This window comes from Epinephelus moara, chromosome 7 (genome assembly GCF_006386435.1).
Source record: "Epinephelus moara isolate mb chromosome 7, YSFRI_EMoa_1.0, whole genome shotgun sequence".
NCBI classification, from domain to species: Eukaryota; Metazoa; Chordata; class Actinopteri; order Perciformes; family Serranidae; genus Epinephelus; species Epinephelus moara.
The window spans coordinates 12,753,060-12,897,238 of NC_065512.1; the positions used below are offsets into that span (position 1 = coordinate 12,753,060).

General features: G+C 42.0%; 5 protein-coding genes across 6 annotated transcripts in view; 1 reads left to right on the forward strand and 4 right to left on the reverse strand.

Annotated features, from left to right (window-relative positions):
• Positions 1–798: 798 nt before the first annotated feature.
• Positions 799–46,970, reverse strand: plekhm3 (pleckstrin homology domain containing, family M, member 3). Its single transcript, XM_050049669.1, has 7 exons — positions 46,845–46,970; positions 45,604–46,628; positions 32,113–33,222; positions 17,199–17,344; positions 15,858–16,051; positions 10,428–10,491; positions 799–972 (listed from the first exon to the last, which is right to left on the reverse strand). The coding sequence occupies exons 2-7, from the start codon at positions 46,118–46,120 to the stop codon at positions 799–801; spliced, it is 2,205 nt and encodes a 734-aa protein (XP_049905626.1). The 5' UTR covers positions 46,121–46,628; positions 46,845–46,970.
• Positions 46,971–60,132: 13,162 nt separating this feature from the next.
• dnajc15 (DnaJ (Hsp40) homolog, subfamily C, member 15) lies at positions 60,133–64,029 on the forward strand. The gene is made up of 6 exons (XM_050048269.1): positions 60,133–60,263; positions 62,127–62,178; positions 62,481–62,554; positions 63,088–63,164; positions 63,261–63,331; positions 63,563–64,029. Exons 1-6 carry the CDS (start codon positions 60,156–60,158, stop codon positions 63,631–63,633), a joined length of 453 nt encoding a protein of 150 aa, XP_049904226.1. The 5' UTR covers positions 60,133–60,155; the 3' UTR covers positions 63,634–64,029.
• A 66-nt stretch (positions 64,030–64,095) lies between these two features.
• Positions 64,096–88,770, reverse strand: sestd1 (SEC14 and spectrin domains 1). The gene is made up of 19 exons (XM_050048252.1): positions 88,498–88,770; positions 84,479–84,548; positions 84,247–84,355; positions 80,629–80,719; positions 80,417–80,530; positions 75,732–75,845; positions 75,536–75,630; positions 75,385–75,440; positions 74,728–74,799; positions 74,092–74,249; positions 71,309–71,431; positions 70,638–70,832; positions 70,386–70,500; positions 70,127–70,292; positions 69,652–69,733; positions 69,449–69,571; positions 69,155–69,346; positions 68,900–69,003; positions 64,096–67,429 (listed from the first exon to the last, which is right to left on the reverse strand). The coding sequence occupies exons 2-19, from the start codon at positions 84,546–84,548 to the stop codon at positions 67,135–67,137; spliced, it is 2,274 nt and encodes a 757-aa protein (XP_049904209.1). The 5' UTR covers positions 88,498–88,770; the 3' UTR covers positions 64,096–67,134.
• Positions 88,771–90,503: 1,733 nt separating this feature from the next.
• LOC126392694 (solute carrier family 22 member 4-like) lies at positions 90,504–101,552 on the reverse strand. Of its 2 annotated transcripts, none has more exons than XM_050048257.1 (11): positions 100,958–101,552; positions 99,383–99,589; positions 96,618–96,721; positions 96,115–96,269; positions 94,763–94,934; positions 93,462–93,588; positions 93,276–93,376; positions 92,901–93,115; positions 92,420–92,602; positions 91,552–91,687; positions 90,504–91,029 (listed from the first exon to the last, which is right to left on the reverse strand). In XM_050048257.1, the coding sequence occupies exons 1-11, from the start codon at positions 101,165–101,167 to the stop codon at positions 90,927–90,929; spliced, it is 1,713 nt and encodes a 570-aa protein (XP_049904214.1). In that variant the 5' UTR covers positions 101,168–101,552; the 3' UTR covers positions 90,504–90,926. The 2 variants fall into 2 exon arrangements, with proteins under 2 accessions (XP_049904214.1, XP_049904213.1); XM_050048256.1 differs by having other exon boundaries at positions 99,383–99,592; positions 100,958–101,551.
• A 9,957-nt stretch (positions 101,553–111,509) lies between these two features.
• The window catches only part of znf385b (zinc finger protein 385B), a 74,220-nt gene continuing 41,550 nt past the window's right edge, over positions 111,510–144,179 (reverse strand). Inside the window, exons 5-11 of the mRNA XM_050048255.1 lie at positions 122,992–123,128; positions 122,676–122,786; positions 117,908–118,079; positions 117,430–117,810; positions 116,736–116,920; positions 116,046–116,141; positions 111,510–114,521 (exon numbers count right to left, since the gene is read on the reverse strand). Of these exons, the coding sequence (XP_049904212.1) occupies positions 114,252–114,521; positions 116,046–116,141; positions 116,736–116,920; positions 117,430–117,810; positions 117,908–118,079; positions 122,676–122,786; positions 122,992–123,128 (1,352 nt within the window). The 3' untranslated portion in view covers positions 111,510–114,251. The remainder of the gene's footprint in view (positions 114,522–116,045; positions 116,142–116,735; positions 116,921–117,429; positions 117,811–117,907; positions 118,080–122,675; positions 122,787–122,991; positions 123,129–144,179) is intronic.

Here is a 144,179-nt window from a genome sequence, read left to right on the forward strand (position 1 = left end):
GTATGTCTTGAAAAAAATGTAAGGAAAAAAGTCGTAATAAAAAATTTCATGAAAGAAGTCATTGTATAGTGTGTCATAAAATATATTTTTTTTCATAAACTAAAGGTATAGTAGTCTATTAAGTTTACTGAAGAAAGTCACAGAATAGTATAGAATAAAAAATTGCATTAAAAAAGTAATGGTAAAGGATACTGTATGTACAGTAGTATAATTTGGATGAACTGATCCAGATTCATTAGCCCTGACACAGCCCTTTGATAAAGTCGGTAACAACCAAAATGCTTCCCTCTCTGTGTCACAAACTTAAATTGGTCCTCACAAAGACACAAGAACATAAGCAAACATACACATTTAAAACATATTTGTTGGAGGGATCCTGAGAACTTCACTGCCAATGTCTGCGTCACTTTAACTGTTGTGAATGTTACTATGAAGAACTTGAACATGATCTGCACCTTCTTTATAGGTCAATGATATTATTGAGAAGTCTTTAAATGTTAGCAAATCAACAGAATCTCTTGATACCATTGACGTAAGTCTTGCACCAGACAGTTCTGAATGTGTTTGTGTCTTTATACTGTAGTGCTTGTTCTGCTTTGTGATTCAAAGCAATGTGATGTTTGACTTTGTATGTATGATTGAAACATTGCTTCACTAAATAAACTTACTTTACTGGGATCTTTTGTCTGACTTTTTTCCATTGAATCAAGACTTTTCCGTTCAAAATAAAATTCAAATCACTCATATCTGTAATCAATGACCAGCCCAGATTTGTTTTACTAAGTATGTATAGAAAGGTTATGAGGATCTGTACCTCTTGGTGGCGCTCTCCTGGAAGGGGTAGATGACCTGTCCGTTCTGGCAGAGCTCACAAATGAAACCTTTCTCTCGACACAAACTGCAGCTGAAAACATGGGAGCTGGCAAACTTGATCACCTTGGACAGAAAGGGAGCCAGTTTTCCATCAATCACCTGGAGGGTGAGGGCAGAGGAGGGATGGGGAAAGAGGGAGGAAGAGGAGAAGATAGGGCACGGTCAAGTACAATGAATACTCTTAAATGTACCAACATTAGCTCTTTGCTAAAAATCTTAATCAAGGAAACTTGTAAAAAGTCTTTAAAAGCAAACACCCTTCCGCTAATACAATCTACAAGGTAATTACAGGCAGTAAGGCATGCATGATATGGTCAAAAAGTCCAGCCACTAGATCGCCATTGATGATATTCAGATAAATATTATTAAAGTTTGATATGTGGTGGAGGTCTGAAACTGTAGGACTCACAAATGGAGTTCCTGGAAGGCTTTGAGATCTGTTATTCTTATTTTTTTTTTTCCAAGATTAAATCATTGAATAAACTTGTTTCAAAATGACTGCAAGAAAGAAGGAATCCTCTTTGGCTTGAAGGAAAGACTGGTGACAGGAGGAGAGGAAACCAAAGGAAGGAAGGAGGCAGACAGCAAATGAGGTGAACGCCTTTTAATGGCAACGCTTGGCAAGTTCCTTTAAGAACTGAGGTGGGGGGTTTGGCGGTGGGGGGCTGCAGTTGTATTGTCGTGAATAGACAGTGGATGACTCACAGAGAAAAAACAGTTAGTGAAAAGAAAGTCTCTGTAGAATCATACAGAAATAAAAACTCAATAAATCTTTGTCGTATCATGTTAATAATACAGGCCATGTATGTGAGACAGAGGGAGAGACTGTATAAAGTAAGAGACAGAGTGGTAGAGATACAATATACCAGAGAGATCTTGAGAGAGAGAGAGAGCGAGAGCTCGTATTCAGATACAAGTGGTTCCACCTGGCAGAGCTCCGGACCTCCCAATTATAACCTCCTTCATGCTGATTGTTACACAACGAGGACAAGAGGAGAAGAGGAGGACGTGAGATGGAAAGAGGAGGAAGAAACCACACACAGAGGAGACATAGAGGTATACCGATCCTGTTTACAGTAAATCATACACCACAACCAAGTCTGTTAGACTTTACACTGTGAATGACAACTATTGGTTGACTAGGAAAATTCTTAGTCAGGGGCAGCCCTACTAAAAACAGAATATATTTGAGTCAGTCTCTGACATGACTTCTTTGATTCAACTCAAACATGACAAAACAAGCAATGCATTATGCAAGATAAAATGTCCCAATAACGTCAAAGTCCCTGCCCAGATCTAATTTGTTTCAGCGAAAAAAAACATGGTGTTATGGCATAATTGACGGCTGTTTCTTTGTTGGAGAAACAATCGTTCAATCAGAGAGCTTCACATTGATAATCCTCTGGGACTGTAACATGCAGGCGTAGGTTTCTTACAGTTGTTCTGTGTATGTTTTGGTAAAGAAAGCCGCTGGTGTGAGATGAGATCTGGATTTTAATTTAAACCTGGTTTCTACAAATGTTTTGATATGTGGGAAATGCTTCCAACATGTCTCTTAGGCCTTACAGAGAACGTGTTGTACAAGAAAACTCCACAGTGTACGTGTGTTTCTAATTCAATTTTTCTTCTGTATGTGAGAAACAACGCAGTCGCGTACAGACAGACAGACAGGTACTGAGAGTGACAGACAGATATATGTGTCCCCACACTAAACCTAAGCAGCCCCGCTCAGTCCGGTCCACCCCGGTCCACATGACGAATGGCTCTCCTGATGGAGGCTGACAGGCTCAGTAATTAAGGCCCTCTATAATTGGACTGGGCAGAATCAAACACTGGCAGCACAGCTCTGGTGGCTGACTGGTACTCTGGAGGGATGGTGGGAAAGAAGAAGGGCGGTGCAGAAAGATGGATGGATGGAGGGTGACAGAAGTAAATAGACGAGCGTAAAGAGGGATACTGCAATATATACAAACAACTTCATGAACGTGTATAAAGCCTGGATCGCTGATTTACCAGCGATATTGTTTCACTTATTCACAAATCTTTTCCTCCATCTTCTTAAAAATTCACATACATCTGCTGTTACCGCTTGCTATAAATATCCAATGACCTTTTTATTTATTGCACTAAAGTAGCGCTGGCCAGCAGGGTCACACTGGGACGATCCTTCAGACAGGAACTCCCAACTTCAACCCTTTTAATTTGTACGCTCGCTCACATCCAACAAGGACAACAATGAAGCCAAATATCGATGGCTATCCTGAGTGTCTGGGCCGACCAGCAGCCAGCCCGCTGGCAGACCTCTCAGTGCTCTGAAGGGAGCTCAGGGTCGGACTTATTTCTCTCTCCAGAAGAGACAGAAATTGTTGACCGGTGGATTCTGTAAAATGATTAAAGAGTCTTTACATGGGGTCGGCACATCTTAAGGGCTGCCAGATCATCACCTCAGAACCCTCCAATTTAACAGGATGGGAAAGAAAAGAAGACTTAAGGCCTTTGCACACTGAGTCTGTTTTTTTCGTCCAAAATTGTTGCACGTCTAAAGATATATCCAACCTCACATTGTGTCCGAAACTTTTGTCCATCATTTAAGTTTTCAGAACAGGCTCGATTTTCTGCATTTTTCGCATCCGTCAGCGGCCTTTAGAGACATTTGACTGAGAATCAGTGAAGAAAATGTGGCAACGGGACAAGACAGGAGGACAGATCGCACAGAATCATTTCATAACTCACATAGCTCATGTCCAACAGGTCAGAGAGTAATATTCAGGCGGATGATGATGATGATGAGGAGGAGGTGGGTGTGGACCTCACACAGACACAGAGCAAGCAGCAGTGTGGAGACAGAGATGCGAGGACAGCTCTGCCCCTTCATGCAGCTGCGGTGCCAAATGCAAGACACGGGGATAGAGAGTGGTGACAGATAAATAACTCCAGTGGAGAGAAGCACGAGAGGAAATGTGTTGTTTCATTTTGCCACGCATTGCAAATTGTCGCAACGCATAGTATAAAAAAATGCATTGGACTCAGTGTGCAAAGCTTCTGTGCATTACCATTTTGTAAAGTAAGTAAAGAGGTAAAGCAAACGTTGAAGAAGAGTACACTTGCAAAATAAATGTGACACTTTCTAATGTCACAATGGAGGGACAACTACGCAGGTTGATTNGTTCACACCCTTAATTTGCCAACTGACCCTTTGCTAAGCCCCGCCCCTTTGTGATGGACTGTCAAGCAATCAGAGCTAGCATGACACCCATTGTCACTGTAACTGCACTCCCTGAAGTAGTATAATATGTAACATAATAATTTAATACAATGGAAAAAATGTTGACTTTTTGTCGAGGGAACTTCTGGGTTGGCCGACAAAAAACATCCCTGCAGCACTCAATCCAGACTTACAGTAATTGGCATCGTCAGATTTAGCTGCTAACCAAAGCAATGACACTGAACTACGTTGCAGATTTCACCTTTTAAAGAATGTGCAAAATAACGGCGGCAGCAGCATCTGTGCCAGGATTTAAATAACTTCATTCATAATATATATATAGTATATTCACAGGATTATATTTACAAGCAGTCTACAGGACAAACCCTCCAGATATATTCACCTCCTTCACCCTCTTTCCCTCCAACCACAAAACACACACATGCACACACTTCACCTCCTCTCCCTCCATCCATCCTCTTAAACTCCTCCCCCTCCAGTTCAACCTCTTTTTCTGCTCCACGCAGAGTCTTTGTGCTCCAAAACCTCCTAATCCCCTAAAACTGCTGTTTAACAGCCGTTCTCCTGCCCTCCGCTCTCTCCCTTACTCTCTGTGGCTCACACACACACACACACACACACACACACACACACACACACACACACACACACAGACTACCGCAGCTCCATTGAGGAACTAGAAAGCCAGCTGGGATTACATGGCTGGAAAGACCAGCTCTGTTTGGATAACACCCTCTCCTAACTCTCCCTCACACACACACACACACACACACACACACACACACACACACACAGAAGACTTGATGTATGCTGGTTGTCAGCGTCTGCATGCTGGAGTCTGTCTTATCAGGGGGTTCCCAAAATTTTTGAGTAACCTACCAGATGAGTAAGAAAAACATTTTCTAGCTGTGCCTGTCTTATAGATTAAAACACAAATAAAAGCAGCTAAATGTATTTAATAACTTTGGAGTTTCCATAATAAAAGCCATGAAATTCCCTTTAAAACAATGAAACTATTCGTAAGATTAAATGAAGGTGCAGTGATGATGCACCAGTGTCTGTGTTGTGTCTCAGCCTGTGGTGGTGTGGTGCTCTCAGTCGACTGGAATCATATGTAGTTGAGTCCAGGGGAAAACTGGAGCACATAGATTGTTATTCAGTTCTTCAGTTGTTGTAGTGTTTAGGTTGAAGGTTTATGTTGCACAAAAAAGTCAAATGACTCTACAATGATGACAACTACAAATTCCCAATATAGAGATTTTTACGAAGGCCTCCCTTTGACAGGTAGACCCGACCTGTGAATGTGCCCTCAAGCTATTAACTGTATTTAACTCAGCTGTGCTATGACATCACACAAAATCATGGCCTCCCTCTGAAACAATTTTTTTAAGACATTTTTTTTGTCTTTATTTAATGGGACAGATACAGCGTGAAAGGGGCAGAGAGAGGTGGGGTGCTGACATGCAGCAGGGCTGTGGGTTGGAATGAAGCTCGTGGCCGCTGCAAGGACACAGCCTTTGTACCTGGGGCGCCTACAACAGCAACATTTAACAAAGGTAACGTTACAAAATTCTGCTCCATTACAACTCACAAGGTTCACCGACAAAACAACTGTCTTATATTAAACACGTTTTCCAAACAAATACAACATGCTAATGTTATTAGCTCAAGCCTATGGCATTTTACATTGTATAAATTAGCCTAGCGACTAGCAGACTTTTCCTCTACTCATATGCCAGGATAAATCACACACAAGACTTAAAATGCTATTTTTGTGGAGGCTTTATTGTCTTCACAATTTATTGTTTCTTATCTGTGAAATTAAAGTAAATAAAAGTTTCGTTTCCACTGAGGGAAATGGTTTCAGGCCATGTTTACACGAAAACAATACACTGAAAACAGAATCGTTTCTCATTTTCGTTTTGAAAAAAGTCAGACGACAACGTTTTGATAACAATTGCCGTGCACACCGATCCGCAAAAATGACCAAAAACGCTGCAGTATACATGCCAGGCCAGTAGTTGGCGCTGCGACGCTTACGCATCCTTCTACAGAGCGGCAATGTATAAACAAACAAAATGGCAACCGCACGAACATTTGTCTGGACGGATGATGAGGTGGAGTTGCTACAGTAAATCTACACTATGATGGGGAAGCGTTGATAAATTCAATAGGGTGAGCAGCACAAGCAGAGCTCGGGAGTCCGCCATTGTTGTTGTGATGGTCGACTTTCTCGCGCATGCCTAGTGACTGGAACCGTAATGTGCAAGTGCGAAAAGTCTCCGTTTTCAGAGGAACTGCATATTGCAAGTTTAGATAACATCGGAGACGGTGCCATTTCCAAAAAATTGCACTCTGGAACCTGTTTTCGAAACGTTACGTTTTCAGGCACCCAAAACACTGGGTGTATTGTGTAAACGATCGGCCGATACGCAACTAAAGTTTACTGTTTTCAGTTGAAATTGTTGTCATATAAACGGGATATCAGCTTACAGAAATAGACAGGAGGTCTGCATCACCGCGACGTGTAGCTACATTTCTCAACTCAACTCAACTCAACTCAAACTTTATTTATAAAGCACATTTAAAACAACCAAGGTTGACCAAAGTGCTGAACAGGTCAATAGAAATAAACAAGCAAATACAATGAGGTACCTAATAGTACACCACAATAATAACCATAAGATACATAAAATACAATACAATAAAATAAAATACAAGAGTTATAAAATAAGATCAAAATAAGCTAAAATGTTTGGGTGTCCAGCTCAACCTGAGTTAAAAGCCTGAGAGAAGAAGTGGGTTTTAAGAAAAGACTTAAAAACCTCTAGGGTCTGGGCAGACCTAATGTGCAGGGGCAGGCTATTCCAGAGCCTAGGGGCAGCCGCCCCAAAGGCTCTGTCGCCTCTGGGGAGGTGCACGTCAGGCTATGGCGTAGACTACGGCATGGGCTCTATGTCTCTATGGTACGGTGTCAATTCATTGCAGACGTAGAACTCCCACATAAGAATTCCTACAAAGTACACTTTTCACCCTCGTAACTGTATTCTGTAATTAGCTACACTGTTTTTTAATAAGTCCTCGTACTATTCGTTGCCCAATTTCTGGCACATTGAAAATGATTTTTATGTTGCCCTATTTGACTTGATCTACACCTCCACCATTGTGCATTTGACGGTAAAAGCTTCAGCTCACCTCAAAGCCTTGAGCAGAAACTGCAAATCTTTCTGAGAACTTTTAACATTTACTTAAGAGGCCTCTGTGTGTCTGGACAAGTGTGAGTGGAGAGGCATGCCTGGCATAGAGAGAATGCCAGAGTATCACTGTGGGAAGCATGCTGCGCACGCACGCACACACACACACACACACACACACACACACACACACACACACACACTACTTTAGTCCTCACACAAAACCCCAGAAACAATCCTTAAAACCAGCAGAGGAAAAGGGCAGAGTGTCCTTAGACAAACACATATGTTTTCTCCGAATGAACCGGCTCCTAATGGGGGATATGGGTGGAGGCTATTTGTCGGGAGGTGAATAGACTTAGTATGGTCCAGGGTTTAGCCAGGGGAGTTTAGCCTTTACTGACCTCCGGGCTGGAACAAAAAAAGCCATGTTGATTAAGAGCGTCATTTTATTCAGGAGGTGAATCAAAAGAAACAAGCTTGTTAATATGGAAAACCAATTAAGAGGCAGAGTGCTTGAGAATCTCCACGAGAGGGGAGGAGGTTAGAGGGGGAGGGAAGGAGAGGAGGGAGCGGTGCAGACTCTACCTATTGTTAAAATTAGTACTGAATCACCGGTTTGGGATTTATGAGTAAATCACGGAGTTTAGCAGGGAAAGAGAGAGTGAAGGACACACACACACACATATATAACACACATGTGTGCAGAGCGTGTGTGAGGCCGAGGGGATGTTGGAAAGAATGGAGGGATGTCACGCTTTGTTTTTCTGCCTGTTGATTCTGAATGTAACCAATTAGTGGAGCAGAGAGACACAGAGTGTGGGAGAGGAGGAGGAGGAGGAGGAGGAGGAGGAGGAGGAGGAGGGGGTCCAATTTCTTTCACCGTGAGAGTCTGTGGCCGAGCTCTGAGTCAGAGGGAGGGAGGGTTGAAAGAAAAAAAAATGGGGCAGGGTACAACATAATGAACATAATGACAAACAAAAGAACTTTTCAGTCATTTGCGGTCGCTTTCCTCTGACCCCTCAAACTCAGTTCAACGACTAGATACTGAACCGCTTAAGGGCCAGGATGTGTTTCCTTTTTTAATGATCTCTGCTAAAAAAAAAACTTACTAAATTCTCCAAAAAGCAGATTTGGGCAGTGTAACTAGTATTAACGGCAGGCATGCTTGCAGATATGACAGTTTGCAACTTGATTAGAAAATCTGCTGATTAAATAACGCAGAGAGTTAAATGTTTCCACGACTCCAGATATGAAGTCTTTCCACCGACACTATTGTTTGCTTGGATCGGGACACTTGAAAGAGCCAACCCTGTTCTACACGGGGCTATTAGAGGGTATTACCCTCTCTTATCACTGTTTTGACATGGACTCTAGCCAAAGAAACAAAGGAGAGGTCGTGCTTACTTAAAGGATAAGGCAGGCATTATTTTATGTTTTTCCTCTTGTTAACAAACCCAACTCCAACACTGTGTTAATTTGTCTCAGTATTATCTTATTGGAGATGGATTTATACAGATTTATACTACTTTATATACTCTATACTTTATACTGTGTCAGCTCTGTGCAAAGCCTATGCTGTTATGAGCATTTATACTTGGTGTGTCTGTGTCACTCTGCAGTTACACCTCCAAGACACTAGTTGGCGGCGTGGTTTCTGTGAAGTGCTGTTAAGTTTAGTTGATTCAAAACACACATTAAACACACATTAAACATGGCTTAATAGAGACAATTTACACAAATCAGCTTCACTATAACTCGCAGCATTCACAGACAAACACTTGTCTTTATCTGGACACATTTTCCCCACAAATACAACATGCTAACGTTATTAGCACGAGCCTATGGCATTTTACATTGTATAAATTAGCCTGGTGGCTAGCAGACTTTTCCTCTCCTCATATGAAGCCAGGGACAACAGCAACATTTAACAAAGGTAGGCTGACCAAACGTCCTCTTTTGCCTGGACATGTCCACTTTTCACGTTCTGTCTGGGGTGTCCGGGGTTTTTTTATAAACTGATGATAATGTCCGGTTTTCCGTGTGTTTGTGTGTGTGTGTTAGAGTGCGGCACAGGCCGCATATTTCTGTCCGAACCCGAACCGAGTCCGACATTATTTAATGACCAAAGCACTGAGTTTGTGTCACACAGTTGTTATGGTTACAGGCTATTTAACAGGCCGGGCGTGCTCAGCGGAGAGGGAGACCTCCGTGTTTGAGACGGGAGCGGGAGGCGGGAGNAGCTACATTTTTGACCAAACCCGGCCCGACCCGTTGAGTACCGTCGGGCTCGGATCGCCACACTCTAGTGTGTCTATGTTTCCCCTTTTGGGGCCTATCTGAATTTCTGTCTTTGAGAGATATAATTTTGTAATATAACTGAATTTTCTATCCATACATATAAATTTTAAATATATTAAAATGATAAGTCATCTTTAAGTAAGCTGCGAGTATCATTTAAGTAGGCTATGTCGTGGCCGGCCGAGTGTCCTCTTTTTTGGAAATCAAAATATGGTCACCCTAACAAAGGTAACGTTACAAAATATTGTTCCATTACAACTCACAAGGTTCACTGACAAAACAACAGTCTTATACTAAACACGTTTTCCAAACAAATATAACATGCTAACGTTATTAGCACAAGACTATGGCGAGATTTCCTCTGCTCATATGAAGCCAGGATAAATCACACACACGAGTTAAAATGTTATTTAAAATGTCTTATGTCTTTATGTCTTATCTGTGAAATTAAAGTAAATGAAAGCTTCATTTCCACTGAGGGAAATGGTTTCAGCTTACAAACAGACAGGAGTTCTGTGTCACTGTGACGTGTAGTTACATTTCTTGGGAGGTACATGTCAGGCTATGATGTAGGTTACTGTGTCAATTCGATAGAGAAGTCCATCTACTGATTATTTGGGTGTTTGGTGTATGTGGAACTGAGGCGAAGTAATCTACAGTGTGTGTGTTCATGGTCATGAAGGAACACCCTGTGCAACAAATTAGCTAACTTATATTTTTATATTCGAAGCGGATTTGGCTGTTCAATATCAACATTTAACTATTTGTTCAATACAAGCGTGTGTGTGTGTGTGTGTGTGTGTGTGTGTGTGTGTGTGTGTGTGTGTGTGTACCTGCTGCAGGTCTGCCATGGAGTACAGGTGAATGTGCTGTAGCAGGTATTCCCTGGGGAAGATCCTGTGAAAACACACACAAAAAAAGTTGCAATGCATCATATTTACAAAAACAAAATAATCGTTGAATAATCATGATCGAAGTAAAATGTTCACTTAATTGTGATACTGAGTTGAGGTCATATCATGAAATGCCCTATCTTGCACCAGCACAAAAACTGCCGAACAATATTGGGGAGATGGCCTCTGTGTTCCTGTGTGCCACCATGAACATCAGCAAACTGCCTCATGCTTTTAAATTAGTTACTACACTATTTTTTTTAATTTTTCATTATTTATTTATTTCAGTCCAGTTTTTTAAAAAATAATACTTTCAATCTTGGGAACATGTAAATAAGGAACAATGATCACACACTGTACTGAATACAGGCATTACACAGATTTAATATTTAACCAACAGCCTTTCAGTCTACGCTGCTAAACAAAATAATAGTATTAATCTAAGAGTCAGACGCACTGCATGTTCTAACGTTAGACCAAACACAGACAGGAGAGAGAGAGAGAGAGAGTGTGTGTGTGTGTGTGTGTGTGTGTGTGTGGCCTCCTCTCAGACTACTAACACGGATGGCACCATGTTAAATCCTGTCTAAGCTGTGATGAGTGTCACCAAAACACAAGTGTGTGTGTGTGTGTGTGTGTGTGTGTGTGTGTGTGTGTGTGTGTGTGTGTGTGTGTGTGTGTGTGTGTGTGTGTGTGTGTGTGTGTGCGTTTGTATTCATATGTGTGTGTGTGTGTGAGATCCAGCCACCTCTTGGTGATAGGCATCACTGATAAACTACTCTGTTTGGTATGTTACCAACGGTTACCACATCAGACACACACACTAGGGTCCAGCTATCAAACACACACTGGCTCCTGGTTGCCCAGATGAACACACCCTTAAAGTGTGTGTGATCTTGATAAAAGTACTTGAGAACTAACATATTTTAGGATTAGATTACAAACAGAAGATACACAGATTCGTTCATATGTACAAACACACACACATGCCGACAGATGACAATATTTGTTTAAGACCTGATAGTATTTAATTCCTTATTTTATTTCCCTCTCCTCAATGTGTTTCCAGTCCAGCAGACACACCTCTGATTACAACTCTGTTATCGCTCAGTGATTATGATCGTGTACTGAAGGAGGGACCTGAGTAAGTGTGTGTGAGTCAGCAGATGTAGGAAGTCCTACAAATGTGTTAGTGTGTGTGTGTGTGTGTGTGTGTGTGTGTGTGTGTGGGCAGGGGGTGGTTAAACTAAATCTGTTACAATCTAATGCAAACCAAAACCAAATCTTATCTTAATCAAACTTATAACGTTCAACTTGTGTTGACACAGTGTCACTGAGGTGTGATAGGCTACAACTTTTTGGATGCTGTTAGTTGTAGTGTAGTTAATGTTCAAATAACTCTTAAATACGCATTTACATTAATGAGGTGGGTCAGGAGGAAGTTTTTTGATTCGAAATTACATACTACAGGGGCTGCCCCCCAATAGTCGACCAGGCGATAGTCGACCAGAAAGGTCATTAGTCGGCAAGATTTCATTTGTCGCTTAAGTCGCCAGAAAAAAAACAAAAAACGTGGAACTCTATTAGGAGCTGCACCTTGTTAAAATAAATCAAAATCTATATGACTCGACCATGTGGGAATTTAATTTGAAAGGACAGACACAGGAAGTGTCCACGCTCAGCAGTCAGACAGGAGTCAGGTTAATTTCCAGGGCTGGTACCTTTGGTTATTCCACAGGCTAGTTAATAACATGTCGGGCAGGAAATCCAAAGTGTGGGATCATTTTGAGAAGGTGAAGGACGAACCCAAGGTGATATGTAAACTCATCTTCATTGGTCGACTACAAACATGACGTATCATCTGAAACATGGAAGTAGCTACATGCCCATTAGCCCACAGCGTCATTAACAGGCGGCTCGCTCAGTGTGTGACGTGCACTTGTAGATAAAATATAGGCCTATATTAATGAAGGTTCATTAGTACGGTTTTGTATTTCTCTGTAATGTAGCACAGTGTTAACAATGTTACTGATACTATTCTTTCTCACACCTTCAACTCAAACCATTGTGTTGCCCCGCCCAAAATACGTGATTTAATAATTTAATTAATATATCGAAAAGATGCAGGTGACTAGTCGACTAATGGCCCTAAATGATGACTATTGGTCGACTAGAAAAATTATTAGTCAGGGGCAGCCCCACATACTACCTTTTACAACCTCAATTTCCACTGCTACCTCAACCAACTAGCTTCACAGCTACTTAATAAACACAAGCAACCCTCTTCTACACCCCCAATCAATGTTATTTGATTAAGAAAAAATTGTGGGTTGAGGAGGTATGAACTTTTTCAGCTCCTGAATAGGGGTGTAAATCCATAGTTTCATCACGATACGATATCATATTGATTCACTGGACAACGATACGATATTTGCCGATATTACAAAGTCTGCCACGATACAATTACAAGTCGATGCAATTCTGGGGCCTTCGATTGACTCGGAATTGCAAAAAAAAAAACACATTGAAAGCGCCTAAAAGAACGCAGCATCCTCATTTGGAGAAAAAAGGTGGTGGAGTGTAGTTCAGGTGCCCTCCAGCAGCACTGCACCTATGTTTACCATGCACATTAAGCAAAGATTCCTCTGCAACATGCTATTAAAGATCTAATCCTTGAAAGAGTCAAACCACAGTTGCTTCTAACCTACAGCCTTTAGTGCCTCATGTGGTTGTGCCTGCGATTGTGTTTTCCACGGCTCTCTGCATGTATGCAACAGACATCTCTCTTCAGATCCCCCCCTGAAGTAGACTGATGACTAGGGGAAGGTTTTAGCGCCATGGCCCTCATCAATCCTGCAGTGTTTGGAAGTGGCGGGGCACTAGCCGGCACTAGCTAATGGGACAGAAGTAAACACAGAACGCCATGATGCTGCTTGTCTCTGTGTTGCAACAGGGTGAGACTAATATGGGCTTTTTTTTAAAAAGCTGATAAAACACCAGTAGTTTCTGTTTGACGCTGGTTGGCAAGCTGGATAAAAACATATAAATAATGGGATATTAAAAATCTTTATGAAGACTATTATAGTGATCAGATTTTACAGTTTAAGCATCTCGTGTTGATATTGACAATCAATATGTGTAATTCTGCAGCTGTACACTTTCCAAACTCATTGTCTGTAAACAAAAAACATGTCAGAGGAAGTTAAATATGTTGAAACCAGCAGTACACTTCCACATTTTCTTTCCATCTACATCATATTATACACAGGCATATTTGCCTTGTGCTGCATACTGCACCTTGTTAATGTACTTTTTGCCATTACCTGCCCAGAGAAGTTACTAACACCAGCATGCCTTACATCTGAAATCTGTAGCTTTTAATATTCTGTATTTTGTTCCATATTTTGTCTCTAATGTAAACCTTTTTTGACACATAACTTTAAGTGTATGCACAAATGCCAAAAAAACGCAATATAATGCAATATAAGGCCCTGATTGTACAGTAAGTGTTTTAGCAGCTGGAGACAGCTTTTTGTAACTGGTTTTAATGAGAATGAAGCTTTTTGGCTGGCTGCGTTGCGTTGCCACGCACCTCATATTTGCTACCGTTTTTGCTGGAGCACTTTGAACTCCTCAAGTTGAAAAAAACTTCAGCTAAGAGCGGAAAAGTGCCCCATGTCATTTACGCTTTTTCCCCATTGTCCAATCGGATGATTTGAGAGGCGGGCCTTCTGTGGTGGTCACGACAACAAGTTTACAGTTGGAGGAGAAACTGGTGGTAGTGGTCTCTGGATACACAGAGCTATACAGCCCAACAATAGACAGCAGGTTGTCAAACTGCTCCCGAGTCATCCTAAAATATGCCTGGAAACAGCCATCATGGAGGAGAAGCTCCTGGACCAACTGGTGGTACTCCCCATGATCCACCCTCTTTTTTTGGGTCTCATGTACCCACACAGATCTCTGTTTCCCTGTGCCCAACAAACTATTTACTGACAGCCTCTCACCCTCAACCAGAGCTACAGCAAGTACCATCAAAGGAGGCTGGAGCACTCGATAAAATTGCAGAGCTTTTAATAAGGTGCAAACAGACTGAAGTTTCGACGCTACTGCGTCTTCTTCAGAGTCAGTATCGAGTGCTCCAGCCTCCTTTTATTTGGGTTCAGTCATTTTTGAAGTGGCCCACTTGATGTATTGTCACCTATATTTCATTATTTAGGCCCCGATCACACAGAAAGCATTTTGCAGGTTGCAAAACGTTAAACGCACCACACTCAATTTTTCAATCGAATGCTGCTAGTAAAACAAACAAACAAACAAACAAACAAACAAAAAAAACAACACTTGCTGCATCTTTTTATTGTTGCCTGGCAACCACCCCATCACCCTAACCTTCCTGTGTAATCAATCTACTGTTTATTTATTTTATTTCGATGCTACTGTCAGTCTGTTTGCACCTTATTAAAAGCTCTGCAATTTTATCGAGTGCTCCAGCCTCTTTTCATTTGGGTTCAGTCATTTTTTGAAGTGGCCCACTTGATGTATTGCCTACTACTTTGTCCCGTGCTGTGAGCACCGATCCAGTTTTATTTTTGGCTGAAGCGCAAGAGTGCCTTTCAATGAAATATAGGTCTTAGAGCAAAATAGCCATCGCAGGCTTAAGCATTTTTTCATTTACCTACAAATGAAAGATGCATAATGCAGAATATACTAATGAATGCATTATATGATATTTTGGATTTCCAGTGACTTGCATTCACTATAATTACTAGTTGATTCAACTAAATTACAGCAACAATTCAATATCATTTGTTTTCTACAACAGTGTCCTTGTTACTCTGGATGAATCCAGTGACCTCACTGTGACCTGACTTCTTACCAAACCCCCCCCCCTGAAAACTAAAATTATTTGCATGGCTGGATACAGTTTCTGTTAATCTGTGGATAAAAAAATTATACTTTTTAGGAGTTATCAGGATAGACTGGAATTTGATTAATATTCTGTCTGCCGAGGTAAGAAGCTTCTCCTTTAGAAAAAGTCGGATCAGAGTGTATTAGTGACCTGGAGCGAGTCGAGGAGCATCCATCAGCTCACAGACAAGGCTTTCAGTGTGGGACCCCACTCAGATAAACACTCATCCCCCCCGACCATCACACACATGAACATATACACACACAGGCACACATCTTTTATGTATATGCAGCATATATACACACAGGAATGCATGCAGATAAAAGTCATAGCAGTGTACATGCAGGCACTCAGACACACACGTGTAAACAAGGATCATACAGGGAGATGTTAACAGTCTGAGCGATCAATCGCTCAACAGAGATATACCAACACAACAGACTTCACCGCCAACCTACCTTCGTCTGAGGTCCTCGGCGACGGTTGCTCTGCAGCTGAACAGGTAGGCCCGCAGTGACTGGAGCTGCTGACGGAGGCGCAGCACGGTGCTGAGAGGCTCACAGTGCTCATACAAACAAGGGTTGAGCTGCTGGATGTCCAGCAGAGGCTCCTCGTACACAAACTCCAGGAACTCCTTGGCCTGTTTTGACACCTGGAGGGCACATCAGAGTTTACATCAGGATCACTGCATCAAGGACAACAGATTGGTGAGGGATAGTACCCAACGAGTTGTATGTTCCGTGACTGTAATGGATGATGTGGAGATGAAAATCCTTTTAAAAACCTCAGAGATGAAAAACAAGGGAGGGAGCTGAGCCGGAGGGCAAAGCTGTCAATTTACTTGTCCATCTATGTCCCAGCCCTCACCTATGATCATGAGCTCTAGGTAATGACCGAAAGAATGAGGTCGTGGATACAAGCAGCCAAATGAGTTCCCTCAGAATGGTGGCTGGGCTCAGCCTCAGAGATAGGGTAAGAAGCTCGGAGTAGAGCCGCTGCTCCTTCACATCCAAAGGGGTCAGTTGAGGTGGTTCGGGCATCTGATCAGGATGCCTCCTGGGCGCCTCCCAATAGTGTTCTGGGCATGTCCCGCTGGTAGGAGGCCCCGGTACTGTAAGCAGCACACATCGAAGAGGAAGCTACGCAGACTGCAAACCGCAAATATAGCAAGACGAAACACCACATGGACAAAGTTCGTTCCAAAACACAAGTGAATCTTGGGTTAGCTTTCACTTTGACTTTCGACGGCGAGCGTGTTTACAAACAGTAACCAATAATCCTGCATACTATATCTTTAACACTTTTATCTGAATAAAATAAGACTTTAAAAATCTGATCATCATTGACTTGTATTTGTTAAAAAGGAAAGAAATTGAAGAACACGTGGGACTTGAATTTCCAGGACACCGCTCACTTACTGAAAAAGAGTGGCTCTTTATTTATTCATTCACTTTACATAACTGCTTATCCTGTTAGGGGTCGCAGGGGGCTGGAGCCTATCCCAGCTGACACTGGTCACCAGACTATCACAGGGCTGACACATAGAAACAGACAACCATTCACTCTCACATTCACACCTACGGACAATAGAGTCACCAATTACCCTGCATGTCTTTGGACTGTGGGAGGAAGCTGGAGCACCTGGAGGAAACCCACACTGACACAGGGAGAACATGCAAAGTTTTCAAACACGTTTTTTTTTCGTTTTGTTTTGTCTTTTTTAAGAACAGAACAGTAAGTATGTTGAGACGGTGGGTATTTCCATATAGTTGTGTATGTGTGTGTGTGTGATATCCCACCTTGTGCTTGCTGGTGTCCCAGTTGTGCAGTAGACGTGCTGGGATGAGGAAGGAGTTGTCCTGATGGCAGCTTGTGCAGTAGTACCAGCCGCTGTAGTAGCAGACCTTTGCTTTTCCTCTGGAGAGACCGACGGGACGCTGACAACCTGATGAGACAATCACTCAGTAAGTACGTGTGTGCTCATATCCAATTAAAAAACGCATATATGTTACTAAAGGTCTGAATGTCTCTGTAGTCATGAAGAAACCAGTTAAACTTTTAAGACAGTATCGAACGTGGGGATCAAACCAACACAACAATCTTATTTTAAATCATTTTTTGTGCTTTTTATTGGCTTTACTGGATAAAGACAGACAGGAAGGGGGGGGTCACAGGTCGGCATCAAACCAGGGCCTCTGCTGAAGACTGAGTCTTAAGTACATGGGGCACCCTCAACACAAGAATCTCAATGTAAAACAAATCGGTTTTATCTCTGACTTACTGGACACCAAATAATGGCTCCAATAAAAACCTGCTCTATGTGTTCATTCAAGGTGTTGCACAAGTCAACCGTTAACAGTCTGCTGGAGCTGAGATCAGGAGAACACAAAGGTTGTAGTGTTAATGACTTGGTGTTAATATGTGTCAGTTTATTGCCCCTCACTAAATACCGCACTAATCTAACCGAGTAAATCTGTAGATAATGAACAATACCATCCAGGTTTAAGAAGGAACTCTGTTGTACCATACAAACAGTGACAACAGATCTTAATGCACCGATTAGAAAACTGTACAGAAATCCGTAAATGGAGGTGTTTATTCTGAGCAAGGGTTCAATTTTCAACCTGTTCTCAAGATTTTTCAAGTCAAATCTCTGTGCACAGCAAAGTGCAACATTTTAAATGTCTTCAAGCAGAGACTGTCTGAAAGTGTATCTTCTGTAGTTTTGAGCAGCATGTCACAAAGTTTGTGCAATCATGTTTTTATAATCTTAGAAATATTTCAAAAACACAATCCATTTTAACTTTTAAAGACACTAAGACATTTTACACGCCTTCATCTCTTCACACCTGGATCACTGCGACAGCCTCTTTTCTGGCCTGAATCAAAGATCTTTTAATCAGCTTCAGACTGTACAGAATTCAGCTGCCAGAGACGTGATCACATCACTTCAGTTTTAGTTTAGTTCTTTTTAAAGTTGTTGTTTTCATGTCTTGTCTGTTTTAATTATTGACACCTAAAGCACTCTGTTACTAAATAAATGAAGATAAAGATCCTGCCTCTCCTTATGACTGCTGGCTTTTCTGCCCACCTTCGTGGCATTTGGCAACAGCTATAAACACTTTGTCACCAAATTTAGTCACCAAAGATTAAATCTATACTTAAACCTGATGTCGTTTTGTGGTGTAAATCTATCTTTAAATGTGGTGTTTTTAAGAGGTCCGTAAATGACAATGTGTGTGACTACTGACGATGAGCAGTCTCATCATGAGGTGCTACTTGCTGAAGTAGGAAATACCAATGACTAACTTATTTCTGAGGGAGACTTGTTGAGCATATCTTCCTTGTTTGCCAAAAATCTATCTGCCAAATTCCCTCAAAGTAATCGCTCAGAAAACAGATTCTTGGTTCTTCCAGTAGTCACAACACAGTGGGCTTCAGTACAAAAGTGTTTTGCAGACCTAAAGTACAACAGATCCTCAGCTCTATTCAGCCTGATAGCTGCCCCTCTCTCTGCTTTGTCTTCTCCACTCTTTAAAGTTCATTCTTCACCCAAACACCCGGACCTGGTCTCTGATCACACACAAACAGCTGAGCGCCACAGGCCTGCGACAGGTGTCTCTTATCCAACACAATCTCGGAAGACACGAGGCCTGGAGGAAAACAGCGACTGAGGAGAGGTAGAGAAGAAAAGAAGCAGAAGATTGTTATCTGGGTTTTGGAAAACAGACGCACGGAAAGCCAGAGAAGAGACGTAGGACAGAGGAAGAGAGACGTGTGTCAGCCTGTTTGTCAGTGGGGCTTCAACAGAAGAAACAACACAGGCTGACAAAGGGGAAACAGAATGAGTAAAAGGCTATCGAGAGATGAGAGGAACGAAGGAAGTGAATGAAAGAGAAGAAGAGCGAGATCAAACAAGGACAGATGAAGGCAGACAATAATGAGAAGTTAGGTCAACTACTTCTCTATCATGGACGAGAATCTGATGTCTGAAAAAGACAGACAATAGTCTAATCAGTACTGAGAGCTGCACTGCTGCTTTATCCGCTTGAAAGAAAAAAGACTCATGTTGGAGCATCAGGCAGCAACACACACACTGAATGATGCGCTGAACTAGAGTTGTAACTACCTGTTTATGGGTTATTGATAAATTCTTTGGTGATAATGAAAAATGGTGACATGTTAAATCGTTTTGATATGTACAAGTGGTCCAAAACATGACTGTCATTCAAAGTTCATTAAAATTTAGGTTTTATTTTTGTAGTTTGGGCCATTTAGTTTATCAATTATGATGCTCATATGTCAGCTGAGCTCATTACAAATATATCATGGTAAATGGTATATGGACCTGCACTTGTATAGCGCCTCACTCAAAGCGCTTTTTACACTACGAGTGACATTCACCCATTCATACACACATTCATACACTGGTGGCCGTGGCTAAGGTGCCACCTGCTACTCAGTTTTAACACACTCACACACAGATTAAACAGCCATTGGGAGCAATTTGGGAGCAATTTGGGGTTCAGTATCTTGCTCAAGGATACTTCGACATGCAGACTGGAGGAGCTGGGGATCGAATCGCTGATCTTCAGATTAGTGGACAACACGCTCTACCTATCTATAAATTTGACAAATAAACTTGTGTCTCAATTAGAGGCCTGGTCAGGTTGCCAAGCAGTTTATATATATATATAAGTTCTTTGGATGTATAAAACTGGGTTGTTGGCTACCTCAAATAATGTGTCCATTCCTTGACTACCCTGTAAGTTATTCATATTCCTGTAGTCTGTAAGGGTCCAAAAGAATCTAAAGGGTTTTCCATAAGAATTAATCCAATTTGTGAGTATTGTTTTAACAGGATAAAGTGGTGTTGTGTTGTGTGCCTGGTGCTGTAACTCACTCTCTGAGTTGAAGGTGGCAGTGCTGTTTGGGCTGAGAAAGCCATGTGTACGTAAGGTAAAGGAGGTTGTTGGGTTGGTGCGGGGAGCAGTGAGACCTGGCATTAGGGGAGTGACTCTGGGACGCCAGAGATCACTGTCTAGCCTCCTGGAGGTGTCGTGGGACCAACTAGACGAAACACTGGTGAAAGGAGGTTCCCACCTGATGACCCCAAAGACATGTTAGTTATCACTGCTCACTGGTCTGTATAGTTAAGCCTTGCCATAATAGCCTATCACAGGGCTTAGGAGGTTATTCACTGAGTGCTGATCCTTTCTCTAGAGCACAAACTTCTTGTGTTTATTTGAATGTGCTGTCTGTGAGAGTTAGATTAAATGAATGCTCTGAAGCCTTGTTTTTAAGCAATATTCATAGTGGTTTAAATAAACAATTTGATTGTATTTCGCATCTTTACTAAGTAACATTTTGTGTGAAAGGAATTAAAGGCCTGTACCAAATATAGGCCTGTTGATTTCAGTGATTTAAGCAAATAATAGCCTACTACTACTATTTATTAATTTAAGTTTAACGGTATCACTACTATTACTATGTATAGTGGACAAGCTTTCAAGCACTGGTGCTAACATGGTCCCCAGAAAGTGCACTGGGCTCGTGGCCAAACAGTGGAATCCCATCTGTCAGATGATGCCCTGTTGCCCAAAAAGACTTTTTCTTTCCATTGACAATGTGCAAAATCACTTGTTTCATTGGGATTTGATTCATTTGGTCTGATAACATTTGGAAAGTCTTAAAGAGCTGCTGGATTAAATCATTTTATTCCCATTTAGGTTAGTGGAGTGCTATAACAGCGGAAGTCTCTGTGTGTCAGTTATCCGGGTTAAATTATACAGGGCAATTAAACTTTTTTGGCTTCTTGGAACAACTTTAACAATAATCAACAGAGCCCCACCTCCAGTGTTGTATCCTGTTCTCTTTATACATCCATGGTGCTAACTCAGGACCCATGCCAGTCACACTGACCCTCAACTTGCACTCCATATTGGTTCCAAAGGGATTTCGTGAAGCTATGCTGCTGTATGGGCTCTACGTGTTCTTTGCCAAGGACTGGGTCGTCTGGAGCTTTTGAAGCGCAGCTTGAGCTCCTTCAAACTAATATTTTTTTAAAGAATGTGGCTAAACTCTACAAACTGCATTTATATCCGTCAGACATCTGATCACAGTGTGAGTCAGACCACCTTCAGATGTGGTCTGGCTGTGATCATCACATTCTGATTGTAATACTTCTCGACATTTTCAGCAAATCCATAAAACACTTTTTTTATGAGCTGTGTGCCAAACATGGCAGCAATCTAAAAATCATCTATTTTCATCACTTTAAACAATGGATATTTGTTTTTCTTTGGTTGAAATTATTGCTTGTGGATAAGATGGAAAACAAAGTCTTATCTCATCCAGGGACCCATGATCGAATACACATGTGTAACTCTGCAGGCTAATTACAGCAGTGAGCTCATGCTGTTGTTGGGGTGGATGCTCTTTCAAAAAAAAAAAAACCCACAGTCCACTGGTTGGGAGCCAGCAGGCAGAGGGGATGGTCAACAGTCAGAAAAACACTATGTCACTTCGAGGAAGGAGCTGACCACCAGGCCGGCTTTCTGGCCAAGTGTGGCCTCAAGTTTGGTCGGCTGCTGCCGCGACCAGAGGAACAAAGACACATACGTATGTAGCCTGAAAACATTTGCAAACTAAATAACAACCTTTAACCTTAACCTCAAATTCTATATCATACAGACAAGAAGAGAACACACCCACACGTACCCACACATGGAGATACTGTAAATGTCCTTCTCCCAAAGCTGGGGCAGTCTATAATGAGCTCTGTACAGTAAAAAAAAAACCAGTAAAGCCTCAGCAGATAAAGCATATGGGGCTAAGGCAGGAGAAGAAGAAGTAGACAAAGGGTAAAATAACACCAAGTGTATAAATCTGATGCTGACCAGAACCTTAACATGCACTTAAACAACCTCAAAACAGAGAGCCCTCTGCAGAGAGTACATTTAAGGAGACTGAGCAAACAAAGAGAGGTTGTGACGTTGTATGAATAAAATATAAACAGTACGTATTTGCTGAGTTTCAGATAACTAACATTGTGTGTTATGCTTTTTGAAGCAAGTAAGTGAGTTAGTAAATACAGAATATAGCGTGAGAAAGTATGTATACAATGCATTCATAAGATTATAGGTAAGTAAATAAAGCGGCGCCTCCTGTTAGAGGTGTTCCGGGCACGTCCAACCGGTGGGAGGCCCAGACCCAGAACACGCTGGAGGGATTATATATCTCGTCTGACCTGGGAAAGCCTCAGGATCCCCCAGGAGGAGCTGGCAAACGCTGCTCGGGAGAGGGACGTCTGGAGCGCTTTACCTAGCCTGCTAACCCCACAACCCAGCCATAAGTGGCTGACAATGGATGGATGAATGAAATAAAGTATATATACAGTTAGAGGCAAATTCACTAAAGCTGCACAAATACGACAAAACAAAACCCCGTAATTCCAAAAGTATCCATAAAGGCTGATACGCACCCCTAGCAAAAGAGGTTACAATGACAAGACTCCCCATTGGGTTGTCCATTCAACATCCGTGTACAGCCTCAGAGACAAGAAGCCGCCATTTTGGACTTACAAGAGGGGATTATTCTGTTTAAGACTACTAGTTACCAAATGGCCATGGCAATCATTTAATCTAAAGGATTTCCCCTCTCTTTCTTTACCTGCTTGTAGCCACAGTAGTGACATTAGCACTACTACTTTTTTTACAATAATGGAACAATATATTGTAAAATCAATCCTGCTTTATCCACAGCCAGAATTATATCGTGAAATATAACTGAAAAACATATGGATAGGGTTTTAGAATCGAGTATATTAATTTCCATTACATATTAAAAAGCAGAAATGTTTCTAAGGGTGCTGTCACACCTGCCCTGTTTGGTTCGGTTCAGTCGAAGTTTATTTGCCCCCTAAGTGCAGTTCATTTGAACAGGTGTGAACACAGCAATCACACTCAGGTGTGCACCAAAACAACCGGACCAAGACCTTCTTGAAGAGGTGGTCTCAGTCTGGTTACAAACGAACTCTGGTGCGGTTCGTTTGTGGTGAGAACGTGTTCCGACCTGGATCTGAACCAACTGCAGTCACATGACACATTGTTTGGGTTAAACATGAGCATGTTACAGTCCTGGAGGATTATTAATGTGCACCTCCTCCTGTACTGCCTTAATGTGCACATTCAGCACATCCAATGCATCAAAACATTGTTTTCTAGTTGGAGCTGCGCCTTGTTTTCAAACTGTATGGTTTGACTAAAATGAACAATGACAGCAATATAGTCCACGATGAGCAGCGCTAAAATCAACCTGCGTAGTTGTCCCTCCATTGTGACATTAGAAAGTGTCACATTTATCTTGCAAGTGTACTCTTCTTCAACGTTTTGTTTACTTCCTGGATTTTTCCCACATGGAAATTCTGACCAATCAAGAGCAGCTTTTTCACACAAGGCATTTGATCTGGTCCGCTTGTAAACGCTGCCGTAAGAACACGAACCAACTCTAGGCAATTATACAACTTTGTCACAACATTAGTCCCTGATTCAGACCAAAGCAAGACAACTCTAGGTCTGAAAGCAGCCTAATATTCTGCCCACTTCAAGTATGGAAATGGAAAGGAATAAAAAAATACACTTATCAATACAGTGTAGTCCAGTACAACACTACCTTTAGATACAACCTGAAAAATAAACTGCTATTTTCTTCATTTTCAAAGTGTGCTGTAACTCCTTTTTTTTCCAGCCAATATGCCACTACTGATCACCTCATGAGTGCTGCTTTTCAAATTTTCTGTGTAACTATTAACACTCTCTGCTGCTAACTGCTTCCTCCATTATCAGCACACAGTAACAACTGCTCTCTCTGCTTGTCTCTGATCTTTTATTGGTCTTTCTGGGACGAAGAGAAACAGGGACAGAGGGAGAAGATGAATGGGAATTCAAACGTAGCTCAAAGGTCTACCGATTGTACTGCGGCTCTCTGTAGTGAGAGAGGGTCACTTTGACCTGCCCGGGGTGAGTGTACGGTGCAGAGAGAGAGACGTAGAGACACAGGGAGAGGGAGAGAGATGACATCAGGGCAGAAAAAGGAGGGGGTTCATGCTTTCATCTGCCCGCCACTGGTTTTAAACCACCACACCTCTGAGAGGACGCTGGTGTGTGTGTGTGTGTGTGTGTGTGTGTGTGTGTGTTATGTACATGTGTGTGAATTAAAACTGAAAAGACGAGAGAAGCCTGAGCTTTGATGTGTCTCATTCACACTGACCAAACACTCGAATGAAAATGTGCACAAATTGAGAGTACTATGACTAGATCAGCGTGTGTGTGTGTGTGTGTGTGTGTGTGTGTGTGTGTGTGTGTGTGTGTGTATGTGAATTAGAGAGAGAGAGTCTATCTTTTGATGTGAGCCCACCTCCTACTTCCTCGATTCCCTCAAATCTACTGATTTCCACTTCACCCGGAGCCCCCCTGTCCAACAGATTCACATGGTCTGTCAGGGGCCTGAGAATGTGCTCCGGTGCAACCACAGGGGTCACCAAACCTGAGGACACACTCTGCACAATGTATGTGCGTGATGAGGGGTGATGGGGGAGTCACGGTCTTCAAACGAACACTAACAGTTTCCTTCAAAAAGAATCAAAACCGCAGCAATCCCCATGTGTAATTAGTTGAATACATTTTACATTTTGATGTTAAATAACCAATCACTCAGATGGACGCAGCATGCATATGCAGAGTGCGGACTTGAAACAAGTTCAAAGACATATCGGGGGAAACAAAAGTAGCATATAGAACATCAAGAGATCTTGTTTAGATTCGCGGCTTCATATATGAATAATCAAACATGTGTTACGGTGGACAAAAGAGCATGAATGTTTCTGTTTAATTGTGGGGTTTTGAAGGCCATTATGAGTGGCCATCTACCACCATTACACCCACGGCTAAGTGGGCTAGTTCTCCAGGTACTGATCCGTACTTCAAAAGCCAGAGCGCCAAGTCTAGATTAAATAACAGGAATATTGTGCTATGTTAAAGGGTCTTTTTCAACCTGGACCCTATTTTCCCGTGTTTTTGCATCAACATGTCTAATGGGAAAAACAATTTTTGAAACGGGTTCAGTATTGAGGAGACTACACAGATTGTTATTCAACATTATGGAAAGGATCCCTACAGAGATAGACCTTTTTGTTAAAAGGCCTTTGCACACTTACACTGAAATTGTCGCACGTCTAAAAATTAAATCCGACTACATGTTGTGTCAATCACGTTCACACACTTAGTCAGAAACCTTCGTCTGTCATTAAAATTTACGGAAAAGTTTCTGTTTTATGCATTTTTCTCATCTGTCAGAGCCTTTAAAGACGTTTGATCAAGAATCAGTGAAGAAAATGTGGCGGAGGGACACAGCCGCAACAAGACAGAGGAACAGGGCGCACAGAATCATTTCATAACTCAGATAGCTAATTATTCAGATGGATGATGATGAGGAGGAGGAGGATGTGGACCGTACACAGAACGTGGAGGACAGCTCCGCCCCTTCATGCAGTCGCGGTGCCAAATTAAAGACAGGGAGGGAGTGATGATAGACAGAGAGGTAACTCCAGTGGAGAGAGGCAAAGGAGGAAATGTGTCGATAAAACGCATCAGAATCAGTGTGCAAGGTTTCTGTGTGTAACGATTTTTACGGATGATGGATTAAAAAAACGCATCCGAGAAAAACGGACTCACTGTGCAAAGGCCTAAAGAGCAGCATCGTTCTTGTTTAACCTGAAACAGCCCCAAAATAGTTATCGCCAAACCTACTAGACTAATTTAAATAAACAATAATTCTATCATCATAAAACACACTTTATTCCAAGCAAACAAAACAAAACTCAAAAAACATTTTGCTTTGTCTGACATACTCAGCTCATTTTCAGGTTCGTACTTGTACAGTATTTTAGATTTCCAGAACATGTTTACATGCTTTAATGGTCAAAAAACACTTTATTTACCTAATACTGTCTGTGCGGGAACACCTGTATGTGGTTCCCAACTGGTCCAACCACAGGAGCCAGATTTTTCCTGAGTCATTAGTTCAAGGTCCACACAGTTTAATATATTCAGCGTCATACTTGCATTTTGGCCATGTCGTCGAGCTAGTTTTCTGTCTCTGTCAAGTATCTGTTCATTATTCACTCACTCACATCAGGAAACAGCACTTCAAAATAAAAGCTCTGTGCCGGAAATTCACTGTACTTCAAAAATAAAGTGTGTTTTTACAAACTTGACACATTCAAGAGTCACTTAGGGTGCATTCAAAATGGACTCGCAACCCACTTTTGGACCATGACTCACCAGTTGGGAACCACTGATCTAAGAGGCTATGTTTAGCGCCTGTCTCTTTGAGCCCCCCTCCTGATAGAGCCCAATCTGCTCAGATGGGTCCCCATTTCCTGGTCTTCCACATCATAGTGTCTCTCTGCACTGTCATTGCAACCACTGAATGATTGTAACAGAGTAAAGTGGGATTTTTTTACAGTGAAAAATCACCAATAAAAGCTTCTAAACACAACCAGACATGTTCCTGCAGGAATATGATCCAAGTTTACAACATCAGCAACTACGTCTGCATATTTCCCTAATGTTAGCATGTAGCTTCATGTAGCAGTAGAGACTAGGTAATGTAATCACTTGCAGTAGCGTGCCTGGAGCAGACAACCTTATAAAGAAATCTGTCACACTATGAAGCCATGCTGTAGCCAGAGTAAGAAAACGGGTCTTTTTGTAGGTTTACCTCATTATTTGAAACCTTTCCCACGTTTAAATAAGAAGATGCTTCATTGTAACACTATATATATAACCCAAAATACGAAACAGCATAACAGGTGCCTTTTAATATTGATGAAAGAGTTATTTCCCAACTGAAAAATAAACAGAAATGAAAACTACAAACCTCTAAAAACACAAGAACTCTAACAATAACTTGTGGACTCAAGCGCAATTTTAAGGTCTTAAATTAAGAAGGTGTAAAAGACTTTTCAGGACCTGCTAAGTGACACTGCAGGAGACTAAGAAGGGATACAGTCAAATAAATGCGAGGGGGGTAAAGGGGTAGAAAGGGAGACAAAAAGAGGTAAAGGCTGCGAGTCTGAATGAAGTGATGAAAGGAAACAGAAAGAAAGGGAGGACAAGAAGGGAAATAAACGGATTGAGCAAGCAGAGGTGTGCTCTGTATAGAAAATGGCCGTATCCAGCTGTCCCTTCCACCCAGCTCTACCCAGAAACCCTTCAATCAAACAACCACGATCAAGCCTGACCACTGTAGCATCCCCAGGCTGCTTTCATTCGTTCTCATTCATTCATTCATCCATTTTTCCTCTCCTCCGGTGCTTTAAGCCTACCAATTATCATCAGTTGCCCCCAGACGGCCTCTGTCCTTGTTCCTGTTTCAGCTGGCCTTTCAAACAGCCCCTGCATTAATAAGCCAGTTGTTACAAATAAAAAGGGAGGTGAGCGGTGATTATTCAAAGCCCTCCTAAAAGAGAGAGGCAGAGAGAGGAAGCCCATGTTTCACACCCAGGGAGAGTAAAAGCCCCGCCTGCCATTTATGGGGCTGCCCAAAGGCCCCAGTATGGAGACTAACAGGAGGGATAATAAAGGACAGAAGGAGGCTGCAGTGGTTCAGGATATGAAAAAGGTTCTCAGTACTGAAAAACACCTAAAACCACTGACTGACAGGGACAGGTAGATTCATTTAAAGAGGCAGGGTCTTTCATAGATTTGTCCAATAAGATACAAAAGATGAAAACCACTTGGTGGCACATTAAATAAAGACTTACACGGCAAGTTTGGTATTTTTCAACACGGGAACTATTTTCTCATGTTTGACGTTTAGGTGACTAATGGGAACAACATTTTTTGAAACTGGTGTAGTGTTGAGCCAGAGCACTACAACTAGCAGCGGTGACACAGTCTGGAGCAAAACCACTTAGGGCATGTTTACACCATCAGTTTAATGCGGGATTTATACTTCTGCATCGAATTAACGCCGCAGCCTGACATGCACCTCCCCAGAAGTGCTTGCACGTCGTGGCGATGCAGACTTCCCGTCTATTTTTGTGAGCTGAAACCATTTCCCTCAGTGGAAACAAAGCTTTTATTTACTTTTATTTCACAGATGAGAAACAATAAATTGTGAAGACAATAAAGCCTCCACATTGCTCTCATTGCTAGGCTAATTTATACAATGTAAAATGCCATAGGCTTGTGCTAATAACGTTAGCATGTTATATTTGTTTGGAAAACATGTTTAGTATAAGACAGTTATTTTGTCGGTTAACCTTGTGAGTTCTAATGGAGCCGAATTTTGTAATGTTACCTTTGTTACATGTTGCTGTTGTCCCTGGCTTCATATGAGTAGAGGAAACGTCTGCTAGCTGCTAGGCTAATTTATACAAGGTAAAATGCCATAGGCTTGTGCTAATAACGTTAGCATGTTGTATTTGTTTGGAAAACGTGTTTAGTATAAGACAGTTATTTTGTCGGTGAACCTTGTGAGTTGTAATGGAGCCAAATTTTGTAATGTTACCTTTGTTACATGTTGCTGTTGTCCCTGGCTTCATATGAGTAGAGAATAAGTCTGCTAGCCACTAGGCTAATTTATACAATATAAAATGCCATAGGCTTGTGCTAATAACGTTAGCATGTTATGTTTGTTTAGAAAACGTGTTTAGTATAAGACAGTTGTTTTGTCAGTGAACATTGTGAGTTGTAATGGAGCCGAATTTTGTAACGTTACCTTTGTTAAATGTTGCTGTTGTCCCTGGCTTCATATGAGTAGAGAAAAAGTCTGCTAGCCACTAGGATAATTTATACAATATAAAATGCCATAGGCTTGTGCTAAAACGTTAGCATGTTGTATTTGTGGGGAAAATGTGTCCAGATAAAGACAAGTGTTTGTCTGTGAATGCTGCGAGTTATAGTGAAGCTGATTTGTGTTCTTGTATTTGAAATTGTCTCTATTAAGCCATGTTGTGTTTAATGTGTGTTTTGAATCAACTAAACTGTGCAGCACTGTATTTTGGAGGTGTAACTGCAGAGTGACACAGACACACGCTGATGAACAAGTATTAATTCCGCGTTCACTGTAAGTGTTTGTTTTTGCCACTGACAGGCTCATATTTTTATTATTAGTGTCTGACAACATTACGGAAATGATCCCTACAGAGATACGCATTTTTGTGTAAGCAGAAACACCCCCGAAATCGCTATCGCCAAACCAACCAGACCCCATTTAAATAAACACTAATTTTGTCATTAGAAAATACACTTCATTCAAGTCAACAAAAACAAAATAAAAGTCACAAAACCCATCTTGGTTTGTCTTTCCACTGTTCAAACAATCACCAACTCATGACTGTAACAGTATGACATCAATATGTCAACAAGGATGAATTTTTCATATCATATTAAAATTTATACCAGTATTATCATGAATGAGGTGATATGGCACACCCACATAAAGAAGAGAAAACTCTTATTCGCGCCAGTAGAAGAAGAACTTGAATCCAAAACTAAATAAAGATTATTAAGTAGTGCATGATAGTATAAACACCAGTGTGGAACACAGCTTCATATTTTGCCCACTAACTCTGCCCTGCATTCATACCGTTTGTTCTATTTTGGGATATAAGAACCCTTTGCCAGTCAGTAATAAAGATCTGAATTCAATTTTCAACACCCTACCCTTGTACTGACTACAAAGAAGGGAAGAAATAAAACAGCATGTCTCTGCCCAACCACACATTTTACTCCCACTTTTCCTGTTTCCTCTTCTTCCGTTCAAACAGGGTCTAATCTTATTTTATGGCAGTGAAGGTAAACAGTCGCACCTTCTTAAAGAAGTTACTACGCAAGAAGACGACGTATCAGAGCAAGAATGAAAGTGGTCCAGCAGGGTTTGCAAAGAAACAAACCCAGTGTGAAAATGAATCTGTATCTTTCAATACACCATATTCGGAGCCAGGTATGTATCAAGGAGTCCTAAGGTTGTGGGTGCCATGTTGAAATTTCTAACCTTTGTGGGTAAACTTGTGAAACATGTGACTAAAGTGCACAAACCTCGCTAAGGTAAATGAAAATAAGGTCATTCTATGTCAAACCATTTTAGATTTGTTCAAACTTTCAATATATGCTATTTGACACCAAATAAATGCTGCAAACATTTTTTTCAATGATTACCTGGACTTTTAACATGGCTTTAAATTTTTCCAAGGGGACTAGATTATCAAGATGTAATATGCTCTGCAGAATATTACAAGTCCAGGAAGCAAAGCAAGAAATTGCTTTTTTCCCCACCTGACAGTTAACTCCTACAGGCACAAATTTGGCAAGGGCACAGAAAAAACAGCAGCTCAACAGATCCAAGTAATTGAATGGCACCAGCAGATGTAATAGTTTTAGTTACTGGCCCTTGAAAATGGAAAAATAACACAAAATGGGTGGTTTGGGGGCCCTAATCAGCAGGGGTGGGAATCCCCGGTACGATATTATCACAATACTAAGGTAAGTCATGATACAATATTATTGTGATTTCAAATATGCTGAGTATTATGAAAAAATATATTGCACTATATTGCAAATTGTTACCTTTTTTCAACTGTAAATTATGTCCCCAATGGAAAACTTTGTCATCATCTGTTTTATTTAATAAGATAAAGTTTTCAGTCTGTTCATCTCACCTCAGCTATTTCTTTGCAGCATCAAAATGCATCTAGTGGACTGAGAAGGCAACTGATTATATTATTCTAGTAGGTTACCTTAACTTTAATTTGTATTTGTAATACTAATGATTTATACAATAAAAAAGTCCCCCAAAGTATATTCATATGGACGTTTCCATATTTACTGCAAAAAATACAGTGTTTAATTGGTTGTGTGAAATTACAGGGGCTCTAATATCATCAGAATATGAGATATGGCAAGTACAGCCAAGGTTGCACTTTGTCGCCATTTTGAAATGCCAAAATGGAGATGACAACTCATTCCTAGGACAAAAAATGTGGGCGAAAAGGGGTCTATATGTGGGCATTTTCTGTGTTAAGTTATTAGTTCCTTCCTTGTTGCCTTCATGTTTAAATTGAACAAGATATGTGTTTTCAGTAGGGCTGCAACTAACTATTATTGTTGATTAATCTGTCGATTATTTTCTCAATTAATCCATTTGCTGTTTAAGCAAAAAAATGTGAGAAAATGGTGAAAAATGTAGTGTTTCCTAAAGCCCAAGATGACGACCCCAAATGTTTTGTTTTGTTCACAGACGAAAAATATTTGGGTTACCGTCAAAGAGGAGTAAAAAAAAAAAAAAAAATTCACATGTAAGAAGCTGGAATCAGAAATTTTTTTACTCTTTTTAACTAATTAATTGATTTTTAAATTAGTTGGCAATTTATTAAATAATTGATGACAATTCAATTAATCATTGCAGCTCTATTTTTAGGGACCAACATGTCAAAAAAACTTTGCAATTCTCAAAATTAAGCAAAAATATTTTACAGAACTTTTATTTTCTCTGACAGCATAAACACAAGGTGTAAACTAAGTCTAAAATGTAAAAAAAAAAAAAATCTGATTTGACACAGAGTGACCTACGAGGAAAAACTTTCATTGTCATGTAATCCTCTCATACAACAGTGTGTGGGTCTGTGTGTGTGTGAGTGTCATTTACCTGCACATCTGAAGCTCTGAGCAGTTAGCCCCTTCTCCACGGCCAGACAGGTGAGAATACTGAGGAAACTGGTGGTGACTGACTGCCTCTTGGCTTTCTGGGCCTCCCGCTGTCTCCTCTCCCTGGATGGTTTTGATCTCAACAGCACTCCCTGGAGGGATGGAGCTCCTTCTCCCGACTCTCCTCCTTCTTCTTGGGCAGGCCTCTGTGCTCCGACCACCTCCCGCAGGGCATCCATCCATTCCTGGGCCTTGAGCTGATCGTCCGCCCGAAGTCGAAGCACATCTTTGGGGAAAACGATCTGGAAGCAGTCCCCTCTGTCTGTCCACGGCTCTCCGTTCTCTGGCTCCTGATCATGCTGCACGGCCGAGCAGGAGGCCATGGAGTACTGGAGCACAGGCTGGGACACAGACCCACGGCCCTCAGTGGGGAAGGCCCGGAGAGCAGATCTGGTCAGGACGAAGGTGAAGGCCCGCCAGTTGTTCTGATCCACCAGCTGGTGGAGCAGACCAGCTTTGAGGATATCCTGGTAGCGTTGGGTGAACAGAGGCAGGGTGGTGGGTCTGCTCAGGACGCCAGAATTAGACTGCAGAGAGAGTGATGCCTCCGCTGAGGTGGGGGTGTCGCTGTCACCATCAGGCCTGGTGTCGAGCCCAGACGGAGAGGGAGACGAGGAGGGTGACATGGGTGCAGGGAACTTGACAATCTGTTGCTTTTCCGCTCCGGTCTTACGCTGGTGGTTCTCCTTCCTCGTGGGTCTGGCTGCCTGCACCTTCTCCAAAATCAGCCGTCTCCACTCCACGGCCTCCCATTGGCTGGCTGCCCTCAGCTGGAGACGCGTGCTGTTGAAGAACAAAGCCTGCAGCGTGCGTTGATCGGCGGGCTGGGTGATTTGGCCGGGCTGGCTGCAGGGTGCTGGTGAGATGACGCTCTGGCAGTGTGACAGAGAGTAGGCGGTGCCCAGCTGGCGGTTGGCGCTGCTGTCCAGAGTGTACAGCCGGAGCTCACAGGGTGTCAGCTCGACGTGGCAAGGCGTCCAGCGGCCCCGGGGCCCCTCGCGCTGCTCCATCTCACCCTGCTTCACCACACTGCTACTGCTGCTTTTATCAGCTGGACGGAGACGGAGAGGAGGGGAGAAATGAGACACGGATGAGTAATATGTGTGAGTGTTCAGCAGAAATATAAATACAAACTGTTTTATTCTGGATAAACCTTGGAAACGGCACGTCTTCTGTGGGCACAAATAACAAGTTAGACACTATAGTGTTTTAAAAAATGTGAATGTTTCGAGCATTCTGATACTAATATCGTGTCACTGGATCCATGTGACTTTATCAAGGACACAAGACCATTCAGAGGCTTTATCAAACCTGACAATTAGCTTCAAAGGTTTGTATCATTCAAGGATGTCAGCAGCTGTAGTTTTTTAATGGTTTAAAAGCTGCTAAGGTTTTTTTTGTTGGGGTTTTTTTCTTAAGAACTGAGCCCCGTTTCCACCAAGCAGTTCAGTTCAGTTCCACTGTGAAAAGTTGTGGATGGTACCAATGGAACCGTTCCATACCGTCCCCATGTTTGGTCCCCCCTCTGTTGGGGTACCTAGCACACAGATCTGGTACTAAAAGGTGGAGCTGTGAACACTGCAGTCTGATTGGTCAGTAGAGGACGGTCACTCTGCTCAGGGCTGAGTTGTGTCTGGTTTTGAGGCTCATGTAACCACTGTTCATACTGTGGAGAGTTTTATTAGTAAACTGTAACTATAAAATGAAAGGATGTTTTGCTGCCTCTCACAGCAGCTGGAGTCTGGGTTATTTTTAGTTCCAAAGGTACCATACCTAAAGTGTTTGGTGGAAATGGGGTTTTACATTTACCCAAAGATGCAGCAGGAGGTAACCTTCAACCAGAAACTGATGCACACTCTTCTTCTTCTTCTTCTTCTTCTTCTGTCCGAGTTTAATGTTACCTGCTAAATGTCAGCAGCTTGTTGGTTTGTGATCTGAACATGGCACTTAAGTATGCTGCTCTTATTTGGGTTTATCCACTTAAAGATAAAAAGCTATTCATCAACATAGGTAGTGAGAACAGAGTTGGCTGTCAGAGCATGTTTCATGAATCCCACGTAGGATTTTCTTAATTTCCTCTTATTGCTTTGTGCAAGAACAAATATGAGCCCCATCATGTTTTCGCTCCATCTTTTCACTGCTGGCTTTGCAAATATTGTCACTGCTGTTTCCGCTGGCACCTAAAGCCACACCAAACAGTCATGAGAGGCCCCAGAGTGACTGGTAAACAGGTTAGGATCGAGACAAGCCTCTCAAACCACTCCTGCACCATAATCCACTTCTAAGCCATTGATCCGTATGTTCTAAATAATCAGCGCTTAGCCAGTAAATTGCTAAATACACTATTTCCGGGCGCAAAAGCACTTGACAGAAGTGGTGTGTTTAGCTCTGCTGTAGAGAAACTATGAGTGTCTGGAACATACGGATCAATGTTAAAATGTATTATGCTGCAGAGGCGGAGTGAGAAGTTTCTATAGACATATTTTGTCATGAATCTTGGTCTCTACTGGAATCCACAGCACAGTAACTGCAGTGAATCCAAGCTGACGGTCATCCGACATGAGGCAGCAAACTCCACTTTTAAAGACAAGTTGATTCTCAAAAGACATTTTCCAAGGAGTATTCCTTAAATGCACCTATAGCCTGAACTCAAGGCACACTTGAGCTACATTTTTGGACATCAAGATTAAATCCATGACAATGAACTCCATCATTTGTCCTCTTGGTTTGCTTACGCAGCTTTTCCCCCCAGTCGCCTGCATCATAACATCTCTAATTGATCTGAGGAACCTTAATCTAGATCGGCCAGTTTCCTACACAAGGTAGCTTATCGTAGGCTCACAGCTCTGAAATGAGTGTCGGTATTTTGCTAAGAGATAGCCCTGAGCCAATGCTCCTCTGAGAACATTTCTTGTCGCCAAGGCAGGAAGAAACAGTATTGTTAAGGAGGCCACTACGCAAACTGTCCCACTTTCTTAATCTAGAGGCCGGAGGTACACCGTCTCCCTGTTCAGGCCTTTTCTATCCATTCCTTCACCGTGTGCTGCTCGCTGTCTCCTCTTGCGATTACGGTGTGTTTTCTCCTTGATTAAGGAGCGTGCCGACTCAGGTGGACAACAAGCGTCATGACCTCTGCTAGGACATAAAACTGGGTCAGCTTTTATGATGAGCTGTGCTGCATTCACTGCCCTGCCTGAAAAATGCTTAAAAACTCAGAAGACTCAGATGCCAGAACAACAGCAAATCTCTTCTACTGAACAAAATGTTTAATACAAATATTTAATGGGGATTGCAACAAGGTTCTTACATAGAAAGGAAGTGCAACAGATAAAGGAGATGGTGATGCAACACTGAAATTTGGTGCCACCTCTAGGGGTGGGTGGATCGATACCAAATTATCTATACTGCAGATACTACATCTTGTTTTGAAAAAAATGATTCAAGCGTCAACAGATACCCAAAAAGTAGTTTCTCCCTACTTTGTACCTATCTGTATTAAAATAGAGACTGAAAACACATCTTGTGCATGTACCCTCTGCTTCCCTGTATACACATACACGTCACACACGCGCAGCAAGACACTGGAGCGAGTCTTTTCAGAGAGGCTCAAGCAGGGAATATCCAGGCTTTTAGTAGTGAAGTAAATATTTTTGTCGAATCCGATTTTCAACATTGGTTAATGTTTCATTTTTAGACTGAAATTGGTCATTATTAATGCGTTACTTTAGCAGACTGATCACATATAGCAGACCATATTCAGACATCTACTCTTCATGTGTTATCTATAAGTGTTTCTTTGCTTTCCACTATTTTAGATTAGTGTTGCAGCTTGACGACAGACATTTTAGTATCATGTGCTCTCAAAGAAACAGAAAATGTCATGCAGCATGAACACTACTTTTTGGGAAAATCCCCAACAACGCAAAATGTCACCCTTGTGATACCAGACGTGCAAAATACTTACGTGACCACTAAAGCAAAAACTAATGATCACGATTAAAGCAGGACAGATACTGGATTTTTAACACCACTACCTAAACCTGTTTCATAACGGATATGCTGATGTAAAGATAAAAGAATGCAACAGTAAATATAAGATTAACTAAGAGTGAAAGAGTAACTTTTGCCTCAAAGTGCAGACTATAATAAACCTGACTTCGGAAAAATCAGAGTCAATTCAGAGGCTGCTGAGCGAAACAGCACTGGGCTTTGGATGAAGAGGAAGAACCCCAACTGGTCTGCGAGATGTCCAACATGAGGGATAACAGCGGAGGGGGGCACACCTGGGACGCCATGTGTCAACGTTGAGCCCTCTGGAGGTGTTGTAGGCCGATCACCGAAACACCAATGAAGCAGGATGCCCAACTGATGACCCCAATGAAGTGAATAACCATCTCCCACGCAAGACACAAGACACCAGGCAAGTGCTGGTTACTCTTAGGGATTGTAACAACAAGTCCTATCGGCTCACTTCTATATAAGGAAGCAGTCTTTAAAATATGTATTTCTGCAACTTCTTTTTGAATATCTGCCATCATACTTGCCTATACCTTTATATATGAGATTAGCCAATATCAGTCGGCTGATGTGCTGGTGAGGCTCTAATAATGATAGTAATCTTTAAATCACCAAGAGCATCACTATCTAGAGAAAAAAGTGCATGTCACAAACTACTTAAATAGGAGTCTATCTAAAACTTTAATCAGTCATAGCAACAAATAATTCCATAAAAGTCCATAAACCTACAGACCTTTGTATGCCCTTCCTGAGGTTCATAAAAAGGTCAGACTTCAGGTGTAGCAATGATTCAGCTCGTCAGGTATCTCAATAATTCCGAAAAACAAACTCTACACATGCCTGTGGATGAATGTTTGGAAACATTTGCCATACTTCAGTGGCTTTTTAGCACGCAGTGTTTCATGAAACCAAAGATTTCATCATTCTGGCGGTTTTGTTTTTGCTGCAATCTCTGCCCGCTGTATCCGCTGCACCAGAAAGAGGAAGAGAGAGCAGCACCTGCTACACAAAGCAGGGCAGCGAAAACTACACGTTGTAGTATGAAACTGGTGACACACAGATGAATCTTTAGGACTGAGGAGGGATAAACTCTGGCTTATATGAACTGTCTGAAAGTGCACTAATTAAGTTTTTAGCAGGTCAAACAACATGTCTAAAATAAGATAAATTTGGTTAAAAAGTCAAAGGTTAGGACCCGTTTACATTGAAATAGTGAAATTCTGCTGAAACAACAGTTATATGAAACCTACATCTAAAAGGATGAAAAAAATAAACTTTCAGCCTAGTTTTTACCTTAAAGAAATACTCACTTCCCCAAATGACCATTTGTGTATTAATAACTCACCCTGTGTTGCCTTGAATTCAGGAAGAAAACTATTTTTCTTGCTTGCTTTCATGGTAAACGAAGAATCCACGAACAAAGAAAATGTTTGATAAATTTTAGTAGAAGGGGGTCCGCATTTTACTACTGCAAAACTGTATTAAAACATCTGTTTACAAACTCTCACACAACTTGTGCAATATAATCCAAGTCTCATTTATACGCTCAGTACTTTCCAAACTGACAGCCCTTTACAACAGGAAACTAAATGAGAAGTGAACCTTAATTTATGCTCTCCTTGAAGCCAGACTCCAATGACAGAAACAGTCATTTTACCTCGCTGAACACAGGAGCTGCTGGTCTACCACTGTCTCAATCAGTTAGTTTGTTTGTGTTAATGTGCGAACTTGGTGCTTAAAAGGTTTAGTTCGGATGCACCAAAGTCGCACAATAACACTAACTGATCGAGGCAGCGGTAGACCAGCAGCTCCCGTGTTCAGCAAGGTAAAATGACTGTTTTTGTCAATAGAGTCTGGTGGCTTTGACGAATGAATAGATGGGGAACTGAAGTTGTTAAAGGGTTTCCCATCAGAAAGGGCTGTCTGATGGAAAGGTAAAGTGGTAAAAATCCTCTCAATATAGCGTACACTTACACTGATATTGAATATTTAGGTGGCTAAAATACGTGTTGCTGCTACTCCCATCCACTAACTTCTGCGACGGTACTCCTGCCGCTTTTCCAAACTTGGGGTGTCTATGGAATACACTAGGGCTGTCAAAATTGCTCAAAAATGACATTCGAATATTCCTTCTAAAAATAACTCATAGGTTCGAACCATTTGAATTTTTTTTTTTCGCATTATGTCCACAAGAGGGCAAACTAATACAAGGAAACATAAATACTTGTAAGTATTTTTATTTCAACATAAACGTCTTTGAAAACATTTACATACCTACACATTAAAACACATAAAACAATTATCTATAACATTACGTTATAAACAACCGCAGACCTCTCGCTCGCCCCCCCTCTCTGACCTGTCAGGCCACACTGCCCGCGGAAGCGCTGCGAATAGCCTCGAAGCGCCGAGAAGCGAAGTCAGTTTCCTTTCGGTACCCATGTTAACCGATTGTGTCATCCCCACCGGCTGCACTGCGCCGCGCAGCTCCATGGCCGGCTCGCGCCCTGCAGCGATTGTTTTGGTGTCTGGTCTATTTTCTGCACGAGCCGCAAGCGAATGTGTCAAGCCGGGTGACGGAGACAACAGCTGGGAGCAGAACCACTTGTCGACCAGCGTGGAGAAATGCGCGTCTGATGTGAATGAAAGTGCTCCGGCTCGCGGAAGAATTTCGGTGCGCTGCGCTTCGCAGCACTTCCGCGGGCAGTGTGGCCCTGGCGCAGTGCGTTCAGTGCAGCGGCCCAGGCCAACGCCCACTCGCAAAGAGGACAGCTGCGGTGGTGTTTTTTTTTTCTCCACAATCGAATATCAATTTTCACATTCGAAGGTCCATTTTTTTTTCAAATTCAAATTTAAACTCGAATTTAGAATATTCGTTGACAGCCCTAGAATACACTAACTACGAGTAAGTACCTTGTATCTGCCTCAATCATTAATTTGTTTGTGTTATTGTGTGACTTTGGTGTTTTAGATGGTTAGTTTGGATTCAGCAAAATAACACAACAACACAAACTAAATGATCCAGGCAGTGGTAGACCAGCAGCTCCCGTGTTCAGTGAGGTAAAATTACTGTTTTTTAAATGCAGTCTGGCTTTGAAGAGAGCATAGCTAAGTTTTACTTTTAGTTTCTGTTTGGAAAGTACTGAGCATCCTACTGGATAAATAAGACTTGAATTATACGGCACGAGTTGTGTGAGAGTTTGTAAGTGGAGGTTTTTACATAGTTTTCCTGCTGACTTCATTTCATTCAATTTTCTTTTTGGATTCTTCACTCACCAAGGAGGCATGCAAGAAAAACGAAGTTTTCCTAAGGAAATCAATGTAACACAGAGTGAGTAATTGATATACAAGCGTTCATTTGGGGGTTGAAGTATTCCTTTAATATCTAGACGTCTTTTAGAGGCTAGACAGGTTTACTTAAAAATAACAACAATCACCGTCCTCTAATCCAATCCCACAATCTGATTTAATTGTAAATCCCCACCAGGAGCAGCCTAATTGGCAGATATTGCATTTTGTTTCCTTAACGTGCTAAATCACTCAAGGAGGGAAAGGCTAAATCCTTCCCAGCTCCGGTGGCGAGTCAAGTGCCTCATCAATCTTATCAAAACAGCAGCAGACACGGTGTCACTCCAGGTCTCGGACTTTGCATGTTAACAAACCTTTTCGCTAAAGGAACAAATGAATATGCAAATAAGTTTGCAGCCGGAATCAAGACTGGCTGATTGGCAGTGTTCACGCATGGGAGGGTCGAGATGAAAATGAGGCATTGTGGCGAGGAAAGCTGCTGTGTTCAATTAGCCTTCGTCTCCACCTGGTAGGTTTTGACATCACACTCTGGTAAAAGTCTAAAATATACGCATACAAGCCTTCAACCAGAATTAACACTTCTCTCTCAGGGCTGCAGACTACATATCCAGTCTTGCTGCCCTCAAGTCAATCAAGACCTTAAACAAACAACCTCCCCCGCTGATTAGGGAGCAAATCATAATATTACAGGCCGTTTTACAATCTAACAGACTCCCACGGTTTCCTGGATACCAAAGTGCACATGGACTGCAAATGAAAAAGCACACACAGGTGCAGCATCCACTTTGAACCGCAGAGCTTATCCTGCTCAGGGTCACAGTAAAAGTTATCCCACCATGCATTGGGTGACAAGTAGAAGGGTTACACACTGGACAGGATGCCAGTCTAGTGGTAGTAAGAACTTACTCACAAGTCAACGTCAACATCCTAAAGCTGTATTTTAGTAATTGTGTTTGCGGGTGTGTATGCGCGTCACCTGGGACCCAATACAATTGTAAATGCCCCAGTTGAGTAAGGCCAGAATTTGGAGGAAAAGGATGTGTCATGAATAATGTGTTATAGTACGTTCAGATACAACAGGAACTGAAACACAGAGGAAGCAAAGAGAGAAAGAGCAGAACAACTCTCAGTGCCGAAAACTGACGAAGATGCAAACTTTAATTTCAAAGTCATAGAAATTCTACCTACTGTTGTTGTAGAGGAGCAGGAGCAATGAGAGGAACAACTGGAACTGCATCGGACGACTACGACGAGACTTAATTGTTTGCTCTTCTTCTGTATACACACAGCCACTCCACACAGTCAGTGTGTTTTGTTCTGCAAATATTCATAGTCGGGGGAACATGTCCATCGGCTATTTGTGACTGATAAACACCAATGAAACTACAGTGGTTAAACCTGCATGAATACATTGAAAAGAAAATGTTCTTCATGCTGTATCGATGCATCATTAGACTGGAGTTTTCCCAGCACATTAATCTATAAAATGACAACCGGTTTTTGTCCAGGGCTGCCCCCTAATAGTCGATCAAACGTTAGTCGACCAGAAAGGTCATTAGTCGGGAAGATTTCATTGGTCGCTTAGTCGCAGATTACTCTATTAGGAGCTGTGCCTTGTCAAAATAGATCAAAACCTATATAGCTGGACCATGTGGGAATTTAATTTGAAAGGACAGACATAGGAAGTGGCCACGCTCAGCAGTCAGACAGGAGTCAGGTTACAAACCAATCACAGCCGACAGATATCTTTCCCTTCTTCTGTAAATATTCAGTCTGATAAATACGGAAAACCATCTTCTCTGGTACTCATGGTTTCAGTAAAGTGAACTGAAGCATTGAAGAACTTCTATAAAAATAAACCGCTTGGACACCAGACCAGGCCTCTAATTAGCCCTTTTTAAATAGGAATTGTGCAAATTTGCAGGAAAGCCCAATCAGTCTTCTTTCAGCACTGGCAGTATAAAAACAAAATCGGGGAGTGCAGCAAAATGCCACCTACCTACTTTTGTTTATACAGAATGTGCCTTTTTCGGGGCAATGGGGGGCGTGAGCAAGTAACAAAACCTGTAGCTCAGCGTGTGACGTAAACAGTGAAGTACTCAAAGGGAAGCCGCGGCTGGTCAGTCCTTTGGCGATTCTCTCCTAAGTCGAACCGTTCTTCACCATCCCCGTCATCTGACAGTTAATGGCCTCTTCGTTTGCGAGGGCAAGGAGGGCGCGCAATTCCATGTCTCCCCAGTTGCTCATCTTTACAGTGTCTGTCAGGTTTGCGTTTCCCTCTTGCTACTAGCTGCTTGCTAATTCCTGCTATCAGCTGTTTCCTGTTTATCCACCAGCAGTGGGTCACACGTGCAGCGTCATCAACAGCTCCTCCCACAAGTCATCAACAGGCCCTCCCGTGGCGGAGGGGCGCCTCGTTCTTTTTAAACCAAAAAGGCTCCGCCAATATGTTTACCCCTACACGGCGGAAAATTGGGAACCTCAGATCAACTCGCCAATCCGGCTCTGTGTGTCTAAACGCTCGCAGCTTGCCGGCAAAACGGCCCAACATTCGTTGGAAAATCTGGCAGTGTAAAAGAGGCTAGAGACAGGCCTTTATTTGTCAAAATGTGGAGCCACGCCGAGCTAGTAAAACGGACTGGGCATTTAATTGAAGTTTAACGGAACATTTCGCGCTGCCACAAGCCTCTGGTCCATGAGTAGATGCACATTTCCTTCTGCATGGAGATTTGGTTGATAGGTGTAGTTCAGCAGAGAGAAAATAGTTCCTACATTAAACTGCTCACAACAAGGTCTGTGGATTATCTTGAGTAACGAAGTCATGATTTCTGAGGAGAGACACTGCTGCTGAGTTTTTTAAAAGGTTTTTTTTTTCGCTTTGAGCACCACAAGCTGAGTGCCATCTACAGCTGATATCTCCAACACTCGGCATAACATTTAGTCATTAAGCTCTTTACTGTTTGTTACCAGATGCATATTTGCACATAACATGGAGTATGACCTTTTATACAACTACTGAGGAATGCTTGCAACAAAATGTGCAACCAGAAATAGACCAATTTTTAATATAAGAGCAGATGAATGCAGCCTTTAGAGTTCACTGAGCAGTGTTACAAAACATATGCTAAGAGCTTTAATAAAAAGCAACACATACAGTCTGTTTGGTTCCATATATACATGTATATTGTGTATATAATAATGATCATCATTTCCATTTACCATCTAAACATCCCCAGCTGTCACTAATGGAAAGGCAAACAGGCCCTCTTTTTTTTTGTGTGTGTGAATGAAGAGACATAGCGAGGCCGGGCTAAATCACTCTGCCTTCTGCTTATTACCGTCCTTTTCCTACTTCTCTCCTTTCAATGCACATCGAGCCAAACTAAATAGCCTGATGCCTTTTCACACATATGCTAATACTAAATAATCCTGCCTGTATCAGGGGCCGGGTAATTGGGTTGCCTCTTCTCTCGCCTCATTTGAGTCCATTTGCTGACAGGATTACAGGCTATTATCCCTCAGGATCCCTTAGGATCTCCTTAGGCCTTCAGATGGCCAAAACACACAAACAAATGGTGTGTGTGTGTGTGTGTGTGTGTGTGTGTGTGTGTGTGTGTGTGTGTGCGTGTCGGGCTCTCTGCCTGAACACTGACTGTCATAGCACAGCTGTGTCATTTCAAGTTATCATCATCTTCTATCATTATTGCTTTCTCTGAGGATGCTTCAACATAAGTACAGCATACGCCCCGATCTGAAGCACAAATAGTCCGAGACTTCTGTCCTCCGAAAAGCCTCTCAAAGGCTGAGAAAGCTTTCCGGTGAATGGACGGTCGATCAGAGCAAAGCAGGAGGAGGAGGAGGAGGAGGAGGAAGAAGAAGGAGGAGGTGTACATATCTCTGACAGGTAGGGACCGGACTGTTGGTCAGCACAGGACATGACATCATCACTGTGTCAAAGTAACTGCTGCTCATCATGCCACAAATGCCCAATTAGGCGAATCCAGTGTGAATAAAGGGTCAGGTCTCCCAAATTAGAAGACGTATAATTTCCCACTTCACTGAAGTGATGTAGATAGTAGTTTGGGCTACATTTATATCTGCAGCTGAAATGTCCTGAACCACTTCAGAGTTTCCCCTATAATTGGGAACCCCGAGCAGGCAAAAAAAATTTAAATCCCCAAAATAACGGCACACTTCCATTCCAGTGTTTCCCCTATATACATTCTGTAGTGGCGCACCGCTGTGAGTCCAAGAACGAGTCAAGTGTCTGTGGTTAGTTCATGTCTGTAATAACAGCAGGACGGTCAAGTGTCTGTTATCTGAACTGCCAAAGTCAGTTGAGCAGACGAAGAGAGGACACTCAGCAGACCAACACATTCTCACTCCGACGTTTGGTCATGGACTTTCCATGTCCACATACGATGCGCACAGTACCCTGGATGCGCTGGTTGTTGATGTTCTGGGACAGTGTGTCAAGTTCTGCGTGTTACATGCTTTGTCTTCTTTCAAAATACACTTCTGTTTTCACAGGAAATTTACCGTTTACATACAGTCTCTAATAAACGCACCATGTCGCACATGGTTGGATTTAGGCAACAAAAACATGTGGTTAGGGGGTTTGGCTTTAGAATCCTGTGGGACACGAACACCGCTCTCTCCGGTGAAAGTCCCACCTGCCTCAGTTGGACTTTCGCCGCCTTAACTTTCCCTGTCCCACCGCATTTACCGCATTTACCGCATTTACCCCTTTTTGGCGCCCAACTGCGGCCCTTTTTGCCAGGGACAGGACATCACTGTCCAACCAGTGGGTTGGGTTATGCTGTTGGTGGCTACTGGTTACTAACAGGCCTCAGTAGTGAACAACATGCCAATGTGCTGACAGACTCTGTTTTTATGTTTTTAGCTGAGCTAGACCTAGCTAGTTAAAACAGATCAGTGAGGCCATTTTGCCCTCATTGTTCTCGAAGAAGTTTGCTAGATGTGGTGTAATGTAGCCTTGGCGGTGCGTTTTATGTGGAGTGAGCCCTGCGCCGGACTGCCTAGTCTCTTAGGGTGCTTTCACACCTGCCCTGTTTGGTTCGGTTCAATTGAACTCAACTTCATTTGCCCCCTAAGTGCAGTTCGTTTGTGCAGGTGTGAACACAGCAATCGCACTCAGATGTGCATGAAAACAACCGGACTGAGACCTTCATGAAGAGGTGGTCTCAGTCCGGTTACAAACGAACTCTGGTGTGGTTCATTTGTGTTCCGACCTGGATCTGAACCAACTGCAGTCACATAACACATTGTTTGGGTTAAACATGAGCATGTTACAGTCCTGGAGGATTAGCAATGTGCGCCTCCCACTCGCATTGTGTCGCATTTATCTTGCAAGCAATGTGCGCCTCCCACTCGCATTGTGTCGCATTTATCTTGCAAGCGTACTCTTCTTCAACGTTTTGTTTACTTCCTGGATTTTTCCCACATGGAAATTCTGACCAATCAAGAGCAGCTTTCTCTCGCACAAGGCATTTGATCTGGACCTCTTGTAAATGCTGCCGTGAGATTATGAACCAACTCTAGGCAATTATGTAACTTTGGAACAAAATCAGTCCCTGATTCAGACCAAAGCAAGACAACTCTAGGTCTGAAAGCACCCTTAACGCTTCATTGCTTGCCAGCAATCGGTTATATGCTAACTTAGGAGGCAATCTGGTCTTGTGTGCTCTGATTAATTTGGCATGCAGTTCAAACACCAGTCATGATTTTATTTGAAGGAAAACTCAACTTCTGGCATTCACTTCTGGTGTTCTTCACCACTGTTTTGGAAGAAGGAAATAGCGAGAGTAACAGGCCAACAAGTTTTTTAAATGACATACCTTTCTTTTAAATGAGTGCTGTGCAGTGGTGGATTTCAAAAACTGATAACCTAAATGTTGTCAAGTGTGTCGTCAACAATGTGTTGTAAAGTCAAGTCAATTTCATTAGTATCACACAATATCTCAAATTTTTCATTAGAAATTACCAAAATCTTTTGAGCTCTATCACAGACCTGAAAGATTTGGACTCACAAATTCATAACAAAACTTTCTCCATCCTCTCACACTCACACTGTATGTGAACTCACCCTCTGGCTGGTGGTTGAGGATCATGTTCTTCAGAGTGTTGCAGTCCACAGTGGGCAGTCCATTGTCCGTGTACGCAGACGGCCGGTAGTTGACGTCTGACCTGGAGCGATTGTGTCCCTTCTTGAAGGCCGAGTTGGACGAGGAGTTGGCAGCGTTGTTGGTGCACTCCTTGCTATGTGCTGCCAGGTCGTTGGTGGAGCGCGCTCGGCTTCTCTTGCCGTGCCTCAAGCCCATCCCCAGCCCCAACACGCTGAAGTTGTCAGCCCAGGCCAGGCCTAGGGGTCCCACCTCCGGCTGCTCTCTAGCCAGCAGGCCCCACACGCCGCTGGAGCTCAGCTTCCCCAGCGCGGCACTGGACACCTCCTGCAGCTGCTTAGGCTGCCTGGAAGGCTGGAGGGTCCCTGTTTGAGCTTGGCTTGGACCTTGTATCCCATCCATGCAGTGGATGAAGTCCTCGGTGGCCTCGAGAGCCGGGCTGATATCGCCCACCATGTCGAGCTGCTCGAGCCCCTCCATGGCTGGGCTCCTCCCCCCCCAAGCTACAAGTCTCACAACAAGATGGTTTTCCAAAACGGGCACAAAAACCCTGTCAGCAGCATCCACATGTCCAACAAAACAAACCGGCTGTCAGCTGGTCAAATCCAAGTCTCTAAGGTATGTGAGAATGGTCCAAGCAGCCTTCAGCCTTCACAAACTGGAGCCAAGTCCTGTTCGCCTCCTCAAGTCAGGGCCTTCATCCAGTGTTACAGCTCCTTTTCAGTGGTCTGCCTCTAGCTCTGGAGGGAAAGTCGACAACCTCCCTCTGGGGGAAGCTTATGCGGCTTTATGCCAGAGCTAAACAAGACTGGCAGTAGCCTGGAGTTCCCCAAATCGAGCCAGTCTGGGTGGCAAACTACATTACTTAGCCAGACACACTTAAAGACAAAACCCTACAATCCCTCTGCTCAGACTGAGATGTTCTGACACTGGTTATTTTGGCCTGTCAGGTGGCTGTGAAGTCATCAGGAGACTGTTTGTGGCTTTACTGTAACAAATAAAAGAGAGAAAGAGGAAATGGTTAAGAGGAAGCATGCTGAACAAAAGCAAGGAGCGGAAACACAGCTGACAGTGAGAATACTGTGATCAATTTAAACATAAAACTGACTCACTTGTCAGGTGAGGCTTTGCCAAGAGAAAAGTTTGATAAGAAGATAACACAGCCTCGACTTCAACAACTTTAAGCACCAAACTACCGACCCACCTACGGCATCTCCATCACACTGAGACCGGAGCTTCACAGATTCCTCCTCAGCAGAAAGAAACGATCATCCTCCCTTACATGTCCCGATGAAATAATACTTGACTTCCTCCTCAGCTGCTTATCACTGGTCTGAGCGGGCAGAGAGGAAGCAGGCCTGGGTGGGGTTCCCATCCATCTGCTTGTCTCTTCTGATTCCCTCAACTCCTCTGTCTCCCTCTCCTTTATCATTTGTGCTCTCTCTCCCCCTCATTGATTTTTCTTCTCCTCCACAGCTCAGCCTCTTTTACTTTTCTCTACATATGAATTATTTAAAGAGCATTACATCACTGCGATTCAATTTCTAGTCAGGCTGAGCGATACATTGAATATTCAGGATTGATCTGTGATGATTTGTTGGAGATGCAAAGGAGGATATTATCATACATATCACTGTGATTTTAATAATTGTATGGATTTTATTTGGGCATTTATGAACCTACAAATATACATTATGATACAGTGCACTACTGCATGGCAATAGAACATTTAGTGCTGGGAAACAGTTGCAACATCCCATTGAAGCTGCTGACCTACTCAACTGTTGCCATTTTCACAATTTCAATCACAATCAGTCTCTGTTTAAATGTATTGATTTTATTATCTGATCTGTATGTACTTCCCATTTAATTTCATTAGATGATAAAAATAAGTGAAACTGAGAGAAAAAGAAAGTGAAAATAAGATTTAAAAAATGCACTAATCCCGAGATGACACAGTTAGCAATGCAGTTTCTTTATGCAAGTGTGTGTCAGGATAATAAAGGGGCAACGCTCCATTAAATTCTAACAAACATTTTGTCTATTCTTTCCTCTTCTGTGTCTGAATTTGATAATTAACAAAGTACTGGCTGTAAAAATACAAGTGCAGCAGCTTTGCCGAGACCTCCGCTGTACAACTGATCACTAACACTGACTAGTTTATATTCCATTTTTAATCTAACACCTCGTACGATCACACACTGACATGATATCATCTGCCCGCAGCTCCAGCTCTGACTTAACCTGAGCATCGTCATCACCAAGTTACTCATCGAGCTTCCCACTGAACTCCTGCTGACTCACACATGCTGTCAAGCAAACGCAGCCAACAGTAGCCGGAAAGATTAGAATACTTTGGATCAGAGATGAGCTAGGAACAAAGCATGAGGCAGTTCTTTTTGAAATCATGATGTTTAAAAGGAAGTTGAAAATGTGACCTGGGGACTGGTCATCATGTGGAAAACAGCCAAATCAACAAAAATCAATAAATCAAGTGCTGAGTCAACTGATTTTTGTCCAGTAAATACTTATCACAGGTTTCACTCATATCAGTGTTGCCTAAAAGTATAAATTAAGGTGATGTGATGTGGCCAGCGTTTGACCACTGGTCTGGAACAGGTTTGGGTTCTTGTGCATGTGCTAAAAGTTCCATTTTTATTTCATGTGAGAGCTCTACAGTATTTTCAATCAAACTAAAAGCAACGTCAGACATATACTGTACATTTTTAAAGAATTGTTTGGGGCATTTTGCCTTAATTAGACAGGACAACTATTAGAGTAAAGATGGAAATATAAAGGAGATGACATGCAGCAAAGGACTGCGGGTTGGAGCCTACGACCGCTGACGCAAGGACATAGCCTTTGTGCATGGGGCTAGTAGGCGCCCCCGCTTATACTGTACATAAAAGGAAAATGGGGCTTTAAAAGAGGAGGTTCCCATCCTCTTCCATTTGGACATAGATTTTCAATCGATCAACTTCTTCGTCTTTATCTTTTGGGGTGATGAGCTTGGATCAAGTTTTGACTGTGGTTGCTGTTATTTAACATTTAAAAGTCTAGTAATTCTTTCTGTGAACTTACAAATGCTTATTAACACTGATATACAAACACAGAAACGTGAGCACAGTGTGAAATGTGAGGTTCACATATGACTGGCTTGAAAACATATATATGTCATTCAATTGCACATTTTAAGTGAACAATATCACAAAGCACGTACACATTCTGAGCAAAAACCATCAGCTACAGTCGCATGTGTATTTTCTCTTAAATACAGCACCTTGTGTCTTATGGTTTAATGTTTAATTAAACGTAATATGTTGATAATTCTTACTCTCAGGTTGCTGAAAGTCATCAAACACCCACAAACAAACCAATTAACAACAATACTCACACATCACCCTAATTATATTCCTACGTCATACATATTTGTGGAAAGATTTATATCTTATTTCCTGTTTATACCCTGCTACATGCCACAAACAGCCCCCATATAAGTCAGATGTTTCTATGTTTTGTCAGGTGTTGTTTGTGCTTTTATATCCAGGCCCTGAGAGCAATTATAGCTCATTAAGCTGGATTTTTTAAAGCTGAAAAGACAAACTTGAAGGTCAATACACCTCAAAATGAAACCGAAAGAAGCTTGCGAGAGGACTATGAACACATCACTGGTGCTCAGCTCTAATGCTAGTTTATCTCAGAATTAAATGAAAGTCAGATTCAGCTTTCTTGGCCTCGTATGTGGACACGTACAAGAAATTTGACTCCAGTTTCAAATTGCTCTCAGTGCACTTACACAAGTATTTACAGGAAAATAGACAAAGACATACAGCTTAAAATAAGGGCAACAGAGCTGAACAATGAAAGGTAGAAATGAATACAGTGCTCTTATCTACATACAAGTAGATTGAAAAAATATGCAAATAAATAAACATCCAATGGAAAAATTTAAACGTTAAATTGATTGTTACCTCATCTTAAATCCCTAAAGTAACGTTACAGATTGATACCACGTAAGTTTAATAAGAATAGCAGCAACCAGACATTAAAACGAGCCGGACTGCAGCCTCGGTGCTGTTGTTTGTGTTTACCTGTGCTGCTGTATCAGTAAACACACAGTCAGCATCTCAGCAGTAAACACAGTCAGAGGTGAAGCCACGGTCAGCATTTCCGATAGCTACATTAATTTTCTCCGTCAGCTAGCTCGCTAATATGTCCTGTTTAACACGACACACTTACTGTATATAACGACATGTATGACATAATGTAACGCCTCTGACAGCTGCTGAATGAGGCCCGTTATTCCTCCAGCTAATGTGATGTGATGTGGCTAGTTGGCTAGTTAGCTAGCAGCTAACGCTAGCTTCTGTCTCTCCATCCTTCATCAGTGTCACTTTAATAAAAGATGAAACTGTTCGCGCGCTCAAGTGTTAACCATCAAGTGTCAGTGGATCTGTACTGGTGTCGTCCTGTGGTGAAACTGGTGCCGTTACAGAGCAATAAAAGATAAATGGAGACTCACCTTACTGTGTTTACCACTATGTCATTTTGACAGTCCGTCAGGGATAAAGTCCCCTGAATGCAACTGACGCTACAGGATAAAGGTTCCGCGTAACGGTCGTACAGCATACATGGTGGGTCTGTGCAGGTTACACAGTGTTATTCAATTGTTACACTATATACTTATATTTTCTGTACTTATTAATGTGCATGAATAATAATAATAATACGTATTATCATTATTATTATTATTATTATTATTATTTTATTATTATTAAGTTGTTTTTTTTTTAAATTTCAATAATTATCATTTTTCTATATTATGTTTTTATTTTTTTATTTTTTTATTATTTTAAATGATTATTGAATTATTTAATATTTTTAAATTATTATTATATTATTATTATTATTTTGTTAATTGATTTATTTTAAATAATCAATCAATCAATTTATTTGTCAGATTATATAAAATACAAATTTTACATGTGAGGGAAATTGTATTTAATTTTTTCATATGATTTCCTTGATTGATTAATGAAATAATACTTCTGCTAATACTACTACTAATAATAAATCATTGAATAAATAAATACAAAAAAATACCAGTAAATAGTGAAATAACTTTATTTATTTATTTAAATTATCAAAACTCAAGCCATGATAATTCTTTTAATATATTTTTATTATTGCAGGAATTATATTTACATATTACATGCCATAATTTTCCTTTCCCATTTTATTTTGTTCCCCATGAAAGTTCCTTAAATTTATGGGGGGGGGAAATACTTAAGTCAAACACTTAAATAAAGATAAAATGAAAATAATTATTGAGGCACACATGACTACAAAAGAACACACACCTTCAATGGTGAATGTAATCTGTACAGTCAGAAAATGACAACAGCTATTATCACTATAAACTTATGTCTATTATTATTCCTATGATCACAATGAGGCATACTAAAATTTGTCCTAATTACTTTTTGACTATTTCTAATTTGAAAAAAAAAACAATCTTTTGGCGAGATGTATTTAAATTTCATGGTGCCATTTTTCCATTAACGTGTCATGGCATGTTGAAAATAGACACTTCTGGGTTTTGTTTTCTATTCTTTATTCATAGCTGCATTTCTGCATTCAGAGTTCTGTGAGCTTTCCTACATTTGTCCCAACACCCATTCTCTTTGTGTCACTAATGTGCTCTGTATCAAGGTGATTATGTTATACACAATACATTTCCATTATTTTCATTATCATGAAATGGGATTTTAAAAAATCCCTAAAAGGCATGATCAATACAGCGGCTGATAGCAGGGGGTGGTGCATTTATTTAGTCTCACAAAGGAAGGTCGTGACACACGTCTTCACAGGCGAATCTGACCAGGATGGGAAAAGGAGCGCAGAGTGGAGGACAAAGCAGAGGTGGAGAATAGTTTCCCCCTAATGGGCTGCTTGAAGCTGCCCCTGAAATCCAAAGTGTCAGTCCGGCAGAGAGAAACATCATTCAACAGGGACACAGTAATTCTCCTCCAACCTGTGTTCCAGCAAGAGCTGAATCAATTTGTGTAGGGCCGATAGAGGACTTTGTCTTTTTATCAAAACCACATATTTCTGAATCAATATTGTTCATTTCCAGTATCATGGACATGCAGTTCAATTGATTAGATATGTGACAGTTTGCAGGCAGAGCTAACACCACTCTGGCTTTGAGCAAAGCTTTAAAAAACTACCTGCTTTGTGGTATATTAATTAATTGCAACTTTGCTTGGTTATTTGCAACAATAACGCACAATTAACACTGAAATTCTGAGAGACTAAGGTTACTTCTGCCTTCAAAACCTAATTTACGTTTACAAACTTTTATTTTGTTGCACATTTGATCACATATAAGTACAGATATGAGAATTCAGCTATGATTTCTCAATAACCTGCATGTTCTCTTCAAAAATCATCAACAGTCTTTCATTAGAAATCTAAGAAAGTGAGCAATTTGTATTTTAAAACATCTAAAACGTGATCTCAAAGCACTGAAAAAAGCTTAAAGTTATCTATTTAAAGGGGGATACACTCCACATAAAGATGATTAATGTGTCAGTTGATATCTCTGGGCCCTATCCTTGCTCTGTGTGCATTATATAAATGTTGATGCTAAGTTCATGAACATTAGACACAATATGATGTGGTAAAATGTTGCATGACAGCTTGTGTTACTGCCAAGAAGAATGTGCACGTCCTTCACGTTTTTCCTTATTCTCTCTTTAAATTTTGAATGTTGTTTGTACCTTTGTAATGCAGGCTACTGTTTGTTCAAATGCTGAGCAGTAAAAAGTTGAATCATAAAAGGGATACACTCCCAATTTGGGATGATAACTTGCTCTTTAACATGCATGGTTTGAATGCACTTATTGAAAGTCACTTTGGACAAAAGTGTCTGCAAAATGAATGAACTGTGTTGTAATGACTTCAACCTAAAGCATTTGGACATGATCATGGATGGATTACTGAACAGGCCCACTGGTTACAGGCTCAGGGACCCAAAGTGTGAGAAGACCCCCCAGCATTCACCTGCAAAATGTCACTTAAATTAAAACGCATCAGCCATGAAGTTACCACAACAGAAAAGGAAAGACACAAAATATCTATAAAGAGATAAAAAAAAAAAAACTATAAAAAAAAGACACAAAATGACCCCAAACAGGCACAGATTCACAAAAGATGAAGAAAGAACATCTACAATGAGATGCAAAACCACCACAATGTCTGTGTGTCTATGTCGGAGAAGCTGTGGGGCCTTTTGCAAATCTGTGCCCAGGGGCCCACATATCATAATCTGCATGGTCATGAGCTAAAGAACTGTCAGTAATCCTGCACTGTTGCAGGTTTCGGCTTAAGGACTTTTTGCTCTGACAACAATTCCTGATTCATTTTTAACCAGCTTTGAAGAATGAAAACATCCAGGTCATGGTCTTGGAAAATTAAAGGTATAGGGTGTAATCATTTTATATTATCAGGTGGGGTCATAGGGTACAGATGAAAGGTCAATGGTTGACCCTTAAATTGGAAAAAGTATAACAATTTACTGACAATACAAGTTGTATAATTAAAACACATTTCAACGTGAAGATAAAAATGATTTGTTCACTCCTGATTTGATCTTATGATTTAAAATCTTGCAGTAATTTCTCCAGTTATTGTTTGATTTTACTTTTTTCAAACCATTTATCTGAGGGCATTTTTTCAGCCCAGGACACATGTGACTACTTCTGTTTTTCAAAAAAAGAAAACAAGGTCTTAACAGTAGAAACAAGTACAAGTAGATACAAAATACGATGGAAAAATGTTTCATTGGAGTATATTCGCAGGAAGTATAACAATGTATATAGAAAAATGGGACATTGGGAGGATGAGGGGCCCATTTTTGAAATTGTTGTTCCCCTCCCTGTATTTCCTAAAAAAAAAGCTGGCCTGCCTGTCATTAAACAATATTAATAAAAACCTTGCTAATAGAGAAATGTTGTCCAATCAAAAAGTGATTAATCCTTTGTTCAGAATAACTTTCTCGACGAAAAAAATGACACTTTCTGGATGGTTTGTGAGGCGACAGATTACTTATTCTAAATATCAGAACTCCAATCTAAGATTTATCATCATCAGTTTTCATCGGCCCATTTCAGAAAACCCCACTCGGGCCTCCTCCTTTCTCTGAACACTCTTTGTGTGAATTTGTTTCAAAAGTTCTCCCCAGTGAAGGAGAGGAGGGCCGGGTCACCCTAATGGGCTCTGCTGTGTTACTCTCTGCAGCATTGTTGCAGGATAATAGTCCTGCACGTCTCAGATAAAACGTGATCTCCTGTTTCTTCTTTTTTTTTTTAAGAATGTATTATTTCTGGAAACATGTTTAGCAAGATAAAATAAATGAACATCTTATTCCAGAATTTCTACATGAACAAATATTTTGCCTCCAGTGAGCACAGAATCGTCTCTGTTAACTGAAGGAAACTGTTTTACATTTTAACTTTTTAATTTTCCATTTCCATTCAGCTTTTGTAATTTGATTGGTAATAACTTTACATAAAAAAAGAATGAATGGACGTCCAGGTTTTTGGTACTCATGACTGAGTCCACTGTCTCTGCAGCAGTGTAGCTGCACCTACGCTTTATAAATCCTTTTAGTCTTGTGTCTGGATATAGGGACTGATGCAACAAATAAGCATCAACTTTAGGAATAAGACCATCTCTGTCCACGAGGCTCCATCATTTTCCATCTAACAGCAATCTCCTGTCCCCCCTTCCCTTGACTCATGCACTCAGGTCTCTCTCCGTCCCGTCAGTCTTGCCTATTTCCTTCTTTATTTTGATCATACCATCTTCTAGTGATGACTAAATTATGATTAGATTTAAGGATGTGCAGTGCTTTCATCTGTCTAGTGCGTTGTTTAATACTGCCCCTCTAACCCCTCTCGAACCGCCACCCCGACCCCCCAAACACACACAACACAATGGCCATCTACCTCGACTCACTCGCCCGCTATTGAGGAGCAGAGTGGCTGCTTGGTTCCCATGGTAACACTGCGCGTGTATGTGTGTGTGTTTCAGTAAATGTGTTTCCCTCGCTGAGATTGAGTTGTGTACATGTGCACACACACACACACACACACACACACACACACACACACACACATAAAAGCACAGGTTAATTTTCTAATATGCAAATACTCTGCTCTCCTCTGATGCTGCATTATAAACCTTTAAATCAACTGACAGGTAATAAATAAGAGCAACAACTGCTTTAAAGGAGAGCTTCACAATTTTACATGTCTGTCTTTTTTTTAATATATACATTTTTTAGGTAATGGAAAACACGTAAACATGATACAATAATGCAAATTACAAAACGTATGTAAATACAGACCCCACTGCCCAGTGCCCCGTCCCTCCAAGGCTCAATAGAGGAAAACAAAAGACAAAAAGAAAAACAGATTAAAACAAAACACGGAAAAACACCAAACAGGACATCCCATTTCAAATCGCAAGTAGTAAAAATGTTTTGAATACAGTATAACTGTATGTATGTATGATGTGGTTCTGTTGGCTTCATCAAACCGTGACATCCAGCATGCACCAAGTGTGAAGCGGTCAGGATGAGAGTCAGCACCTCCAAAGTCTGAGGCCATGGTTCGCTACCGGAAAATGATTGCCCCCTCTGGGTTGGGGGAGAGTTACTGCCTCAAGTGAGGGAGTTCATGTATCTCAGGGTCTTGTTCATGAGTGAGGGTAGAATGAATGGTTTGGTGCGCCAGACCATTGTGGTGAAGAGAGCTGAACTAGAAGGCAAAGCTTTTGATTCACTGGTCCATCTACGTCCCAACCCTCACCTATGGTCATGAGCTCTGGGTAATGACCGAAAGAATGAGATCGCGAATACAAGCGACCAAAATGAGTTTCCTCCGTGGGGTGGCTGGGCTCAGCCTTAGAGATAGGGTGAGGAATTCGGACATCCGGAGGGAGTTCGGAGTAGAGCCGCTGCTCCTTCGAGTTCAAAGAGATCAGTTGAGGTGGTTCAGGCATCTGATCAGGATCCTCCTGGGCGCCTCCTGTTAGAGGTGTGTCAGGCACGTCCAACTGGTAGGAGGCCCCAGGGCAGACCCAGGACATGCTGGAGGGATTATATATCTCGTCTGGCCTGGGATCACCTTGGGGTCCCCCAGGAGGAGCTGGGGAGAGGGACGTCTGGGGTGCTTTGCTCAGCCTTCTGCCCCCTCGACCCGGCTTCGAATAAGCAGTTGAAAATGGATGGATGTATAACTGTACGGCGGGACATCTGTCCAAATACTGTGGTTACAAGATAAATGGTACATTCAACAAAAGTGAAAAGTTCCAATAAACTCTATAACAGGACTCCAGGTAAAGACAATGTTCTTGTGAGCTTTACATACTTGATATCAAAGTTTTTCTGAAGGCAGAAGAGAGAAAACCTCCTTTAACCACTGTAAATACGGTGGGGCTTTACTTGACTTCCAGTTAAAAAGAAGGGGCTCTGTCCACCAAAGCATTTTCTTCTGAGGCTGGTGTATGTTTGTAATGCTTTACAATGGGAGCACTGCATCTTTATGCTGTGCTACAAACACCAGATGCACGATGAGGTGCTGGGTATGAACACCGAGCAGTGGGTGGAGCAGTGCGTGGCATTGAAAAATGCTGCGCTCGTCACTATCACTTCATCCAATGAGTCACACAGGAGGAAGGACAAATACCGCAAAGACAAACTGGTACATCTTACATGTATGTTAATATACTGTATATATGTTTCCTCTCATGAACCCACACAGGCCGATGGGTCGATCCATCCTCTCTCCCTACATGCTTCACCCTTCCCCTCATCCAAAGCAAGTACTCAACCTCGTGCCAACACATTAACTTCCGTGGATATTCCTCATAACAACCACATGCAAATCGTCTCAGCTGTAAATACTCCGTGCCTCTGAAGAACTATCAAACGCTCCAAACTAAGTGTTTTCTGAAGAACACCTAGCATTTTGGGGATCCATGTCATTGGTTCGACAGCCCATTGGTTCGACATCCCATTAGTCCAACTGTCCGCGGTGCTGAACGGCTCGCAGCGGGCGTATGGTGCGCCGCGACCGGCTTGAGGCGGAGCAGGCTCACGGCTTATGTGTTTGTCACTTTCTTTTTCATTTTAACCCACACCATGATCTTTTCCTGACCCTAACCAAGTGGTTTTTGTGCCTAAACCTAACCAGACCTTAACCACAGGGCATCATGATGATTTCGGAACAGACTTTGGAACAATGAGTTTAATATGGTCGGAACAATGGGCAGTTCCTGCGTTTTGGTGGACTGGTTACAAATATGGGAAAAAAACTTGAATATTTGTCCCCAGTAGCTGTTTAGAAAGTGACACGCCCAAAACATGTGTCCTATTGTGGCTGGACTGTAGTTGCACCTTGGACAGTCAGGGTCTGTGCTGGAAAAGAATCTGACAAGTTTAACGCTACACCCTCAGTAGTTTATCAGCTAGCTAGCTAACCCTACACTTTTGAGGGTTTGATTTTGGTTTTGGAACAGGGAAGAAACGTATATCTTTTTCCAACCTCTCCAGGTAACGAGTATCATTAATACACGACGTGCCCCAGGCACAACATTTAGCTCCAAATCCACAAAACCAGCCTGAAAATGAAGGAAATCTGAAACGACTGCATTAGAGTCAATGGAGCACAGCTGTTGTCGGACCCTTGTTGGAGCTACACTATGATTGGCCAGTCTGCGTTCGAGGGGTGATTGCATGGCAACAAATTGTCATCCCTAACCTGACAGACACATGTTAGAGGGGCAAAGTTTGATGGAGTCACTTAGTAGTGTATCAAATGTGTGCTGTTGAAAGTGAAAGCATTGAAATGGATCGCAAATGATTCGTATGTAATATATGTATTTAATGTCATGTTCAGGGGCCACATGAAATGTTGCTGGGGGCCACCATTGGGCTGCAGGCCAGACTTTGAGTAACAATGCTGTAAACTAACTTGAGCAGGACCGGGCTACTTTAAAGGAAGAACGTGGAGTGTCGTGCAAAAGAAGTTCAGAGAGTCTGTCTTAACTGTTATCTTGGTCATGAAACATCTCTTTACTGTGTGTTTGGCAGATGAGGATGAAGAAGAAGAGCGTTAGCTGTTGTCCTGTTTTCATTTTTCCTTGTGAAGGTGAGCTTTCAGAAAATGATCTGAAAATGCACGTGTGGGAAGAATAGTGTTTGACATGAAAACAGCTATTTCAGATTTATCTGGATTAATGTGAGCACGTGCGTGTGTGTGTGTGCGTGCTGTCCATTGAACAGCACAATACCAGTCTGTGTGTGTGTGTTCAGCCCTGGCACCACACGTCTCATTCACACCTAATGATCGCAGCCTCTCACTGGCAGCCATCTCTCCTCCCAGACCAAATCCAATTACCGGGGACAATAGAAACCAGCTCCAGGCTCAGGTCTCCATCAGCTCCTCTGTGGCGCTGCTCCCTGCTCTGAGACTCCTGCTGGACTCCTAATCATGTCGAGGGTCCACAAGGGCCACAAAGTACACCTGTACACACACACAAACACACACACACACACAGATACAAGTACAAAGAGAGACACAAATACAAACTCATTTCGACGCAAACAAATAAAACACACACATATAAGTGCAGCGATCGACAAAAGATACAAGCATATGGAAAAAAGAGCATAAAACCAAACACAGATGTGACTGATGCAACACAAATGAAACAAATATAAACAAAACAATCATGCAAACAAAAATAAAATCAATAAAACAACACAAACACAAATGCAAACCCAAACATATACAAACACATATAAACACCACACTGAAACTGTTAACGTCCAGTAAAACACACTTACCAATCCTACTCTGTGCAACTCACCAACACAATTTACAGCACCACGATTCACTTGTCAATGGCGCCATCTAGTGGCACAAACACAAAACAACAACAGTTTGTTTTAAATCAGGGGTGTCAAACTCATTTTAGTTCAGGAGCCACATACAGCCCAATCTGATCTAGAGTGGGCCAGACCAGTAAACCCACTACATAATAACCTATAAACCTATAATCAATCTGAAAACATTCATCCCTTTACACACCAAACGATGAACAGTTACTAAAACTAAAGTGGAAGTGATTGAAGAGGCAGGTTAAGTCGTCCCCTGCCTTATAAACCATTTATAAATCTGAAGTTTTGTCAGTGTCTCAGCAGCAGGGTTTTACCCAAATTAAGACAGAAGTCTGACACAGATTCTTTTGTACTGAAGCTGCTGGTTGACAATATGTTGCACAATGTTTAATATCTTTAAATATGACCACAGTAAGTGTTCATTGTTATTTAAGAGAGCTGTATTCTAGTCAGCGTGGAAAAACTTCTGAAGCAGCATTTTACATTAACTATCTACACGCTGTTTAAATTGCTCCTGAAACCTGGCATCTCTTAACCTTCACATGTACGTCAATATTAGGTGTGCAAAGTCATTCAGTGGGTCAGATTAGACTCTTGGCCCCTGGGCCATATGTTTGACACCCCCATTTTATCATAACCAGAGACTAAAAACAAAAAAGAAAGAAAGAAAAGAAATTATCACTGGATTTCCAAATTTCCAACATTCCTATGGCACATCATGTGCAACAAACATGTCCGTCAGATAAAAAAACATAACCAAACCTGAGCTTAAAATAGTGATATTTCATCAAAATCACTTTATTCTACGTCTCATTTAATATTTAGCCAAAAATAAGGCGTTTGCACGAACTAACCAGCGTACATGACGCAAGAGGATTTCATCTTCAACTTTTAACTTTCAAAGATCACAGGGTAAGTTTTATAATTTATCTTTTTTGTGTTGGTTGTTTACATCTTTCATAATTTTGTTAATTTATTTTCCCTTTAACTCTTTATGTATTAGGGAAGCATCCAATGGGTTATTGTAGTCGGTGCAGAGAAAAGGACTTAGTGGAGCACATTCTTATTTCTTGCAGGAAATGTGGAATTGGCAATTTTATTTTAATTTCATTTCTATTTATGCAGTTAACTTCTTCTATTTCATGTCTATTTTAATACCACCGTGTTGTTGTCGATAAGAGAAAGTGCTGTTTTTTGTCTTTTAAGAGCTTTTATGAACTGCCCTTAGGCAATGAATTAAGTTCTTTCTACTCTATTATAAAATGAAATGAAATAATAATACAATAAATAAGAAAAGAATAGAAAATAAAGTTATATAATATAATATAATATAATATAATATAATATAATATAATATAATAATATAATATAATATAATATAATATAATATAATATAATATGACTGTAGATGAGGATAGCAATGGTCGGATAAAGCCAGTAGGAGGCAGTAACTTGCAGGATGCCAACTGCCGTAAAACACCAACGAAGAAGATGGACGAAGTTTAATCACGTGACACTGACAGCCGTCACTGTCGCTGAGGCAACATGGCGAGCACCGGCGGAATGACCGTGGATGGAGGAGACATGATGCGATACGCTGAATATGCTCCAAAAACAACCGTTAGGAGCGACGCAGACATCGACAGACGGCTGGTGAGTGTCTGTTTAAACACTCAGGACCTTTATAGAGTCAGTTTAATTTAACCAGAGTGGTTTTTACCTGGTTGCGTGTGTTTTACGTAACCTTAATGACCGTTAACGTAACTGCACGTCACTGCTGCTGTACGAGCTAGTGAACTACATCACCTGAGCTAACTAGCTAAACTAAACATTGGCTAGCTTGTGGTTTGATATACGTTATATTTAAGGACAACTTTGTAATTACTCAATATTACTGTACGTTACTGTGGGTCACGACCTCCTATCACACAGCCCACATGTTAACACATGTTAGTGTCATGGCTCTGACATTCAGCCACTTCCATGTCACATAAGGGACTTTATAAACATACTGTGATGGTAAAATCTAAATGTTAACCTGCATACACTTAAGATGCTCCTTCTGAAGTCTGCCTCTGTGGTTAGATTTATGTTATTGTACTATTTATGATACAGAAAATCTCACTTCACAAGAGGTTGAGCTGACGACTGGGACAGAAACATCTTTTTGGAAAACCTAACTTAATATAATATTCATAATATTAGTGAGTGTCTGCAAGACTGGACTTTCAGGGGCTCCACAAATGTTCTTAATGGAAAATCATACTTATAGCTTATTATGAAATGACACAATCAGGACTCAAACTGGCAGCTAAGTCACTGAACTCAAAGCATCAATAAAGTACATTATGAGCCAATAATGGCTTTAACATGCCTTTTCTTATTTTGCACAATGAATGCGTTACAGCCATTTCTAGGAAGTCCTAGTTTTCTATTATTTTTTGAGTCACTTTAATGCGCTGCCTGACCTGTAGGAGGTTCAACAAACTCTAAGTCTGATCCTGAACTCTGAGTTGACTTACCCTGAGCTGGGAAACTCTGAGTATCTGGTTCCAGAACAGCTGATTTGAATTAGTTCAGTCAACTCTGAGTAGGTACACCTTGAGTTAAGCACGTGCACAACCACAATAAAAATGACTGTACCTTTCTTTAGTTTTATTCATATTTGATTTATTAAACAAAGTAGCTTTCATTCAGTGGCTATTTCATTATATACTGTAGGCCACCAATATCACAAAAAAACGTAGCGTGATGCACATTTGCTCTGATGAGAGCGCACATCCGCGGGGTGCCAGATTTGATATGTGTGGCCGGTAAATGAATGAGTCTAAAACGTACGGTTCAAACAGATATTCATTGGGGGAAGACAGCACATCTAAACGGGGTCTGAAGATCCTCTCCCAGCGTAAGGCATTGTGAATTAATTCTGCCTCGATATTGATCAGATTTCCTACATACGAACAACCCATGTCTGTCTGACAGCTTGCTTCAGGCTCGGCAGTAGGGAGGAGACAGGGTGAACTCAGGGTTTCTTAAAGAAAACCTGCCAGCGAGCAGGTTAGGTTCACAGAGTCAGCTGCCATGGTGATTGACTCTGAGTTTGACTTACCTCTCTTTCTGGAACTGAAAACCCGAAGTTTCCCTCATTTTAGGGTTAACATACTCAGAGTTTTCACTAAACCCGCTTTCTGGAATACCCCTCAGGCTTCTGGGGAAGCTTTAGTTAAAGACAGGTGTGCTGAAGTGAGAGTGGAGTGTGAAGGCGCTTTGGGGTTACCAGTTAATTCCACTACAAAGAGACTTGATGATCACTAAAATCAGGTAGGGAAAAAGGTAGATATATTGATATTGGTTATTGTTCAAATAAGTTGTTACATATTGGCATTTCATATATAGGCAAAAAATCCAGTATCGTGCATCCCTGTTACTGAAGCTGCCAAACTAATCTTAAAAGTATCCATGTTGTATTTTTTGTCTCAGTGTAGTAACTGTCTGATGTTTTGTTTTTGGTGACAGGGAGGGACTCTGATCGCAGTCGGTCTTGGTGTGGCTGCTGCAGGTTTCGCAGGTAAGAACAGTTTGATAATAATAAGAGCAGTAATACGCCAAGAGTGCCCGGAGAGAACCCACGCTGACACGGGGAGAACATGCAGACTCCGCACAGAAGGGCTCCCACACCCGGGATCGAACCGGCAACCCTCTTGCTGTGAGGCGAGAGCGCTAACCACCACACCACCGTGCCGCCCTGCCATTTTTCTTTTCTTTTTTTAATACTCACTCTCTAGTCAAAGTTGCTGCTTTGGTTTTTGTTGCTCCCTTTTCATCTAGAAAAGTAAAATAATGTATTACTGTTTCATGTTTGATCTGCAGGTCGCTATGCGTTCCAGCTGTGGAAGCCTCTCGGACAGGTCTTCTCTGAAACTGTCAGGAAGATGCCCTCATCAGTGAGTAATTATTTAACCTCTTGGGGCGTTCGGTGGCTTAGTGGTAGAGCAGGCACCCCATGTACAAGGCCTCTCTCTCCCACTTACACACTTGTCTGTCCTATCCATTAAAGGCTAAAAATGCCCCAAAAAATATCTTAACCAAAAAAAAATATATATATTTAACCTCTTACACATCTGACGGGATGTTCATTTTAGTCCTGTTATGCAAAACTTAATATCTTTTGCCTTTTTGTGCTGAAGGTCTTTAGGTTCAAACTAAAGCTGAAATAAACCCACAACATGTAGCCTGCTGTCGTACAGCTGTTTGTCTTTGTAGTGTCTTGTGCTCAGGGTCTTTGTTTTATGTTCATATTGTAGATGGTTCAAAGAAACACTTGCGATATCTCAGATAAAACATATGTGGGAAAACCCCAGCATTTCACATTCTGGACAAAAATATCAACTAACAAATAAAGTTGAGCCTGTCCCAGTGTTTTTGAGATGTTCAGACTACTGAGAATCAAAGCTCTGATCGTTTTCTGTCACCACAGGCGTTCTCATCGTATTACAAAGGAGGATTTGAGCAGAAGATGTCCAAACGAGAGGCCAGCCTCATTCTTGGCATCAGGTAAATGTCTGCTAACTTCAGAAAATCCTTTGGAGTGTGTGTCACTGCTCAGAGGAAAGAAATTATTGCTTACATGGATGTATTATTTATCTCCAGCCCAGCCAGCACAAAGGCCAAGGTACGTGAGGCCCATCGGAGGATCATGGTCCTGAACCATCCAGACAAAGGTGAGCTCACACCCTAACCCTTAAAGAGACAAAAGTCAGATGTTTGTAAGACGGCAGTGAGCGCTGGTTGATAAATTAATTTGAATGTCTATTTGTGTGTGATGTGTAAAAGTCAATATCACTGATAATAAAGTTGTTAAAACATTATTTTCAGTTAATAATATCACAGATGGAATATTAAAGCAGTGATCACAGAATCAGACTTGTGTGTTTGTGTGTGTATGTGTGCAGGTGGGTCACCGTATCTCGCTGCTAAGATCAACGAGGCCAAAGACCTTATGGACAAGGACATGCGGCGATAACCTGCAGCTAACAAACACTTTACAGACCTCCATTACCTCGTGCATGATCTCAGTCCTGAGGTTCTTCTTCATCAACATCAGCACCGAGGCGTCCACTCTCCACGCTCCTGGAAGATACTTTCATGGCATCTTAACGTTACTTCTCTTTGACAACATTGTGAACATAATGTCATACCAAGAGTGAAGGATGTTGTAGCATTGCACTCTAGTTGTAGCTGTACTTTAACAGTGCTGCTGCTGTATATAAAGTTTTATTAAAAGTTCACAAGTGTCAGCATGTTCAGGTACGATGTAATCTATTTAAGGAAGAAGAGAATCATACATTCAGATATTTCCATGTTTAAACTGTTAATGTGGAAGTAGTGAGAACCTTTTTTAATAAATTATTTGAAAACATTTTCAGTAGCTGTGTGTTTCTATCAAAATGAGTGACAAATAAAAACCCCACCTCAGACAGCACTTTCAAAATGCTCCTTTATTAAGGGAATGATGTCATACTGTTGTCATGGTACAGGTTATGGGACGGAGAGGACAGAGAGCAAGACACAGAGTTTAGCGGTTACACTCACAGCAACAGTTATTGGTCAAAAATACCAATCAATTAGATCTGCCTGAAAAAAAGTCAAATAAATAGAAAAGGGATTAGTCGTATGCTGATGTCACCATCAGGTGGTCAGTCTGGATCAGAGCAAAGCTGCACAGGTTTGATTTCCTTCATGAAGGCAGAGGGTTTATTTAGAGCAGCAGAGTGGTCCTAGAGAGATGTAGAGCTTGATGGACACATCAGTGTTACAACTACAAGTCCTGCAGACGGCTTCACCAAAAAACGTCCAATCAGTAGAATTAATTTTGCTATGAAATCAATTTCTCTCCTAGCTGTGTGTTTCCACTTGTGGATTCATCTGGTCAAACCTGTAATTGGCAAATACAGAGGCCCGCAGATGTCCAAGAAATAATTATAATAATAATAATAATAATTTGTGCTTTAAATAGGGATGGGCATTTTAAGTAATTTTTGAGTACTTGGATTAAATTATTATTATGCTATCTTTGTACTCGCAAAAAATGGTTATGTAAATGGACATGTAACGTAAAAACAGGTATGTAAATGGACATGTAAGAACGGGTATGTAAATGGAAAGTAACATAAAAATAGGTATGTAAATGAAAATGTAACAAAAATATAGGTGTGTAAATGGACTTGTAATGTAAATAGGTATGTAAATGAAAATGTCACATAAAAATAGGTATGTTAATGGTCATATTATGTAAAAACAGGTATGTACATAGACACGTAATGTAAAAATAGGTATTTCACTTGACTGTTTTGTAGAAATAGGTATGAAAATGGCCATGTAACAAAAACAGGTGTGTAAATGGAAATGTAATGCAAAAACAGGTATGTACATTGACGTAATGAAAAAATAGGTATGTCAAAGGACTTGTTTTGTAAAAATAGGTATGAAAATGGCCATGTAGCGTAAAAAAAGGCATGTAAATGGAATGAAAAGCAAGTGCAATTTGAAACTCACTTACTGAATAAAAAGGCTTCAATTAGCCAGTTAAACTATTAGTGAAATGTCACATAAGAAAACTTGCAAAGTTTCTGTCGCTGCCATAACATAGGTTAAACTCAGGAGTCTGGAGCCGCTCTCGTCCCAGTCAGTTCAACTACTGCCACGTTAGCACAAGCTAACACAGCAGCAGTGGCTAACATTCGAGACCGAGCCGTGAACAGTCCCAACACATTCATACCTACACCAAAACGCCTCGACTCTGTCGTTATACCTGTAAATAATCAGTAGGGAATGTTAGCCATTTGATGCTAACAGTTAGCCTTGTCAATGTGTGTGTCCTGGTGGACGCTCACCAAATGTTCCCTGGTGTGGAGCTCACACTCCTGCAGCAGTACTAGTAGTAACAGGGGGTCATCCGTATGTTTCCCGGGTTCTATGTTCCCCGCTCAACCAAAAAGGGTTCTATGTTTCCCGCTTGGTTGAGTGGGGAACATAGAACCCGGGAAACACAGAACCTTTTTTGTGTAACAGCAGGGTGGGGAGGTGATGAACGAAGCAATACCCTGCACACTGCTCGACAGTGAAATAAGATTTAACCCATTTTAAATGGTAAAACCAAAAATGTAAAAGTCGTGTTCACATGTGGGAGGTTGATCGACGATTATACAAATACTGATGCCCAAATCAAGTACTCATGCCCATCCCTATATAAATTATTTTATTATCATCGCCAAACTAAGCTAACGTAGGTTGTTACGGTTTTCTTCAGGTCGTGAAGGTTTTGTTTCAACACTGGGGGCATATGAAATGGGTGTTTGGGTTCCTCCGCCAGAAAATTCAGAGCATGAACACTTAATTTCCTGCATTCTGGTGAATGTTAATTCAACGACTTTTCTGCATCAATTCATGGTGTAAATGTCTTAAAATTTGTCAAAATAAAAGTCCTTCGTTACTTTTATGTATTTGAGGGTGATGGGTTCCCTGCGTCCCCCCCTGAAATCTACACCTCTGAGTATAAGGCAAAGGTAAAATCAAATTTTACTTTACTTTTTTTTACTTTAATTTTACTTTAAATTTAGCTTTAAAGGAAGACCTCAAATTTTGGTGGGAAAATGCTTTTACTTTGAGCTGACTGGATGTTATTTGTTGTTCCACGATGCTCTTTTTAGGACTTGTAGTTGACTTATAACTTCCATCCTCAAGTTCACTTTACAAACAATCTTCTATCTTTCATTTTTTGTTGATAATTTTTTTTTTAGCTTATTTGTATAGATGATTCAACATGGAGGATTTCATGTTCATCCTTGTGGTGAAAAGCTCCAACAGTCTGTGGGGGGAAATGTAACGGACCGTTGATGCAGGAACAGGATCAGGTCGCTGCACCTGATATACTGTAGCTCTGCCTCTTCTGTGCAGGCCGTAAAGTTCATCTTCTGTTAGAGGGAAATAAAATGAGGCGAGGAAGGCGAGAAGTTGGAGGAGGCACAGACAGAAACCTTGGTAACCGTGTTAGCACCATGGAAGCTCCACCCACACTCAGGTGAACGAGAGGCATGCTGGGAAAGAGGAGGCGGTGTTAGCAGTACATTAGACGTACTCTTATCCAAACTGATTATTTTACAGTCGATCGTCTTCAACGGAGCATCCAGAGATATGAATATTAATAATTCCAGTATTTTACAGTTTGTGAAATCTGCAGGATCGCTAACGGCAGAAGAACAGTTAGAAGGCGCTGTTGTTCCAGAGCAGACGACTTAAAGCTCGCACAGTTTCTGCTTAATGGAGTGAAACCATCACATCCACCACGTTTATTCCCTCTCAGGAAGCTGTGAGGCTGATGGGAGATGTAGTCTGAATGTAAAGAGACACCAGCAGTGAGAGTGAAGCTACTGCTGCACTGAGACAGAAGCAACCAGCGGTGGTTTCAGTGGAAATTAATCAGCAGCCCTTTGTTAACGAGCTTCATTAAGGCTGCAGCGATCCATTAGCAGTCCTGCGTCGCCCTCTCTAAGTCTTCATCCTGCTGCTCCACCACCACCACCACCACCTCCTCCTCCTCTTCCTCCTCATCTTGGTCCTCTTTCTCACTCAGTTCCTCTCCGATAACGTCCAGCCGTGCCTCCTGCCCGTTTCGCACCTCCTCCTCCTCATAATCGTCATCATTAGGAAGCCCCGCCTCCTGCAGCTGCAGCCGTCGCTCCTCCACCAGCAGGAGGCGCTCTCTGACGCCCTCCGCTGCCGCTGCTGTGTCGCTGGGACTCCCGAAGAACTGCTCGGTCCTGAAACAACAACGATACAGTCATTAGCTAGCTAGTCAACATAGCAGATCATTGGGGCGTCGGTGGCTTAGTGGTAGAGCAGGCGCCCCATGTACAAGGCTGTTGCTGCAGCGGCCCGGGTTCAACTCCAGCCTGTGGCCCTTTGCTGCATGTCACTCCTTCTCTCTCTCTCTCTCTCTCTCTCCTCCTTTCACACTTGTCTATCCTATACATTAAAGGCTAAAAATGCCCCAAAAAATATCTTTAAAAAAAAAAAAACACAGCAGATCATTTAGCAGCTCAAGAAACTTTTTTTTCCTGGAGTTGGTGGAGACCAAAACAGAGCTAAAAGAGAGTTAGTATTTGACTCACATTTGCCAGGCACAAGTGAGGCAATTCATAGTTTATGCATCCGTGTGTCTACTATGGTCAGTATGACGTAAATGTCGTCATTCATCCATGTCCACAAGGGTCTGCACTGATCCTTAGGTGGATGTCCACGTGCAGCCCATTTCAGTCAGGACCCCTTTAGCCAAAGAAGTCTTTATTTCCTTTTGCAATTTGATATTTGGCGGTATGGCTCTGTTCTGGGGCCTCTCTGCACTTCCATGTGCATGCGAGGAAAGCCTGAGACAGAGAGAGCACACCTCGCTGCCCTTCCATGCGCCTACATGGAAAGCCTAAGGCAGGGAGAGCAGCAGCAAAGACCCCCAGGTACAGAACAGAGCTTCAATGACAAACAGAAATGACATTGATAAGTCAGACACAGCATGAAAAGGAGGAGCTGGGGTGGAGGCGGGTTGCAAAGCGGCTTGCAGAGGAAGCAGCAACAGCAGTTTAAATAGGGCGCCCTGAATGAGATTTGCCGATTGGTTGCGTAGAAAGGAATCCTGTGATCTATCAGCTGACTCCCTTCCATCAATCAGCTGCTCCATCAGTTGATTGGGCTGTTTGAGATCAGCTGATGTAGCTGGGATGTGAGCTGAGCTTGACATCGTGTCCTGCCTGAACTTTTTTGTGACCACTCAAACTACACACATATCAAAAGTGCTGACTGTGCATGCTCCAATTCCAAAATATAATCTCGTGTTCCACAGTTCAGTCCACAACTCTGCGGCTCTCGGTAAATCCAGCAGCTGCTGTAGCACCGTGGTGAATTTAGTTTTAACCTGAATACCCAACAGACATTCACAACTGACCCAGCAACACCTTCAGATGGAGATCTCCCATTCCCTGCTGGGGACTGACATGGACTCACAATTGTACTATAGATAGAAACATGTGCCCGTCCATGTGATCGCAGCTATCTGCGGACATTCAGCGTGGAAAGTATGTCTGAGCTTTTAAAGGGTGAGCATATGTCAGTATTGTGTTCACAGCTTGTTTCTGCTGCCCCCAAAGAGCCCAAATAGTCCGTTATTGCAGGTTTAAGGATAGGGTTGGGGTTAGGGTTAGGCATGTAGTGGTGTATGTGTGTGTGTGAGTACACACCCATCAGGGAAGATCACAGGCAGGGCCAGTCTGTCCAGCAGAGTTTTCCCAGAGGCGTCAACTTCATCCAGAGACTCTGGGTCCACACATTCAAGCTGTAACACCTGAAACACAGAAAAAAACACACATACTGAAGACGTTCAAAGTCCACATGGCTGCAATGATGTGACTCGTAGATTTCAGCTGCATCTACTGTACAAGCCCGGCAACAATGGCCGAGACTGCACATGATTTCTCTCTCTGTGCCTGTCTCACCCTCTCAGCAGCAGTATGGAAGTTCAGAGCCAGCTCCAGTCTCTGTTGTCTCTCCTCAGCACTGACGCTGAACTGCTTCCAGACTCGGTTGAGTCTCGGCAGAGTGTCTCCGGACGAGCGTGTCGTACAGCGCAGAGACTGACAGAGGACGACAGTCGCCTGCAGCAGCTGACGGCCGTAATCATACGTGCTCTGATGGAAGAGACAGGAAGACAGATACCGACAGAGAGGCAGAGTTATTGTTTTGTTTGTAGAATTGTTTCGCCTCATAAAGTTGATAATTTTGTGTCTCACCTGAGCGACATCCACAAACTTCCTGTGTTTGTCCAACATGGTCCTGGTCTCCTGAGTGTCGTCACCCAGCCGGACGTGAGTCTTTAACAGAGCGTCCAACAGCTCGCCAAGCCACTCTACTGCCTGAACACACACACAATCATCATCTCATCAGTACAGGAAGTGCTGTCGTGTGTGCGTGTGTCTGTTGCTGTGTTTCCTACCTGTAAAGCGTCTTCTTCACATTTGAACAGCTGCACCATCTGTAGCATCTTCAGCCTCCTCACGTCCACCATGTCCTCACACCTGCAACACACACATGATTAATGGCTTCATTCACATATCCTAACTAAAGGCCTATTTAGACTTTCCACCTCCGCATGACCATGAGGGTCCGCTTTGGTCTGTGTGTCGTGGATGTCATCACCCACCCACCCTCAACCACCACTTACATGCTGTGCAAATAAAGTTTGATTGACTTATTGGTCCAGTAAAAGACTCTTGGAAGCTGTAGTTGTAGAACACTAACAAAATATGTGGGAGTCTCACGTTGCTAAAATATGATCATGTAGCTCAGTAGCAGAACCACACTTTGTCTTAAACTTCAGTATCATGTTTCAGCTTTTTGGACAGACTCAGAAAGAAACCCCACGAGGCTCTCTGCTGTGAAAAGAAGATGAAGAAGAAGAAGAAGGTCACCTCTGCTTGCGGAGCTGCATCTCCTCCATCACCGCCTGAATGTGCTGAACGTTGTCCTGCTGTTCTCCAGCTGGACTCTCCGTCTCCTCCAGAGGCCACGACGGCTGGGTGCACATCTGCTCCATTAACACCGTCCCCTTCTGGCGCAGAGAACCAAGACCTGCCTCTGTGGGGATGAGACGTAGATGAACGTACTTAATTAATATCATGAAAAGCACTATTGTTTCAAAGGTCAAGCGTTATCATTCAGAGCACCAACCGACAGTCTGCAGCTTCTCCTCCAACAGTTTGAGGTTCTGTTGAATCGAAGCTCCGTCAGCTGGAGCCACGTCCGCACAGAGCATGCCCAGTAGGCCGTCCAACTGCTGGGACAACTGCAGAGACAGTTTGATTGCTCAGAATAAATCACAGACACTTTATTTACTTGCCGGTTGCCTGCACTTGGCCTCATCCTGAATGTTCTAGCCTTAGTTTTTAGTTTATGACCAGAACGACAGTGTGTGCGTGTTACCTCCTGCGTGGTGCTGTGGAAGCCCTGCGCCGCCTGCAGGACGTTCTGTCGGCCCTCTAGCTGAGCGGCCTGCTGGTAGCAGACGTCGCTCAGCTGCTGCTGCAGCGCCTTCAGCTCCACCACCTCCTCCTCCTCCCCGGCACTGAGCAAGGCAGCGATCTGCTGGTTCAACTCCACATACACCGCAAACCACTCCTGTAAATGCGCACACACACACACACAGAATCAGCCCAATGCTCATATTCACCTGCAGTGTCAAGTTTTTTTTCCCACTTAAGTCTTTATCAAAACAATCAGATTTTCAAACTCTCCAGCCCCCATCCTTTTCCAAAACACACCAAGCTTATTCCTTTTGCTCCTCGTTGCTTAAATCCTGGTTTAACATTTCTATCATAAGCTGCCCATTTTAATATATTTGCCTCGTTCTGAATCTTACACTTTTTTTTTTGATCTGTGGTTTTTTTCAAACCACAGATCTCATGTGTGAACGGTTATTGGATCCAACAGAGTGGAAGCATCAAAGAAAAAACTCCACTTAAATCTGATTCATTAGTTTGTGCTTGACATGATGATGTGTGTGTGTGTGTGTGTGTGTGTGTGTGTGTGTGTGTGATGTGTGTGTGTGTGTGTGTGTGTGTGTGTGTGTGTGTGTGTTAAATGTGTTGCATTACACTGTGCTGGCTCTCGATCTCCTCGTGTTTCTGCTGCAGAGCCTGAGCCGCTCGCATCGAGTCTCCGATCGCCTGCTGGGTCTTCAACAGCTCTGAACCTGGACCCTGCAGCCAGGTGACCACCTGAAGTAAACACAGACAGAAAACACAAGATACAGACTTAGTGTGGAGGCAGAAGTGGGAGGTGCTGATTTCAGGAGTGAAGGCCCAAATTTATTTCTCAATATACGATATTTGTTGTTTAGATGGACGATAACTGTGTCAGTAAATATCTGGCTCAAGCCTGTGTACACACAAATGTTAGATAAAAAGTTAATAATGATTCCCAAGGTGTATTTCAATATGATACATCCAATACACAGAGCTTTAAGTTCAGTTACATACAACAGGCAGAAGCCATGACGGTGTGAATGTAAGCCAACATGCACATAATCAGGACCCTGAAACTGAAGCAGCTTAATTGAATTAATTCCACCATAAATTATTTTATCAATCACACCTGTGCTTTTCCTCCTGTGATCTCAAAATGTCTGCTGTGAGAGGAGCTGTAAGAGACACAAGTCTCAGCGCTGCAGTGCAGCACAGTGACCAACAGGGGGCTCTGAGGCTCCACCTGTCTTTATGTGAGGAAGTTTAGAAGCAGTCCAACATATCCTGTTATGTCAAACATCATTTTCTCTGATGGTCGCTGCCCATACAGGTTTTCTTGTAAAGTTTGTATCAAAATCAGTAAACAAACAATATTTCTTCCACAAATATATTTACAGGCTTCATGGTTGAACAGTGGACAATTAACAGTGGTTACATGAGCCTCAAAACCAGACACAACTCAGCCCTGAGCAGAGTGACCGTCCTCTACTGACCAATCAGACTGCAGTGTTCACAGCTCCACCTTTTAGTACCAGATCTGTGTGCTAGGTACCCCAACAGAGGGGGGACCAAAAATGGGGACGGTACAGAACGGTTCCATTGGTACCATCCACAACTTTTCACAGTGGAAACGGAAAAAAATGCGTACCGAACTGAACTGTACTGCTCGGTGGAAACGGGGCTCCAAAAAACACTAGAGCCTACATTTCTCAAATTATTTCGACAGACCCTCTCTGTGTGGCACATCTTTCAAACACCACGTCTCAAGGTTGTAACAACAGCTGCCTGTGCAAAATGTGAAGACTCAAGTGTGATCCGAGATAATTTAATGTGTAAACTCAGTGGAGCGGCCCTTTAAACTTCCTCTAAAAAAGTCAGAAACTACTCTTAAAAATCTCCAAGAAAAAAAAGGGAAAAATGTTTGTTTCTTTTTTTAATAATTTTTAAAAAATACCTATTTTATTTGATAATTTAATTAAAAATATGTGTATTTTCCATAATATTTACAGTGAAAATTTCGGGTATTTGTGGAATTCTGTGAGTGTGTCTTGTTTGATAGTGACCTTGTGTTTCGTGGATGATTACTTTGGGGGTAGAAAAAAAAAAGTTAAAAGCACTTTCTTTGTTTGTCCATTACAAAATAACACAACATAAAGTGAATATGATCTGGTTATAAGTAGAAGTTGAAATGTGAAATGAAACAGTAACATCTGGGACAGTCTATCCAGATGCGTGTGTTTGAGTATCATGATTTAATTGTATTTATCAGGTCAGTGATGCCTTACAGAGCTCACACACACACACACACACACACACACACACACACACACACACACACACACACACACACACTCCTCTATCCAGAACTAGGCCAACACCCCCCAACCTCAAATCCTGGCTAGCGGCTGACATGGTGCGGTTCCCATGGCAACCCCCAGGCTCATCTCCAAGACAGTGGTGTTACCCGTCAGCCCCTGCGGCTGCAGGAGCCCCAGTAACCACAGCAGAGTCTACGTCTACTGAAGAGCTGCTCACTGACTCTGTTTCTACGGGTCAAAGGTCAAAGACTGGATGATAAAAGAATCAGGGCAAAGAGACTTTATGATACTGCAGCGATGTATACGGAGTGCTCCGGGCGGGTGGAGGAGATATTTACACATTGGTGCTCTGCTCAGGAACATGAACTGCAGGAGGAGCGGTGAACGTTATAAAGGAACAGTTTGAAATTCGGGAGGAGAGTTAAATGTATTTCCCATAAAAGTCTCTAATGTGGCTCCAGTGCTTGTGCTAACTTTGCTCTTGCTGCCTCTGCTGTAGAGATTCAGAGAAAAAAGGGACTCGTGCCAAACAACGTACATCGAGACAAGCTGCATAAGCCTCCGACAGCTTTACAAATAAATGTGATTTCTTTTTTCACAGCACTTGTCTCTAAATCTCACCAAAGGTAAACACAGAAAGGAGATGCCTGGACGGGACGTCACTGCTCACTAAATAAGGATCTACGTCTGGGACAACTTGCACGTGAGTTTGTTTACACGTGTGAAACATCGACTAGACACAGACGGGGGAAGCAGCTAGTCTGGGTCTGTCTAAAATCTGAAGCATAATCCACCTACCATCAGTGTCTCAGTCATGCGTTAGTCTTGATGCATTTTACAGGAAGAAAACAACAATTAAAATCATGAACCGTCCACGAGGGTAAATAAAAACCCACAATTTTGTCCACACCTCCTGCGTCCTTGCTGCCTCACTACTTGGTCCCTGACAATCTGTAGTAACACAACAAACCTTGCAGGTAATCATCCGCCGTCTTGCTACGACTGACTGCACTCTGGCTTCATTTTCAGGTTGCTGCTTGATGGAGACACACGTTCACAGCCGCTCACACACTTTTTCATCTGCGTGCACGTTACCTGCATGACCTTGGCGTGGATCTCGTCCAGTTGAGTGCGCTTGTTTCGCTGCCGGCAGAGCTCCTGGTATCGGGTGTACTGCTCCCTGAGCGAGTCCAGCAGCTTCATCACCTGAGGCTGAGCCAGCAGCTCCTCCTCCATGGGACACCAGGCTGGACCTTGAGGTCAGAGGTCAGAGGTCAGAGAGAGTTCAAACAGACGTGGGGGTTATAGTCAAGGACGTCTCCTAATCTTTGGTGTAATTGTATAAAAAGGTTCCTGCAGACGGTCATTTTCAGCACATTAAAATATCAGCTCAGGCTTTAAAGGCTGAGTAGGGCAGCATACAATGATTTATGAAACTGGCTGGTTGGGTGATAATGTCTGCTTCACAGTAACAGACACAGAGGTCACTGTCACACTGTGCTTATACAGTACCTAGAACTCTAGCAGTCTATGCAGTACCCTCAAACACTGTGTCACACTGGAGTTTCCTGCCTAGTCCCCTGGAACAACTGAATGACTTCATTCAACAGCTCAGAGACAAAAATAGCACAAAACAATACATATGACCATTCATGCATCCATTCATGCATCCATTCATCCGCTCAGCTGTGTGAGCCACACCACCGCAGTGACACCTGGCCGCTTCCTCACCTCCCTGTCCTCCTCCTCCTCCCTCCGAGCCGTTAAATCGCCGCTGCTGCAGCTCAGACAGCAGCTCGTGACCTGCAGACACAGAGAGGGAGGCAGAGGGAGGGATGGTTTGAGATTTAAAAGCCTGTTATAAAAGCATTTGAAAACAATAATGCGTCAGTGTGTGTGTGTACATGCTGTAGAGGGAGGAGGGTGGTACCACAGACAAAGAGTCCTTTCACCTCCGACCAATACGCAGACACAGGGCTGCTCAGTACAGTGACCGCAGCCAGCCATCCATCATTAAACCATCCATCCTTAAGTCTTGGTAGTAGCACACAGACAGCATTTAAGCAGCTGGAGGCGACTTTTTGCAATTGTTTTAAATGAGAATGAAGTGTTTTGCTCTGCGCTCTGGGTGCTTTGCATTTTTGCCAGAGCGCTCTGAACTCCTTGAGTTGACAAAACTTAAACTCAGAGTGGGAAAGCTCCCCACGTCATCTCTTTTTCCCCCATTGTCCGATCAGATAATTTAAGAGGCTTTGTGTGTGAACGGGTATAAAACCCCGAAAAGGGCCAGCATGTTAAATCCGTCTCAAACTTAAGACCAACATGTAAAATTGCTCTCACTTTTATATAAAGATGTGCATGTCTGAAATAAGAGGAGTTGATATTTACCTGTCTGAAGGACAGTCTCAGGGTCAAAGGACGGCAGAAGGGCACAGTCAGCTGATCTGTAGAGGACAGAGAGACACAGCTCTAATTTAATCTGTCTGCTGTAGTACACTTTAACCTATGTATGGGGGTGTGTGTGTGTGTGCGTGCGTACTTCTCCTTGTCCACCGAGCTGCTCTTGTCACTGTCGTTGATAATCGACAGCTCGTCCAGCAGCGACGTCGACTCCTTGGTGAACTTCTCAAAAACCTGACAACAAAAAAAGACATGTAAACAAAAACATGCTCAGACTGAAAAGAAAATTAAAAACAGAAAAACAAACATAACTGTATTTAAAATAAAATACTGACCAGTCTCTTGTTGAGCCAGTCGTTGTGGTCGTAGTCCAGACTTCCTCCAAAATCGTCCGTCAGCTGACAGGGTTCAATGTAACGAGTCAACTTATTGGCCGAAACCAGGATCACCTGACAGGAAGCACACACACCAACACAGAGAACATTGTTATATTTAACATGGATGGATGGATGGATGGATTTTAAAGCTGATTCATACAGATCAGTGTTATGATTATTTAGGCCAACTGACAGTTCGGTCTGACATCAGACAGACGCTCTGAGTAACCAACTTTCCCCTTCTCTTTCCTTCTTTCTCTCTCCGTCTCACACAACAAGCATCTTTATCTCAGCTCTGCTGAGCTCAGGCTTCCTGCAGCTCAGACCTGTGACCACTGGAGCCCTGCTACTGGTTGATTAAGTATTTGAGGGAGGGCACTTTGGAAAGGTGTAATTATAGTCCCTTGTTTTCTTAAAGGCATAGTGCACCCAAAAATGACAATTCAGCCATTATCTACTCACCCATATGCCGAGGGAGGCTCAGGTGAAGTTTTAGAGTCCTCACATCACTTGCAGAGATCCAAGGGGAGAGGAGGTAGCAACACAACTCCACCTAATGGAGGCAGATGGCGCCCCAGATTCAAACGTCCAAAAACATGTAATTGAAACCACAAAATATCTCCATACTGCTCGTCCGTTCATGTGTGTTCACGTGCTTTCGCTGGTCTCGCATGCAAATGTGCACACATGAGCGCGGTGCACAGAGAGGCAGTCAGAGCTACAGGCTACAATGAGGCTAACAACAGAGTTCAAATGACGTCTTTCCAAACAACTTTTTATGTCGGGGCTTCAGGACACTTGGATCACTACGGATGAGCAGTATGGAGATATTTTGTGGTTTCAATTACGTGTTTTTGGACGTTTGAATCTGGGGCGCCGTCAGCCTCCATTAGGTGGAGTTGTGTTGCTACCCCCTCTCCCCTTGGATCTCTGCAAGTGTTGTGAGGACTCTAAAACTTCACCTAAGCCTCCCTCGGCGTATGGGTGAGTAGATAATGGCTGAATTTTCATTTCTGGGTGCACTATCCCTTTAACTCTGCAGTCAGCACTGAAGAATCACACTGAGATGTCTTTAGATAAAGCTCCTTCTACTTTCTGACACTAAAATCAAAGTTTAGGACCATCTGTGCGATAAAGGGAAAATATAAGATGCAAATTACATTTCCTTCATTAAAGGTCCCTGATCCTTGACTGACACTCAGCTATGTTCATGTCTAACAATGATTATTTAATTCTTTTTTTTAGTATAGTTAATTTTCTTTTAGTTTGTCTCAGCGCTGTCTTCTGCCTAACTATAACTGTGTTACCTCTTCAGTCCTTGTACCCTGATTTTACAGATTTATATGGCCATATGATGCTGTTTTTTTCCAGTTCAAAAGAAAACAATAAGAATAACTGATTATAAAAAAAGGAAAATATAAGATGATAATGTTGAACATCGTGATATTTTATTACTTGCTAAAAATAAAGCGATATTCAAAGTGTGCTGCTTCTAGTATACTGCTAAACTATAACAGATTGCTTGTTGATTTAAAAAAGGAAAATATTTCTAACATTTTGTTAATAAAAAATTGAACACTGAAATAAACACAAGTGCAACATCACAGTGTTTCATGATGCATTTATCCCACAAGTTGACATTAAGATGACAAAAAGAAAGAGATATCATGCAGCCCTATTTGGGAGCATTCTTCAGACCCTTACTTAGATGTTTTATATCCGCTCTGTTCACAGATTACATATCAGGCATTGCTCCAGTGCTCCATCCGAGCGGAGGTCTGCGATCACAAGACAAAATTCTCCTTTGGCTTCCCGGAGCACTTTCTAAATCTGGAGACTGAGCGTTCAGTGTTCATTAAGAGCCTGTGAACTGATCTGAGGTTTCACAAAAGACCATCTTCTAAGTTTAGCTGAAGATTTAGACCTTGACCTTCTTTTCTGTGCTTGTCTGTACGGCACAGAAAAGTTTGATCCTTTCATGTTATCACTCAATAACTCACTTTAAACTGTGTTCATATGAGAGGTGGCTTTACAAATAAACCTGGACAGTCAGACAGCTGGTGATGAGTCGTTCCTCCAGCTGTCACTGCGGCAGATGCAGTCAGAGACATTTGACTCAGCTCAGTGTGCGTGTGTGTGTGTGTGTGTGTGTGTATTTAAATGTCAGGTCAGACTTCGGAGCAACTGCAGGACACACACCCCACTGTGACATCCACACACACACTTCATAGTTTAGATGAGTCACATTTCAGCAGTCACTGGAATCTCCCTCCAGCAGCTGTGTGTGCGTGTGCGTGTGTGTGTGTGTGTGTGTGATGAAGATGAGTACTCCAACAAATTTAACAACAAACTCAACCCCAGCACATCATCTGTCAAATCATTTCATCTTTCAAAAACATATTCAGTCAGTAAACAATCTCACAACTCAACATTTAAACTGTTCATTAAATGTCGGAGCGTCCTTGAACGCACCAGCAGGGACAGTCTCTGCTCTCGGCGCACAATGATAACTCCACTTTGACTCAAATGTAAATAAAGTCGCCTAATCGTCGGCTGCGATGGATTATCTGTTATCTACAGCAACTTTCAAGTCGCTTACACACCCACCAACTCGCTCCGGTTACCGTGGCAACAACTACAGAGCCAACATGGCTGCAGAAATCTGGGTCACAGAGACTACTGATCTCTGTCAGTAAAACCATCTGTTATAATAGAGGAGGAGGTTGGCCGAAAAATCACACACACACACACACACACACACACACATACACACACACAATCGACCCTGGCTCAGGTTTCAGCAGCACTCGGGACAGTTAATGATGCTCGAGGTTATCGTAACTGGCTGTCTGATATCAGGTAACAACACAATTCATCGTGTGTTTAGGAACAAAATGTCCCCACAACAGCAAAAACTGGATCAACAGACAGTCTGTTTGTCTCTGAGATTATTTCAAATTGAGAATGAATCTGCGACTTTGAATCTCACCTTCTGGTGTGGCTGTTCAGAACAGCCATGAAGATTTTTGCCTTTAGTGAAACAACTATTCAACAATATGGAGCCCTTAACTATTTGGGGAGAGGAGACCAAAGTGTGGACCGGAGGATTTATGAACGACCGGCTGAGCGGTGGGGACACAGCACTCAGTCAGAAGTGCTGGGAAATATTAAAAAGGCGAAATCAGATAACAGAGAGCCCCAGGAACGAGTCCTAAAATCCAGATATGAGTTTTATCAGTTTAGCATTCCCGCTTCACTCGTCTCAAAGTTAATGTTTTTTTGGTAAGATTCCTGTGGTCTGTGGTTCACACAAGCTTAAAGGACTTTCACATTTTGTCTTACGACATAAAATACGTCTGTAAATACCCCATGTGTCAACTTTGAAGCTTCCATGAATCTTGAAAAAGACGGCTGCTAACAAGAAGCCAAATGAGACTACAGAACGCCATTACGTCGAACACACCTTATAGTCTTGTTATGGTGGTGACGTTAGGTCATGCGACCATGGTGTAGTTCATTTATAGCCTAACGTTAGCTTTTGACTTCTGGTGGCTTGCATTTAGGCCTCAAAAATCAAAGTAGTGTTCATTTGTTAAGATTATCTTACTGAACAAAAATCTCATTGTGTAAATATTTTCTGAGAGAACCAATAGTCAACCCCACAATATCGTCACAGTATCGATATCAAGGTATTTGGTCAAAAATATGCCGATATTCAATGTTCTCGATATCGCCCAGCCCTACTTTGACACCCAAAATTGCGTCAGACTGTATCTAGTTTGAAGTGAAGTTCATGTAAAGCCCAGTTCAGACCAAAGATTCGCAACAAGATGAAAGCGTTTTAGAATGTTGCAGAGAAAAGTTGCAGCAGTGTGAACCGGCCGGTCTGAGCTCGACTCAAGCTGGCCGATGGTGTCACCTGCAACTCAGCTGGTCAAATCGTCGGCGGCTGGTTTAAGAACGTAAAGCTTGTCACCTGTTTCAACAGCCAATGGGCTTGTAGTGAAGTCTGCTGGTCAAGTCAACACGACCGCATATGGTATGTTTGCTTGCTGCAGCAGGTGCTCCGTCCCCGCCGTGCCCTCTGTTTACGTCCTCACAGTGTGCTGGTGTCGGATGGTGGGTCGCTGCTGCTGCTCGCTGTATGTGCTTATGCCCCGCCCACACACACTCTTATTGACTAATTAATTGGTGCTGCCTTACTTATATTATTGTGGCGTATTTATCATGAATACAGTCCATCTGAGGCTCGTTTTCTGTTTTCGCCGTTTCATCACTACTGCAAAAGCAGCTGTAGCCAGTATCTCACTATCACTATCCTCATTCATATTTTAAGAAGCTACAAATTATATTCAGCCACAAAATAAGCCTGAAAAGCTGAAATCAGAACAGAAGTACAGAGAACTGTTGCATAGAGATGATACACCATCTCATCTAGTTGCATTTGTGTGAACTGCAGGGTTTTAGAACGTTGCATTGCAAGTAGTTGCCTGTCGTCTTTGGCCCGAACTGGGCTTTAGACAGAAAATGAGATACAAAAGCATCTGGTTCGAAAATCACATCAGTTCCCCCTCAGTGCCGGAGAGGACATTGAATCAGTATAAAGAAAACTCTGGTTTGGGAGCAGCAGCTGAGAGACTCACCTCGAAGCCCAGGCGGTCTTTCTCCTTCCAGAAACAGAAGTGTGTGACTTTCTTATCCCAGAATTCATCTGGCTTCACCACGCAAACCAGCGAAACCTCGGCTGGAATCACATTCTGAAACACCAACAACAGCATCATCATCCTCAGCTCTTATAATCCTGTCATGTATGTCAGTATTACCGAGCCTGGAGGCACAGTGAATGTGTTTGTACCTGTAACATGAGCACCACAGTCTTCACAATGTTCCACTGAGACTTTCGTCCGTCCACGATGACGGTGAAACCCCGAGCTTTACACTTCTCACTATGAGAGAGGGAGAGAGGAAGCGTTTTATGAAACAAGGAGATCATTCAAACACACAAACATTTACATACAGTTTCCTGTTTATGCAGTATTTGGGTTGTCGACCCAAAATGACTTTAGTAAGTGTAAGAGTTTGTTGTTTTCCTTCTTTTAAAAAAATCAGTGTGTAAACTAATGCTGGATTTATACTTTGAAATGCAACTACACGATGCTGCGACACAGACCTCCTGTCTGTGTTTGTAAACTGAAACCATTTCCCTCAGTGGAAACAAAGCTTTTATTTACTTTAATTTCACAGATAAGAAACAATAAATAGTGAAGACAATAAAGCCTCCACAAAAACAGCATTATAAGTCTTGTGTGTGATTTATCCTGGCTTCATATGAGCAGAGGAAATCTCCGCTCGTCACTAGGCTAATTTATACAATGTAAAATGCCATAGGCTTGTGCTAATAACGTTAGCATGTTATATTTGTTTACAAAACGTGTTTAGTATAAGACAGTTGTTTTGTCAGTGAACTTCGTGAGTGGTAATGGAGCAGAATTGTTTAACATTACCTTTGTTAAATGTTGCTGTTGTCCCTGGCTTCATATGAGTAAAGGGAAAGTCCGCTAGCTGCTAGGCTAATTTATACAATGTAAAATGCCATAGGCTTGTGCTAAAAACATTAGCATGTTGTATTTGTGGGGAAATCGTGTCCAGATAAAGACAAGTGTTTGTCTGTGAATGCTGTGAGTTATAGTGAAGCTGATTTGTGTACTTATGTTTGAAATGGTCCCTTTTAAGCCATGTTTAATGTGTGTTTAATGTGTGTTTTGGCGTAGGCTCTGCATAGAACTGAGGCACAAGTATAAATCCCACTTAAGAGTTTAAATTTTTCATTGTGCTTCAAAGAGTCGGAGTGATCCATTCACCCATATTTACTTAGATTGGACAAATAAGTTGGCTTTCCAATGCAACAAACACTAACAGAGTATAAACTAGTATCACTGGTAGATTTATTTGCAAAGATTTAAAGAATAATTCAAGTTTATTATAACTTTGGTCTTATATATACTTTCAGATTTAATTTCTGTGATTTATGGCCCACATAAACTATATCTAAAACCACAAAAATAAGACCTGAAAATATAGTACTGGCCCGAACATAAAAACATTTTATTGTCGGAAATTATGTTGGAAAAACCCAGGATAGTATTATATCTGAAGACACTTTTGTATTCGCTGCATCAGATATTCTTTTTGACTGGAGAGAGTAAATCAGCTCTGACAGACAGTGTTGCATCATGTGTTGATTGTAGCCTTGATGTTCCTTGATTCCACTGAGCCCAATTTAACCTAAAGGAATTTCAAACAGCTTGTGTAATATGTTTTGGAGGAAATAAATTCTTGACAGGTGATAACGAGTTGAAAGCATCTGCTGACATCTTTACTGCGGAAACGTAACGAGGACTGAATCATCCGTCAAGCTGCCAAAAATTACTGCTGTCAGAGAACGTCATGGAGTGGAGGTATAAAAAAAAACAGACTGAAAAATACAAACAACCAGAGAAAATCACTCTGACAGGAGAGAGTGAGAGTATGAAAAACAAGCTGTGTTATGCTTTTATGGAGGGATTTCATGTTTACGTGAGAAAAGTCTTCAAAGGTGAGGACTCTCTGTTAGTATCTCAGGGAAACTTTCCCAACAGCTGTGGTAGAAGTAGTGCTCAGATCATTTTATTAACTAAAAGTAAAAATAATACTTTGTAAAAATACTCATGCTTGTACTTTGGGTTTCTACTAAAACATGTCCACATGCTTTAATGTTTAAAAAAAAAGTCTTTATTTTCCTCGTATTGTCTGTACTGGAGCACCTGTATTCACCCTCTGTCCGAAACACTGTTTAATCGCTGTATCCTAAAGCCCCCCTCCCAAAAAAGCTGTCTGCTCTGATTAAGTGTTTACGTATCTTCCCCATCGCAGTGTCTCTGCACCGTCACTGCAGCTGGAGGAATGACTGTAACAGAGTTTAGCTGCACTTTCTATAATGAAAAATCCCCAATAAAAGCTTTTAAACACAATCACACATAATCCAGCAAGAAATGAACAACATCAACAACCAAGAGAACATCCCTGACGTTAGCATGTAGCTACATGTAGCAGTGTACTTGCAGCCGGGAAACGACCGCAACTGAGATTAGCAGCACTTTATACCGTGAAAAGTCACCAATAAAAGCCTTTAAACACAATCACACATGTTCCAAACGGAATATAATCCAAAATTGTGGAGACATTAATATCATCAACAACCAAGATTAAGATTTCTGCTGTGAAAAATCACCAATACAGGCTCCTAAACACAATCACACATTTTCCAGGGGGAATAAAATCCGAAATCAGGGAGAAATTAACAACATCAACAACTAAGGTCACAGGTTTATCTGACATTAGCATGTAGCTACACGTAGCAGTGTACTCGTAGCTGGAGAATAACTTTCACAGAGGACAGCAGCACTTTCTACCATGAAAAATCATCAATAAAAGACACATAACTAGACATGTTTCAGCAGGAATATGATCTGAACATGGGATGAAATCCACAGCATCTGCAACCAAGATTACAGGTTTCCTTGATGTTAGCATGTAGCTACATGTAGCAGTGTACTTGCAGCTGGGGAATGGCCTTAACAGGAAATAGGGACACTTTCTACTGTAAAAAATTATCAATAGAGGCTCATAAACACAATCATGTATGTTCTAGCAGGAATATGATCCAAAATCAGGGAAATTAACAACATCAACAACCAAGATTACACATATCCCTGAAATTAAATGTAGCTACATGTAGCAGTGTATTAACAGCTGGGGGAATGACTGTAACAGAGTTACACGCATGTTCCATCAGAAATATGATCGGAAATCGGGGAGAAATTAACAGCACCACATTCAAGATTACAATTATCCCTGACGTTAGCATGTAGCTATACATAGCAGTGTCCTTGTAGCTGGAGAATGACTTTCACTGAGAACAGCAGCGCCTTCTACTGTGAAAAATCACCAATAAAAGCTTCTCAACACAACTATAAGCTGTTAAATAAGTTCAGTAGAGTAAAATGTTCTATCAAAAAAAACAGTTCAGTAGAAAAAGAAAGTAGTATAATGGAAATACTCAAGTACAAGTACTTCAAAATTATACTTCCTTACAATACTTGAGTAAATGTACTCCACCGCTGCCTGACAGGACTAATATGAGAGTGTCTGAATAGTCAAAAACAGCTGTTGGAAGGGGAGGGGTCATCTTATAATCAGGGTCATCTCATATTCGGGCCAAAGCGATAAGACTCAAGTTGTAATAAACTGGAATCATCCTTTAAGCCTTTTACAACACAGCTGAACATGCAGGATTTAGACAAGATACAAAGTACACATCCAGCAGCTCCTCAGTGACACGTTAACTCCACACTTGTATAAAGACATTAAAAGTGAGACAGAACAGACGCATACCAGAGTGTCACTACTGCTGTTACTGCATGTTTGTGTATACCTGGGGATGCTGAGCAGGTAGTCCAGCGTGGCGCTGAGCTCCTCCATGCTGGTCTGATCTGAGCTGAGAGGGATGGTCAGGATCAGACCACTGCGCCGATCTTTGCCCCCTGAAGAGAGAGACAGACCGGTAGATCTGATTACAGCCCAAACTGCATGTAAACTGAGATTACACGCTCCTCACATGTAGACATGTTATCTCATGGTTGGTGTGTGTGTGTTTGTGTGTGTACCTGAAAGAAAGGCCAGTTTCTTCTTGAGGATGGGGAGCATGTTGGTCGCTTCCACTGTAACGTTGGACATCTGTAGACAAACATACAGACGACAATTAAAGCCGGAGTAGGCAGTGTAATTTTGGCATCATTGGGAAAAAATCCTATAATAAACTTAGAGGATATTGTAATTTAAGCGGTCTCAGAGAACACTAGACTTCTGCACCCCCTCTTGGCTCTGTTTTGAGGCTTTAGAAAATCTAGGCCATGACAGGAGACTTTGGCCATCCCTTTGGTGAAAGCCTGATTCAATGGTGCAGAGAAAGTTGCTCTTCCAGCATTGGCAATGACTGCCTACACTACAAAGCAACCCAAAAAAAGGAAGACGGACTTATCAAACAGAGACTCTAAATACCCGTCAGTGTCGGCAGACCGTTTTACAAATGTGAAAATGTTGCCAATAGTGTAGCCCTCTGATATCTGGAGCCACGGGCTCACAGCTGTGGCTTCAAGTTCACATTTATGTAGCTAATTTTAGCTACAGCCTCAAATGATAGTGTCTCCTCCGCCTCATTCCCCGCTGCTACAGAACACTTTGCTGGGTGGAAAGTGGGCATAAGCTCCAAAGACAGCGGCTGCAGCAACCTGAATCCAGCCAGCTCAAAGCCAAGCTCCAGGGCACCAGATAGCGCCAGCTTCCTGCTGGATCAGCAAACTTTAGGTTGCTGCCATTACAAAGGTTAGACCCCACACTGCCACTAGTCACCAGCCAGCCACAATACCCAGCTTTAAGGGGACTGCGCTGGTTTAATTCGTGCCGCTGCAGCTGCCGACCAAAGCCTAATTTTTCAGGTTAACATTTTTTCTGAGTCTATTTTAAAATAACATTCCTCTAATCATATATACATTCAAACAGTTTTTGGTTGCTAAATTTTTTTCTCCACAGCCTCAGACACTAGCCCACAGCCTCAGAGGCTAGCAAAAAGGTCCAGACACTAGCCCACGACCTCAGACACTAGCCCACAGCTTCAGACACTGGCCCAGTGCCTCAGATACTAGTCCATAGCCTCAGACACAAATCCACAGTCTAAGATAATAGTCCACAGCCTAAGATACTAGCCTATAGCCTAAGATACTTGCCCACAGCATTAGACACTAGTCCACAGCCTAAGATATTAGCCCACAACCTCAGACATTAGTTCACAGCCTCAGACATTAGTTCACAGCCTCAGACACTGGTCCACAACCTCAGACATTAGTTCACAGCCTCAGACACTAGCCAATAGCCTCAGACACTAGCCAATAGCCTCAGACAGTAGTCCACAGCCTCAGACATTAGTTCACAGCCTCAGACATTAGTTCACAGCCTCAGACACTGGTCCACAACCTCAGAAACTAGCCCCCAGCCTCAGAAACTAGCCCCCAGCCTCAGACACTAGCCCACAACCTCAGACACTAGCCCACAACCTCAGACACTAGCCCACAACCTCAGAAACTAGCCCCCAGCCTCAGACACTAGCCAACACCCTCAGACACTAGCCCACAGCTTCAGACATTCGCCCACAGCCTCAGAACACTTGCCCACAGCATCAGACAAAAGCCCAAAGCATCAGAGACTAGCCCACAGCGTCGGACACTAGTCCATAGTCTCAGACACTAGTCCAAAGCCTCAGACACTAGTCCAAAGCATCAGACACTAGTCCAAAGCCTCAGACACTAGTCCAAAGCCTCAGACACTAATTCACAGCCTCAGACACTAGTCCACAGCCTCAGAGACCAGCCCACAACCTCAGACACTAGTCCACAGCCTCAGAGACCAGCCCACAACCTCAGACACTAATCCACAGCTTTGTATACGACCTGTCTCTTACTGCTCAGATGACAAACACATGGAGAGTCAACACAAGAGTTCAGCAGCGATATTACAGATGGGTCACTATGGAACACTGTAGCACACAGACAGAGACAAACCCCGGCTGAAGTATGATATGAACATTATATCGACAGCTCAGTGATTTTCCATAAGGATTTTCTCTCAGCTGGCACTCCTCCCAGCTGATTCAGATTCTTGGCTCCACATTCAGCTCAGCCTGTGATTTACTGTCTGTTTCATCAGCGTGTGTTCGCTGTCAGTCAGTAAATCAGTCGGTTTATATTTCTGTCAGTTGTTTGTGGCTTTATGTGTGTAATCATGAGATTAATTGGTGATGGAAATAACTTTTGGGTGCAGCTCTAGTTTGGACTTGAAACCACTACAGAAACTTGTTTGCTAAATCCTACAGTGAATATCTCGACACAGCTGTGTTTGTTTTTATCCTCTGTCTCTGCACTGTGCTGGTTTAGATTATCATTGTTTATCATTCAATAACAGATTCTGGTTTCAATACGTTATAGTTTCTCAATCAGTGCTCTAAGAATCAGAGGTTTTTGTTACCTTTGGACAGACCCAGGCTAGCTGTTTCCCTCGGTTTCCAGTCTTTATGCTAAGCTAAGCTAACTGTCTCTTGGCTCCAGCTTCAAATTTAAGCTTACTTTAATTTTGTTTTCAGGAATCAAAGACTTCTCTGTTCATGTTGCAGCGATGTCGCAATCACAACAACTAATGCAAATCCAGCCAATCCCCGTGAATTCTGCAATTTTCTTTCAATCACGGCAACTTTTCCAGAAATTTGACCCACCATTGTAATTTCCTGTGAGTTTCATTAATTCCCCAAGGCAATAACCTGATGTCCTGCACGAAAGCCAGGGTGAACTGTTTGCACGCAACATTGTGGTGGAATAAAAACAGACGATACTGATCGACAAACACTTTTCTGTCACAAACACGCCCAGAGAACAAGACACATCACCATGGCAGAGGCTGCTGCACCCAGATCTACTGTAGGTGCAAAAAGAATCAAGTTAGATTAAGTCAGTGGTAATGTCTGTGTAGTATAAACCACAAACTTGTGTGAGAAAGTTGCTCTTGATTGGTCAGAATTTCCATGTGGGAAAAATCCAGGAAGTAAAGCAAACGTTGAAGAAGAGTACACTTGCAAGATAAATGTGACACTTTCTAATGTCACAATGGAGGGACAACTACGCAGGTTGATTTTAGCGCTGCTCATCGTGGACTATATTGCTGTCATTGTTCATTTTAGTCAAACCATACAGTTTGAAAACGAGGCGCGGCTCCAACTAGAAAACAATGTTTTGATGCATTGGATGTGCTGAATGTGCATATTAAGGCAGTACAGGAGGAGGTGCACATTAATAATCCTCCAGGACTGTAACATGCTCATGTTTAACCCAAACAATGTGTCATGTGACTGCAGTTGGTTCAGACTGAGGTTGGAACACGTTCTCACCACAAACGAACCGCAGCAGAGTTCATTTGTAACCGGACTGAGACCACCTCTTCAAGAAGGTCTTGGTCCGGTTGTTTTGGTTCACACCTGCCCAAATGAACCGCACTCAGGGGGCAAACGAACTTGAATTCGATTCTAAAAATGAGTTTGACACCCCTGATTTAAACTTAAAAATGTGTTCTTTTAGTTTAACTTGAGTTATTCCTTTTTTTAGTCATGAACACATTGTTATAAAGAAATACTCTTTTAAACTAAATACTTTAATATTATTTTACCTTTTTTAATGTTTCTTTTGCACTGTTGCTTTTTAATTGTTTGTGTAAAACTTTAATCATTTGACTCAGATATTATTATCATCAGTAACAGTAACAGTACAGTAATATTAGTGTTGATGAATGACTGGTCACTGCAGCACCCGTCAGTCCCACTGCAGAGGGCTTCACCTTCATCCTCCTCATCCTCCTCCTCCTCCTCAGCCTGCCTGCGGCCTGGCTGCAGCTGCAGGACGCCCCGGCCCGGCTCGGTTTGTCTCGGCTTGGTTCGGCTCGGCCCACAGACACAATGACCTACATTCAGCAGCTGCAGGCTGCGGCGGCTGCGGCTTTCACCTCCGTCACCTCGGCCACCATCCACTCAGTATCGATAACTTCAGGATCGATCAGTAATAAGTATCGATCCGGCGGGTTTTCTTACCTTTCAGTCAGCTCTGCAGCATTATACTGTCCCGATTTTTCCTTTCTCCCTGTCCTCCTCCTCCTCTTCTCCTTCTCCTCCCGTGTGACTCCTTCTCCTCTGCGGCTCTTCGTCTCCTCCTCCTGCTCCTCTTCCTCTTCTTCCTCCTCTCAGGCGGGTTTATCGGGAGATATTTGATCTGTTTTCCATTAAAAACACTGAGGATCTTAGTTTGCTCTGTGTTAGCGTTGGACAACAGTGGAGGCACACAGGGAGCAGGCGGTGGAGCTGACTGCTGTGCGCAGCCGCAGTGAAGCTCAGTAAAAGAAGAGAACTTCCGGTAGAGTGACATTCAAAATAAAAGCCCGGAGGAACACGTCTGTCAAGAGGAGCTGCAGCGCTTATGTTTAACAGTTAATATGAACTTTCAATCACATTTTTAATACATATTTATTTTTGTTTGCAATTTGTATGATTAGGTCTTTATTAGTGTTTTTTTTTAAATAATTATTTTAGTCTTTTTTATATGTTTTTGTATGTGTTTTTTTTGTCAGAATCATATTCAGAATCAGAATAAGATTTATTGCCAAGCTTTTTTTTTATTAAAGTTAGTTTAAATCTAATTTAAAACTTTAAATTTTAAAATATTAATGCCTGAGCTAGAGGACCAATAAAATGTTTTTTCTTTATTGTGTCTTTGCTTTTATTGCAAGTGATTTTTGTATTTTATATACCGTATATGCTTTCTATTATGTGCAATAATGTCAATTCTGCCACTCAGCCTGTCTATTTATTATTATATCTTGCTTTTATTTTTGATAATTAGAATTTTTAATAATAATAATTTTTAACAAGAATGTAAAATCACTCATTCAGTCTGTCTTTATTATATTCTGATTCTCTTTGATGCTTCCTTGTTATATTGCCTTGTGTTTTATACTGTTTGGTTATTATACTGCTCTTTGTTTTTGTACAGTTTACTTACTTTATGTACTTATATATAAATATATTGCTGTGTACTTTATTTTTTTCTACTGATGCTTCCTGTTTGTACTTTTCCTTTGCTGCTGTAATATTATATGTCTTATTTGTCCTATGTCTGTGCTTCTATTTTGCATGTGGCAATTAGAGTCTAACAATGCAGCTGTGTTGTCTTATTTAGTACATATTTCTATTAACATTAATTCCCCGTTTCATTTCTTTGTAGCCTTGTATTGTGTTATATGTCTGTGCATTAGGCTACATGTTTTAAATTGTACATGATTTTGTAGTATAGGCTTATTCTGTGTTATGCTTTTCTAAATAACATTAATATCCTCTTCTCTTTTTATTATTGCTGTAAATGTTTATAAATGCTCTCAAAAACTTTGCAATAATTATAATTAATTTTGATTGATCAAATATATTCTGTTTTTCAATTCACTATATAACGTCTGTCCAGGCACTTCCGATAAAAACAAAAAACAAATTGCCTCTTGGTTAACATTTACACTAATGCTTATTAATGTGCACTGTTTGTGTTGAATAAACCAATAAATTGCTGTCACATTATAGCAGGCCTGTGTGGCTGTAACAGCCTTTGTAAAGAAAGCCAAACTTTTGGGATAGACCAATGGCTTAAAGCAAAAACAACAAATGTCTTAGGAACGTTTCCCAATAATTACAGCATATTCTCTGTCCAAATTCACTGTGTTATTTTCCAAGATTATTTTGAAGCATCTCTGTTTGGAAAAAATATATGTATTTTGTAAAAATTAATTTTCTCCTTGCTTTTATTCTGAAGGACTGACTGACTCGGTTCCGGTGATTCACTGCGTGGCTCTAGCTTTATAAACTGGCGTCGTGTATCCGGGGCGGGGCCACGGTCAGACAGGCCACGCCCTGTCCAGTTCAGACCACTGTGACATTCAAAATCAGATTCATGTTCAAATAAAAACAATAAACTTCACATATGAAAACACAAAGTCAACTGAATAATAAATAAACAATAAATATAAAGAGCTTTAAATTATTTATTTATTTATTAATTCTTTATTAAATCATTTATCACATTACATATTTACACATCCACAGGTTTCTCTGAATCGTTCTGGTAGACACCAAACGACACAGTCTTTATATACACAACTAAAAGTTTTTATTAACAGTTCTGAATTTTGTGCTGCTGCTGCTACAGGAGCAAAATACACCTTACCACCTGGAGACTGTACAGTATACATATTCAGATCTTCTTCATATTAACTACAGATTACAGTCATTGGTGTGACTCCTTATTTTCTATGAATGTTTCTTTTTTGTCTCAGTGCTGTAGGCTACAGCAGAGACAATTTCCATCCATAAAGTGCCAGTGAATGCATTCTTGTTCGTCAGTTCTATACTTGTTTTGGTGTTTTCCAGCAGTTTCAGTGCCATCTGTAGTTTTGTTTGTATTCGTTTTTGTGTCAGGAGTCTTATAGGTGAGTTGAGCAGATGACCTCAGGTGCAGTAGTCTGGTCTTGAGCAGATTTCCCATCATCCTTTGAAGGCGGTGTGGAGGCCCACGGCCACCTGAACCTGGAAGCCAGATGAAGAGAGTTGCATTATGTAGGCCGCGCATACACAATGTTTTTTCATTCTGTTGTCAAGTGTTTGTCTTAGATTTTTTAATACATTTTTGAGACGGATATGTGACTAAAATAAGCATATTTGCCTCTCATGGATATTTTGAACACATATTTGTGTTTTGGTTCTTCATTGCCAGGTGCTTTCTTTGTTCTTTCATCTACACTTTGTGTTGTTGCACCTATTTAAAACTCTTAAAACTTTTTGAGGGCTGAGCTGCAAAGATCTAAGCAGTGTGAGTGTTTTCCCACAGAGCAGCATCGTTAGAGGTGTTGATGTCATGTTGGAGACGCGCTTCTACTTCTCTGTATCATATCTAAAACTGACCAAATAGCACAGAATAAGTCCGTATCTTTGAATTGCAATCAATTTTTTCACTGCATTTCAAAGATCCATAGTCAGATTCGTAGACTGTATACTTTTTCCTATGCTAAACATTTGCATCACAATGTTCAGGTGGATATGACAACTGACCCCTGTGTGACCGCCATCTGCTGGATGGTGTCAGGCAGCGGCTGTCTGAAGGTCTCGGGCAAAAGAACGCAGACTAGAACACTGAGCAGTGACAGAGAACCCACAACGATCCACGGCAGGAACTGATAGAACACAGCTGGAACAAAAACAAGACAGAACTTTATGAGCATTGAATTAATCCGAGTTACAATAATAAACTAGAATTTCCGCCTCATGGCTGTATGCCTCTACGTATCAGTCAGGTTTCTCTTACAGTTTACATTCATGTCTGTGAAAACATGAGTGCGTCACTTTGTCACTCACTGTATTTCCTCTGTTATCAGTCTGCGCCTTGTTTATCGTTCACAGAATGAGGCTGCACGCCAGCATTTTCAGAACAAAATAAAACAGGCTGCAGTGAGAGTCTCTCTCCATGGGATATTTAAAAACAGCAGGTTTGTGCATTTAGTCCTTCTCAGGCAAGCTCAGGGGTTTGGTGTTGCTGTAGCCCACAGGAACGACACTCTGTGACGCTTTTTTTTTTCTACAAATGAGGATTAGAATATATGCCTTTCACATAACCCGGTTGAAATTAGTATATATTTTTAAATGCTTGAAGTTCCACTCATTACTAATGGCTATGGCCATGGCTATCGCCGGCGCGGAGGAATAAAAATTCAGACAAGTTTCTCTTAACCTCACCAGATAAAACCAAAACTATCTGTATCTTAAGGTTTAACTGAGGACACCTAGAAAAACTTTAGTCATTTTTGTGAACTGACCCTTTAAAAGCCAAACCTGAATGCATCAGGAGGGCAGCCTCACAGCTGTTACTTCAGCTGGTATTGTACTGCTACTTTATTCTATATGATGAAGTGAAAGGTCTCACCCAGCTGCATCAGGTAAGGTGAAACAGACGATCCCAGTCTGGAAAACATGGCACAAGAGGACATCACAGTGCTCCTGATGACCGTGGGGGACAGCTCACCAGTGTACACGTACAACATCCCGCTGCCAGCCAATATGCCAAATTTACCCAGCAGCACCAGGGTCAGGGTGACAGATGGATAACCTGCGGGGGAGAGGTGTGCTATATGTTAGTGATAAGGGAGAGGAAACACTCCTGAAGCACTCAAGAAAAAACCCTTATTAGCTACACGTTAAGTTATTTCAGTGGTAAATCTGCAGCTGTTATCATTGTTAACTTTGTGTGCTGTGCGAGAACAGAAATCCTTGTCAGGCATAGCAATGTTAAGTAAAGGGGTGGGGCTTAGTGAACAATCAGTTGTTCTGAAAATGGTTCATTGTTTCGAGTTTTTCAACATGATGAATACAGTCACAAAGAAAGGATTACAGCTGGTCGTACTCACTGTTCAGCGTGATCTGAATGAGGAACAGAGCTAGCGTCCCCATCAGGGTGAAGCAGGTATACGACAAACGGCGAGGAAGACTGCGTGCCGCCAGCCAGCAAGCAAGGTATGCTGGCAGCTCAACAGCCCCCGACAGGAAGTAGTTCAGGAAGGGGTTGCCGTAGAGTCCAGACATGTTGAAGGACAGTCCAAAGTAGCTTAGATTCAAAGAAAACCTGCAAAAAACAAAAGAATCAAACTTAAATGTTAGCGCCCTCTAGAGACTGCAGTGGATGAACCTATCACCCTTGCTATTATGAGCACTAGCAAGGAGGAAACAAGAAAGTTAAGGATTTCTGGGGGAAATTATATCAACTGAAAAGTGCCTCAACTCACCAGATGAGCCACAGAATAAGTGTTAAATGTCGAATGTTTGCTGTCCTCAACAGATCCAGGAAGCTGGGGGACTCTGCCTTCTTGCTTTCTGCTTTTTCAGACTGTGGACAGACAGAGATTACAGCACAATGTTCGCTGTCCTTTAGGGTAAGTGTGTCGATCAAGGCTGAGGTTTACGGTTCTTACATTGGCTGAGGGGAAGATGACACGTGGAGCCTCCACTTGGTTCTCGAGAGCTGCGGACCTCAGCAGGAGTTCTGCTTCCTGAAAACGGCCATGAGACACCAACCAGCGAGGAGACTCTGGAATCAGCCTGGTTTACAGAGAGTGGAAAATGTTTTGGTGAAGATTGGGGAAGGAGTCTAGATCATCCTGGTTCATCCGTCTGTGTGTGGCTTCATCAAGCTATGGTAGGAATGATTAAGGAGTCCACACAGGTCATAAAATTCTCTGAGAAGCTCTGAAAATGTCCTCAATGCACCAAAATACAAGGCACTGACCTTGTGCCTTTGGTCTGGGTTTAAATGAATGTTTTGAGTATGTGCAGGGGGGCACGGTAAAGCTAAAACGAGTGTTAAGCTGCACTTTAAACATGCACTAAGGTATTCCCTAAGGGATCTGACACACCAAGCCAAGGGTTGGCTTTTGGTCAATGTCAGGCTGGAAGTGAGTGTCTCTCGCGAGTGTCCAGCACTGTTGGCACTAGTTGGTTCTTGACTGCTTTTCTATGGCCGATTCAGCATGTTTGAGTTGGCATTGGCGATGGCAGATCCTCTTTGCTGAATGAAATTGGTTATGAAATTTAAGCAAAGTTCTTACACAAGGTAAGGCCCCGATCACACAGAAAGCATTTTGCAGGTTGCAAAACACAAGGTGCACTTCTTGGCAACATTGTTTGCTAATGCACAGTAAATATCCATTGTTCTTTAAACATTGGGTTATGTTGTTAATGTGCTAACTGGCTAACTAGCATCTTGAATCCGGTCTGTTGGTCTTCTGGTTCCCCTTTTTGAATGACAAGTACAGACTAACGCTGCTTTCTAGTGGGGAAAGTTATTTCCTCTCACTCAGGCACAGAACGTATATGCTAGTTGGCTATTGGCTGTAGTCTGTGCAGTGTGTTCAGTACAACTTTTTGGCGGAGACAATGCAATGCCTGAGGCAATGCAACAGTTGGTCTTTGTCACCACTAGTTCATTGATGTCAGTTTGGTGTATCTGGGCCTTAAGAGGGTTACTCCTCAGTCACTGTGTGGGTGGGAAAACACTGCACTGCACTAGTTATCACAGCAACAGTTATTTTATTGTACTGTCTCTCTTTTGACTGTCTGAACAAAGTCCTTTGTTTGTAATACATCAAAGCACAAAGTAGAAGGCAGAAGCAACATCCCACAGCTGGATATCTTTTCCTGTCATAAAAATGTCTCCTGCACACCAATTGATCAAGTACTGCACATGTATCTTAATAGTGTACTGAGGTCATCTTACCACCAGAGGGGGATACAGACCAGGCCTGGCACAGCCATGGTCAGTGAAAGGTGTCTCCAGCTCCTGACCACGTAGGCAGTGACAGGCAGCAGCATTGTACCCAACACATAGACCTCAGGCAAGCAGAGGCTGGAGAAGAGAACTCTGGTCGAACCGGTCAAGATCTCTGAACCTGTTGAGGAAACATTATAAAAAGTGTCAGGGAATGATACTATGACCTTTTTGTCGGTACAGTTTCTGTTGTCAAGGCTGAAATAATTATGGCTTTGTAGGGCTGGGTATTGGTATTCAACACCCTTAAGGTATTGACTGAAATGAGCCAGTAACAAGAACTATTGAGACATCTTCATTCAAATGAAGCCAGCTAATTACTGCAAGTGTTCTTCGATTTAATGGGATGTGTGATTGGTTGGCTACAGCAGCAGCTACAACCCATACAGTCTGTGGTATGGTGAAGTTGAGTGTGTTGTATTTGACGGAGTTGACAGTTCAGTGTGCCAGAGATGCCACCAAAACGGTCCAGGTATCATCAGATACTTCATAATTCATTTGTAATTTAAAAACACACCAAGCCAAAACTCAACCGAGCTGTTTTTCCTTTTTTGTTGCAGAATTAAAAAAAGACAAAAACCAATCCAAAGCAGTTCATTTGGGGTTTCTGGCAACTCCTTTTCCCTCTTTCATTTGGAGATGAAAAATGGAAGTCACGTTTTTTTTGGTTTGTTTTTGTCATATTAAACCAAAACGGAAAAACGAAGGCACGGGGTCTATTTGTTTTTTGTTGACAGACGAAAAAAGAAAAGTAAAATGCCCATTTTTGTTGGTTTAAAACGAGAAAATGGTTGAATTTTGGTTTGATTTGTCTTTAAAATGCAAATGAATTAAGAAGAATCCAATGATGCCCTGACCCAAAACGTTAGGAAGCTATACTACACGACGCCTGTGACTCCCGATTGGCATTTTACGCAACTACATGCCTCCAATTAGATGACAGGTATCCGATGAAGTAGAAAAAAGGTGTCAAATGAATTACTCTATTGATATTAGTATCACTTTAAGGGTACTGGTATTGTCATTTTGTTAAATGATACCCATCCTCATTTGTCAGCATTTAAAAAAACGCATTAATATTTGTCGGCATAAAAAGCTCTCTCAAAACAAAACTGGTGCGTTCACTTTGGTTGTAATGATTTATCTTTGGGATTGAAAGGCTTTGTCTGTATACAAGGCAAAAGCATAGAAGAAGATTGGTGTGAACAGAGTCAACAACAGAACAACACTAGAGCGCACAACCAGTGGAGAGGAGGACAAAGGTCAGCAGTCACAGTATCGTGAAAATGAAAAAAACATACCCAGTACAAACACAGCTATGAAGGTGGTGATCTGACCAATTCCCAGCATGAAGAAGAGTATGGTGAAGACGGGCCAGGACGGAGCAAAGGCCAAGGCACTGCTGAAGATGCTCAGCATGGCAAGGGCACCGAACAGTACAGGCTTCCTGCCAAACCTGAGGTAGAAATACAACAGAAATTAGTGTCACAGACGAGACACTGGAATGGGAAAGTGTTGTTGGAAGCTAGCATATTGGTCTCCTAAGTTTACGGCAAACCATGAGAGCTTGGTCTTTAGATTTTTGGCCTGTCAGCTAATGTAAATTCAAAATTATGTTGCTGAGTTTTAGCTATACATTTCCTTTTTCCATGACATGTAGCAGTCCTTCATCTTTTTGATCAATGCTAGGTTAGTTCACAGCAAACTACCAGACATACTTTGTAAAACGTTTTACCCCTGCTAACTCTGTAGCAGCTGAGAGGAGCAGCTAAAGGAAACAGTTTGAACTAGAGCTGAAAAGTACCGATCAGAGATCTGTCCAGAGATGAAACATCCGAACAGTCCTCCCAGGAAGTAGACGAGCGAGGTCAGAGGCTGTTTCCACTGGTCGTCACACACCAGATTAAACTGGAAGACAGAGAATGAATGGGAACTCTGCAGCAGACATGGAAATATAAACTGGAACAAAACAGCCATCGTAGACACTGGAATATAAAGCCAACCTGGTAATGCAACCAACACATGTAAAACAGACATTAATTGGAAAACATTGCAACAAAACAGCCCAGAGATCAGTCCTCCTCTATTTGGTCTCTTCCTGTCCTGACCGTTAGTTTTAACAGCCTCCAAGTTGCTTATTTTTGGTGGAGCATCAATCTCAAAACCCACCAGCTTTTGGTCTGACAGTGATAAGCTTCTGGGGGCAATGGCCAATATTTTGATTGTTCCAGTGTAGCCTACAGATACTTGGCCAAGACTTTCTCTTCCATGTCTTGTCATTTTGGCTAATCTTTGCATATAAATGGAGATAAATGACTTTTTAAAAGCTAATAAAAAAAACTGTAACATTGTCAGACAATAGCCGATGGGTTCAGGGATTGCATAAGGTAAGGTAAAACTTAATGTCCCCGAGAGGCAATAATGAGAGATACAGACAGTAGTCATGAGTACAACAAAACAGACAACATATAACACACAAAATCCAGTATCGCACACTGTCAGGGGTAAATCATAGACATCAGTGGTCACTGCTAGTTAAGACAAGCGATAGCAGACCGGAAAGGACGATTTCTAACGCTTTGTGCTACATTCAGGGAGGCATCTCAGCGATTCCACGTCTTTTGCTCTCCACATGGACTGTTCACCTGCAGCTCAAACTTGATTGGTCAATACTTCTTGGGCGTTGCCTACATTTTCTGCATACATGTGCAAATACCTGTTTTTAGAGAAATCAATGGGGCTGGAACGTTGGCCATTCTCCTGAGCTGTTTTTGTTACCTTCCTGTGCCAAAGGTTTGGTTGCCCACCCTTGAAATGCCTCACAACTGGCACCAAACTGAGATGAACTTTAGATAGTTACCTCAAAGGAGTAAAAGGACATAAATCACTGTGTGGTGGGGGATATGGTTGAAGAATTGCCTCCGCCCCCTCTGCCTAATCATCTATATTACCAAGTTGGGTAACACTTTACTTGAAGGTATCTACATAAGAGTGACATGACACTGTCATAACTATGACATGACACGGTCATGAAACTGTCATGAACATTATGTACATGTCATAAACATTTATGACTGCTGTCATTAAGTGTCATTCGGTTTTTGTAATGACAAGTTGACATTGTTTGGGTTGTTCTGATTATGACAACTTGACATTAACCAGGATGACATGACCAGAAGATGTCTTTATGTTAATGTCAAGTTGTCATTATAAGGACATCCCAAACAAATGTAATGTCAACTTGTCATGACAAAGACAACTTCTGGTAATGTCACTTTAATTAATGTCAAGTTGTCATAATCAAGACAACCCAAACAATGTCAACTTGTCATTACAAAAAATGAATGACACTTAATGACAGCAGTCATAAATGTTTATGACAGGTGCATAATGTTTATGACAGGTTCATGTCATAGTTATGACAGTGTCATGTCACTCTTATGTAGATACCTTCAAGTAAAGTGTTACCCAAAGTTGCCTGGTCAAATGAGCCGTACTAATTTTATTTGGTTGCTTATTTACATGTTTCCCTCTAGTTTGAGATGCACTGCCTGCCTTTAAATACTGTGCTTTTTTTAATCTTAAATACAGGAATTACAAACGTTAATACCTCTTCCAACAAGGGAACATAAAATAGATCTCAAATCCTTCACTGTATTAATTCAATAAACTATGTACCTTGTAGATATCTGCGGACTAAACTGCTTCGGCAGTCGGTTTACAAGTTATTGATACATTTTACTGTTTTGCACCAACAGGAAATTATCCAATACGCTGTGGTGGAACTTTTGTCTTCTTCTTGCATATGCTTATATTGTTTCATTCTTCCTGTGTGTTTGTAAGTGTGTGACCTTTGCATTCCCCTTTTGTAAACATCTGTTGTTACTTGACATCATCACGAGATTTACATTCACTATAATCTCGCCTTCAAAGACAGTCCATTGACTGTCTAACTGATACAGCCGATTACCTAACATGTTGCGACAGGTATGTTCCTCCCAAGCAGATTGGCTAAAGATTGCCACAACAACGCAAAGGATGTAACTTTGGAAAGCTTTGGAAACTTTAAGAGTTCAGCAAAATACTGAAAATATAATTCTTTATTTTCTTGTATGTATCCTCATGTGCAGCAGCATCGAGTATATTTAATTCTATGGTTTTTCCCAGTGAGCTCAGAGGTCAAAACCTGGTCAGAAGTAGTTAGTAGTATGTGATATAGTTCAGCACAACATACAGCTGTTCTTCTTTGTAGCTGCACATTACAGTAATCTGCATAAGTTCTACTCAAACACAAACATGAATTTAGTTGCTGCAGAAGTTGTCATGTAAGTGCAGGAGACACCAATCCAGTTTTGTCATTTGAGGTGGGTCAATGATTGGTGGCTGCTGAGAGAGGTCACGACCCCCCTGTGTTGTACAGACAGAAATTATTCTGACTCGACTGGATTCTTACATAACAGTCTAAACAGTAACAAACAGTGGATGGAGGAAGGTGGGGGGTCGCCAATGAAAACAGTAAAAGTAAAACTAAGTGCATTAGTAGATGCGGTAACAGCAGTAGCTCCGTACCTCACTGACTACAGTAGACTGGTAGTACTCAGAGCTGTAGCTCCACCCATCTTTACAGCCCTCCTGCTTCAGGTTGGAGAGGAGGACGTCTGGACTCGACAGATTCTGGATCAGGTTCAGGCTGGTTGTGTATCCCAGCGCAGACAGGTTCTGCACCAGGTCCAGTTCATACCGGCTACAACTGCTCCTCTCCAGCCGCCCGTCCTCCTGCTGAACAGGAAAACAGCATCATCATTAACAGTCTGGGGAGGCAGACCGCATCAGTCCGAAGTAGACCAGTTCTAACCTGCACTGAGATCACAACCTGGATCCAAAGCTGTATTGTCAATTATTAGCTGACCCCATTTTCATGTATTCGAAATCCTTCAAAAGCTTGTACTCAGACATCAACTGTGTTATGGCTCAGCATGCGATTGGGTATGTATAAATAAATAAATAAATAAGTATAAAGACAATTATTTTTTGTATTACATACTATTATGACATTTAATGTTAAATGTGCGAATGCAGAATCATCTAATTAAATATGCACTTATTTGCATACTTTTCCAGAACAGAAATCCAAACTAAAATAAACTCCTAAATTTTGCTGTCAAATTAAACTCAAATGATTTCACAGAGTGAGTTTTGGATATCTCTTTTTATTGCTTCATAAATAAAAAATAAAAAGTATCCATTTTCGGTCTGTTTTTGGAAATAAAATGTTACATATGATATATCAAGGAAATACTCATTTTGAGTACTGTGGAAGTTCATTCATCCATTCAATGTCGCGCATGTATGACGCAAGTTATTTGCACATATGAAGCGAGGCAACACTAAATATTCTAGCGTTCAAACTGGTGCGAGTAACGCAGCAAGAACATTCGCATTGCGTTTGGTGTGAGCACATTAGGCTTGAGCAGTGACCTCTAACCCTTTGAGTTAGAGAACACTGAACAAACATTGCATTGTTTGCTATTTGGTTTTTGCACAACAGTGTTCAGATGTTGAAATAAAGTGTTTTATGGTTTATTACACATTTGTGACTATTAAAACAAAACCATTGTCCCCATATGAGGACATTATTTTCTTCCAAAACTACTTACTGCTTAGTTTTTTTACTTATTAGATCTTACTTATCCCAAACAGCTAGGAAAAATGCAAGATGCATAACCAACACGAAGACAGAATTTTGGTCAGAGGAATGGGTTAATAAGATACTGTCCTCTGCAGTTTTATTGTTACCATGATAATAAATGTAACCTCAACTTACGGAGGCAGATCCCTCCCTACACTGAACCAAGCTGTGTTTGTGCAAAACAGTAACCAAAATGTTGTCTCATCATAAAACAATCATTTGTAACAGTTTTGGAAGTCACAGGCGAATAACGTCATCCTGCTGATGGAGGCATCAGATCAGAAAACACTTCTGTGTGTTGCTCTGGAGAAGTGACACATTTTAAAGGACATGCTTGGAAATGGAAACGGAATTTCAAAACCTTTGGGCAATTAATCCTTAAATCAATCAATCATTTTTTTCCCACTTAATTATAACTTTCAGAATCACTCAGTTCTGAGCTGGCCAGTTCTGACCTGTACTGGGATGCTGGCCTGGATCCAGTCCTGGCTCAGGTTGGCGTGGGCAGGGATGTGGCAGTGGTGGGAGGGCGTAGCCAGCAGGAAGATGACGGACAGCAGATTGTATCCACTTGGGATGGCGGTGAAACAAAGCAGGAAGAAGACTCTCCTCTGGAATGGGCCCCAGGTCCCCAGGAACGACACTGACTCCTCGTAGTCCTGCATTTTACTGGAATCTACTGTTCGACTCTGGTTTCTACTGTGCGTCTGCACTAAGTTCTTTAATAACCACTGTAGCAGCTAACAGTCAGGCTGACCATGTATGTGCAAAGAAGACCTATCTTGAATCTGCAAATACTTTAAGAGCTACATTTAGAAATATTACTACCCTGCCAAAGTTCTATTAGAATTGGTGCAAAAACTACCAATATATAGGCAATATTACAACAACAAGTACAAATGACCTCTGTTACGACAAGTACAAATACAGTTCTCCTGCCTATAAGTGCTACAATAAGTGCAAATACTTCACATCTCTGAATTCAAATACTGTTCATACTCCTGTTGCAGCAGTCGTCAGCGTCTCTCTGAGGGACCTTTCTGAGGCTTCACACCTCCTTTATCCCAAACAAGACAAAAGAACTCCACCTCTCCTCCTCAACCCCCTCTCCTCCTCCTCCTCCTTCTCTCAAAGGTCTGTGCTTATAGTGCAACTACTTGTTGCAATCTACACTTTACACCCAAAATAGACGGGAAGACAGCAGAGCAGAGGAAAACACTGTATCCCTTTTAAACATGAAGATTATTGGGACTAAATGAAGAAAAAGGGAGGGACCCAAAGCTCGAAAAATATAGAGTTTTACTCTAAAGCCTTGTGAGTTAGCTCAAATCAAACTGGAAGCTGATGAAACCAGTGGTTCTCTACCTTTTTTGGGGCCAGTGCCCCCCTGTCCATTATTCAGGTCCCTCTGAGCCCCCCATCAGTTAAAATGTAGGCAAACTGTCTTCCTTGAGTATTGTGTTGCATGTAAAAGCATGTCACTGAATGCCAAATAACAGATTTGATAACAGTGACCTTGACCTTAGACCAACAAATTCTAATTCAGTCAGGAACACTTTAGTCAAAGAAAATTTTATTTCCATTTGCAGTATTATATTTGGCGATATGGCTCTGTTCTGGGGCCCCTCTGCTTTTCCTCAGGCCTATGCAGAAAGCCTCATCCTACATGGAAAGCGGAAGGCAGAGAGAGCACACCTCTCTGCCCTTCCATGCGCCTACATAGAAAGCCTAAGGCAGGGAGAGCAGAAGCAAAGACCCCCGGGAACAGAACAGAGCAGCATCAATGACAAACAGAAATGACATTGCTAAGTCAGATACAGCATGCAAAAGGAGGAGCTGGGGTGGAGGCGGGTTGCAAAGTGGCTTGCAGAGGAAGCAGCAACAGTAGGCAGGCCAGAGCAGTTTAAATAGGGCGCCCTGAATGAGATTCACCAATTGGTTGCATTGAAAGGAATCATGTGATCTATCAGCTGACTCCCCACCATCAATCAGCTGCTCCATCAGTGAATGTTTGTGCCAAATTTGCCGAAACTTCCTCAAGGCCTTCTTGAGATAATGCATCCACGAGAATGAGACGGATACAAGGTCACAGTAACCTTGACCTTTGACCACCAAAATCTAATCAGTTTATTGTTGAGTCCAAGTGGATGTTTGAAGAAACTGCTTCAAGATGTTGAGATATCACGTTGAATGAGAAGAATGAGACAGATGAGGTCACGGTGACCTTAACCTTTGACCACCCAATATTGCTCAGTTCATCCTTGAGTCCAAGTGGATGTTTGTGCCAAGTCCCTCAGGGTGTTCTGGAGATACTGGATTCACAAGAATGGGACAGACGGACAATCAGAAAATATAATGCCTGCTGCCACAGCTATTGCCAGTGCGGAGGCATAAAAATATCTAAGTTAAGTCCAGGTAACTTTAGTGTTAAGGCAATTTATGTAAAGAAAGTTGATATCACTGTATGAAGTGTTGTGCACTCAAACGTTGCACCTCACCAAACTTGTTAAAAAAGTGTTAATAGAGTTTGTTTTTACTGACGAACATGCTTCAAGGTCACAAACCCATCTGTTACTTAGGTGGATGTTAGAAGTGATTTGAAGGTTTTACTTAAAGCACTAAATATACAGGTCTGAGTGAACTTTAATCTGAGGTCAGCTGTGATAAATGTGCAGATTTAAGGTAAAAGCGATCTGTGATCCCGCTGAAAACACACAGATTGGGAGCTTAAGTTAAAGTCAGGTTAGCAGTAATATCTCGTCTTTCTCAGGGAAAGATTCTAATTATTAACATCACCAAGAGGCTCACAGAGTTCTCACCTTAAACTGACCTCTCACAATTGTTTGGTTTCCTTCTGGCATGTAGACGTCTCACAGAAAGTCAGTCATTGTGTACACTGTGTGAGGCGCTGTCAAGATTTACAGGCTCATGACAGGTGCGAGCCGGACGACACTGAAGCGACCTTTTAACTGACCTGATCATTTATTTCCACAGAGCAGGAAACGTCGAGTGTACAGTCAAAGATTAAACCAGTTAGAGGCTTCCAGACCAGTCCGGTTCTGTCAGTGGTACCAGTTTGTTCAGGTCAGACTGACACAGTGCTTTTCTTTCTCTTCAGATGATGTCAGACTTAAAGCATCTCTCTCATGAAATTTGAGTAAATCTGTGAGTAGATTTGCAGATAAAAAACCTCGGTAACGCTGCAGAAAACTCAGATTTGATCGCAGGCACGTGTTTATTCATGAATCCCAATCAAGTGTAAATTGACAGCACGCTCCCGCTTGTCAGTAATAAGCATACATCCCCAGCCATGAACAGCCAATGACCACCATATATGGAGGTGATATATACTGTGGACAGGTGCATCCTGTCAACCTGCAAGCATGGAGCAAACAAAGAAAGAGAAAGAGAGACAAAGAGAAATTCGTCCGACACTGAGATTGAAGTTATTTAAGGTGAAGTGGGGCCGAGAAACACATTTTATTTCCCTCTGTCAGTAATGGTGTGACAGGAACAGGTAAATCAAAGGCCTGAGAGAAGGTAACAGGTGCCATTAACTCTGTGTCATCTGTTGTAAGAACCATCCAAAAAGTTAAACGAAAATGGTCAGACATGAAACTTGATGCCAAAAACGCACGAATACACACAAAAAAACACAACAGCTACAGGAGGCTCCGATCAGTCACTCTCTGCTGCAGTCAAACGCATTGCTTGCATCATAAGAGAGACCTCTCTGTCAGTTTGCCCTCAACCTCAGCATTCTTTGTCTCTGTTGTAAAATGAAACCACTATTAAAACATCTTAATACAGGCAGTCTGATGTCGGCAATAACCCACCATTAAGTTTAACAACATGTAAGACAGTCTGGCTGGTGTGAGCGGAGACAGACGCCGAATTGCTTTCCCAGGTCCACAAGTCTTATTGAACCAAAACTCAATTTGAAATAATGTTTGCATCTCCCACATCTTGTCTCTGATAAATAAATTAAACAAAAATGACATGCAGTTTGGGGCTGCGGTGCGTAAAGAGCGCAGAGGAGGAGGGCGCTGGTTTATTCTATTTATTCAGAGAAGAGCCTTTCCCAGTTTTGTATCTCTCACATTTTTACGAACCCAAATCTGAAGCTTAAATCTGCTAAATGCCAGCTAATTTAACTAAACGTGTTATATTTCTAATCTCTTGCCATGTTTAAGTTAACGTGTTTCAAAGGCATCTCAACACAACAGAGCACAATATGAATTAAAACTGTAATCTCTAATTATGATAAGCAACATTTATGTACAATATCTTATTTACACAAGCACTACAAGCAGTCAGAAGCAGGTGTAGATTTTGTTAGAACCAAAATAATCTTTAAGTTTCACCATAAACATTTATTCTCATGTCCTGAAATGAGACCAAAACCAACAACAGACAAGACTGTCAGCTGTTATGAAACACTCAGTCTGCAGATTTTGATTTACCAGAAGAGGGAGGAGGATGACAGCGAGCTGTTTACCATCACAGTGTTCTCCATCCAAGGCCGTGTGTGTGCAACATGTTGGTTCAGCTGGGGTTCAGTTAAAAAGTTACTGTGTTAATTGTAAATGTGTCAGGGAGTGTAACTTCTCTCTGTCGAGGAAGAAAAGGTCAGAAGTTGCAGTTTCTTGCAGCTTTTCTTCATATTAACCCTCCACACTGTCCACAGTGACAGATTTCCTTCTAATGTCCTCCATATTGATCTGGTTCAAGTGCCCTCTAGTGGACATGACATGCAGCAAAAACAGAGATGAGGTTTGGTGGCTAAAAATCTGATGGAGCCACGGCAACATCTCACTAAAACACAACTGGTTTTGCTGTTGGTGTAACATTCTGGATTCTGTTATATTTCCAGTTTTATTTTGAAGTACCAACCTCTTGTGTCATTGCAGTTTCCTGTGTTTCCCACCTACAATATCATCAACCACACTTGCTACCTCTTACTCACCTGCTCCCTATGTCTCTGCCAGATTGTCATTGTTCCTTCGTGTCATAGCTTTCTAGCAATCTCTGTGTTTGATTCCCTGTTTTTTTTTTTTTTTTACTTCGCTTGCTTTGGATTCAAGGATTTTTTGTCCTGCCTGTCTGTTTTGTAAAACGGAGGTTAAAGGGAAACTTTGCTGATATTGAACCAGCTGTGTGGCATCGCAGTGTGTGCAGATGAACAGTGTTTAGCTTCGCCCCTGTGCTGCTGCCAGCACCCGGACCTGCACCGCCTGACGGGCAGGGATCTCCTGGGGAAGTTAAACAATGTTAATCTGCGCACACTGCGATGACACACATCTGGTTGAATATCAGCAAAGTTTCCCTGCTTCCCTTCACTGGTTCCTGTACAGCAGGGTCGGTCTTTGTTTCACTGTTATAATCATTAAAAAGCAAAAGCAGCATGTGTATACATTCAGTAGGCTATATCTTCAGTAGCTAGCTAGCTAACCCTACACTTTTCAGGGTTTGATTTTGGTTTTGGAACAGGGAAGAAACGTATATCTTTTTCCAACCTCTCCAGGTAACGAGTATCATTAATACACGACGTGCCCCAGGCACAACATTTAGCTCCAGATCCACAAAACCAGCCTGAAAATGAGGGAAATCTGAAACACAGATCCACAAAACCAGCCTGAAAATGAGGGAAATCTGAAACAATGGAGCACAGCTGTGTTGATGTCGGACCCTGGTCTCAGCCAGCCTGATGCTACGTTATGATTGGGCAGTCTGCATCCAAGGTGGGACTTAGCAAAGTCAATTTACAGTACTCAACAGATTTTCATTCAGTAAAACTGAAGTCAGTGCCTCAGAGATGAGTCAAAGTCCCACCAGCTAATAACTTACTTTAAGGAAATGCAGGGTCGATGAACGTTCAGCAGTTTTTTCTTTTAATGAAAACAATAAAACAAAGTTACAGAAATAAAATGATAAGGAGAGAAGTGGTACATAATCTCAATCTGACACATTTGCATATTATCATCATCATCATCATCATAAAAAAAAAACAAGCTCGGAGAATAAATACTGTACATGAAGAAGTGGACGGAGTTTCTCTGAAGCAGGAAGTGTCACCTTTTAACACATCTGAGTACGACTGAACACAGAAGCTCTGAGCTGAAATCTAAAAGAAATATCTGTATTTTTTTTTTTTTTATCTCTTAACTGTTTTTCTGTGTTTCTTCTTCAAGATCACCTCTGAAAGGTTTGAATCTTGAAGACAAGTTGAACTGTCTTAGTCTGACCTTGTTTGCCTTTTTGTTGTGTAGAGTCTCAGAAAACTGTACCTGACGTGTAACCACAGTTTAAACTCACAATTCCAAAACCTATATTTTTGGTGGAAATAAAAATAAAAGTTTGATCAGATTTAATTTTAGAACTTGATTTACAGTTTTTGAAAGATAAAAGTTCAAAATTAGTAACTTTCTAGTTAAACACTATATCAGAGGTGTTAAAAGCCCCTACTGTCTGGTTCAGAGTGGAGCCCCGTGTGCAGCAGTTTGGGTGAACTGCTCCTTTAAACACTTGATTTACTCACTGTTTGCATGTTCCTCTGGGGCTGATGGAAGATGAGCTTTTATTTTGGAAGCAGAGTGATTAAATCACATGGTTCATTCCAAGCATGGAGGGAATACACACATTCACTCACTCATGCACGCACGCACGCACGCATGCACACACACACACACACACACACACACACACACACACACACACACACACACACAAACCTTGAGTTTTCAGCAAAGACATTTTCAACTGTTCAAACAGAAATTAAAAGTTTCACATGTCGACTAGAAATAACTCTTCAGTTCAAACTGTGAATCCCTGTTTGTTTTATTCCAGTATTGCACCTCGGACCCTGTAACCAGACCTGAACCAGTACCACAACTCTCAGGCCCCAGCATCAAGACACTGACTAGAATCCAGACTCAGTACCAGTATTAAGACCTGGACCAGTGTCAAGACTCTCAGGCCCCAGTACATGGCTCGGAGCAATGTCAAGACTCTCAGACCTTTGTATCAAGACTCTGCCCCAGTATCAAAACTCTGGACCAGTTTGACGACTATCAGGCCTCAGTATCAAGACTCAGACCAGTGTCAAGACTCTGCCCAAGGATCTAGACTTGGACCAGTGTCATAACTCTGGACCAGTATCAAGACTCTCAGACCTTTCAGGCCTCAGTATCATAACTCTGGACCAGTGTCAAGACTCTCAGGCCTCAGTATCAAGACTCTGCACCAGTGTCAAGACTCTCAGGCCTCAGTATCAAGACTCTGGACCAGTGTAAAGACTCTCAGGCCTCAGTATCAAGACTCTGGACCAGTGTCAAGACTCTCAGGCCTCAGTATCAAGACTCTGGACCAGTGTCAAGACTCTCAGGCCTCAGTATCAAGACTCTGGACCAGTGTCAAGACTCTCAGGCCTCAGTATCAAAACTCTGGACCAGTGTCAAGACTCTCAGGCCTCAGTATCAAAACTCTGGACCAGTATCAAGACTCTCAGGCCTCAGTATCAAAACTCTGGACCAGTGTCAAGACTCTTGGGCCTTAGTATCAAGACTTTGCCCCAGTATCAAGACTCAGGCCTCAGTATCAAGACTCTCAGGTCTCAGTATCAAGACTCTCGGGCCCCAGTATCAAGACTCTGGACCAGTATCAAGACTCTCAGGTCTCAGTATTGCTGATAAGGAAGCAAAGCGAATAGGAAAGCAGCAGCTGATCTATACATTATTGCATCATGATGACATCATCGGACAGAGGAGGAAGTTCAGTTGAAGAGTTCAGAGCTTGGTTGCGGAGGTTAAATCAGCATCATCAACATTTGATTTGACACGTTGTCTTCTTTTTTACAGGTTAACATGTTGATGAGTTCGATAAGAGCTGCTGCACTGTAAGACCAAAATACTGCATAGATAAACACACACACACACACACACACACACACATAATGTCCTTAAACCTGTTTGTTCATTATTGGAAGACTGAGTTGCTTCAAGTTCTTCAGGAGGAGGCAGGAAGACAGACAGGAAAACACCCACCATTTGAAACCATAGAAAACAACCGCCAGTGTTTCTTTCTGTTTGTATTATTAATATTTCAGATTATTCCAGTCCAGTCCTTAAAGGCTGGTGTTCCTTGACTGTTAAAAAGGAAGACAGTATGAAGTTTTTTGGTGGGCGGGGCTTAGCTGGAGGCGAAACAATTCTCCACAGACATTAGCCAGCGCTAGCTAGCAAGTTCTGTTAGCTTGTTTTAGACAATGTAGGAGTGGTGCATTCAGAAATACTCATTCCAAGTGTGTGATTAACTTAACCATTCGTGAAACCATGTAGAAATATAACGCTCCGTTTCTTCGACCAACAGGGCTCTCATTTTAGTGTAGAGCGTCAGACTGAATTTACCAACGTACCATGTCAGGTCACTCACTCTCCGGGACCACGAATGTTACTCGCAGAAGTAAACACTGACCAACAGGACCAGACTGGCCGACCCGTACGCTCTCACTCAGCGGATGGATGATGTCACAGGAAGCTTTGTGGTTGATTACTATGCCAATCTTACAAAGAAGGACGACACTTGAACGGTTTCCTCCAGTTTGTTTTGCTGTCGAAGCTAACGGTTCAATCAAAGAGGATAAATTGTCCAATTACATCATCTTTTGCTCCACGTCTTTAACATGTTTCTTCAGTGTTTTCTATGGTTTCACCTGGTTCTGTGAAGCTCTTTCATGACTGTCACACAACCACCTGATCATATTAATTTTACCACACTGAAGTCTAAAAATACAAATGAAATGCTAGTGCACCCTAGAGGCTGCAGTGGTCACTACACCCAAAATACTAATGTGATGGACAGACAAAACAATACACTGATGTTGAGCAGGGAAGATCAGTTTGTGTTCCAAAATAATCTCAACTCAAAAATCCACAAATAAGTGTGTTTTTTTTCCCTTAGCTTTCAGCAAAATCTTATAATCTTCCTTAGCAAATGGAGCTAGCTCACAAGTCTGGTTCAGGACAAAGAGAATGGCAAGCCCTTTTAACACTTATTAGTAGCAGTAATACCTTGACCTTGACTTTGACCTTCGATTGGCAAATTCTAATCAGCTCATTGTTGAGATCAAGTGGACGTTTGTGCCAAATTTGCATTAATTCCCTCAAGGCATTCATTCACAAAAATGAGACAGATGTGGTCACAGTGACCTTGACCTTTGTCCTACGACCACCAACATGTAACCAGTTCATACTTCAGTCCAACAGCACAGTTGTGCCAAATTTGAAAAAAAAAAAAAAGAAATTCTCCAGGGGTTCTTGAGATACTGTGTTCACAAGAATAGGACGTAAGTACATACGAATGGACAGACAACCTGAAAATATAATGCCTCCAGCCAAGGCTATTGCCTGCGTGAAGGCATAAAAAGGAATCTCCAGTAGTCAAAAATGTCTTTGTAGATTTCTTCAATGCCGTACGTACTTATCAAAAAAGAAAATGCTAAATTGGGCTACATATTCAAAATAAATATTGGAAATTCAATTGTTGATATCTGAAAGACAAACTCACAAACATCACTGTTATTACTGCTAAAATGCAGCGTGAGTTAATGTACTCGAGTCATCAAGATGCACAGACTCGCTACTCATAACAATACCACATTTTTTAAGTGCTGCCGTTTCCTGCAAAGTGAATCTGAACTTGAGTAGTTAGGTCATGCTGAAGAGTCTGTCCGAACAAATCAATACAGACAAAATATCAAATAAAACCATTCGTTATCTACAGTATTATCCAATTCTGTCCACTGTGGTCTCTATTTTTCATTATTTTTGATGACTCAATGCTGTTTTATTTGTTTCTGAACGTAAAAAAATATCTATCCTTCATAATGTTTTGGTTCAAACACTTGCTCCTGCAGTTTCCCACAGTGTGGTTATGAACCTACCAGTGCAGCACAATGACTTGTGACTCTGTCAGACAGCAGGGATGTCAGTCATTCAGAACTGATTAATGTCACGGCATCTCAAGGCAGGAGCTGCCATTTTGTCTCAATATTACAGGAGTCAGTGGAGCCATGAAAGCTGGCAGAGTAGTGACACACTTAGAGCCACTTAAAGGTGACATTTTTTTCTTTGAGAAAACCTCAGATTCAAACCCTCTGGCTACGTGTGTTTACTCACCCACTGACTTCTTTCCCTGCTCTCAGATGTCGACAGTCACTCTGTTATTATAGGAGTTTAACCTGGTCCAAGATAATAACAAGCTCCTGTCATAGTTTAAAAAATATATATTTATACACTGTATACAGTGTGGGAAACAGAGACTGGGAGAGGTGGGGTGTAAAGCGACAGAATACACACAACAACAGTCAAAAACTGAGAGTAAAGCTGTTTTTGAGTTTAGATTATTTTGTCACACATCTTAATTATTTAACCGTTCTGTTTATCCTGAGGGTGGAACTAGAAGAGAAATAATGGGGCCAGTCTAAAGCATGTAATGTCTCTAAGTGTTGGCTGGACGGACAGATCATGTGGTTGTTTAAAAGTCATGACAAAGCTTTGGGTACTTATTTACAACATACACTGTAAAACAACTTATCGGAGCACAGAAAAAGCAACCAGAGAAGTGTTTATGTTTCCTTGTTCGTCATTGCGAGTGAATAAGCTTATTTAAGGAGAATGTTCCTTTGCTGTTGCAGGTTCTGAAAAGTTCCAGTGATGTGTTCAAAGTTTTAAAGAGTTCCTCTGACTCCTCCTGCTAAAAGTTTTGTGGTTCGGATGCCTTAAACTCCAGAAAGTTCTGGTCAGATTCAGCGACAACAGGAAGGTGAAGACTGAAACTGACAGACTGATTGTTCACATCAGGCTAACAGTCAGGACGAAAGGCCTTTTTCACTGTAAAACCAGGAAGTAGCCTGGTCCAGACTGCAGAGTGAGTCTTTAACACACAGGCAGTGGAGACGACAGCAGGAAGAGGCAGACATGAGGACATCAGATATAAGGAGGAGGCGTTCATGTACTTCAGTTCAGACTCTGGTTCCAAACATACAGCAAGCTGAGTCAGCAGGAGGCCAGAACGAGCAACAGACTGTCCTGAATTAACGATCCAAATGTGACTTCTGTTAAGGCGTATTGTTTGGGGTTTTTACTGAGTTAAAAAAAAAAGAAGCAGACCTCTAACACTAAATCCAAAAGAGAAAGTTTAGCAAGTTTAGACTCCAGATTTCTATTAAAGGATAATTCTGGTTTATTCCACCTTGGCAGGGCTGTAGCCACCACAAGGACATGATGGTAACATTTTGGAGATTTTGGAAGGGGATACACATCACCAATGACACACACATTACATGTTTTAGTTTTTTTAGAGATGATCTCGTTGTTTTCAGCTTGTTTTCATTCCCAGATCGTCATATACCAACACCGAAGGAACCAGTCCATATACCAACACCGAAGGAACCCTCTCTATCAGACACAACAGGCTTTCAGCTAACTTCAATGTAAACCCAATGTAGATGAAGTAGTATAAAGAGCAAGAAAGTCTGCAAAGGGTGGGAGAAGGCGGAGGTAGTGGATGTGTCAAACAAGCACAGACTTTAACCCAGGAGACAGCCGTTTTGTGTCCCATCCATCCATCCATCCATCCATCCATCCATCCATTTTCAACCACTTATCTGAAGCCAGGTTGCGGGGGCAGCAGGCTGAGCAAAGCACCCCAGACGTCCCTCTCCCCAGCAACGCTTTCCCACTCCTCCTGGGGCATACCCAGGCCAGATGAGATATGTAATCCCTCCAGCGTGTCCTGGATCTGCCCCGGGGCCTCCTGCCAGTGGGAGGTGCCTGGAACACCTCTAACAGGAGGCGCCCAGAAGGCATCCTGATCAGATGCCAGAACCACCTCAACTGACCCCTTTCAAAGCGAAGGAGCAGTGGCTCTACTCCGAGCTCCTCACCCTATCTCTAAGGCTGAGCCCAGCTACCCTTCTGAGGAAACTCATTTCTGCAGCTTGTATCCGCAATCTCATTCTTTCAGTCACTACCCAGAGCTCATGATGATAGGTGAGGGCTGGGACGTAGATGGTCGAGTAAATCAAAAGCTTTACCTTCCAGCTCAGCTCCCTCTTCACCACGACAGTCCGGAAAAGTGCATCACTGCAGACGCCGCCCCAAACCACAGATCCATCTCACTCTCCATCCTACCCTCACATGTGAACAAGACCCTGAGATATTTGAACTCCCTCGCTTGGGGCAGTAACTCTCCCCCAACCCGGAGGGGGCAGACCAGCATAATTCGGCAGAGAACCATGGCCTCAGACTTGGAGGTGCGTTTGTGTCCTGTTAAAACCAAAAGTCAGTGTTGTTTTAACATAGCGTCACAACATACCTAGGTGCATGACGCACTTATGTCATGTTACATACTTACTTAAACTCAAAACGTGCTTTTTTTTTTTAACCTAACTAAGTAGTTTTGTTGCCTAAACCTAACCTCTACCACTGACAACTGGAACCATGTGTTACGTGTTTCACCCAGGAAATAGTTATGTGTCACATACAGATGCTAAAGGACGCCTCGTACGTCGGTGAGAACACCTTGGGGGTGTGACAAAGTGTTTGTATATGAGCTTGGAATGAAAACGTACTACGTTTTTAAAGATTTCCGTCGTCATTAGAGGATTTTTGGTTAAGAGAAACAGAGGATAGGGAGGTCAAAAAGTTTTGAGAGACCTTTGTTTTTTTGCTCTTTCCATGGGATTTGTTGACAATTTAAAAAACATAAAATACTGCCTGCCATATCCTTTAATTTCTCTTTCTCCCTTTCGAAGTTTGTCTGCTCTAGATGCTGTATGTTAGGAGCAAGTCAAACATGAACACAGGAACGTCTGAAGGGGACATCTGTGGCATCACGGTCCAGAGTTGATATGATATGAAGACATCTCTCATTCGTGTAGTATTCATTCATGATGGAGGACGTCTGACATCAGGTTTGTGCTGGTTAGCTCCTCCAGCAGGAGGAAGAAGAGCTTCTGTGTTCAGAGGAGATTTTTTTAAACAGAAACAACCCCGTCCAAACTCCAAAGACCCGTCCTAAACAGACCTGAACTGAGTCCAGACGTTCTTGACCACCTTTGTGTCTCGGTCTCAGGTACCACTGAGTTATTGCTGTTCCTTATGAATCCTGGTTCTTTTTTAAAATGTCAAAGCAAAGCACATTAAAACAAACTCCAGCTGTATTTCTCAGTGGATTCACGCTGTCACAAAGACTCACTTGTCATGAGGGACGAGGTACTTTGGGGTTCTTATTTTGGTAAAAAGGTCAAAGAAAGAAAAATATAATTATTCTCTATGTTTCATGAACGAGTTGAATGTTTTTTCTTCTTCTTCCAGTTGGATGTTTTGAATCTGGAACATTTAAATAACAAATGAGGACGACAGAAAAAGCTGCACACTGATATATTTCCTCCAGGACCACTTATTGCTTTCTAGAAATTTCAGGACAGTTCTGTCATTTTCAGGACTTTCCAGGTTTTCCAGGATGTGTGAGGACTTTCCAGCCTCTGTTGTGTTCAGCTTCATGTCTGGTTTAGTTAAAGCAACGAGAAGGTTCAGTCCTCTCAAGTCTCCTTCAGTCAGGTGAGAAGGTCGCAGGTTTGAATCCCCGCAGCCACGATGGCAGAGCTGATGTCTCTTCTGTTACTTCAACAAACTGAAGGTCAGAGGTCAAAGGTCGCCGATTCAACTCCCCACCCTCGACCCGCCATCAGTAGGGAGCAAAGAGTATCGATCCTTGGCTTGCTCTGATTGGTCCAGGAGCCGGACGCAGGAAGGAGGCAGTGAAGAGGGACGAGGAAGGGGGAGGGCGAGGATGGAGAGAGATGGTGGGGGTGAGGGGCGAGGACGTGGGAGTGAGGAGGGGGGAGGAGGAGAGGGGGGCGGTCGGGAGCGAGATGGTGGAGGTGAGGGACGAGGGTGGAGGAGCGAAGGGAGTGGAGAGGAAGGAGGGTGAGAGGGAAGGCTTCACTAACTCCTTCTGAGGAGAGAGGAGAAGAGACAAGGAGAAGAGGAAATAGGAGGGAAATGAAGAGGAGAGGAAAGAAAATAGGAAACAAGGAGATGATGGGAGTGAAGACCGGGAGAGGAAACAAGAGGAGAGGAGACATGAGGGGAAACAAGGAGAGGGGAGGAAACAAAAGGAAAAGAAACAATGAGAGGAGAGGAAACAAGAAGAGGAAACAAGGAGAGAGGGGACAAGAGAGGTAACAAAAGGAAAGGAAACAAGGAGAGGAGAGAAAACCATGGAAGAGGACACAAGGACAGGAAATGAGAGGAGATGAGTCAATGAGAAAGGGAACAATGAGAGAAGAGAAGACAAGAAATAGAGAGGAAATAAGAGGAGAGGAAACAAGGATAGGAAACAGAAAGGAGAGAAAACAGGATGAGAGGAGACAAGGAGTAGAGAGGAAATAAGAGTAGAGGAGACAAAGAAAGCAAACAAGGAGAGGAAAGGAGCCAATGACAGGAGAGAGGACAAGAAGAGGGGAAGAGACAAGGAAAGGAAACAAAGGAAGGAGAGGAAACAAGAGGAGAGGAGATGAGGAGTAGAGAGGAAATAGGAGGAGAGAAGACAGGCAAAGGGAGGAAACAAGGAGAGGAGGGAAAACAAGAGAGGAGAAGATGAGGAAAGTAAACAAAGAAAGGATGAGTGGAGACAAAATAAGAGAAGAGGAGACAAAGGAAGGAAACACAGAGAGGAGAGGTAACACGATGAGAGGAAACAACGAGAGGAGAGGGGACAAGAAGAAGAAACAAGGAGAGAAGAGGAAACAAGGGGTGAGGAGACGAGGAAAGGAAAGTAAATAGAGGAAACAAGAAGAGAGGAGATGAAGAGTAGGGAGGAAATAAGAGGAGAGGAGACAAGGAGAGGAAAAAGGGAGAGGAAACAAAAAAGAGTGGAGGAGATGTAAGAGGAGAGGAAACAATGATAGGAAAGGAAACAAGAGGAGGGGAGACAAGAAGAGAGGGGACAAGTGGTGGAAACAAGAGGAGAGGAAACAAGGAAAAGAGGGGCAAAAATTAATACAGAATAAATACAAAAGTGCATTAATGACTGAATGAATGAATTCAGGAACAAATAATAATTTATTTTGAAAATATTTCCTGCAGTCACTCATTATTGATTTAAAGCATTTATTTATTTAATTGATGTGTTTATTGATCATCATTCATTTCCTTAAAATGGTTCATGCCAATAAAACTAATTTAAGTATGAATTAGAGAAAGTTTATTTATTTCTCTACTCCATTTTTTTGGTTTGTTTTTTACACACAAACACATAAAACATGTTTATAGGTAAACATATATGAGACATATGAGATATGTACTGTTTATATGTATGTCTATATAAGTACTGTATTTTCCTATTTTTCTCTGTTGACTGTTTTCGTTTGTACAATCAGTTGTACGTTTTATTCACCGCCTTTTAATTGTATCAGTGTTTTGGTAACACATGTTAAATGCCAGTAGAGCCTGTTAAACTGAACAGAGACACACTTACAGTGAGTGAGCTGCGCTGCTGTTTGTTATACGGGCTGTATTTGGGTTTGCTGGGTTTTCCTGCCACTCGGTCCTTGTGCCTCCTGCTGGAGATGTGCTGCAACAACAACAACAAGCACTGACAACAGAGCTGAGGACAGACGAGCCTGAGACTCCTCTGACTGTAGAGAGGTAGAGACAGAGTAAGACTTCCTGTCGAAACCGAAGAAAGAGAACATTTTACAAAGCGTTTAGCTCGCTCTCAAAACTAAATATAACATTCGCTTGCAGAAAAAAGGTATTTACACAGAAATATGAGCCTGAGGAGAAACAGCTCCTTCAAAATCTGACTCCTCTTTCTTACTTTTATTCTTTCTTCCTCTGTGGTTCCTACCATTATTATATCACATTGTTAAACTATGGCTGTTTAAAATCAAATTTTGAGTTTGTTAATATCTCCACTGTACAGTGCCCTCAGAAAGACTAGTGTCCGTACAGTGGCATGTAGACTACTTTCTGCTAACACAGAGAGCAGCAGAAAGTCACTGCTGCTTTGTTTTCATGTTATGTCACTTGTTTGCTGACTAACGCAGTAAACAACCATCCCTTTAGCTACACAAGCCACACAATTTGAATTAAAAATTAACTTTGTAAGAGTTTCTGTTTACAGTACGGCTTGATTGATGCTGTTATGTGTCCATGCTGTTTGTACCTGTTTGAGTTGGATCTCAGAGTTGACGTGGACGTCACAGATCTGGCAGTGGAAGGTTTTGTTCTGCAGGCCGGAGCCCTTCAGTGCGGAGCTGTTGCCGTTCTTCAGCTTGGCTCCGGCTCGAGGGTAGGCCTTGATCGGCCCGGCGCCACTCCGAGCCTCCAGCATCGTCTTGTGCTTTGAACCTTCCGGACAAAGACACACAGAAACCAAACTTCTATTAGACGAGAGACGTAACGACAATCACAACCCCTGTATACTTTCAGTTATCGCTGCTCATCAGTTTTAAAGAAAAATATCCCTTGCATAACTTGACACGCCATCCTAGAACGTCAAAACTACCGCACCCTTTAACGTCGTATGTGGACATGGAAGGTCCATGACCAAATGTCGATATGTGATGAACGATATCGGAGTGAGAATGAGTTGCAAGTGCTAAATGCTCCACTATGTTCATGGTCGTTTGGTGCTGAGCAGGTAGTGTACAGTGGTTTTTTATTGCTGGAAATTCAGGAGAATATAGTGAAAAATGTTTTCATGTTTGGCTGAGGAAGTAGTATCTATAAGAAGAAATTAGACATTGCAAATCAATCGTAACATACAGCATGTGATTGAAATGTCGCTCAACCGTCCTCTGAAGACATGACAAATGGCGGCAGATGAAACTGTGTCATTCCATACATCATCTCCTCACCTGCGTTATGAGCCTCCAGCTGAGACAGAGAGTTAACGGCGACTTTACACAGAGAGCAGTACAGCAGCTTCTTCGCCTTCTCCTCCTCCGACTCCATTGAGAGAGACGCATCCTGGGAGGAGGCCTGGGAAGGTGGAGGAGGAGCAGGAGGTGAAGAGGAGGTGACAGGAGCTGGAGGGGGAGGCGGAGAGGCTTTTGAGGAAGGGGGAGAGGAGGAGGAAGAGGAAAAGAGGCCTGGGGCGGGGAGAGCGGTGGGAGGACTGGAGGGAGGAGGCTCGCTGCCTGGTCTGCTGGAGGAGGGGGAGGCAGAGGAGTGAGGGGAGGAGGAGGGGAGGAGGAAAGGTTTGAGAGGAAAGGAGTCGGCGAGGCTCGATAAGAGATCTGGAGGGCAGAGGGGGAAGAAGAGGAGGAAGAACATGATATAAAAAACTAACTCCAAAATAAAAACATGACTCAGATCAGTGGTATTAAAATCAACCTGTGTGCTGATTGATGCTGCTGTTAGCTGAGACAGGAGGGGCGGGGCAAACAGGACTGGTGCTGCTCCCATTGGTCTCTCCAGCGATTGACAGCTTTGCCTTGGTCTTGTTCTCCTGAGACTTGAGCTTCTTGGCGTGACGACTGCCTCTGTAGTGAGCTTCTGCCTGAGACTGAAGCAAAAGACAAACAGAGAGACTGTTTCATTTTTATATCTGGGCTTGTGTCTGTTGTCTCCTGAACTCCTGATGTCACTTCCTGTCTGGTCTTCCTGACTGTGTGTTAAACTGAGAAACATGACCTCTGCTTTGGGGTTGCACAAGGGACCTGCCTTGGTCCACTGTTATTCTCACTGTACATGCTGCCACGTGGTGACATCATTAGAGAACACAATGTTTGTTTGCGGATGACTTGCAACTGTACATCTCTGCTGAACCACACGATGCTGCAACCATAAACTCTTTTACTACCTGTCTTTTGTCAATAAAATAATAAATAAATGGATGAGAAATAATGTCCTGGAGTTGAATGAAGACAAAGCTGAAATCCTGCTTGTTGCCCTAAAACAAAAAGAGAAGTGATGTTTAATAATCTGGGGAATTTAACTCCCTGGATTAAATCTGAGGTTACAAGTCGAGGTGTGATCCTTGGTTCAGATAGAAGCTTCCAGTCCCACATTGACAAGGTGACAAAAACACCACTTTTCCACCTCTGAAACAGAAACAGAGCTAAGGTACGACCATTTCTTAATGGAAAACATGCAGAGACATTGGTTCATGCCTTTATTTCAAGCCGACTCGACTACTGTAACACATTTTTTATTGGCCTCCCAAAAAACACCACTGAGAGACTTCAGCTCATTCAAAACTCTGCAGCTCAACTACAAGAGGAGAGAGCACATAAGGCCAGTCTGAGCTACTCTGAACTGACTTCCTGTTACATTTCGAATTGATTTTAAGCTCCTCCTCCTTGTATACAAAGCCCTACATGGGCTGGGACCACACTACCTTGCTAAGTCCCTTGTTAACCTTAAAAGTTGCCGGCAGTCGGCCCAGTTAATGAAGTTATTTCTTCATCCTTTCATTTTATAGTTACAGTTTACTAATAAAACTCTCCACAGTATGAACAGTGGTTACATGAGCCTCAAAACCAGCCACAACTCAGCCCTGAGTAGAGTGACCGTCCTCTACTGACCAATCAGACTGCAGTGTTCACAGCTCCACCTTTTAGTACCAGATCTGTGTGCTAGGTACCCCAACAGAGGGGGGACCAAACATGGGGACGGTATGTAACGTTCCATTGGTACCATCCACAACTTTTAGCAGTGGAAACGGAAAAAAGTGTACTGAGCTGAACTGTGTGTGTCATGTCATATACGGCATCATCGACTCCAGATTTAACTTCTCTTGTTTCAGATTTTTCTCATCAGTCCTGTTCGGTGATGAGACAGACCTGAGCTCAGCTGCACAATCTCCACTTCAGCAATACAGTACGCAGTTTCAGATAACATTACATAACACATCAAATTTATTTTTTACTTGCCCAACTGGATAACTGCATGAGGCATTCCACTTGCCTGAACACAGAGTTAAATGCCCCGGGCAAGCATTAATGTGGAGCCCTGGCGCTGCTTGTATTACTTGTCATTTTGCTTTTTTTTTTGGTTAAAAATGAACCTGTTAGTTATCAAATAATACGTAACCAAACCAAAACTGACGTCACTGGTTGGGATGTACTGTGAATAGACTTTAAATGTGGAGCCTGATTTGTTTATGAACAGTTTGGATAAACTGTAAAACAAAAGATTCATACTATGTGTCACCACAGAGTGTAATGCGCCCAGAGTGACAGGGAAACAAAGCTACAGGTTAACAGTGTCCTCATGTGACTGTCTGGACGCTCCATGACTCAGCTTTTATTCACTTTATTAGAGTGAGTTAATGCTGCCCCTTTACTCCTCTCCTTGTCTCCTCTCCTCTCCTCAACAGTGATTCCTGTTTTTCATGTTCACTCATGAATAATTTTAACAGCTCATAAATTAGTCATGTCTGACTCGCGTGTCACAAACGATGCAGCTCGTTGCCTCTCAGCAGTCATTATGTGAATGAGCTGAATGTCATTCATACGGCATGAAATAAAAGGGCAGGGGGTTACACCTAATTATACACACCTGCTGTTCTGTAGAGACGCCTGACAGGGTAATGACAGGACAAAAAGCCTCACAAGAATCAGTCTGAGCTGCATTAAGCATTACATGAAAATATTTTCCTTGATAGTTCTCTGCTGACAAACATTTTAGTCATGTCCTCAGGAAAGCTCCTTAAAGGAACAGTCCAACATCAACTTCAGTCAGAAATGAGCCCTAAAACCTGAAAATGAGTTAGCATCTTTTCGCTCCCGGTGCCCTCGTCTCAAGTTTTTGAGACCTGATTAGATGCCGAAAATAAAGTTTGTGATCTCTCTCCAGCAACACTTTCCAGCTCCTCCTGGGGGACCCCAAGGTGTTCCCAGACCAGATGAGATATGTAATCCCTCCAGCATGTTCTAGGTCTACCCCAGGGCCTCCTGCCAGTGGGACCTGCCCGGAGCACCTCTAACAGGAGGCGCCCAGGAGGCATCCTGATCAGATGCCCAAACCACCTCAACTGACCTCTTTTGACATGAAGGAGCAGTAGCTCTACTCCGAGCTCCCTGCAAATGTCCGAGCTCCTTACCAGATCTCTAAGGCTGAGCCCAGCCACCCTAGGGAGGAAACTCATTTCGGTCCTCTGCCAGGGTTGTCCCTTGTCACCGATCCTGTTTCTGATATTCATGGACAGGATCTGGAGGCACAGCAGGAGGGAGGAAGGGATCCAGTTTGGCAAGCTCAGAATTGTGTCTCTGCTTTTTGCAGATGCTGTGGTTCTGTTGGCTTCATTACACCATGACCTCCAGCATGCACTGGGGCAGTTTGCAGCCGAGTGTGAAGCAGTCAGGATGAGAGTCAGTACCTCCAAATCTGAGGCCATGGTTCTCTGCCGGAAACTGGTGGATTGCCCGCTCTGGATTTGGAGAGAGTTACTGCCCCAAGCAAGGGAGTTCAAGTATCTTGGGGTCTTGTCCATGAGTGAGGGTAGAATGGAGCGTGAGATGGATCAGCGGCTTGGTGTGGCTCCTGCAGTGATGCAGATGCTGTACCAGACTGTCATAGTGAAGAGGGAGCTGAGTGAGAGGGCAAAGCTTTCGATTTACTGGTCTACCTACGTCCCAGCCCTCACCTATGGTCATGAGCTCTGGGCAGTGATTGAAAGAATGAGGTCATGGATACAAGCGACCGCGTAGTAGTGGTGATATTAAATCATGCAACTGTAGTGTAGTTCATTTCTATCTTAATGTTGCCTTTTTACATCTGACGACTGCATTTAGGCTTCAAAAATCATAAAAGGTGTGTTCATTTGTGAAGATTATCTTGCTGAACAAAACGCGGAAGTATCATAAAGGACTGTTTGCCACATAGCTTATTTTCTGCAATAACCCAAAATCCAATGGAGAAATCCCAGTGGCTTTTTGACGAGGGAACCAGGGCGGCTCTAACTTCCGTGTTGTCCTACAGAAAAACATCATCCCTGGAGCACTCTATCTCTGTGCATCTAGAGCCACCACCTCCTATCTATTATCCAGGTCCTTTACTGCCCCCATCAGATAAAATTTAGTCTAACTGTCTTGGCTGAATAATAATGTTGATCATTATTTTGTGTTATATCATTAAAAAAGCACGTCACTGAATACCAAATTCCAGATTTGACTGAACAGGACTGTTGGAATATCAATGTTATTTATTTAAAGTTTTGACCATCAAAAACTTCCTGCACATTCAAAACATATCCCACATATCTGAGTTCTCTGAGAAGTTGAGAATAAAGTCATAACATTCTGAGAACTTGTCCATCCTCTGTGTTCTCTGCAAAGTCACGAACAAAGTCATATTATTTTGAGTATAGTCCTGCCCTATAGTTTGTGGTGCATTACGTTATTGCTCTGCACTCTAGTGTCCCAACAGAACGCCACCTGGGACTCTCTCCGGATGAGACAAAGTTAGCAAGGCGGCCGTGTGTTGGTCTTCATCAGAAGTGGAAAAACAAACAAAGAGCGAGGAGAGCTGACTGTACAGACCACTGACCTATAGACAAGGCATCTTTTTTTGCCAAAAAAGAGTGAGGGGGATGCAGCAGCAATCTCTTGCCCTTGCCTATCCCTTGGCCGAGTCCTCTGAACACCCTTCTGGGGGGGAAGTACTGTCCCTGTTAAGATAAGCTGATTTAGAGGTATGCCCTGGGTGCGTGTTTAGCCTAGCTTAAAAAAACTGGTGGAGGGAGAAAAACTGTTAGCCCAGCTCCAGCAAAAACAAAAAAAGTGAGAGAAAGTGTAAATTTTGGTCAGCTTTGGAGTCATTGGAAAGTGTATTTTATCAGGTTTGATGGAGCTACACTAGCACTTTCCCCCTACGTCCAGTCTTTGTGCTAAGCTAGGCTAAATACGTCCTGGACTGACTATGTCTCTGGACATACAGGAATGAAACTGATATCTTCTCACCTGACACTGAAGAGGACAAGGATTTACAAGACATTTCAGTCTGTTCCTTTAAATGTGCTGCAGACATTTTGAGTGCAGCAGGACCAGAGTGCAGATGGATCACATGACAGGAAACTGATCATAGAAGCATAAATCAAACTGTCTGGACGAGTGTGAAGAATCAGATCTACGACACGCACAGAAACATAGAAACTTACGTCAGAGTTGAACCTCAACTGGCAGACGTTACAAGAGATGACCTGCTTCTTCTTGGGCACCAAGGTGACGCCAAAAGTGTGGTTGATGACGGCCTTCTGCACCGGGTCCATCTGCAGGAGCCGCACACAGAGGTCAGAGGTCAGCAGCCCGCTCAGGACTGGCGGAACAGCGATGACAAGGTGACGCTGACAGAGTGACAGGTCTCTTTATCACAGTCAGTCTGTACTGCCTGCAGCTATGACACCCTGTCACAGCTACTGTTCCTCACACACACACACACACACACACACACACACACACACACACACGTCATACCGTGTTGAAGTTTGGGAAAAGTCCAACTGGCGACGTCGTCTCGACAGGAAATGGCAGGAATGGTTTCATCATCACCGAGGGACCAGTGGCGCCTATCAGTCCTGGCAACGCCCCGCCCACTGCACCACACCCACTTCCTGTAATCAGAGAGATGGACACAGCATCTTAAGTCTCTTAAATTCATGTTTCCCTCACTTGCGACTTTTCTTTGAGTCTTAGTCCTTCCTACCAGGGATGCACGGAGAGACACAAGGAAATCATGCAAGGAGAGAGGAGTCATGGAAATATGTCTTCAGAGAAATGACCCATCATTCCGTCTGAGGCGTCACAGGAAGCGTCGTCCATTTTTGATGACAGGAACAACTGAGCGCAGCTGGATCAGCTGACATGCTGACAGGAACAACTGAGCGCAGCTGGATCAGCTGACATGCTGACACTGGGCGAGAGGCAGGGTTCACCCTGGACAGGTCACCAGACTATCACAGGGCTGACACATAGAGACAGACAACCATTCACACTCACATTCACACCTACAGATAATTTTGAGTTATCAATTAACCTGCATGTCTTTGGACTGTGGGAGGAAGCTGGAGTACCTGGAGGAAACCCACGCTGACACAGGGAGAACATGCAAACTCCACACAGAGGGGCTCCCACACCCTGGGGTTGGAACCAGGAACCCTTTTGCTGTGAGGAGGCAATGCTATATCACACGTGAGGTTGTGCTGTTGTACTGAATATCAACACGATTATTTTCGGCCTGCGCCCTCGTGCCCACAACAGAATCCCAGCCGTGTTGATGTTAAGCACAACAGCACTCCCTCCTCTGTGATATTTCTTATTTCAGATTAACCGTTGGACCAGCAACCATTCGTGTTAAAGTAAGCAGGTCAGTGAATGTATCTTGATCTGGTCCGTTGGCTGAGTGACACCGACACCTCTTGGCAAAACGTCAGGAGAACTAATGAAGGAAATCCATCTCACTGTGATATTTATGTCATTTCAACCTGGAGACCCGAGCAGCTGACTTGCTTTACAGTAAATATATGAAGAACATATGGAGCTGCAGTAGCTGAGGGCAGGGAGGTAATGTTACAGAGATAAATAGAGGGTGAATGAGCTGCTCACATAATGAGTCCATGTGTCCAGTCGCCACAGGGCCAGTAAGAGTTGCTCTGTACATCTCAACTCTCCTTCATCTCCATTTAAAGAGGCAGTGAGTAGATAAATACATTCACTACAACGTGACCGAATCCAGGGCCGTACACATCCCACTGTACACCACTGTTACAAAACAAAATGGCTGTGAAGAAAAATAAGTGCTGATGCTTCTGAAGGAGGTGTGACATATACTGTACACAGTATACACAAATACAAATGTGATGAGGCGTAAGTGTGTTTCTTCTATCTGTGTACGTTTACAGTCACAGCTTGTAGGAGCCCTGCAGTGAATTCTTTCATAACGATAGTGTGGGTGGAAACACTGAGAGCGACTGAATCAGCTCTGACAGAGGAGGAGGAGGAGGAGGAGGAGGAGAAGTTTTGGTCTTATTGATTCCGTCCATCTGTCCATCTTCACTTAGGTAAACCCATTCAATCCCATTTTAAATACTATAAACCAGTTTAACCAATTCTAAAAGCTTTATAATTAAATTTAACCCTATTAAGTCCTTCAACCCATTCTTAATGCACAACTACCTCATTATTTATTCCAACTCATTGCACTAAAAATCGTTCTAGCCCATTCATTCTATAAATGCCTTATAACCCATCCTAACCAACTCTAAATACCTCATTATCTATCCCAGGGGGCGGCAACCTTTACTATCAAAAGAGTCATTTTTGCAAACACAAATTCTTCCCGGACACTTTGAGCTATATACCGTTACTTGCAGATGCTGAGGTTAGCACAACAAGCAGATTGGCGTGCAAGTCAGTGACACTATGGCCCCGTTTCCACCAAACACTTTCGGTATAGTACCTTTTCAAACCAAAGTAACCCTTCAGATATGGTACCCTAGGTCCGTTTAGTGTTTCCACTGCAAACAGTACTCTTAAATGTGGGCGGGGTTGTTGTCACTCACTGCTCCGTCCAGCACTGTATTTCCTAATTACTGGTGACACAGATGGAAGTCTGCGCCTTGTTTATCGTCCACAGAACGAGGCTGCATGCTGACATTTTCAGAACAAAAAAGAACAGGCTGCAGTGAGAGTCTCTCTCCATGGGATATTAGGAAAACAGCAGGTTTGTGCATTTAGTCCTTCTCAGCCAGCTGATGGGAACGAGTAGGGCTGCAACGATTGACTGACTAATCGATGACTAATCGACTATTAAAATAATCGGTTACTATTTTAGTAGTCAACTAATTGGTTTGAGTCATTTTTCATAGAAAAGTACTATAAAGTACCCTAAAATACTCTTATTGCAGCTTCTTACGTTCAAATATTGGCAGCTTCACACACTCTCCCATGACGGTGAACTAAAACCCTTTGGCATGAGTACAAAACAAGACATTAGATGGCATAATTTTGGGGTTTGGGAGAGACAGACTGACATTTTTCAACATTTTAACACATTTTTCGATAAAATGATTAGTCGACTAATCGAAGAAATAATCGACAGATTAGTTGACAATGAAAATAATCATTAGTTGCAGCCCTATCTCAGAGTGAGTATTAGAATATAGTTCACATAATTGGGTCAAAATTAATGCTTGAAGATCCACTCATTACTAAAAGTCTTTGTCATCAAAAAGAGACGATAAAAACTATAGTAATGGTCAAAGTTGTCGCAGTAAAATTTAAGGTGTGTTGATGGATTCACGTCATCATCTCACGCACTGAGTAACATTACATGTTAACGTTCCACCTTAAAAGTCGCCGGCAGTCGGCCCAGTTTACTAATAAAACTCTCCACAGTATGAACAGTGGTTACATGAGCCTCAAAACCAGACACAACTCAGCCCTGAGCAGAGTGACCGTCCTCTACTGACCAATCAGACTGCAGTGTTCACAGCTCCACCTTTTAGTACCAGATCTGTGTGCTAGGTACCCCAACAGAGGGGGGACCAAACATGGGGACGGTATGGAACGGTTCCATTGGTACCATCCACAGCTTTTAGCAGTGGAAACAAAAAAAGAGCGTACCAAACTGAACCGAACTGTACCGTACCTGCAGGTTCCCAGTCAGCTACACAGCAAGAGAGAAAGAGTTGAGTAGAAGACAAGGACGGTGTGTCGGCATTGCTCCACCATTGTCAGGTATGCGAGTGGAAACACATGCAACATGCTAACGTGCATATGACCGCATCACCCAATGTGCTGTCACAAGGACAAGGAAAAACCAGCCCGGACCCCAACTCCTTATCTCCACTGCTTTCAAACAGCCTATATGGCAGGATACCATAGCTTATTAAATGCCCCCGTGTTTACCTTCCAATGTGACTTGTAGGTTGATCAAATTCATCCGCGTCTGCTCAGTTTCACCCTCATTTGGCTGGTGGCAGGTATCAATTTCCATATAACCCTCCCATTTTAAATGCCTTTCAACAAATTCTAACCCACCCTGAATGCATTGTAATCCACTAAAACTCGTGTTAAATCCATCCTAACGCTCGCAGATGATGACTGACAGTTTTAAATGTTGATCTGTATAAAGTGGATCGACAGGTTTGGTTTCAGAGTGTAGATCAGGCCAGGCCAGGTCAGCTGTGTGTGTTATTTCCGACTGACATTAAGATGGCTGTGGATTAGCAGTGTACCATGCTACTGCTGCCTGAGTTTATCCTCATATAGCAGAGCAGTGAGTCATTGTGTGTATTTATCACTACAGCTCATTACTGAGTTGGGGACAGCATGACACAACACAGTGCTGTAATCAAACACATGTAGCCAGACACACAGCAGCTCAGATCACTGTCTGGATCAACTGTTATGAGCTGGGATATTATTTATGATGATGTAAATGCGGATTAGTGTCTATTTAAGGGTGGTTTAATGTGTCAGCTCAGTGGACCTGCCAAAACAAAAGCTTCACCTTCAGCATTACGGTCACAATGAAGATGTAATGCAGGTAAACTTAATTTGAACTCCTGCAGACTAATAAAACAAGGTATGTGCAACCACTGTGGAATTAAAAGTATTCATCAACCTACTGACAGATTTTATTAGCAATATTTAGTGTTTAATAGTAGTTTCCAAAGTCAGTTTGATTGGCAACTTGAATCAAGTTGTTTATCAGAACATAAACCAACTAATGAAGCTCCATCAAAAGGTCAGTCAGGAAAACTTTTCATGCTTAGGCTGTAAGTTTCTTTCTCACCCTGCCATTCACTCCTTGCACGTTTTCTCACTCTCCATCTCTAGGTGTCATTGTCTGGGTACAGTAGGTCAATTAAGTCATCAGCTGATTCACAATCAACCAATAGCACAGCGACACACCTTCTCTATCAGCCTATCATTTCACTGCTACTCATTTTAAATATGGTTCTTTCTCTGCCGCAGTTCTTTCTTGCTGCTGTCGTGTGCACCCTCCACCTCCCCATCACTACCTAGTCTTTACAGATTCATCAGCCTCATATGCTTCAGCAGCCTCAGAGTCATCAGCCACCACCTGTGGATTTATCCTGCAGCCACTCAGATGTCCCTTGATCACAAAATATCTCCCTCTGGTGACGAAGCACCAAAGACATCTGTTAAATCTTAATCAGCACAAATCATCTGTTAATCTGTACACTCATATTCTGTATTAAATATTATCTTTAGGCCTACCTCATCATCATCTTGTGTGTATGTCTTTCATGTTAAGCGTTGCATTGTGGAACATAGAAACCTCTGCAACCTCCTGAAAGACAAACCACCTCGAGAACCATTTCACTGGGACGCCATACCTCATGTACAAAAGGCTGTGTCTGGGTTCAGTCATGTCATTCCCCCTCTCTCTGATAGCTGTCCTATCAAATAAAACCAAAAAAGAAAAACAAAAAAAGAACCATTTCACCTTAAAGAACAAACAAACCACTTAATCTTCTTCAAATATTATCAGAACTTCCTAAAGGACACCTGGACCACAACCACACTAATACATTTTCATTTTAAAAGTGCATTTTAAAACGAACGAACGATTTAATTCGATCTCCGTACACACAAGCATTTTAGCACCATCCATACCTACATGCCTGAAAATGGACATCACATAACCATTCATTCATTCACAGTGGTCATGCGCTTACCGATGTAAACAGGAAGCAGATTGTCTACTTTGCGATTTGTTGCTTAGTTACTAAAAATACTAAGAAGATGGCGGAAAGTAAGACCAGACGAAGAGGTGGAATGTTACTGAAAGTAACATGAGCATAAAGTGATCAAGGTGACTGAAAAGAGATTGGGAGTCTCTGCAAAGCAAATATGGCGACATGTCAGAGCGGTACAGGGAGCATTAATGCAATCTCTGCCATTTTTATTTTATGGCACAACGCTCCCCCGCCATTGACGAAATATCCCTGTGTTTTCACTATTATAACATTGTTACACATCTTGTGAAATAGAAAAACACTGCTGTGTCCAAAAATAAACGAAGATGAAGATCCGTTGTTGTTGGGGCGTCGGTAGCATAGTGGATAGTGCCGGCGCCCCATGTATAGAGGCGATGCCTTGCTGCAGCGGTCGCAGGTCCGACTCCAGCTTGCAACCCTTTGCTGCATGTCATCCCCCACTCTCTCTCTCTCTCACCCATTTCACTCTGTCCTGTTCATTAAAGGCAAAAAGCCCAAAAAATAATCTTAAAAAAAAAAAAAAAAAAAGATCCATTGTTATTAACAGAAATGTAGCAGCTCGTAAACTTTACGAAAATGTGGGTGCTGATGGAAAAAGGTTTCAGTTGTGCAAGCTGTGGAGATGTAGATGGACTGGGTCCACACTTCCTGAATTCTGAATCCAATTTGGACGAAGAAGCAAACGAGTTTGGTGGAACGAAACAGGGTCTCCATGACGGTGACAGCGACACACGGACAAGACAATCACAGAGGAGACGGAGACAACAGTAATGACATGGAACGACCACTGACCATGGCAACGTGTTCTGCTGTGCCTCAAAGAGAATATTATATTCATTATTATTTTTTTTTTTTATGATTATTATTATTATTATTATCAATATATTCAAACTGACATAAGAAATGAGAAAAAAAAGTAAATGTGAAATTGATCTTGTTCTTGAGAATGTCTGTCTCTGACAAAAATGCATTTTTATCAGCTTTTTGTCCGAAATATTGTTTTTTTTTATTTTATGAAAATGCACAAATTCAAGAATTTATAAAAAAGGAATGGAATGAGATAGAATGAAATGTTGGGGGTTTTTCTGTGTATAAAACAGAGGGTCTCTTCTTTACTTCCGTGTAAATACTGATTACATATTCTTGGAACAAATTATTCTGTCGGTCTTGAAAGGTTAGTGAATATGATCAAAAATGCTGGCAGTGACTGGCAACTTGAAAATAATACTCTGGCGGGGAAAGTGTTAGACATCTTTGGATGAAGCCAATGATGGCAAAGGGACAAGTGTACCCACACAGGACGGATGAAATCACAGAAGGTATGTAGACATGGTTATGATAATTTGGATTGACATGTTGTGATTAATAAGACCCTATCAGGAAGTGAACGTGGGCGTCTGCGTCATTGTTTGCAAAAGTCTCCATTTCCGTCCGTACAGATTAAAACTCCACCACTGAGTTTTCAAACTACAACTGGGTCAGCAGCATTTTTAAAGGTCTCCACTCTAGGGTTTCCAAAATGTCAGTGTAGTGTGGATGCTAGAAACTTAGCAATAGTTATGCATTTTAAAATGTGTTAGTGTGGATGTAGCCCTTGAATCTGCTCAAGGATTACTTAAAATTCCTCAAATACCTTCAGAATTTTAAAATGGACCCTTAGAATTCGCTCAAGGACGACTTAATCCACCTCAAGGACCCCTTGAACATCCTGAAGGACTACTGGAGCCTCTCAGGGACTCCGTTAGCCTTTACATACCCTGTCTTGCAACTATGTGACCTTTTGTTTCCAGTGCCAATGCCTCAGTGTCCATCAACACCACACTCAAATATTTAATCTGCATACTTGTATTTTTATCTGCACTTAATTTTGTTGTTTTTACAACGTGAATGTGCAACATACTGAAAATAGCGTGATATTAAGTGTGTAGTTGGACACAGTTTCCTGTATGATCAGTGCGAATATGTTTCGGTATGTGCGGGCATGATGGATGATGTGGTGACAGGGTCGTCTTAATTCTGTCCTCTGGGATCTGGTTACACACACACACACACACACACACACACACACACACACACACACACACAGTGACCCTTCTGTCTTACAGTAAGTTGCTGATCTAACAAACTGCTATAAATACTGCTACACATCTGCTGCTGCATTCGCATGGAGACGGTCTGTAAACCAGCACTGAAAACTGTCCAAGACTAAGTAACGAGCCAGACAGTTTTATTTCATGGGGTTGGTGATTGGTCAGAAGTTCTGTGAAACGCGGCACTGCATGTAAACAAACTAACACTCTCAGTTTAGAGCTTCTGCACATGTTTCTTTGCACAACACTTTTCCATCTGCAGCCTGCAAATCTGGAGAGTGAAATAAGTAACTGCAGCACTGAGAGGTTTCAAACTGGAGCTGATACTGGAAGTAAAATTGACCAGTTTAGACGAGTATGGTAAAACTGACCAGTCTGGCACTGGAACTGGAGCTGGCCAGTACTAGCTAAAAGTCATATTACATGCAAGGAATATGTCTCAGTGCTTTGGTGCATAATGGTCACAGTAAACACAGTAGCAGAAAAGAAAAACAAGCACTGCAAAAGCCAGTCTTTATATTTTGTCCGTAGTGTGATGTTTAGTCACTGCCAGCATATTACTCTCAGGATTACACATCCTTACATTCAATAAAGAGGAACTGAAGGTTGAAACAAGCTTTCAAACCTGGGGAGATAGTGGAATTAATACTTCTGTACTGATTAATGCCAATACTTCAACCTACAACACTGTAGCCTGAGGTGCACGTCCCTGGAAATGTAACCGCACGTTGCTGTGACGCAAACGAAACAAACCAGCTTTATTTACTTTAACTTCACAGATGAGAAACAATAAATTGTGAAGACAATAAAGCCCCCCCAAAATGGCATTTAAGTCCGACATTTGATTTATCCTGGCCTCTTATGAGTAGAGAAGAACTCCGCTAGCGGCTAGGCTAATTTATACAATGTAAAATGTCATAGGCTTGTGCTAATAACATTAGCATGTTGTATTTGTGGGGACAATGTCTCCAGCATAACACAAATGCTTTGTCTGTGAATGCTGTGAGTTATAGTGCAGCCAATGTCTGTCTTTGTGTTTGAACTTGTTCTTATTAAGTCATTTTACAGCACTTCACAGAAACCCCACCACCAGCTAGGGTTTTAGAGGTGACACCACCACACATGTATAAATGCTCACAACGATGTAGGCCATAGCGTAGGCTCTGTGTAGAGGCAACTGCCTTTAACCTGGGCACCAACGCAACTCATTTTTCAACTCCTGTCTTCAGCTGTCCACGAACGATTCCTCTTTTGTAGAGCAGTTTAAATATACTGACACAACCCAGTCTTATCCCCAGGTTGTCAAACATCAATGCTTTGTCATGCCCCTTGTGTGTAAAATAGATGCTGAAGGCACCCTTTTGCATCTTTATGAGACACACCGAGCTGTGCAACTAACTCCAATGTAAACCCAATCAAATGCAATATATTCTCACTCTGACCTTCTCAGATAAGCACATTTGGTCATGGACTTTCCACATCCAGATACAATGTCAAAGGTACCCTGGGTACGTCGGTTGTTGACGTTCTGGGACACCGTGTCAAGTTCTGCCAGTTACATGCATCGTCTTCTTTCAAAATACACTTCTGTTTTCACAGGATATTTACCGTTAACATACAGTCGCTTTCAAAATAAATGCACTAAGTCAGTACAACAACGTAAATTGACGTTTTTTCCCCCTGTAACAACTAATGCGTGTGGTTGGATTTAGGCGATAAAACCACATGGTTAGGTTTAGGAAAAAGGAGCAGGGTTTGGCTTTATAATCTAACAGGACGCGAACACCACTCTCCTGGGTGAAGGTCGGTGTTTGTTGGACCCATGCACCACCCCTCCCACTTGCCCTACTCGAACTTTCGCCGCCTTAACTTGGTTCTAGTCCCGCTGCGTTTCCCCCGATGCTGTAGAGTGCCAAACTGTGACTGGCTGCGTATCATGCTGACGTTAAAGGATGGCTTTAATGTCAGCATGACATGAGAGACCTGGCTCTCAAAGGGTGCAGTTCCCTATAAAGAGCAAGAAAGTCGGCGTAGGGGTGACAGGGAGGGGAGATGGATGTGTCAAACATAACTGGACTTTCACCCACAAGACCACAGTTTGAGGCACTTGAGAAACCAAAAGTCAGCGTTGTTTTAACGTAAAGTTATGCTTGTATCACCTATGGGACGTATTAATGTCATATTACATTATGGAAAAAATGCACTTACTTTAAACCAGCACATGATTTTTTTTCTAAACCTAACCTAAGATGTTTTGTTCCCTGAACCTAACTGTGACCGTTTCACAACATAAACCATCTGTTAAGTGTTTCTGTGAGTCAAACTGAGATGTTAAAGGGTGCCCTGTGCTTCGCTCCGAGATGTTGATGGGTGTGAGAGAGGGTTGGCATTTGACGACCTGGGAAAGATAATGGGTTGACTGACAGAGGAGGTTAACAGCCCTGCACACATGAACCTACCCTGGCTGCCGATGACCTCTGCTCAGGTTGAACGTGGGCAGAGCGATTCCACTAATCACAGCAAGTCCAATGAAATGAATTTATTTTGCTGCAGCTCTAAAACGTGACATGTTCAAAGTTCCTTTCCTGGTTCAGTGTCCGCTGACATCAGCAGCTGCTGAAATTTATAGTCTATAAATTTGTTGTAAACCCTCTCTAATCCGTAGTGTCCAGTTTCCTGCCGGTCAGTCCAGTTTAAGATTTACGATCGTGACTGCAGTTAGGGTCATCTCTGGCATGCACACTTCAAATACACACACACACACACACACACACACATTTTCTCATATAATAAAGACGTACGGCAGAAAATCTCACACAGTGCCCCGCTATACCATCAGCTGCAGACTGAAGCTCCTGTAACTGATCTGACCTGCAGAGCTCTGTGTCATCTGTTACCAACCACCCCCATAATTTAGCCAATGGCTGTGGGTACTAAGCAGCGTGGCTGATATTTAATCACTCCCGTAACCCCCCTCTCTGGTTTATGAATCCAAATGGGACAAACGTTTCAGTTATTTGTGGGAACTGGCACACAGAACAACTCGAATGTTTCCAAGAGGTTGAAAACTTATTCGCAGTAATCAAAGGTGTGGAGAGAAGAGCCCTGATGAGCCAATATGCATCACAGCAGTTAAAAGATCCCCTCCTGATACCTTTAGGACATTTAAAAATACTCTGCTTGGAATAATCATTGGTGTTGGTGGTAGTTTTCCTACAAAACAAACTTGAACTAATTGGTTGAAAATTCTTTAAATTGCATCTACCCCTTCCAGAATCCAGAAATTTCAACTTTTACTTGTAGGAGCAATATCAAAACTTCAGGAACTTGCAGAATCTCCTCAAGGATCCCTGGAACATTTCCGTTTTTTAGCCATAATTCAAGAATGCAGGAATAATTCACCATAATCTCACTGTGTCTGTCTTCTGGTAAAAGACAAGGGGCATAAAATATAGGGTGCTTTCACACCTGCCCTGTTTGGTTCGGTTCAATCAAACTCAAGGTTGTTTGCTCCCTCAGCTGCGCACCAAAACAACCGGACAGAGACCTTCTTGAAGAGGTGGTCTCAGTCCGGTTACAAACAAATGCTGGTGCGGTTCATTTGTGGTGAGAACGTGTTCCAACCTGGATCTGAACCAACTGCAGTCACATGACACATTGTTTGGGTTAAACATGAGCATGTTACAGTCCTGGAGGATTATTAATGTGCACCTCCTCCTGTACTGCCTTAATATGCACATTCAGCACATCCAATGCATCAAAACATTGTTTTCTAGTTGGAGCCGCGCCTTGTTTTCAAACTGTAGTCCACAATGAGCAGCGCCAAAATCAACCTGTGTAGCTGTGTCTCCATTGTGACATTAGAAAGTGTCACATTTATCTTGCAAGTGTACTCTTCTTCAACGTTGTCTGACCAATCAAGAGCAGCTTTCTCGTGCAGGCCCCAGTGCAACCCCACTGAGATGGGGAGGGTCCATAGAGAGTGTGGGCCCTCAGATAATGTGTTGGGTGAGGAATGGGCCCTGAATAGTGATTCCTACCTTATAAATATGCCTATGTTTAAAGAAGAAGTCTCATTAAAGTCAAAGATGTCTGCCTCCTCTCTAATATAGCTGTGGTGCTCAAAGCACCAAAACAATACATTTGAAAAACTCAACACCTATGTCTCTTTCTAGAAATGATGACCCAGTTACTCAAGATAATCCACAGACCTTGTTGTGTGAAGTTTCATATAGGAATTATTTTCTTTCTACTACACCTGACAATCATATCTCCACGTGTGCATCCACACTAGTTCACATAGCACCACTGAACTAGCTAACATTACAGCTTTCATCCATGAGTAGATGCACGCTTCCTTTTGTGTGATGATAAGATTGGCAGTTGTAGTATGATACAAAGAATATAGTTCCTACATGAAACTTGAGTAACTGGGTCATGATTTTTGGAAAGAGACATTGCTGTTGAGTTTTTTAAATGTATTTTTTGGCACTTTGAGCACCACAAGCAGAGTGCCATCTCGTTCCATAATATTTGAGAGACGGCAGACATCTCTACCGCTGATAGACACTCAGCAACTCCCACCAAAACAATCCAGATAAACAGCACTACAGGTGAGAGGAAAAAAATGAATTTTTGATTTTTGGGGTGAACTGTCCCTTTAAATAATGTTAACACGCTTGCATTTCTTCCTCTGAAAATAAAAATGCTACACATTCAACAGCTTCATATGCAGTGTACATGTGCTATAAACTAAGCTACAAATTGATGCCCACCATAATCAGCTGCATGTTGGTTTGAGTTAGGAATAAATTCAGGACAGGAAAGACAAAATAAGGAGCTCTTTTTTAGTGGAAGCATCTGATCAGAAGGGCTGCCCAAATAAATATAATGAAACACTCGTCTAAATAAAGTATAAAGAAGTGGTGAGACTGAGACACACACACACACACACACACACACAGACACAGTGCCAGGTAGGAGTAATTAAAATAAAACTAGCACATAGCAACCAGCAGGCCAATAACAACTCGTGTTTCGACTGCACTACGCACTTCTCGTGTGTGTGTTTGTGTGTATGAGAGACTGTGAAATAGCTTCACTCTAAATATGTTGATGCAGATTAAAGTGTCGCAGTCATACCAGTGGATTTCTGAATGACAGAGATACTTTGATATCAACAGCAGCAGGTATGAAGTCAGTTAAACATGGCTGTTTTGTTGGTGCACAGACTACAGCACGAACACATGCACTGCATTCACTTTAAATCCACGACAAGATTTTTGCACTGCTGATCAGAAGAGAGCCGAGTTGACAGAGATGACCTTTGAGGGAACAGAGAGCTGGAAAGTCTAAAATAGAGGAAGATATCATTGCTTATTAGCCGTGTTGCTCCATCCAGTTTTATTCAAACTGATCCACTAAAGAGGAATGGTTCACAGTTATGAAACAAAAGTCCATGCTATAAATATGTCTCTTAAATAAACTGTGTGAGCTTATTGTCCTTTTAGTGACCAAGTTAATGAGCTTGCTAACTGACAATTTACTGACATTTACTGAACCCACTATCTCAAATCAATGTGATTTTACAGAGTAGGACATGCTCCTGGACCAATCATTGCTTTATGCTTCTTTAAAGCTAAGCTAGTTTTCCAAAATGAAGCTAGTACAATCAAACAAAATCCTCAGTAACATCTAACAAAAACCTTATTAGCTAACGTTACTGTGGGGTTAGCGAGTTAGCCTGCTAACTAGGAAGGCTATGCTAACGAGGAAGCTTGCCAATAAGCTAGAATATCAGCAATTAACCAAAGATACTGGATTAATACAAGATGGCCCACCTACAATATACCCCCATTGTATGAAATGGTATAAATTTCCGGTCTCCTAAGTAGGCGTTGTCCCCCGTAGCCCAATCAAAGACGATGGAGAACCACCAATCAAAGACGAGTATCCCCAACCTCGCTTGGCTATCGTAGATTAGCTGGGCTAACCGTTAGCCGTTAGCGGTGTCTGTAATAAGACAGTAACTCAATAAACGATCAGTGAAAAAAATATTTTTTTTCAGCGGATATCTTAGTTACAACATGATTGAGCTAGCAAAGCAGTTTTGTGTTGCTATGTGTGGTATTTATTCAGTTTTGGGAAATCACGATGTCTAGAAAGCATCAGCTGACAGGGACAGCTAACAGCAGCAGCAAAGCTAACATCAGGACGTCATCTGTTAAAAGCCTCCCGTTGTCGGATACGACATGAAACTACTCCAGTTAGCTCAATCATGTTGTAACTAAGACATCTGCTGGAAAAAAATATTTTTAGTAATCCAGTATTTTTGGTGAAACTGCACTGATTTCAGCACCAGAGAGGAGATATCTGTTGCCAGATCTCGCGAGAGTGTGTTGTTGAGACAAAAACAGGTCTTGAACAAAGTCAATTTTCTCCTTATTTGTCCGTCTGAAATTTGCCATTTTGGTGTCGGAATGTTCTGAAGATATGTGGCTGATGAAACCTGATTAATTTGCATTTATGGACCTTTTCTCATGAAAATAAAGGATTAAAATTCAATTATCAACTAAAAACTAAGAAGGATACAAAACAAACATAATTTAAAGAGTGATCATCAACATAGTATCATGATATTTTTGTGTGACAATATTGTATCGTCACAGTGCCAACTATCTTTTTCTTTTTAATTATATAAATTATTAATATTATAAATGCAAATTAAACTTTAGGTAGCCCACCAGAATCACATAATCAATTGCTCTTTCAGTCCACTAGATAGCTGACATTTTCTACTGCAAAAAAATGGCTGAAAACAGATGTTGACAAAGTTTTCCTTTGGGGACATAATTTACAGTTGCAAAAAGACATTTAATCACAGTATATTTTATCGCAATATGCAGCATATCGCAACCATACAGTCTATGATCGCAACATATATAAAATCGCAATAATAGAGTGTGCCAGGGCTGACGTCAAAACCCGGAAGTTTAGCATCGCGCTGGTTCCCGGAAGAGAAAGTGAATGTGATTTTTGCATTGCATTTTGGATTAAGTCAGAAAATAAGCTCTGTGGCTAACACAAGTTTATGATACTTACAGGTTTTGTTCAGTGAGATAATCTTCACATATGAACACCTTTCATACCGCATTTGAAGTTTAAATGTGATCGCCAGAAGTAAAAAGCTAACGTTAGGCTTTAACGGACTACATGATTACTCCACGGTCGCATGACTCTTGATGTCACCGCCACTAAGCTTTCAACTGATTTCAGCCGCTTTATTTTAAAAACATTGTATAATGGGGAAATCAGACTGTTTAAGCTAAATAAGAAGCTGTAATGGCGGACTGCCAGCACTCTCGCCTGTTCGGGGGTGATGACGTTTAATGTCCCGACAGGGTTTGTAGTCGTATTGAGCAACTTGTTAGCAACCGCCTTTTTTACGTCATGTAAAAGCTTCAAAATTCACAAGTGGGGTATTTACTGACGTGTTTTATGTCGTAGAACAAAACCTGAAACTCGCTTAAGCTTTTGTTAACCACAGACCTTATTTGAGGCATTTTACCAAAATCCCATTCAAAAAACGTATTGACTTTTAGACGAGAGAAGAGAAGAGTTCCAGGTTTACTGGCACACTCTATACTGTATCGTGATACATAATAGTAATAATATTGTATCGTGAATCCTCTACTGACTTCTTTAAACACGACTTTGTCTCAATAGAACATTCATCACAAAAGCATAAAATACAACACATTATTCAGGAATTGCAAAAATATACCACTGAAAAAACAAATCAAAATAAAGTCATATGCAGATATAACAACAACAAAAACCAGTTAAGCTGAAAAATGGGGATTCAAACTCATAAAAGATCAAAATAAAGCCTGGTCAGAGTAATTTACACCTTGGAAGATCACACTGATGTATTTACATGATTTATAATTACATAATATTCCAAGAGAGGTCCTTGTCACCTTCCATAGAGAAACATCAAAACGATCATAGTCATAGAATATAGTATTTAAATTCTAAATATAATAACATTAAACATTTTTTAAAGATAGTATTCTCCAGAGTCACACGCCTTTGGGAAGCAGGAAAAAGGCTGAATATCAAAATGCAGTATATTCTCTTCCATGTCTCAATATTGGATAAACTAATGTCAGAGTTTGGAGAATAGAGGTATGAATGATGTCCTGGATAAGAGTTGTGTGACAGAGTATTTTCTGTGGTATAAATGTCAGTCTATAATTATTACAGCTGTATCATATCATCATCCAGCTCAGCGGAGAAAAGAGAAACATCTGGTGCTGTTAATCAGACTGTAAACTGATGTGAACGGCTGCAGTTAAAGTGAAACCGACAGCAGCAGGCTGACAACAGGCAGCAGGAAGCCATAAAGAATGAGGATGAGGAAGAGGATGGCGATGGCGATGATGGCATTTATTCAAAGTAAAGATTCCTACCTGAACCAGACGAGTCTTTTTCTGTATCCTGATCCAGATTTGACTTTTTTCCTTTTGTCTGTAGTTCTGTTTGTGTCTATGCTATTCCACTGTGCTCTGTCGCTCACTGTACCCCGCTGCGATCTATTCTTGATCCATGCTACTCTGATCTCGTCTTTTTACGAACCAAAGAGCAAAAGCCAAACACACCCACCACTCAGTGTGCAAGGGAGATAGGGTATCAGGTGACTGGAGCAAGAGTGGCATGTGTCATCGCTATCTGAACCCCCAAACCATCAGCGTCAGGTGTGTGTGTGTGTGTGACTTCTTAATCCCTGCTGCCATTTCCTCCACAGAGGAGAAATTCTATCCCTGGGGACGAGAGCGTCAGAGAGAAAGAAAAAAGGGATAAAGTGTGTATGTGAAAGAGAGATAGAGAAGGTTTTCAACCAGATGTAATTTCAACCAAATTCTCAGAAAATTTTAAAAAGAAACTGTGAATGTATGAGCTCCTCCATCCACTGTGGGCATGCAAATACTGGGAGAATAACATGTCGAAATATCGCAAGTATGAGGATATGAATTTTTCATATCATATTAAATATTATACCGGTATTATCGTGTAGAGATGATATGGCGGCACAAACGTTTCCATTGCACCTACCTCACTGAACCCAACCAAAAATCACAGGTGTGAAACTTACCCTGGACCACAGTCTGGACCAAACAGCCAAACCTTGGCTCAATTAAAAAAGGTGGTCTCAGTCCAAATCAAATCGAAACATGGCGTGGTTTGTTTCTGGTGTGAAAACCTGTTTTTGGATTGCTCGGACTTTCGGACCAATTACAGGAAGTCTTGATAGACTACCGTCAAGTGATGAGAGTGTAGCTCCTCAGTGTGTAGTGTGTGTTGGGTTTCGCAATGGAGAGTGACAGTGGTTGCGCTCAGAGCAGAGGAGAAATTAGCAGTAATGGTGGCAAATCTACAGTGTAGGTTTCAGTTTGTCCGTCAAAAACGCATCGTAACAAAATAATAACACGGAGAGAGGAGGAGAAGACTTGTTATATCAAGAGTCAGTTAGAAAAAAACTCACAAGCACTTTTCAATTACTCTCTGAGAGGGTACGAGATGACGGGACAGCCCGTCAGCAAACCAATTACTGTCAAGCACAGGAAGACACAGCTCACATAGGTGATGACAACAGGACATAGGTTTGTCATGTATAATTCTTTAGTTTGCTCACATAATTGCAACATACAACCAGAACCAACAGGATCAAATGTCTGCAATTTAACAAATATGCAGAACTTGATTTGGACTTTCAGGTCTCTCATTTACCATTTATTTATCTATACAGAACTTTTCCACCTCTCCTGAGCATGAAACTTTTTAGTGTTTTTACTGAGGACTTGTTATTTTGAAAGAGAAGAAAGAGAAGATGACTCCACACTACTTACAGATCATATTGGAGGATTAAAGATTAAATTACTCTGCTGCAGCCACTCCTTTGAGTGTGTGTGCTGCTGCAGTTGTTGGTTCACACACCGTCTCCTGTTACACAGAGCACAAGTGTGTGTGTGTGTGTGTGTGTGTGTGTGTGTGTGTGTGTGTGTGTGTGTGTGTGTGTGTGTGTGTGTGTGTGTGTGTGTGTGTGTGTGTGNTGTGTGAAAGACAGAGAGAGAGACAAAGCCAGCTGGTTCACAGTTAATATAATGCGCATTAAAATAAAGTGTGGCATTAAATGTTTCAGTTACTCACTGACGCTGTCTGGCGGACCTGCAGTAAAGGCATCGGCGTGTTTCAACAGAAGTGCTTATCAAACAGCATCTGAAACCCCCTCCTCCCTCCATACCTCTCAGACGTCTACAATATTTTTTACTTCACTAAAAAGGGAAAAATGCCCTTCAGTTGGTTTTTTAAAATATCTTTTTTTGTCCAGCAAACAGTCCAGGAAGCCAAATATTTATTTTACAATCATAGACGGCTCAAAAAAACGGAAAATATTCACAGCTGTGATGTGTTATTGTGTGAATCTTTGTGTTGCATGTCTTGTGTGACATTTATCTTTAAAACCACACACGGTCCCTTTTAAATAAATTGAATAAATTTGAAACATTTAAGAAGCTGGAACTCGAGAATTTTAGCATTTACTTTTAAAAAAGTGACTCAAGACAAGCTGACCAGACACTCTGTTTGGCAAGGTAAATCCCTAAGGGTCACTTTAAGTAAACTTACCCTTGATTACGCAAAAGGAGGGTTTAAACATCCTACTTTTAGGCTGTATTATTTGGCCGCACAGTCAAAAGATTTTTGAAATGAGATGGAAAGTCTATCAGAAGTACTACCTGTAAACCTTGCATTGTTCACTCAGTCCAAACTTGGTTTAAGATACACAAGATGTTTGGCCGAGTTTTTTTATCTCCAAAGACTCCCTTTTGGGAAAATAGGCTTATTCCTATCTTGTACCAGAATAAAAACTTTGATTCTCACCCTAAAAGGGGGTATCACTCGCTTGGAACATTGTTATATGGATGGAATATTTATGTATTTTCAACAATTAAAGGAAAAATATCAACTACCTGATCTGATCTGACAAAGATTTTTCTAAATACTTACAATTAAGAAATTTTCTAAGAAACCTTCAAAGACAGTGGAAACTACCCAAGATGTCACCCACTGAGCTTCGTTTTCATAATGGTCAACCAATGGTTAGAACCATCTACGGTTTATGAAGCCCTGTTACCTTGTATCTCAATTTCTGAACCAGAACGATCTAGACTTAGGTGGGAAGGGGATTTAGATACAGAGATTGATCCTGCACTGTGGAGAAAGGGTTAAGTAAACAGTACACATAGGTGCTATAGAAGGTACATTTTTTCAAAACTTTGGACAGAGCGAGGCTAACAGTTTCCCCCTGCTTCCAGTGTTTATGCTAAGCTAAGATAATCCCGTCCTGACTTTATCAAAAATTGAGAAATCAAGGAAAAAGATCAGCTCCATAAGTACCAAATGACTTTCTGCCTCAAAAAGGTACAAGCAGAGCCTTCATCGGCCATGTTTTGCCCCTTACAGTACAATGACGTGATCCCTCACTGGCTTCCCACTGCAGCTGAAACCACTGCAGCTGAAGATAACGCCTGGAAGAGCGCAGAATGTTAATGCACCAATGATCCTACTGGGAGGAGAACCCGTCTCACTACCTTCATCTGCATCTTAAACATTCCTGATCCACAGAGAAGGAGAGAGGCAGAGCGACATAGACTTAGAGTGTTCTGCTGACGGCAGCATTAGACATCACACCACATTATTATTATGCAGAGAAACACACACATTAGCATAACAAGCCTGTATGTGTGTGTGTTTAAGTAGGTCACGTTCAGATCCTTCTTCATCCAAAATAACACACACACACACACACACACACACACACATCAGACCAGTCAGGAATATGAAAGCAGACAGGAGAGTTCCAGTCTGAGACTCAGAGGAAATAAAGCAGCATAATCATCTGATTAAAACCAAACTAACGTTGTGTATTAAAATGTTGGACAGAACAAACATGCTGATGGTTTCACTGTTCTTTGATTACCAGTGGTGAAGATAAATGTAACGTTTGTCTGGAAATCTGACCAGTAGATTACAAAATACCTTCCCTTCTGGATTATTCTGTATGGTAAGAAGTGTTGGATAAACTCTGGTCCTACCTCGGGACAGACAAAAATCTAGCCAATGCTGAAAATGTGATGAAAACATAGCAATATTATTTATTATAGGATGTTTTCTTGTACTAAAACTTCGAGCCAAATGGAGTTTATTTTGAAATTACTGAGAAAAGTGGAAAATCAAAAAGAAGCTGTGTAAATTTATCTGATCTGTCCCATTTGTCTAATATTCATCGAAGAGAAATTCTAATTTTTGGCAGCATTTGTGATGGAAACATTATTATCTGTTCAGTATTTGGACTCTATTTTCCCATGTTTTTGTGTCTAAATGACTAATGGGAACAACAGTTTTTGAAAGTGGTCTAGTGTTGAGCGAGAGCGCTGTAACCACGGGGGGCATATTCATTAATGTTAATGTACATTCACTAAAAGTGACTGTTTTGGTTGCTGACAGGCTCATTACAAGTTATTACAAGTGTCTGACAACAAAAAAATCCTTACAGAGATAGACCTTTTGGTTTAAACAGAAACATATAATCAGTAATTTTAGCATGTAAAGGGTCAGCATATTTTCACATCTGACTTAGTAAATTAAGGGTTTATTCCAACCAAACCAGAGCTGCTTACTGTTGGAACAGTCTATGACAAACTAAGACAGTTTTTGTGAGTTTTAGTTTGTTTCTGTAGACTGTGAATGAAGTGTGTTTTACAATGATAAAATTACTCATAATTTAAACGGAGTCTGGTGGATTTGGCGACAGTGAAATTGGGGCTGGTTTTGGTTAAAAAAACATAGGACCCAAATCTTTAACAAAAAGGTCCATCTCTGTAGGGATCCTCTCCGTAAGTTGTCAGACATTTAAAATACTAATCTGAAGCCCCTTTTACACTGCCAGATTTTTCGCGAATGTTGGGCCGTTTTGCCGGCAAGCTGCGAACATTTAGACACACAGAGCCGGATTGGCGAGTTGATCCGAGGTGCCCAATTTTCCGCCTCGTAGGGTAGTCATATTGGCGGAACCTTTTTAGTTTAAACAGACCGAGGAGGCCTTTTTCAACGGGAGGGGCTGTTGAAGACTTGTGGGAGGAGCTGTTGATGATGCTGCACGTGCGACCCACTGGCGGTGGATAAACAGGAAACAGCTGATAGCAGGAATTAGCGAGCAGCTAGTAGCAAGAGGGAAACACAAACCTGACAGACACTGTAAAGATGAGCAACTGGGGAGACAAAGAATTGTGCGCCCTCTTTGTCCTCGCAAACGAAAAGGCCATTAACCATCAGATGACGGGGACGGTGAAGAACGGGCCGACTTACAAGAGAATTGCCGAAGGACTGACCAGCCGCAGCTTCCCTCCCACGTCACTGTTTATGTCACATGCTGAGCTACACGTTTTGTTACTTGCTCACACCCCCCATTGCCCCGAAAAAGGTGCATTCTGTATAAACAAAAGTAGGTAGGCGGCAATTTTGCTGCACTCCCCGATTTTGTTTTTATACTGCCAATGCTGAAAAAAGACTGATTGGGCTTTCCTGCAAATTTGCACAATTCCTATCTAAAAAGGGCTTGAGCCTGTCAGTGGCAAAAACAACCACTTTCAGTGGACCTAAATTGACAGTGCGAACATGCCCCAAGTGGTTACACTGCAGAATGTTTGGCTCAACACTGGACCAGTTTCAAAGGCTGTTGTTCCCATTTCAAAACTGAAGAAGT

Bases quoted from the DNA above. Each gene is read 5' to 3' on its own strand.
- LOC126392694 (XM_050048256.1), bottom strand. From the start codon at position 101,167: ATGCAGGACTACGAGGAGTCAGTGTCGTTCCTGGGGACCTGGGGCCCA. The intron at 94,935-96,114 runs GTATGTTTTTTT...TTTCCTCAACAG, and splicing joins CATAGCTGTGTTTGTACTGG to GTTCAGAGATCTTGACCGGT. The intron at 91,688-92,419 runs GTGAGACCTTTC...TTTTTGTTCCAG, and splicing joins ACCTTACCTGATGCAGCTGG to CTGTGTTCTATCAGTTCCTG.
- sestd1 (XM_050048252.1), bottom strand. From the start codon at position 84,548: ATGTCCAACGTTACAGTGGAAGCGACCAACATGCTCCCCATCCTCAAG. The intron at 80,720-84,246 runs GTATACACAAAC...CCTCTCTCATAG, and splicing joins TACCTGCTCAGCATCCCCAG to TGAGAAGTGTAAAGCTCGGG. The intron at 67,430-68,899 runs GTGTGTACTCAC...TTGTTGTTTCAG, and splicing joins CCTGTGATCTTCCCTGATGG to GACCGAGCAGTTCTTCGGGA.
- dnajc15 (XM_050048269.1), top strand. From the start codon at position 60,156: ATGGCGAGCACCGGCGGAATGACCGTGGATGGAGGAGACATGATGCGA. The intron at 62,555-63,087 runs GTGAGTAATTAT...CTGTCACCACAG, and splicing joins TCAGGAAGATGCCCTCATCA to GCGTTCTCATCGTATTACAA. The intron at 63,165-63,260 runs GTAAATGTCTGC...ATTTATCTCCAG, and splicing joins AGCCTCATTCTTGGCATCAG to CCCAGCCAGCACAAAGGCCA.
- plekhm3 (XM_050049669.1), bottom strand. From the start codon at position 46,120: ATGGAGGGGCTCGAGCAGCTCGACATGGTGGGCGATATCAGCCCGGCT. The intron at 17,345-32,112 runs GTAAATGACACT...TTGTCTCATCAG, and splicing joins TCAGAGCTTCAGATGTGCAG to GTTGTCAGCGTCCCGTCGGT. The intron at 16,052-17,198 runs GTGGGATATCAC...TGTGCCCTCCAG, and splicing joins GGGACACCAGCAAGCACAAG to GTGTCAAAACAGGCCAAGGA.